The following is a 135,929-nucleotide window of genomic DNA, read 5'->3' on the forward strand; positions in this document are numbered from 1 at the left end:
TAGGAGGAAGGAAGGATAAAAGGGATAATATTATGATAAATATGTTTTTATAATTACCATTGTCACTGTTTACGCGCTGTATACGTGCGAGTTGTCACTTTGTTCTTCAGAGTGGTCAAACTGTAGGAGATTGGAGGAAAAATCCGTGAATTATCTGTGTTGGATCAGAAATTTTCACGGATTTTTCAACCGATTACAGGTTTTTATCTCCTGTAGATTGATATTCTTATTCAGTGACCGCGCTACGGGGTGTGTGTGTGTGTGGGGGGTGCAAGGAGGGCATTTGCCTATCTCCAATGTTGTTCTGGTCCCCCAGTTTGCTTCCCCCCACTTTTGACACACAATGACCCAAATTACGTAAATTTCCACTTTTTTGCGACAATTCTGCGTACAATTTGTCGATTTTGCCCCCGAATTCGATTTGCCCCCCCGAAAAATAATTCTTGTGCCATCACTGTTCATATTACAAATATTTAATGACATCACATGTTAGTTATAAACACAGCTGGCAGTCTGAGGCAATTAGTACCTATACATGCTATAGGCAGCTCATTAATTCACCATAGTTAAAGCAGATGATGACATCATTATTGTCCATGCACATAAAAAGGATAACGCATCAAATTTGGCAGACTGATTGTAGATTAAACTCTAAACAAAAGTAGATATGGAACCACTTTGACGAGGAATATTCACATTACTACGTCATAGCAAGGGAAATAGAATTCAGTTTAAGATAAATTATTTATTGTGACTTTACATCATCAGGCAATCGGATCCAACTAATAAATGTATATCTTATTAAGTTTTACCAGAGTCACATTGAAGCATAATAAGTTTAATTGAATATAATTGACGTCAACAACGTCAAAAGACATGATGACAGTATATTCGCCATCATGTTGACCAATCTAAACTAAACATCAGGAGACGAACCTACGCCCGTAAATGGAGTGAAGTATTTATCAAAGCACGGACAATAAATCGTCCACGGCATGTTATGCAAATGAATTATCGTCACAACAATACAAAATAGCCTAAATATAAAAGGAAAATAACATGATGTGGCATTTAATATAATAAAGAATGGGTTTTTTTTATTTAAGCTTGACACAGTTAATTATTGAGCGTTGTCATTGTTACGGCTCAAAATGGCTAGGAAAAAAAAATCATGACAGATTAAAAAAACCATATTATTTGTGTGAAAAAGATTTTTTTTTGTTCAATATACGCACAGTAGTCCACAACATTTAAAAGTCATTTTTACGCGGTACGAACTTGATGATTAAACGTGGCTAAACTTTGCCCAGCTCATTTCTACACGTCACGTAAGCAGACATAACTTATGAATTACATTAACTTCTGAATCCGTGCAATTGAACCAAACTTAAATAGTAGCCTATACATTGTATACTTTATTTGTATGAAACATTTAAAATAGGCCATTTATTTCTTATAATTGTATAATCTTATAATAAGTGAAGTTATGCACATCATCATTGATCCTATTTTATTTACATGGTCCAGATGAACATAAATATCCGCCCCCAAATTCTAGGGCTGCATTCTCAAACACACTATAATCTATCTTTGTATAACCACTGCCACCCAGTTTATACACTGTTGTCTCAGTACTACCCACGTAACTTTCCACACAAATTGGCGCGAACCCTTTCACAGTCGGCCCAAGAAGACACTTATCAAGAGTAGACCTAGGTGTAATAATATTTAACTCTATTTTATGAGTCAAACTTTTTATCGTGAATTTAACTTTGCCTTGGCACCCATCTATTGATTTCGTGACGTAGGAGTTGTCTGGTCGAAAATTTAAGATAAGATTTTTCTTAAAGTTACGATATCCGTATAGATGAGCAGGAATACCGACAGGACCAAAATTGATAACCCCAAACGACCCGGCGTAGGCCGTGTTCTGATGTGTACTCACTCCCTGGGTCCAAAACCATGAAGGTGGAAAAGAGTCACCCCAATTCTTTTCTTGATGCATGGTAGCTAGCCCGTGAAAGGTTTCCGACGTCTCTTGATTTGTCCATGTGTAGTTACCCGATGTTGCTAGACTGTATACAAACCAGTGCAGTGGCACAAAGGGGATGTTCTCAAGCCATCCTTCAGGACCTATAATAATTAACAAAAATGGGCAATCCTGTTTCATAATAAGTAAGTAAATAAATAAATAAATAAATAAATAAATAAATAAATAAATATATAAATAAATAAATAAATAAATAAATAAACAAATAAATAAATTAATTAATTAATTAATAAATTAATTAATAAATAAATAAATAAATAAATGCGTTGAACAGAGAAATGCATAACAAAGATACTAAACAAAAAAGTACATACATCGTATACAATTCCTATAGAGCAGCAATTAGTACACAAGAAACACTTTTAAATAACATATAAATCATGTCAATTGTACTCATTACGAAAAAGAAAATTTGGGAACATTATTATTAGTGTGTGCCTGCCCTTAAGTTTCTGCCTCTAATGTTATAAGAATGTCATCGACAAATCTCCGGGATAATTCGTCAACAGTACTTGGCTTCACATATTCATATGGTTTCAAATTAATTGACTTATACCACTACATGGCTTATATAACATATTTTAAAAATTCATTATAAATATAAATCCACGCCTTACCTTCTCCATTCGGTCCCCACGGTACTGGCTTCCCAAAGCTTCCGTTAAACCGAATACCCTGAGCTTTGATGTCAAATACTGTCCCATTTGGCGTGACGTTGAAATACCCATAAGGCCTTGCCACCCACTCAAAGTAAGGAGGCGAAGGGTCGTCTGGATTCTCCGTGACTCTACTCCCGCCTCGCACTGTTACTGATATGTTCTTTTCTTCTGGAAATATATCAATAACCTGTAAAGAATAATTCAAGATCCAAAGAGGAATGAACCTACGAATGCTTTGAAGCCCCTTACCCTAAGACTTGAGTGTCATATTTACTTTTCTCAATACGCTCCCCTATATCACGCTCCCCTCTGACTACTCGATCGCCTTATAACTCATACACAGTTAGGACGCGGGACTACCAATTCTTTAGAAATGCATAGTCGCGCTAAAAGTCGATCGATACATGTTAAAATCAGCACAATTCAGAGATACACCTTTTGCTATGAAATTTATTTTCTCGGTCAAATATAAAGCAATATTTTTTTTTTCTTCAGTAATGTCAGTTAAAGACATAGTACTTGGATATACATTTTTTTTAAATCCTGGTGTTAAAATTCAAGCATCATATTTTGTCTTTTAGTGTGATATTTTTGATTTTTATAGGCCTTTAGTTCGCCCGTGAGCTTTTTACGGAATTCATTTTTAGCGTCTCAAACTAATATAGTTTGCTAAAGAAAGATATTTCCCACCTCTGTAAAGCACATCGTGTGGGTCTATATATTATAGTTTTGTCAGAATTTCCGTTTTATTTTACCCTTTTTCCTTCATGCTCCGAAAATGTCAAACTCAGTACTTTATCTCCAGAACAACCAGCAGAAATATCGATATTTCAATTGTTGTCAACCAGGTCCCTTTTCCATTGAAAACCAGGATTGCCTGACCAGCGATTTGGTAGCCCAAATCCCCAATTCTGGTAAATGAGGTGAATTTTGGAAATTTGCCCCGTGATAGCCTGCAATTTCAATTTATAGGGCTATGGATTCCATGATTATGAAAACCATTTTGTCTGTTTGTTTGTTTGTTTATTTACCTAGGATGAGGTCCTTGGGAAAATCCACTGTCCAAACCTAGAAAAATTCGCGTGTTATTAGAGGGATTTTAATTTTCTGTCCCTCCTATCTCCAGGTGAATTTTGAATGACCCCCCATCGCGGGTTGGCATTTTCATTACACCCTTCAGACTTGCGTTCGGGTTTATGTAGGCCTATTTGTCATAATTTAGCGCTATAGGACCTACTTTCTAAATGTAGGCTATAGCTATAGCCGTGCTATATAAATATTATAAGGTACCGGTATGTAATATTATGTAGGCCTATGGGGGTGGGGTGGGTACTCAACACATTTTAACCATGACTTACAATGCAAGGCTCATTGTTGCCATAAATGATTTTTCCTTTAGGTCATTATAATAGGTTGTTATAAACTTCCATGTTTAACCTTGTATTGTTTTGGCTGCTTCATTATGACTTTCGGTGGGTTTAAGCAATTTCAAACAAACACAAACAAAAGGCACTATACCCAGTCACCTTCATGACAATTGAAACACTAGGTAATTTCTTTGCTATATTGAAGTTCTGGCAACACTGTATCCAGGCCGGGCACCCAGAGATATCGATCCACAATGCTAGTATTAGCCTAAGATTTCACGCGTGGATTTGAAAATTTTTCAGCTGGTAGTCAAAAATTATGGAATCAAAACGGAAATTCTGACAAAACTATGATATATCGCTCACGGTGATGTGCGTTAGAAAGTTGGGAAAATCCTTCTTTAGCGAACTATATTACTTTGAAAAGCTCAAAGATTGATCCAAAAAAAGGCTCGCGGGCAGAGTTGAAGCCTATCAAAATCGAAAATCTTACACTAAATGACTAAATTTCACGACTAAGTTTAACACTAAGATTTGAAAAAAAAATACAGTATCAAGCATTACAGTTTTTCCTGACATTTACTGAAAAAATGAAAATTATTGCTTTTCATTTGGCCGAGAAAAAAAATGTTACACTGAAAAGGTGTAACTCAAAATTTTGTTCATTTGAATACCAAATTCGATCGTTTGTATTGCCTTATTAAATGACTGAGTGAGCCTTGCAGAACAATAACAATCGGTAGTCCCGCGTCCTAACTGATACATAGATTCTTATCATTTTATTGGCCAATTACCATTGATTATTTGTGCTATTTATAGAAAAAGACTATTGCACTCCGCGCAAGTGCAATAGTCCATTTTCTATTGCACTAACTCGCAGCTACCATGGCAACGCGAGCGTATATTTCGCACGGGGACTACTTCGACTCACCAATTATAGGTATGGCTGTCGCTTATAAAATAAATACAGCTTGTATTTTTTTTTCTGGTGATTTATGAAATTAAGTGGAAGAAATAGAATTTTTATATGAGTTATATAAAACAAATATTGAATGTTTTTATTCGTTCAATGGAATGAATATTTTCATTCGGTGAAATATCAACTGTTCCATTCAACTCGACAAAGCCTCATTGAATGGAACAGTCCATATTTCACCCCATGAAAATATTCTTACCATTGTACTCATAAAAATTCCCGGTAAACATTCAATATTTGTATACTATTCATACCTCCATTGATTGATTTTCACCTCTGCTTCTCACAAACGACAGGTACGTGGTAGACAATGATGACGTCGATGATGTAGTCGATGCTGGTAGAACTCTACCAAAAAAGAACCCCGAATGATCTCGAATTATCGGTGTCAATTAATCTTGCATACCATCCTTCAAAGAAAGGTCCTTTCTTTGGATACACGTGCGGGTTATACTGATTTCCCAACGTTACAGTATATTGTGAGAAATGGAACAGTAACCACGCTGTGAGAATGATAAAACACACTGAACTATTAGCCTATTACCTGTACTACCGATCATTTGAAGGCGTAAATGCTGACATCCCATTATTCCGTGTATCGCATATTTACATTTTCTTGCAATATTCCTCCATCTAACATTATTCTTTTAACATTTTTTGAGTATTAACTTAACTAATCAACCATACAGTTCTATAAACATTTAGATACATTTGATTTTTTTTTCAATTTGCAAATCTCTTAAGGGAACTGGAATGAGCGTTTTGAGCGTTTCGACAATATTTTTTGTGGGACATGAGAGCACATCAGACATATCGAATTGCATTCTGAATACGAAGAATGTCTTTCTGATATCAAATAATTTTCATTTTTGAAATTCACGATATAATACAAATTTTATGACAAATTATTAAAATTTGACATTTTTCACATTTTTTATATATAACAGTCCTCGAAGTAAATTTTATAAATCTAATGATATATTCCTAAAGTGTATATAGCTGGGAGCAAAAGCCGACGATCAATTGACAATTTTGACCTTTCATATTGAAGATATGGCTTTTAGCCCAAAAATACATATTTTTTTTGTATGTTTTGGGAAAAAATCCATATCTTCAATACGAAAGGTCAAAGTTTTCAATTGATCGCCGGCTTTTCATCCCACCTACATACACTTTAAGTATAAATCATCAGATTTATAAAGTTTACTTCGAGTACTGTTAAATATCAAAAATATCAATTTGTTATCATTTGCCATAAAATGTGTATTACATTGCGAATTTCAAAAAATCAAAATTATTTGATATCAGAAGGACATTCTTCGTATTCAGAATGCAATTCGATATGTCTGATGTGCTCCAATGTCCCACAATAAATACTGTCCAAACGTTCATACCCCAGCCCTTAAGGCTTGTACCAATTCTTGATAACTTTGTTATAGATATAATTTCCATTCATATGACACACGTGATAAATGCGTTCCCTTTCCTCTGGCAATTTATATACCGATATTTTCATGCACCTCTCGAAGGCATTTGGCACCACAGACCACGATATCCTGTTTTCTCTTATTTGAATACCATTCATATCAAACAAAAGAAATTGCTTGAAAATGCACAAGTTCAGACTTTTTTGGCTCATAACCACCTTTATCTAAATACTCTCCCCGTTCATGATATTCACAAATTCCAGATAAGCTTTATTTATGTTTTAATATCAAAATAATTTTTTGCCTTACTTATTTTCAAATTATACATGTAATAAGTATCTGACCTGATCTTCTCAGATGTATAGACATTTGAACTTTGACCTTGTTTTTGTTTTGTTATATCTAGCATTTGTAATGTAACATCACTCAATTCTTTTAAGGCGCAGTTTAAGGTTAGCAACTATTTCAAACTGTTGCGATTAAGTAGTTCACAGCATGTTGCGAATGGTAGTGTGCCTTGGTAAAAATTGCATTGATCATCACATAGCGAGTGATTAGAAGAATTCAAATACCACATATATACTTTTGTAGGTCCTGTGATTCTTGAGTCATGTTATAAAGAAGGCTGAAACAACAACACTTTTGTAAAACTTACATAACTCATCAACAACAATAAATCAATTACGTTTTCAAAGTATATGATTTGTAGAATGAACTTTTGCAAAACATCCAAGTGTTATTTTTCAATAAAATATTGATTTAGAAAATGAAAATCGATATCTTTGGCTGCTTTGACCAACAAATATTCGTCTACTCGTCTACCCTTAATGCGCATCCCAGCAAACACAAAACGTTTAACAGAAAAGGTTTAAATATCGGGTTATATAAACGGTATAAAACGTGTTAATATCATTTAGAAAACATTTTTGAAAACTTAATACAAAACATTCTAACATAATGTTAGTAAGTGTTGACAAAATCTTTAACCAACATATTTGCCAAAACATCTTTTGCAATAACATTTTGACAACATTTTAAAAATGTTATTGTAGTGTTTTTTCATATAAAACGTTTTTAAAATGTTTTCATGACCTTTATATAACCCGATATTAAAATGTTTATTTTCATTTTTTTTTTATCAGACAGACTTGCTAAAAAATACATTTGTTGGCCTAACTCCATGCGACTGTAATGCCGATCAGCGAAATGTACGCGCGCACACATCATCTGCGCATACAATATTTGTTTAATAGTGCACAGCACTATGTTGAACAAAGGGGAAGTCGTGCGATTTATTTGTTAAAAGCAATTTCTCAATTGATTTCATTAGATTGAAAGGTAAAGATTGAAATAAAACATGTTTGCATTTTTTAAAGACCGTTTAGTGCCTAAAATCCAAGATGGCCGCCGTGATTGAAAATTTGCCATATTTTACTCATAAATTGCGCTTTAGTAGGATACAGAATGGAAGTCCCATTCTAGGGTTGAGTACAAGAAGTTTTGAAGGTGTTTCTTTATAGATTTGAGGACGCTGAATAAAATGAGAGGCGTCTGCACCATCGAAAAGTGTGGGGAACTCTTGGTAGAGGGCGTTTTTCAAGATGGCCGCCAAAATCCCTTAAAATCACCATAACTTGGTCAGAGAAGCACCCAGCAGCACGATTCTGATGTCTATACCCATGTTTTCAGGGTCAAGGAATCCAATAGAGTCATTTACAACTGCCTTTGACCTATCATTCCAAGATGGCTGCCAAAATTTCAAAATGGCCTCCAGTGAAAATTAATTTGGCTATATCTCGGGTGCAGAAAGTCCTAGAAGTATGATGCTGGTGTCTATACCCATGTTTACAGGGTCTAGAAATCTATTGGTATAATCTAAAACAGCACAGGACCTTAAATCCCCAGATGGCCGCCAAAATTTAAAAATAACCACCACTAAAATGTAGAATTTAGCCTTTATCTTATCTTATCAGTGGTTTATACGGCCCTATCCGGGCTTTACGATCCTTACCTGGGGCTAAGATACCTTAACCTTAGCATAACGCGGTCTAAACCCCAGATAAGGTATCTAAACCCCAGATAAGGCGCCGTAACCCCAGATTAAGGGACATAGATTCCAGATAAAGCAGTCCAAACCCCAAATAAGGTGCCTTAACCCTAAATAAGGAACATAAACCACAGATAAGGCATCTAAACCCCACGTAAGGTGCCTTAACTCTAGATAAGGATCGTTAACCCCCGATAAGGGTCGTAAACAAAACCCCAGATAAGGCACCTAAACCCCAAATAGGGCGCCTTAACCCCAGATAAGAGACGTAAACCCCAGATAAGAGACGTAAACCCCAGATAAGGCAGTTTAAACCCCAGATAAGGCACCTTAACACCAGATAAGGAACGTAAACACCAGATAAGGCATCTAAATCCCACATAAGGCATCTAAATCCCAGATAAGGCGCCTTAACTTCAGATGAGGGACGTAAACCTAGGATAACATAGTCTAAACCCCAGATAAGGCATTTAAACCCCATAAGGCTCCAAATAAGGGATGTAAACCATAAGGGATGTAAAACCCCCAAAAGGGATGTAAACCATTATACATAAGGCAGTCTAAATCCCAGATCCATTCTTTAGGCATCTAAATCCAGATAAGGCGCCTTAACCCCTGATAAGGGACGTAAACCCCAGATAAGGCAGTCTAAACTCCAGATAAGGCACCTTAACCCCAGATAAGAGATGTAAATATAGGATAATCCAGTCTAAACCCCAAATAAGCTGCCTTAACCACTGATAAGGGATGTTAACTGGGGATAACACAGTCTAGACCCCAGATAAGGCATCTAAACCCCAGATAAGGGACGTAAGCTCCAGATAAGGCAGTATAAAAAAACCCCAAATACGGCACCTTAAACCCTAGATAAGAAACACAAACCCCATATAAGGCAGTCTAAATCCCAGATAAGGCATCTAAACCAAGATAAGGTGCCCTAACCCCAGATAAGGGACCTGAATCTTGGATAATGCAGTCTAAACCCCAGATAATGTGCCCTAACCCCAGATCAGGAACGTGGATCTAGGATAATGCAGTCTAAACCCCAGATAAGGTGCCCTAACCCCCGATAAGGGACGTGAATTTAGGATAACGCAGTCTAAACCCCTAAACCCATTACACTGTTGTCAATGGCAAAATGGCTGATTTCGGGTGAAATTTTCTCAAATTTAGAACTCTCACCTGCTTTAATATAGTTAAACGCCACCAATATCAGGTGAAACTAGATGATTTAATGATCAAAAACTCAACATAGGTTGAAATGAGACTTTTCTTGTACCGCAAACAAAATGGCATTGCGCCCTCGAAGATGAAAGATGCAATTAATTAGATAGGGCGAATATATGCTAAAAGGTATCATATAATGAGAAAAATATACCATTTCGAAGCATCAAAACCCAAAATGTACTTTTTTGGCAATATAACTTGGTCAATTACAGTGATTTTAAACAGTCTTTTCAGATGCCACGCAAACAAATAGTTCATCATTTCCATGCATCGCCCAGGCCTATTAGTGGTGTATAACCATGCACTAGTGCCATGAGTAGGTACTGTATCTGATATGTCGTCCATCTTGGACCTGGCAAGGGGTCTGGTTATGTAAAACATTGTGCTTTTGGTTTAAAGACATAATCACTTGGAAACGTGATCATAAAAACAAACTCATGCATTTATATACATTTAAGCAGTATATAAGCAGCCATATTGGTCGCCATATTGAATAATAATCATAATTCTAGAATATTAAAGAATATTAAATCTTTGAGTGCATGACACAATGCTAGTTCCAGTGTTTGAAATTTAGATTTTGAGCATACTTTGAGAGAGGTATATGGCTTTTTTTGCAAGTGTCAGTCAGTTTTACAAGATTTTGGTGGCCATCTTGGATTTTACCACTTACCCTGAAATATTAAATCTTTCTTTGAGTGTCTGACACAAGGCTACATAGTTCCAGTGTTTGAAATTTACGTTTTTAGCATATTTTGAGAGCGATATATAGCTTTTTTTTGCATGTGTCAGTCAGTTTTATAGGATTTTGGCGGCCATCTTGGATTTTACCACTTACCCCGAATCTTTCTTTGAGTGTCTGACACAAGGCTACATAGTTCCAGTATGTGAAATTCACATTTTACATTATTTTGAGAGCGATATATAGTTTTTTTGCATGTGTCAGTCAGTTTTATAGAATTTTGGCGGCCATCTTGGATTTTACCACTTACCCCGAAATATTAAATCTTTTTTTGAGTGTTTGACACAAGCCTACATAGTTCCAGTGTTTGAAATTTACATTTTTAGCATATTTTGAGAGTGATATATAGCTTTTTTTGCATATGTCAGTCAGTTTTATAGGATTTTGGCGGCCATCTTGGATTTTACCACTTACCCCGAAATATTAAATCTTTATTTGAGTGTTTGACCATAAGCTACATTGATCCAGTATTTGATATTTACATTTTAGCATATTTTGAGAGTGATATATAGCTTTTTTGCATATGTCAGTCAGTTTTATAGGATTTTGGCGGCCATCTTGGATTTTACCACTTCCCACGAAATAAAAAAATGAAAACATCTTTTTTCCCATTATTTACCCCCACAAGAGACAAAATCAAGTGAAAGTTTGCTTTTAACACCGAAATCACACGACTCGACATAGTGCTGAGCACTATAATATTGTAGTCATCTGGATACTTCGGGGAGTTGACTTTTGGAGCCGCAGCTTTATGGTACTACTCGGAAGGACGATGTAATTTTTTTTGTCCTTAAAAATAGTTTAATAGACACGGCATAGTACCTCATAGCTTGCTCATATAGACATTTGCTAAACATTGTGGTTAAAAGCTGGACATGGGTTTAGATACATTGTATATACATTAGGTTCTCTGGTTTTAGAGGTATTACTAGCAAGAACAGATTTAGTAGGAATGATGAATGGCTCATTAGCATGTCTGGTGTTATAGGGATGAGCAAATACATCAATGTTGAAGAAATTGTCATGAAGAAGATCAGGAGGGAGGAGACCATTAACTGAAACATGAAAACCAAGTTGAAACAAGTGTGAGCCAGCCACAGGGAGAAGGTACAGGTTCTAATAACTCTCTTTTGAAGAAGACAAGTGAATGTAGGTTAGAGTTGTTGTGGTCAGTCCACACAGGAGCACCATAAGAAAGATATGGGAGGACAAGGGAGTTATAGAGAGTAAGAATAGAAGATAAGGAGACGAATTGCCTGACATTACGGATGATACCGTTGTATTTGGATATATTTTTTGAAATGTGCTGTGTGTGGGAGTTCCCAGAAAGTTTGTGATCTATAAGTAGGCCTGAGAATTTGATAGTGTTCACTTTTTTAATTGGTGTGTTATCTATTTTACTATCATAAGAAATATCAGATTTATTGTTATGTTTATTTTTAAATACAATATAGTTCGTTTTCTTTATATTCAGTGACAATTTATTTAATTTGAACCAGTTAAATATTATTTTTAGTTCTCTATTTATATATAGCTAAGCTGTCAGCAAGTCAGCAGTTGCTGACATGACCCCTTGCTATTTTGGCCCACTGCCGTTTTTGTGTATGTGTGGGGTGTGTATGTGTGGGGTGTGGGGGTGTGGGGGTGTGTGGGGGTTATTGAGATGTGGGTGTGTGGGTGTGTGTTTGTGTTTGTTGTTGTTTTTCTTTCTGGGGGAGGCTTTTTCCCTACAAGTTTCATTTAAAATCACTTCTTATAGTTTTAAATCAAAAGTGAATTTTGCTCATTTTGGCCCAGATATCCAAGATCAAGGGCTCCCAGGGGCCAGAGTGTCAAAACAAAGGGCCTGTCGTTTCGCAGTAACTAAGGCGAGTCTGCACATTATCGCCGCCCACTTTTGCGGTGACCACTTGCTTCGCCGTTAGAACTTAACGGTCACTGACTAACAATGTATCGGCGACCAACAATGCAAGACTCAACACTCAAAGCACTCGTCACCGCGAAGACTGGCGGCCACCACGACGTACCGCTGTAATTGGGTCAATAAACTTCCTTTGTAATCGCTGATTGCACTTATGATATCTTAAATGGTGTTAACAAGCATACAGTCGATCGTATCATCTTGATCTTGTAGTATAGTCAAATCAATGGTTAAATAAAATTTCCCTGGCTATGTGTTTGGGTGTTTGATATCACATGATATCGAGGGCTTAGAGCAAGAACTAGCTATGTCCATTTATGTTCTCAATTAAATGTTACTTATTTCGGCAACAAATGTACAGTTAATTCTGCCCTCCAAAATAAATGCAAGTGACTTTGGGGTATATGAATGGGTACTTGAAAAGTTAGTTAGACGCAAGTGACCATGCGTATACCTCGAAGTCACTTAAATTTTCTTATGGAGGGCAGAATTAACCGTCCATTTGTTACCGAAATGAGTAACATGTAATTGAGAAAACAAATGGACATAGCTAGTTCTTGCTCTAAGCCCTCGATATGATTATTTTTATATCATAATCATATTTATTAACTAATGTGTTGTATTAAATATTGCAACGGCAATGATAACCATCAGTCCAGATCATTTTACATATAGTGTCTTCCTAAATTTAACAAAAACGTTACACCTGTTGAACAGCTATATTTAACCTGCAAGTGTAGGACGTACGTCAGTTCAAACAAGTCAATTAATGTAATAAAAAAGCGTTTATTTCATCCACAACATTAAGAGTGTCTTGTTCTTTATCCTAGTTCGCCGATAAAACGTCTTATCACTTTATCATATGTCTATGTAATGTCTAGGTAATGATTTGATATTGTGTCCCCATCTAAACACGTGAGGGATGCCCCCCCTCACATCCCCCGGGATTGGTGCCACCATCCTGGTACTGATGCACATGTTTACATTTATTATCTCAGTACATGGCGAAGGTCGTTCGACATTTGAGGGAAGGTTATTTATTTTAAATTTAAGATGATCGTCAACGATGTGCTCAAAATTCAGCAAATTTCACACCATTGCAAAACCCGTTATACACAGCTGGTCCGAAGGACGTTCTCTACATACATGGTACATTGTAAGCATAGTCCAAATCAATATAAACTCAACAACATGGCTCTTACTTTAGTTAACCATAGTTAACACATTTATCGAACTATTTAATTGATCAATTGTATCACATTTTACTTTTTATTTCTACACGTAACAGTATTTGTTTGAAATAGTATCATTTTTTAATATTGTTTGATCGCTACAGCATCATTAAACAAAATTAATGTTGAACACCTGTTACATGTTGTTGTCAAATAGCAAGTACGTAGATATAAATCATTTTGAGTAATCTTTTTTTCACAATCGGTAAACTGTCAGGCACACCACTGGTTCTATCGTGAGCGCCATAGCGCGAAGTCGTATACGGGTGTATTGCAGAGGCCCGCCTTAGGGCCCTGATTGGATCCAGGGCAACGCCCTGACAGGGTCCAGAGGTGGAGTCTCCATGAAGCTGATGGATTTGAGCCTAGGGGCACCGTACCCCAAATGTTAAAACAAATGGCTGTGGGAGCCCATAATATTTGACCTTTGGAGCTTATGTACCCAGTGATATCAGTGGAACTACTTAGAGACCTGAATCTGCTTTAGGCGAGTCTGTACAATATTGCCGCCCACGTTCGTGGTGACCACGAGCCCTCGCCGTTACCTCGTAACCGCGCCGAGTTGTATGCTTGGCCACTGTATAAACAAGAATAGAAAAATTGCAACTTTTCCCTTCGCAAAACACAACTTTCGCTTGAATTAGTACGAAAAAGTCTAGGAACACCACAGCATTGAACTCCTCACTATTTAGACCAGGCTGTAGATGAGCTAGGTGTCACTTGGAGCGTAAACTTATCCCATATGGTTTTTCTAGATCAGAATTTCATGAGGAATAAGAATATCTTGGGTAACAAGCCCCTATCCTGAACAGGCTCCCACAAAAGGGGGGTTCTTTCCAGGGGGTCCATTTTTTAAGGATAAAATATCATAAGTTACGTTTAAACACAATAGTGTATAGAGCAAACTCTTATAAATCTCATAATGTACACCCAATTAGTAAATTAAGCCCAACATATTTGATGTGGTAACAATCTGGAGGGTGGAAGAGTAGTAGGGGGTCTCTAAAGGACTCCTATTTCAGGGGGGGTCCATTTTAAAGGAAAACATACCCTAAGTTACGCTTAAACACAAAATAGTATAAAGTACACTCTTTTTAATGCCAAGATTGAATTATTTAAATAAGCCTTTTATATTTGATGTGGTAACAATATGGGGTGGGGTGTAGAAGGGGGTCTCTAAATGGCCCCTATTTAAAAAAACAACACCAGTGAAATTTGCCTAAAGTTTATTCTTTGTTTGGTATGACCAGATTTTTATGAAGATTAAGTATAATATCTTGACCAAGAAAGTCAAACTCCTTCAAACAAACATCCAGCCACCAACTCCCCACCCCACCCCACCCCCAAACAGAGGCGTTATGAGCATTTTGAGAATATAATGTGTAATAATGTATGATACTGTAATTTCAAATAATTATGATGCAACACATCTTACAACCTAAAATCAAAATTAATGTTGATATGTTATTCCAAAACTTGATGGCAACAATACTGTGTGTGTGTGGGGGGGGGCTGGAAGAGGAAGTCTCTGAAGACCCCATATTTAATAGACAGGATGGGGTCTTTAGTCTTTAGGGAATCTTATATTATACGGTTCCAAGCATTTGGGTCCGTAATTTGTAGGAAAATACTTCATACCATTATGTTACCCTTTGGTTCAAATAGGGCAAATACTTGTTTGTACTATAAAGTTTGCTTTAAAGTTCTACCAATTATGCTTACTTAATCCTCTGTATCGCTTTCATCACTGTTGCCTACAAAGTCTTCACAATCATGATCTATAAACAGTTCTTGCATATCATCAGGCATAACCTTCTCGAGCCATCTCAGTTCTAGTGATTCTGTCCATCCATTGTCAGCAATGTTTCCAGCCTCATAACTACAAAGGACTGCTGAGCAGCCATTCTCTAGCGATAAAGTGTGATCTCAAAATATGAAGTCTCAGTGTATGCTGGCATGGTGGTAGCAATGACACATCAGTGATCTTGTTCTGTTTGGTAAATTTCCGATCAAAGAGTATATACCGGGCCTCGTTGACTCTTGCACCATCATCAATGAAGTGTGATAGCGCTAGGATTGCAATATCTATGTCACCAGAATGAGATCGGATGATGACTGTGCCACTATCATTATTTCTCAAGACATGCTGCGCGTGCAAGATAACCTTTGTGTCAGCTTCTTCTTGTTCTGTGGTAAGTTCTGGGATCTCTGCAGTACCTTCTTTGGTCACGAGAGCACATTCCTGGTATGAAGAGAAGTAAACCACTTCACTCTTAAGACTTCCCAGGATAGTTTCTCTCTTGGACTCCAGCACACTCGGGATAAGGTCAATCAGTCTCGTTTTGTTCTCACCATTGGAGAGGAAACCTGTGAAGTCGCGGGGCAACTTTGATTGGGCTGACCGCACTATTATTTTGGGTGCCGTTCCACGTCTATCTCTCTCAGTTGATTTGATACTCTGTGGTAGGTAAGCATCAGCAACAATATCAACTCTCCTGTAGCCTTTAGGGATGCATGAAAACACCTTCAAGGCAAGCGCCTCAAATGTGTTGGGATACGTTTTAAATGTTCTAATTGACGCCATCAAGTCAACCACATAAGTTGTACTAGATACAAACACAAGCACATATCGCAAGGTTTTTAGAATGAGCGACATAGACCTAACACCAGCACAGAAGACATCGCTGATAGGATTTCATGCCTTCACAGGCAATGACTACAACTCCTCCTTTTTTGTAAAGGTAAACAAACTTGTTGGAAGTTACTTGAATGCAAGCCTAAATTCCTGGATACCTTCTCCAATCTTGGGGTGTCTTCTGCTGAAACCCTGGAGGCAGACCTTGAAGAATATGTTGCCTTGCTGTATGGCATAAAGTGTAAAAGCGTCAACGAGGCCCGGTATATACTCTTTGATCGGAAATTTACCAAACAGAACAAGATCACTGATGTGTCATTGCTACCACCATGTCAGCATACACTGAGACTTCATATTTTGAGATCAAACTTTATCGCTAGAGAATGGCGCTCAGTAGTCCTTTGTAGTTATGAGGCTGGAAACATTGCTGACAATGGATGGACAGAATCACTAGAACTGAGATGGCTCGAGAAGGTTATGCCTGATGATATGCAAGAACTGTTTATAGATCATGATTGTGAAGACTTTGAAGGCAACAGCGATGAAAGTGATACAGAGGATTAAGTAAGCATAATTGGTAGAACTTTAAAGCAAACTTTATAGTACAAACAAGTATTTGTGCCCTATTTGAACCAAAGGGTAACATAATGGTATGAAGTATTTTCCTACAAATTACGGACCCAAATGCTTGGAACCGTATAATATAAGATTCCCTAAAGACTAAAGACCCCATCCGTCTATTAAATATGGGGTCTTCAGAGACTTCCTCTTCCAGCCCCCACACACACAGTATTGTTGCCATCGAGTTTTGGAATAACATATCAACATTAATTTTGATTTTAGGTTGTAAGATGTGTTGCATCATAATTATTTGAAATTACAGTATCATACATTATTACACATTATATTTTCAAAATGCTCATAACACCTGAATGGCACCCCCCCCCCTGTTTGGGGGTGGGGTGGGGTGGGGAGTTGGTGGCTGGATGTTTGTATGAAGGAGTTTGACTTTCTTGGTCAAGATATACTTAATCTTCATAAAAATCTGGTCATACCAAACAAAGAATAAACTTTAGGCAAATTTCACTGTTTTCACTATTTTTAAATAGGGGGCCATTTAGAGACCCCCCTTCTACACCCACCCCCCATATTGTTACCACATCAAATATAAAAGGCTTATTTAAATAATTGGGTTCAATCTTGGCATTAAAAAGAGTGTACTTTATACTATTTTGTGTTTAAGCGTAACTTAGGGTATGTTTTCCTTTAAAATGGACCCCCCTGGAAATAGGGGTCCTTTAGAGACCCCCCTACTACTCTTCCACCCTCCAGATTGTTACCACATCAAATATGTTGGGCTTAATTTACTAATTGGGTGTACATTATGAGATTTATAAGAGTTTGCTCTACACTATTGTGTTTAAACGTAACTTATGATATTTTATCTTTAAAAATGGACCCCCCGGAAAGAACCCCCCTTTTGTGGGAGCCTGTTCAGGATAGGGGCTTGTTACCCAAGATATTCTTATTCCTCATGAAATTCTGATCTAGAAAAACCATATGGGATAAGTTTACGCTCCAAGTGACACCTAGCTCATCTACAGCCTGGTCTAATTGGGCCATGCGCTAATTTGCTGACAGGGCCCTGTTTTTTCCCTTAAATCCGCCACAGCGTTTTGCAGCTATCTTTTTGAATCGCGTCGCGCTTTTGCCCAATGCAGGGGGTGTCTGATGGGGATGTGCCACTCAGAATAGTAAACTTTTTATAAAAATATTAAAGCCAATGTAATCCATTTTTGCAAAGAAGTGTTCGGGTGTCCAAAAAGGAAGTCAAAATGGACTTTTTAGAGGGAGGAGTGTCCCTCTGAGCATTTGAAAATGAATCATGGACCATTAATTATTGTTATCTTTGCTTATAATAAGAGGTCAATAAGTGTACGGGTGTCCAAAACAGTTGCCAAAACGTACACTTCTTTATCCATGTCAGTGGTCTCTGAGGTGGAAGTGCTCCTTCAGTAATTAGACAAATTCAAAATAAAGGCCACATTGAGGCTATTTCATGGATATTTTTAACTATTATAAGCGATGTAAATAAGTTCACTACCCGGCGCAGTTTTTATAAATGATTATTTTCTGTTTTTCATAGCAATTTAATTTTTAGCACGAAAAAAAAAGGGGGGGCGGGGTGTGCCACTGCCTGGATACGCTACTGTGGGAGGTTGTTGATCATCATGATCAAAATGCGATGCAAATTATATTCGATAAAACAGGTACATAATGTAAATGAAAAGCAAAACAAAGCGGTTTATATCTTTTTCCAACAAAAATGTAAGAAAGTTAAAATAGTATTTTTTTTAGAACCCACGAAAAGGGGAGGCATGGGCCCGGTGTGCCCATGCCTGGATCCGCGCCTGTGCTACCTGTCTATTAATCAATCTATATTTATCTATACTATATCGCATGTACAACAAATCCAAATGACAGAATGATGTCATGGTTAGCATGGTTAAAGGGAAGTAGGGAAAGGATAGAATGGTTGAAACATTTATTGCAAATAAATGAAAACAATTTACAGGAAATGTACTCTTATACTATTTTATATTTTCTAATTAAAAAGAGAAATAGTAATAGTTCTATGCATATACTTACATAGAACAACAGCACCACTGCCAACAATCACCGAAATAGGCACAAGTAGGATCTTCGTCATTGTTTCACTCGGTGTTCTTTCGTAGTCGCAGAGCTTTGAGTCAGGAGAGTTTTGTAATTTCAAGAACTAAAATATAATGGTATAAAACATTGAACACAATTCATGCGCGCGTCCTATATTAAAGCGAAGATCAGCGTAGAACCAAATAAAGTTGAACGTAATGTTTAACGTTCCCGTTAATGTTAGCAAGCTGTATGTGAGTTGAAAAGCGTCATGCGTGAATAGTTTCTCTGCTTCAACTTTGCCCTTACATATATACGGTATTGAATGACTCCACTTAATTTGCGTAGATCACTTAAGGTTAAATACCACTAATTATGTATTACACGGGTTTCAATGGGAAATGCCTAATTTCGGGTGGAATTTTCTCATATTCAGAACTCTCACAGTTCAATGCCACTAATATCAGGTGAAACTATATGATTTAGATGCCAAATGATCAAAAATTCAACATAGGTTGACCTGAGACTTTTCTTGTTTTAACGCACTGAACCGTAAACACCTTAAAATGACAGTGCGCCCTCGAAGCTGAAAGTTACAATATGATAGGGCGAATATTTACTAAAAACCGAAGCCGTGCGTATGAATCTTGGTACTATTACAACAAAAATGTCATATAATGAGAGAAAATGTACCATTTTGAAGCATCAAACTCTAAAAAAGTACTTTTTGGCTATATAACTTGATCAATTTTAGCGATTTTAATGCAGTCTTTTCGAATGCCATGAAAACAAATAGTTACTCGTCGTATTTTAATGTATCGCCCAGGCCTATTAATGGTATTTAACCTTAAGCTGCAGTTCTGCTTAGATTACATAAATGAATAGGGTACATTGTACTTAATAATGATATTACGTAAAAGATCGGATAGCAACGTTTGCACAGATTTTTGTGGAACATGAGATCACATCTGCCATATCGAATTGCATTCTGAATACGAGGAATGTCCTTGTCCTTCTGATATTAAATAAGTTTGATTTTTTGAAATTCGTGATATAATACAAATGTTATGGCAAATTATAAAAAATTGATATTTTTGATATTTTTGATAAAATTATCTTATAGTCCTCGAAGTATAGTTTATAAATCTAATGATATGTGCTTAAAGTGTATGTAGCTGGGATGAAAAGCTGAGCATCAATTGAAGATACATTTTTCCCCAAATAACCTACATGTACATTTTTGGGAAAACAATATAATTATATCTTCGATACGAAAGGTCATATGATGGACGGCTTTTCGTCGATTTATAATTTACTTCGAGGACTGTTAAATTTAAAATGTGACATTTCTCGGAATTCGATATGTCTGATGTGCTCTCCGACCCCCCCCAAAAAAAACCGTGAAAACGTCGCTATCCGAGCCCTTTATTGTATGAAACATTAACATTTACGCTAGTGTCTTTTTTTTTCTTAATTTTTTTTATTGTAATGAAGCTCCGATTGTAATTTTTTCGTTACAGTCTGTATATGAGCAGTAACAGTTTATCCCAATCATTCTCACGATATTCTTCAGGTTAAAAAGATGGTATGAACAACCAGATAAGATTAAATTTCTCTTCAAACACACCGCACACAGATCCAGCTTTGGACGGATCTCAAGCTATCTATCAGGTCAAAAAGATGGTATACCAGGAAAATTAACCCATGTATGGTTAAGAATTCCCCCCCACACACACCCCGACCCACACACCCCACCCACCACTCCGCCACCACACTCACCGGCACACACAGATCCAACTTTAAATGGATTTCCAGAATCAGAAAAGTTTATCATAAAAAAAGTTTAAAAAAAAACTGGCATAAAAAATATTTATGGTAAAAGATTTTTAGTCGCAAAACGTTTACCGTATCAGTTTGCCACATTATGTATATTTTGGTTTCAGTTTATATTTTCTTTGAAATATTTCTGTTTATTTTTGCAGGATTTCTTATTTCTTTGTATTCGTCAGCAATACAATAATGAAGTTTTGCTCATCATCATTGAATCCATATTAATTTAATACTTTGTCTCCCCCCCCGCATCAGTTAAATCACTCGCTTTTAGCAAGTTATTCCAGCAGCATTGATGCTGTAATTAAATTGTTTTAAATCCACCAGGCTCACGTCTGACATCGACTTAAAAATAGCCAAAGTCGTAAATGTCAATAAATGGTCTTGTCGTATCTATTTCTATATACATGGTCCAGATGGGCATATATTCGCCGCCAAATTCTAGTGCTGCGTTCTCAAATACGCTATAATCTATCTTTGTATATCCACTGCCACCCAGTTTATACACCGTTCTCTCAGCACTAGCCTTGTAACTTTCCACGAACCCTTTCACAGTCGGCCCAAGAAGACACTTATCAAGAGTATACCTAGGTGTAACAATATTTAACTCTATTTTATGAGTCAAACTTTTTATCGTGAATTTAACTTTGCCTTGGCACCCATATATTGATTTCGTGACGTAAGAGTTGTCTGGTCTGAAATTTAAGGTGATGTTTTTCTTGAAGTTCCGATGTCCGTAAAGATGAGCAGGGCTTTAAGACAAACTATTAAATTATGATGGTCTGGTCGTATTTAATTTTATATACATGGTCCAGATGGACATATATATCCACCACCAAATTCTAGTGCAGCATTCTCAAACACACTATAATCTATCTTTGTATAACCACTGCCACCCAGTTTATACACCGTTGTCTCTGTACTAGCAACGTAACTTTCCACACAAATTGGCGCGAACCCTTTCACAGTCGGTCCAAGAATACACTTATCAAGAGTAGACCTAGGAGTAAAAATATTTAACTCTATTTTATGAGTCAAACTTGTTATCGTCAATGCAACTTTGCCTTGGCACCCATCTAATGATTTCGTGACGTACGAGTTGTCTGGTCGAAAATTTAAAGTTAGGTTTTTCTTGAAGTTCCGATATCCATACAGCAGAGCAGGAATACCGAGGGACCAAAATTGACAACTCCAAACGACCCGGAATAGGCCGTGTTCTGATTCACGGCTTGGGTCCAAATCCATGAAGGCGGAAATGAGTGGCCCCAGTTCTTTTCTTGATGCATGGTAGCTTGACCTTGATAGTTCTCAGATGATTCTTTATTGGCCCATGTGTAGTTACCAGATGTCGCTAGACTGTATACAAACCAGTGTAAAGGCACAAACGGCATGTTCTCCAGCCATCCTTCAGGACCTGTAGAATTCAACAAACAATCAACATTCTGCCCCATTCTCGGAAAGTAACCCCACATATAGTTATTTTGTTTCAAACCATTAGTTTATACAGTTGCTTTCGTTTTATGAAAATCCCCTGGGTGAATCGACAACAGTAATTCGCACATATTAATTTGGTTCCAACTCAATGATATTGAATCGTGTAATGTTTAATGCATGTGAAAATTATTGATTATTTATCGATTAATTATTGACAAAGTTCATTTACGAAAAATTAAGGCAATTTTTGCAAGTTCTAAGTTTTTTCATTTTATTAGCGTTTTACCGCTTACTAGATTGTACGAGCGCAGGCAATACTAACAGCCATTAAATTCATTACAGATGTATCTATACTGTTACTTTTGAGTTTAATGTTGTATATATTATGTATATACTTTTATTCATCGATTTACTTAACGGCAATAAACGTGGCTTTCTCCATATTGTAAACATGTCAACAATACTTGGCCGTTCCTATTTGATTATTAATGTTAACAATTGAATATATGAATACAAAACCCACCCAAGTCCATACTTTGGCCAAATTGAGTTATGCATGGGAAATTGTTGCTATACATAGGCCTGTCATATGTATTCTCTGTGTCTACTGAGCATGTGAAAAATAGCATGTATGAAAGAATCACCCAATTCCATGATTTGAGTCTTGTAACACATTGATTGAAATCCAGTATGTATAAAAGTTCACTTGTAACACATTCATTGCTAGAGAGTGACTTTTGAAAAAAGTGGCAGAATGCTTATCAACATTATACATACCTGTGTGCTTTATTTTGTATTATGATTAAAAAAAACACCCAAGTCCAAAATTTAAAATGAATCCCACGAAGTCCCTGAAATGCTAATCGTCATTCCTAATACAGGTTAATCCACTCATGTGCACGTAAAACTTACCATATTGACCAGGTAAATCTAACTGAAGGAATTAAAATGATACACAGGGTTTTCTCTCAAAATCACTTCCCATGGACTTGGGTGGGTTTTGTATTCATGTATTCAATTCTTACCTTCTCCATTTGGTCCCCAAGGTACTGGCTTCCCAAACCTCCCCTCAAACCGAATTCCCTGAGCTTCAAAGTCAAATACTGTCCCATTTCGTGTAACGTTGAAATACCCATAAGGCCTTGCCACCCACTCAAAATAAGGAGGCGACAGGTCGTCTGGATCCCTTGTGATTTGACTCCCACCTCGTACTGTTACTGATATATTTTCTTCATTCGGAAATATGTCAATTACCTGTAAAGTAAAATTAATGATCCAACCCACGTGGATCCAACCAGGAAAATGAGATTGAGAACGGTGTTAGTCACAAATGCTTCGAAATTTAAGTACAAATCACAGAATTATAGAAGGAAAATCGTGGGCGCGATCCCTTTCACAGTCAGTCCAAGAATACACTTATCAAGAGTAGACTTAGGAGTAACAATATTTAACTCTTTTTTATAAGTCAAACTTGTTATGGTCAATGCAACTTTGCCGTGACATCCATCGATTGATATAAAACACACCTTTTGAAAGACAAAGAATAAATTAAAAAATGTTTCTCGGTTCAAGCTTAAAATGATCATACCCGTATAATATATTGTAATGATATATGCAGCGATAGTGACTATTTGAAATAGTTGTTATTGCCCACTTCATTTGCATTATCAATATTTCGATGGCTTTAGAAACGGTCAAGGTCCAAAAATGTCACTCTGAGAAAAGCGAGTTTGAAAGTTAATATATGACATAAAGTATTGACATTTATTGATATTTGTAAATTCATACAACTAGTCCAAACATTTCCACTTACTTGCCGACGTTTCGGAAACTCGCAGTTTCCTTTATTGATGATATTGTTGCAGTGACGATCTGTGTACAGCAGATGATTTTTCTGACAGGCATCTCGATCGGTAGTTCATAAATCGGCCATTACCGACCACGTAGTAGACAAAAATCACGTCATCAATTGGGAGGAGGCTAGAATCGTAGGCAAAGAGAGTGATATATATAAGAGATGGATAAAGGAGGCGATCACCATCAGAAAGCGGGGAAAAACCATGAATAGAGACGAGGGGCAATACAACTTGAGTCACGTCTTTGACGATCTGATAGCTGAAGAAAAATCAACTGGCAACTCGGTTGCTAAGCAGCAAAAATCATCTGCTGTACACAGATCGTCACTGCAACAATAGCATCGATAAAGGAAATTGTGAGTTTCCGAAACGTCTGCAAGTAAGTGGAAATGTTTCGACTAGTTGTATGAATTTACAAATATCAGTTTACCATGAACAGTCCTGATGAATATCTTCAAGAATATTGACATTGATATTGCGCCCTTTTTCTTCACTATTGGACTTAGTCACTCCTACCAAAGAAATATTATTCATAAACATACCTAATTGTGGACTTAACTCATTTTGGCCAAAAATGGACATCCCAGCAAACACAAACACGTTTTAAATAAGTTATATTTTGGCTTTTGGTTTAGGTAAAAACGTTTTAATAACATTAAAATGTCGGGTTATATAAAGGTCATGATAACGTTTTAAAACGTTTTGTAGGAAAACACACTACAACAATATTTTTAAATGTTTTCAACAAATGTAATTGTAAACTATTTTTGATAAATTGTTTGCCAAATATTGTGTCAATGCTTAAATAACATTATGTTAAAATATTTGAACCCAGCAAACACAGAAATATTCTTAAAATGTTTTTTTTCAAATTCAAAACCTATTAATAACATTTAAATGTCGGGTTATATAAAGGTCATGAAAACATTTTTAAAACGTTATTAAAAATATTTTGGGCAAACATTTTTCGCAAAATATTTTTTCAACCCTAAAATAACATTCTGTTTAGAATGTTTTGTATCAAGTTTTTTAAAGAATATTTTTGGAATGTTATTAAAACGTTTTTATAACCTGACATTTAAACGTATTCTGTAAAACATTTTTGTTTGCTGAGCAGTAGATTATCAAAGGTTATTTAAGGTTATGAAAACGTTTTATACTCTTAATATACCCTTTATATAACCCAACATTTAGACGTTTTCTGACAACTTTTTATAACCTTTTGCGAATGATGTCGAACACGTTTTGTGTTTGCTGGGATAATGCTGTTCTGGCTTTGAATTGTGGATGGTATGTGACCTGGTACTACCCATTAAGATTCCGATTAAGAGACTTTGCCCTTCTGTGTTTGGTTGACCTCCGATCGGACACTGAGTGTAATGACACGTTCGCCACAATACTTGACGTACAGACATGTATTTAGAGCTCACCTGGTAATATTAACGTTATTTTAAGGGACAAGTAATGATCTACAAATTCAGTGTCCGAATTAACTGACATTTTTGAAAACAAGATTGTTTTTTCTTCATGGATATCTTTTGACCCACACCATAAAAGGGGCTAGTAAAATCACGAAATACCCATTCAAAAGACGTAGTCCTAAGAGGTAATAGAAATAGAAGACGAAGAACTATACAACTAAGAAGACTGATGCGAATCCCCTGTTGTTTCGTATTAAAGGCTCATGTGCGTCACTAAAGGTATGAGAACCAAAGTACCCCGTCACAAAAATATTATTGGTAAGATAATATTGATTAACTATGCATACCTCCATTGATTGATTGACACCTTTGCTTCTCACAAACGACAGGTATGTGGTAGACAATGATGACGTCGATGATGTAGTCGATGCTGGTAGAACTCGGGCAAAAATAACCCCGAATGATCTCGAGTTATCGGCGTCAATTACTCTGGCATACCACCCTTCAAAGAAAGGTCCTTGCGATGGATAAACGTGTGGGTCATATTGGTTTGCAAACGTTACAGCATATGGTGAAAAGTGGAGCAGTAGTATTAACCACCCTGTGAGCACACGATTGTAATGTACTGGAACCATTTTGCTTCGTCTAGACAAGCGAAGGATGTTAAGCAACATAAGAGGTATCTGCAGGTGACTGAAGAAGTCGCCCCACGAAGTGATTTCCTCGTGAATGTGTTTGAACTGTACAGCACTTGTTATGAAAATATAAAGGAAGCAGTCACACCTCCCTACGCCCTGCATACAATTACCGAACCCGATTTACCTAAAATGAAAATTTTCAGTACGGAAACAAGTTTGGCACCGAATAGACTCCAACCCACGCACCTTGCTTTATATTGAACAAGTAGCGCCTTAGACCATTCTGTCACCGCTTTATGAGCAGGCATCTTGAAATTTAAACTTTAAAATTTAAACATACCGGGAATAGAATTAAAAACAATATTAAGGCAATGCTTCAGGATTTTACCTGTTAAAACAATAATGTGTTTCCCCAAATTAATATTTAATAATAATTCGTTTTCTGTGCTCCAAGTGTACGATACAGCATCCACAATACCAGCGCACATTACTGTGAAGTATCGATCAGTATTGTACGGCTTCAATTGACTTGCGTTGGGTGTAAAGATACTTCCGTCTAGGCGGGAGTGGCTCGTGAAAATAGCCCACCGTATAAATATAAATTAATCACTAGTAATCAGTGTTGCCAAGAATTACGTATACTTGTTCGTGCAATCGCGCACATATCGGTCACGTAGAGATGAAACGGGGAATTTTGTTCGTCCCAAATACACCTTAAACTTGGTAAAATGCAACACCAGAGAATTGGTAATCTGATAATTGCTTCAGGCAAAATTGCCAGACTCAAATCAGTTTTAAATGTGTAATAATTGTCATTCCTGTCAGGAGAGGAGAGGAGGAGAGAGGAGAGGAGAGGAGAGGGGAGGAGAGGAGAGGAGAGGAAAGGAGAAGAGAGGAGAGGAGTGGAGAGGAGAGGAGATCGAGAGAAGAGAGCAGGGCAAGTAGAGCAGGGAGGAGTCTATTCCGTTTATTTTAATTTGTCCACGTTGATCACAGGCCTCCTGCTAAAACAGTGAGAGTGGGAGAAGGGTAAAGGAAATACAACATCCAATATAATCCAGATATCCACATAATCCAAAAGATGACACAGGTGAAAGTTGGGGAGGGAGAGACAGACAGACTAGAAAGAGAAAAAGCGAGATGAGAAGAGACAGGGGTCCTTTTTTAAATGTCACATTAATATAGATCGAATGACATCAAACTTGCGTTCGGACCTGATGTAGGCCTATCCTGCCTAGTTAAATGAGAGACATGAGTAAGATTGCCCACTTGAAGCACAAGTGTTGCATATAATTGACTTATCCAACCTTTATTGACAAACATGAGTGTGATTGACCGCACCTATTATTACTTCTTGAAATGAGAAGCATGATGCCACAAACGTAACAATGAAGTCAATTTACACACCATCTCACTTAAGGGATGGTGTATGAACGTTTGGACAGTATTTATTGTGGGACATTAGAGCACGTCAGACATATCGAATTGAATTTGTATTATATCGTGAATATCAAAAATGAAAATTATTTGATATCAGAAAGACATTCTTCGTATTCAGAATGCAATTCGATATGTCTGAAATAGGGAGTAGTGATTGTGTTGCACCACTTTTGAAAAGATTTTGGATCAATCCACCGTTGCTATATTTCAATACGCATGCTTCGAAGTGTAAGTCCCATTGAAAAGTCCCCGCCAGGGGGGGGGGGGATGGGGTGGCAAATTATGTAGATATTTATATAGCACTTTATGCCGGAAATAGCCTCAAACCGGTTTACATTATAATGTTTAAGGGCAGAGCGTTAGATCGCAAAGATCGCAAATGTCTTGTAAAAAAAAAAGAAAGATAAAAGAAGATGCATAACGCTCGGTGCATTGTAACATCATCGCGTAGACGCATTGGATTTTAAACTTCACTCTGTTGCAGTGATATCGAGCATCATACGTGTTGTGTGGTTTCATATCAATCTAGATTGACACGAGTAGTGTAGCTATTCCAATTGACCATGAACTATTATCAGAATGTCAATATAACGAGTGTGTTTATACCTGTGCCAACAATAGTTTTCTGTATTTTTTCAATTGATTAAATACCTCAATAATAAAGGTGAATACATCTTAATCACTTTATCAAAAAGCGTTACTAATTTAAAATGTTTGAATATTCATGAATAATAATAATAATGGTAATAATATATAAGTGTGTGCGTTAATGTAAACCCTTAATAGGTGTATGAGCCTAGGTTTGAACCAGTAGCCAATGAATACTAACGTACATTACATGTCAGCGAATTGACCAATTATGACGATGTTAACATAGTAAACGGTTGACGTCAGTCAAAATCATTTTGTCAATGATAATCAACTAGATTCTTTAAGTTTCAAGACTGTATGTTAGCAACAACCACATGCAGTCTGGGCTCGAGACTAAGTGACTTTTTTCATCATCAATGGTCGTGCTTAATTCTATTCACATGGTCCAGATGGACATATATATCCACCACCAAATTCTAGTGCAGCATTCTCAAACACACTGTAATCTATCTTCGTATAACCACTGCCACCCAGTTTATACACTGTTGTCTCTGTGCTAGCAACGTAACTTTCCACACAAATGGGCGCGAACCCTTTCACAGTCGGTCCAAGAAGACACTTATCAAGAGTTGACGTAGGAGTAACAATATTTAACTCTATTTTATGAGTCAAACTTGTTATCGTAAATGCAACTTTGCCGTAGCACCCATATATTGATTTCGTGACGTAAGAGTTGTCTGGTCGAAAATTTAAGGTAATGTTTTTCTTGAAGTTCCGATATCCGTACAGGTGAGCGGGAACACCGACAGGACCAAAATTGACAACTCCAAACGACCCGGCATAGGCCGTGTTCTGTTTTTCATTCACACCTTGGGTCCAAATCCAGGAAGGTGGAAAAGAGTCGCCCCAATTCTTTTCTTGATGCACAGTAGCTTGGCCTTGAAAGTTCTCGGATGATTCTTGGTTGACCCATGTGTAGTTACCAGATGTTGCTAGACTGTAGACAAACCAATGCAGCGGCACAAAAGGGATGTCCTTCAACCATCCTTCAGGACCTGTATAATTAAACACACAATCATTCTATACCACTTTCAAAAAGAAAACGCACACTATAGTTATTTTGTTCAAACCGTTTATTTTTGGATAAAACGTCACCACTAAGTTGCACATTGTTGTTTCAATTGTGAATATTTACGATGATATAGCACAAACATTTTACACGGAACAAATTACCAAATGTTTGCATGTTCTTGTTTTGTTTCATTTATATTTATTTTTTTAATCGGAACATCATTTTCCTTTTTCTGAATTATAGGCAATAATAACAGCTATCAAATCATATATGTATTGATACTTCTGACAAAATGTTTTCTTTATTAAATACCTGCAAGTAAAAAGCGCCCACTTTGGCAATTAGAAAATACTGTTTTGACATGATACTTACATCAACGTCAAGGGCGCAATCGTAACTTTCAAATCCCGTTTATTCTGTTTAATGTGCTTGCTTTAATCTCGTGATATGTTTAGTTAACAGCAAAAGGGTAATATCGCAACAATGGTTAGTGAAGCAGATCTCTTGATTGCTGAAACCACAATGAATGAAACAAACGGAATTTGAAAGCTAGGACTACTCCCTTGACGTTAATACATCATGTCACAACAATATTTTGTAATTGCCAATGATGGCGCTTTCCACGTGCACATTTTTTAGACATACTATTATTACCGGTAGTATGCAAACCTTTTTACCACTTGAAAATAACACTTCAGTCAATTGTGCCCTGGATGTTCATATTTGGTTAGAAATGTTACCAATTCTTACCTTCTCCATTTGGTCCCCACGCCACTGGTTTTCCAAAGCTCCCGCTAAACCGAATTCCCTGAGCTTCAAAGTCAAATACTGTCCCATTTGGTGTGACGTTGAAATACCCATAAGGTCTTGCCACCCATTCAAAATACGGAGGCGACGGGTCGTCGGGATCCCCTGTGATTTGGCTCCCACCTCGTACTGTTACTGATATGTTTTCTTCATCTGGAAATATGTCAATGACCTGGTATGCAAAGTAAAAAATAAAGATCATTTCAGGTCCCTCTCTGTAAAAATCGGACCAGCCAAATTTACACGCCCGGGTTTACACGCTACAGAGCCAAAATAAGATCCCGCGAATTACAAATTGACACACGTATTGGAGATGCCATGCATGGGGTGCTAACGGCAACGCGGAGGTCGCCGGGGTGCTAACGAACGCGTCGCCAGCACAAGTGTCCTACGCGATCACGAGTGGTTTGAAAACAGAAGATAAAACCAGGCTTGTACTATCATAATAAAGCAAGGCCACTTATTCCATTCAAGACACTCGATGTGTTATATAAGACCATCGTTGCACATCACTTTGATTACTGTAATGTTATATGGGGTACATGCAACCAATCTTCTTTTCATAAGTTCCAAAGAGTCCAAAACAGAGCTGCTACAGTCTCTACTGGTGTTGGTCGATTTGAATCTGCGACGGTAGGTAGCATTAAGCACTATGACGTGGCACAATTTAAGAGAAAGGCATGAAAATCACATTGCAAGTACTATGTATAAAATAATGAATAACCATGTGCCTTCCTATCTGACAAATAGATTTTCTATAAGAGATTCTGGATACAATCTAAGGGGCCACAAAAACGTTCTCATACCAAAACCCAGAACAGAGTTCAAGAAAAGGTCATTATCGTATAAAGGTGCAATATGCTGGAATGCTTTTCCTGATTTGACTAAACAAGCGTGCAATATTTCGCAATTTCAAAACAGGTTACTTAACAAACATTATTTTTAAATGCAATCCATCTCAATATGTTTTATGTTTTAACTAGATATTATTTGTGTAATTATTGTTTTTGGTGTTATTATTTTGAAAAATTGTAAATTTAACTTTGAATTATTTTAAGATTTATGTATTTTTTCTTAAAGTTCTTTACATCTGTAAGATAATTGTTTTTGATAAAACGATATCTTATCATGTTTTGTAATAACCTGTATATAATAATGTTCTTTTATATATCTATCTTTTAATCTTGTTTTTATGTTTAATGTTTTACACCACGGACGTGTGGAAGAACACATATTTTTGAACATGTAAATCGTGTATAAATAAAGTGAATGAATGAATGAATGAAAACCAGTCAACATTAATAGGACACGTGACCAATGCGTATCAATGTGAGTGTAACCTCGAGCCTGATCCCTGACCCCCGGCGGTGACCTCGCTATTCAAGTCTTAAAATTTTTGAATTGGAATAGTATTTTTGACCGCAATGTTGATAGAAATTTGTGCATTGCAAACTTATTGAATATTATGTTATCTTAATTTTTTCACAATATCATCAAAACGTAATTTCAAAATTATCTATCTACGGAAAAAAAAAATTATCTGCGGAAACTCTTACCATAACATTATTAACTTATTTTGCCTCAAAGGAGGAATTCTTCCTATTCAAATACATTGGAAGAACACCCGCTGTGCTCGGGGTCACATTCCATAATGCTAATATGTCTGCACCCATGGGTGTCACGTGTCCAGAAAATTTTCCCGGAAAATTTACCTATTAATTCTGACTGAAAACAAATGCGAAATGCGATTTTTTTTTGACTTGGAACTTCCGTACTCACGCGAGTATAGTGCCACCCTTTTTGATGAAAATGACCGAAAATGGGGGGCTTTACACGAGGATATGCAAGTTAACAAGGTGCGATTTTAATCTTTCATAACAGTGAATACACGTCAAGGTATCCGATATTCGTTACCAGAAGCTTAAAAAAGTAGTCTCACTTGAGTTGTAAAAACTCATATTTTCTCATATTATTGGGTGAAATTTTAGCCTTACGTTCACTAAATAGAATGTTGGGAATATTGTTGATAAAACATGTCCATATCTTTGTAAGAAATGACATGCAAACTATCAATATTTTTAATTTATTTTACGCCTGCTCTGACACAAAATCTCGAGGTGTGGCGCGTATGTTACTACTGTAGGCGGCCATCTTGGATTGATACCTGTCTTGTTCACTGCGAGTTTATTTTCACTCAATTGGACTTTATTTTCTCACATCATAATCCTTCAAAAATTCCAAATTAATGTTTTCACGTATTCATGATTTATGTAGATCATTTAAAATATTTAGGGTTGATTTTGACAACAAATAAAATCAGCGGAAGTGATTACTTTTTTGTTTATACACAAAATATGGACAACAACTGTTTAATTTTCCATTTTCAAGCGAGAGTATTGTGAAAGCTTGATATTTTGTTGAATTTATATCATCTTTACAACGATGTTTCAAAGTAAATAAACAATCTAGCAATGAAAATAAAGTTCCATAGTCACACAAAAACATTATTTTGAGAACAAAAAAAAATGATTTTCGCCGACGTAAGAAAATTATTATTTTTTTAAATAAAAAAATGTCGCATTTCTTTTATTTTCAAATCGCGCGATTTTACAAATGCGCACGCGAGCTTAGAGTAAATCCATTTTTTGGCCTAACCGTTGAAGAAGCAATGTTCAACAAACCATAACCCGCTTCTGGATATCGTTTGAAGTCAAATGATATACCATTTTAAAGCTTATGATAATATATTTTCTAAACACGAAATGAAACAAAATAGACCTGAGGCCGACATCTACTATTCTGTCTTTAACGCTCATGTACGTCACTGTAATGTTTGAGTCCACCACTACCATGCAGTTATTGTTAACTACATGTATGCACACAACACACCCAGGGGCACTCACAATAGGCAATTGAACCCTACTGGTAGTGTTGTGTTGTAAATATATGAGACGAACTACTCAATATTCCAGAAAAATAAAGCACTAATTTGTTAGGATTAAAAAAATATTATCAAGTTCTGCCAAATGAAACATAGCTATATCCTAATCATTTAGTTAGTCCTAACTAGCAATAAAAGAAGAAAAAATCACCATTTCTTGAAAAAAGAGCCAAAAACATGCATTTCGGCATATTTTGTGACAATCGAGTCACAAAAATCAAAGACTTGGAACAAGTCTAAGCATTCAAAATCTTGAGTATATGCCAAAGTTTTGCTATAATTTTCACTTTTTTGTGTTTCTTTAATTAAATTATCGGTTATCTTTTCCAAAAATTAGACTGCATTGACTGAAATTAGTCTTGGTACAAGTCTTTGGGCTTGATTGTCACAGCATTCGAAAAACACCCTAAAAATGCATGTTTTTAGCCCTTATTTCCAAAAATTCGTCGGCTGTATTCCATAGTGGCGTATAGTGATTTTTGGTCATTTTTTGAAAATAGGCACATATATTTTTAATGATGTTCTCTTTCATTTTCTAAGTCTCATCAGTCATAATTATCTAATTAATTAGTAATTAATTAATTAAATGTGGCGTATAGTTACAAAGTGGATTAATATTATCACGTGGTAATAAATTTGTGTCGGACAATCGATTACTATAATGGTTTAGTACTGCATATCTCGGTGTAATCGTCACTAAGCGGGTTTATGGCTGGAAAGGTCACGGCAAATTTGCCGTGGACATAAGTGCACTATGATTATTATATCAGAGCAACTATTCATACCTCCATTGATTGATTAACACCTTTGCTTCTCACAAACGACAGGTATGTGGTAGATAATGATGATGTCGATGATGTAGGCGATGCTGGTAGAACTCGACCAAAAAGAACCCCGAATGATCTCGAATTTTCGGTGTCAATTATTCTTGCATACCATCCTTCAAAGAAAGGTCCTTTCGATGGATAAACGTGTGGATCATATTGGTTTGCAAACGTTACAGCATATGGTGAAAAATTGAGCAGTAATAACCACGCTGTGATCACATAATTGTATTGTATCAGCACCATTTTGCTTTGTCTAAACCGGCGAAAAATGTCTAACAACGCGTCTGCAAGTGTGCTAAAGACGACATGCTACTGAAGAAATCGCCCCACCAACTGATGTCCTCGTCACTTGTTATGAAAACATCTTGAAGTGTTCACTCCACCCTACGCCGTGCATAAATTCACCAAGTCCGATTTACCTAAAATGTAAATTTTCAAATAAGAAACAAGTTTGGCATCGGATGAACCGACGCACCTTGCCTTTTGAACATACCTGTCGGAATAGTGACATAACATAGCACCTTAGACCACTCAGCCAGCGCTTCAGGAGCTGTCATATTGAAATTTGAACTCCTACATACCGGGAATAGAATTAAAACCATAATAGGGATTTTACCTGTTAAACATCAATGTGTTGGGATGGATGTATAATTGATAATTGAGTGTTTTCTGCGTCCCAAGTGTATTATACAGCATCCATGACATTACCAGTGCAATAACATGTGGAAGTATCGATAGGTATATTTCGGTGTTTGGTTCCGAATGGGCTTACGTCCCATTTTGAATGTCACTGAGATAAGTCTTGCTAAGAGGCGATGGATTTTTCCACTTAACACCAAAATTCTTCATCCTGTCAATAGGGCCTCAGAAGTTAGTTTTATCAATTTTTTAATTTTTTTCCTAAAATCTTTAAAAAGATTAGATTGCTAGAAAAAGTAATTGTTAGTGGAGCCTTATGGATTTTTATATATCTAACAATTTTCCCAGTCTTTATTTTCACCAAAAAAAAAAAAATAAATAAAAATAAGAATAAGAATTACTCTTCCTTCTACATGTTCTAAGCCAAATCAATTATGACGCGATTTATAAATCGGATGCCACAGTTTTTACACACTAAATATTTTCACTGAATACCCAACTCGGCTTTTTCAAGGTAATCAGGCTTCCCTATCATGTGCATTAAATTAGCGTGTTTATTTCTAGCAACACTTTCAGAAACCTGTCAGCACGTCGTGCGGCGGTGTAGGAAGAGTTATACAACTTTGCGTTCAATAGTTCAATACCCTTAATAACATCTTGCTTTGGACGAAGACAAAATAATATTAAAGACCCGAATTAGTCCATTTTCTTTCTATTGTAATGACTAGATTGATTAAGCCATTATTTTATTTTGTTAACAAAGTGCTCAGAAAAATACACTAAATAATGCCACTTCAAGCCGCAAATGTTGAAGATTCTTGAATGCATTGTGAACAACAATCTTAGTATTCATAATCAGCATACTCGTAAAGCAAACTGTGATTACACTGTTTAAACAGACATATAAATTCCAGACCACGTTAAGTCGTATGCAGACTGCGAGTATTAGACTGTATCAGTAATGTTTAACTTCTAACGAATGTTTGATGACGAAAAATCGATAATATGTTACATATGATATCTAGCAGAAATATATTATCGATTTTACGTCATCAAACATTCGTTAGAACTTAAACATTACTGGAAATAGAATGGTAATATATAGATTAAATAACGTAGATATGTTATATCAAGTATTTTACGTATACTAAACAGTCTGCATACTGCTTAGAGACAAAAATCTGTGATCGGTTGAAAAAAATATGTGATTCAACACAGACTTCACACAGTTGCAGTGAAATCGACTCTGATACGAGTTATGTATGCCAGGGCGATCGTGTGGTTTCATATCAATCCAGATTGTTGTGCGTAGTGTAGTAGTCCAATTGACCTTGAACTATTATCGGAATGTCAATATAATGTCTACCTACCTGTGCCAACAACAGTATTATGATTTCTTATCTGTTTTCTAATGAAGAAATTAAATACCTTAATGATAAAGGGGAATATCTAAATCACTTTATATAAAACGTATACTTGAATAACCAATAATAATAATAATAATAATAATAATAATAATAATAATAATAATAATAATAATAATAATAATAATAATAATAACACTACTACTAATAATAATAATAATAATAATAATTTATTATCCTACTTATTTATTAATGCAGATACATTGATATATGAAAAAACCCGAAATAAATCATTGTTATAGCCTACTCTTATTTTCGTTATTTTTGTCATTTAATCAAATAATGTTTAACTTTGCTCCTATATTTTTTTCTGCTCGCTGTCTGATTGGTTGTCGCTCTGTGTCTCATTTAAAACAATGAAACACTGCATTTTCCTTCTCTATTGTCGCCCTTCCCATACGTCACAGTGCCCTGGCTCCACTGTAGTACCCCGATTGTAAGTGTTATTGTTGTGTAGATATTTCATAGCCAGTGGCACTTTATGCGGCAACTGTTAATTTTGCCCCCCCCCTGCAATTCACTTTTCCCCGAATGCCCCCCAAAAAAAAAAATTCATGGCGCCGCCACTGATCATAGCGCCTCTCCACATTACTGAGACATGAAATGACACTAATATGATAAATCAGTTGCTCGTGAGACGGACAGTCGAGATTGATACCGAGATGACGACCGATGTCTATTAATGTGTTGGGTACTTCTATATACTCGCCATATTTGACTTACGAGCTAACTTTAAATTTAAAAAAAAGTAAAATGTTATTTTCTGTTAACAAAAATATGCTTATCGTGACACTTTTGTATGTGATGTTATTGACAATAAACGGGCAAACAACAAATTCATCTCAATCAGATGGAGGGATGAAGATACCGCTGTATATTGGCGGACTACTCCCTTTCAGTGGAGGGTGGGATGGAAGTGGATTAGTGCCGGGGATAGATCTCGCCTTAAAACATATTAACGCTAGAGAAGATTTGCTGGCTGACTATGATTTGAAGATCGTATGGAATGATACGCAGGTAAGTTAATATGGACAATGTTTTGAATATTCTAAGAATTATAATATATTAATTTCAGAAATAACTGGTCATGGAAGGTTGGCAAACATGTCATTTAAAATTAGGCATGCATGTTGGCAAATCAAAATCTCTGGTTTGTATTCTTCGTGCATTCGATGTATTTAAAAACTATTGCACCATCGCCCTAAGTGTAAACTTGGTTATAACTATCATACATTAGGTTTTCTTTAAATGATAGTTTTCGGTGTGCAGATGAAGAAGTTGACGGGTGCCTAATGGGTTCACTTGGGCATTTCGAGATATCCAGGGTTACATGTGATATCTAGGTAACTAAATGTCCAACATAGTACATGCTAGTTTTTATTTTTTTAACAAGACAAAACAAATGATATTACGTAATGTGGTTTAAATTTCTGATTGGATTAAAATTTCGTCCAGGCCACTTTTTTTCTTTTAATTTTAAAATAATAGTTGGAAAACGACATGTTATCCATCTGTAGTGTTTGATGTAATTGCCTGTTACATGCAGTAGCCAAATTTTTTCATGTTTTAAAAGTTGCAAGAACCCGTCTTTTAAAACCACAATTGTCATTCATATGCGGTTCAATTCATAGAGAAATCATCCTTTTTTTTTTATTCAGAGCAATATCTTGACTGAAAAATTACCCTTAACATGCACTGTAGTACATTCACAGAGGTCGGTATACACAAGAGTCGCATAAGTTTACATGTTTTGCATAGAACTGGATACCAGAATCGTATTCTGATTCGTCGTGCCTTCTAACCTGTTCTAATTAGCATACTTTTGGATACCTCCATATTTGGTATTACCTAATTAATTATTTATACCTCTATGTTGTTTACATAGTGACGTCATTAGAGCTGGTCACTTCGTCAAACATCCGACGAACGAACGTTTGCAGTTTTCTTTTAATTACTGTTATATCGTGAAATACCATATAGCTGAGGTGTTAGTCCAATATGCATAGGAAAATATTTCTTGCGATGACCCATGTTCACATTGGCTAAATAAGCTGTATTTTCGCTGGAAAGGGTCCGGGACGAGTCGGCCATTTTGTTTGCAAAAGGCATGTTCTTCTCCCGCGTTACCCGGAAGTGGCAGCACCAGAACAAATGACGTCATTTCTGGATTTCAGCCGGAACGGTTACGTTCACTGCCGTGCATCAGTATAGGCATCAGCGTATCTAGGTTTTACTAAAGTAAAACATCTTTGAGTACATTACATCTCTATAAATTCTAAAACATGGTATAATTGTGTTCAACTGCTCATAACATGTGATAGCATTAATAGAGTTGCATGATTTTAACACTGGATATGTATACCAGGTCATCTGAAGCTAGGTTTTGAAATTTGTAAATCCACAGCAAAGTTATTGGTTCTTTGGTGAACCACAGAAGAATGTCTTCCCGACTTTAAATGAGGGTTTACAGTATTTTTTAAAACATGGTAAACTTGTGTTCAGCCTGCTCGTGACTTCTGATTTACACAATTTAACAATGGAGATTCACAACACTTTACACTACATCATAACTGTTGTCTTGATTTTGAAAATCAGTTGAAATTATATTTGTTTATTCCTTCATATGGCAGGGGCAACTGGAATTGATATCAGATAATGTAGAGGCAAAATGAAATATCTTATAATTGTAAATTTCCTCACAATATTACAATGCTGATAACATGGTAATAAAACAGGCTTTTCTTGGTATTATTTGAAGCGCAACATTGAATTAAGGTAACATTTCATTCTTGTTAATTTACTTTCTTTTGTATCTCTATATTTTGCGAAAATTTAAATTTTAAGAACGTTATCTTTTGGCTTTATATTATTATCTGAAATTAATTATTATTAAGCATATTAATCCGACCAAGGTAGCGAAAAAATATTATTGCTATACCACAAATAAAAGCTTTTAGAGTGTGTTTCTTTCTTATTAGATATAAAATCATGTCCACTTCCAAGCACAATGTCAAGGCTCATCACATGTAGCCCTACAATTAAATATTGTTGTTTGTATTGTTACGCTACATGAAAATTGGGTAATACCTTATTATATCTAAACTTATGTTCAGTTCCAAGCACAAAATCAAAGCTCATCTCAGGCAGCCCTGCAACTAAATGTCAATGTTTGTGTTGTTACGCTACTGATTGATAGATTAAGGGATCTGGAATGAGCGTTTTGAGCGTTTCGACAGTATTTTTTGTGGGACATGAGAGCACATTAGACATCGAATTGCATTCTGAATACGAAGAATGTCTTTCTGATATCAAATAATTTTCAATTTTTGAAATTCACGATACCATACAAATTTTATGACAAATTATTAAAATTTGATATTTTTCACATTTTTGATATAACAGTCCTCGAAGTAAATTTTATGAATCTAACGATATATTCTTAAAGTGTATGTAGCTGGGAGAAAAAGCCGACGATCAATTGAAAATTTTGACCTTTCATATTGAAGATATGGACCTTTTTCCCCAAAAAGCCTATTTTTTTTTGGTGTTTTGGGAAAATAATTCACATCTGCAATACGAAAGGTCAAAATTTTCAATTGATCGTCGGCTTTTCATCCCATCTACATACACTTTAAGTATAAATCATCAGATTTATAAAATTTACTTGAGTACTGTTAAATATCAAAATAACAATTTTAATCATTTGCCATAAAATGGGTATTACATTGCGAATTAAAAAAAAATTATTTGATATCAGAAGGACATTCTTCGTATTCAGAATGCAATTCGATATGTCTGATGTGCTCTTATTTCCCACAATAAATACTGTCCAAACGTTCATACACCAGCCCTTAAAGCTTTTAGAATTTGTTTAATTGTTAATATCATCATGGTATTTTTTTTATATTATCCACATATAAAAGCAGTCATAATAATGAGGTCTTCAAATACCCTACCTACATGTAAGCTCTCCTGAAATGTAATTTTAAATAGTTTATATTAGTTAACAACTTAAAAGTAACTATCTGAAAATTTCATTATCATAAATATATTAGAAAAATATAATATAAAATAATTTAAATATAATTAAAAAAAGATATTACAATGATATACAGTGTATAGGCTGTATATAGGAATATTTTATACTGCAATAGTAATAGAAACCTTAATGAAGAAATAAAAAGAAACAAATCAATCTATATAGTTCAATAAAAAGAGAAAGATCGGTCCAAGCATTAAGTAGGCTACACGAATACGTAAATAAATAAATAAAATTATAAAAATAAAAAATACCACAAATAGTAACAAACAAAGAAAGAAAGAAAGAAAGAAAGAAAGAAAGAAAGAAAGAAAGAAAGAAAGAAAGAAAGAAAGAAAGAAAGATATTACAATGATATACAGTGTATAGGCTGAATATTTTATACTGCAATAGTAATAGAAACCTTAATGAAGAAATAAAAAGAAACAAATCAATCTATATAGTTCAATAAAAAGAGAAAGATCGGTCCAAGCATTAAGTACACGAATACGTAAATAAATAAATAAAATTATAAAAATAAAAAATACCAAAAATAGTAACAAAGAAAGAAAGAAAGAAAGAAAGAAAGAAAGAAAGAAAGAAAAAAAGAAAGAAAGAAAGAAAGAAAGAAAGAAAGAAAGAAAGAAAGAAAGAAAGAAAGAAAGAAAGGAAAGAAAGAAATTAAGAAAGAAATTAAGAAAGAAATTAAGAAAGAAATTAAGAAAGAAAGAAAGAAAGAAAGAAAGAAAGAAAGAAAGAAAGAAAGAAAGAAAGAAAGAAAGAAAGAAAGAAAGAAAGAAAGAAAGAAAGAAAGAAAGAAAGAAAGAAAGAAAGAAAAGAAGGGAACATGAGATTGAATGCAGAAAACAATGAAAGGAAGGTAAAGATCAAAAGGGAAAGCAAGAAAGGTACTGAAAAACTCACAAATTTCATTAATTCGAGCGATTCTAGATACAATTTAATATTAAAAGGCGGGGTGTTTTCGATATAACAATTACCGCCGCATATAATGAAGCAATTTGGGTCACTTTGACCATAAATATTTAATATTATCGTATATATATTTAACTTCACATGTCATAGGGGTTATTAAGTCAGGAAGTGTTTTCCTTAATCAAATTGCCCTGAAAGAGAGAGAATTCGATCAAGTTGGTTACAAATTGTGAAATGTCCAGATTTATATTCGAGGATACACCAAATTGGGGCTAGTAACAGTCCTTGACCATATTCAAGAGGAAACTGTTTGATTCTTTGTTTTTAATTATATTTGATAGATATTACTCATATTAATTTTTTGGGATTAAAAAAATATTATCCTATTTTGCCTAAATGAAACAAGTTAAATTAAAAGTTTTGGTCAATTTTTGGGAAATAAGGCCCAAGACATGTTTTTGTATGCCGTGACAATCAAGCCTTGCACTAAGACTAATCAATTTATGTATTCAAATTTTTGGTGAACCTCTTTTCATAACCTACTATCAAAAATAACATAAATTATTAAAATGTTGAAGTTCATCTTAGCCTATAATCAAGATTTTGAGTGCTTAGACTTGTGCCACATCTATGAATTGCATTTGATTTTAGCCCATTTTCCATCAAATTGCAAATATAATACAATTATAAAAAACTATGAAACAATGCCACCGTTCGTAATAATCTTGCATTTTTTTTAATTTGTACTCATAAACATTCAATATATTTCTTAAAATATGTATTGTTTTAATTTTATGGCAACAGTGTAGTCCGGGATTAAGCAGCCGAGTGTTTTTCGATCAGATATACCGTGAACCACAGAAGATTATGATTTTAGGAGGAGGCTGTTCAGTTGGTTCTGAGGCTATCGCTGGTACTGCACACTATTGGAATCTAATATCGGTAAGATCCATCCTTTGATGCACAGATTTGAATGTCATTAAATGATTTACATTTTAATTGAATTCTGTTGTCTTTTCATCAAACAACGACGACGAATAAACAGTGTATGGTATTAATGGCAAATGTATAGTGTAGCTTACAATTGAACAGTATTTCCTTGAAACTGAAGTAATGTCGAGATAAGACAATTGTATTTTAACATTTATTATTTTTTAATCAGTCAAATAAATCTTATGAGCACAATGAAATTGGCATAAATGAATGATATTAGAAAGGTTAGCCGATGCACACTGCTTTATTCTTGTCCATTTCGTGTGTTTATATTTTCCACTGATACATTAAGCCATATTGTAACATTTTCATAAAAGATATGTACCCTTTTAATTTTTGTTCGAAAAACAAGGCAATACAAAGAAAATTTCCGGGTTATAAACATGATAAACAAAAAACATATTGTTCGACAAATATTTTGATCGTAATAATTAACCGTCTTGGTCAGTCGGGCTTTTTTTTTTTTCAAACTCAGGATCAGGGTAATCTAGTTTACCAGAGTGCATTACAATCGTATAAATAACATACTTTTGAAAAACATTGAGGGCGTGCTCAGGTGCAAATGTTACAATATGACGTTCACGCTTTTTAAAATTGCCTTCATATATGTGACCAGCTCTAACAAAACCCGAAACAAGTCGCCAGACATGTTTTTGAGTAATATAGACCTTTAAAGATGACATTCCAATAAAAAAAATCTAATCTTGGAATTCTTAGTTCACAGTGGACTTTGAAATCCTTGAAAATTCTTATCAAGAGGCTTATTTAATTAATAAATAACAGTTGGACTATGATAATCCCTATTCAATCCCGTGTAAGACAGGCAACTAATTGGCCCATTACTCAGAATATCAATTTTGCAAAAATATGAAGGTATCATTTAAAAAATTATCCATATCTTGAATATTGTTGATGCTATTTATATAATTTTGGTGTTATTTTAAAGCTTATTGTCTAGTGCTTACAATTATATTCAAATTATGAAATGTCAACAATACGATTTGCTCCTGATTTTGTCAGAACGGGTCACATATTAAAATCCAGTGACAAATTCATTGTGAATCCCAAAAATGTTAATATCAAAAGAAAATTTGCATAAAGTAGAGAGAATTCTAGTTGGTGTGGTCAACATCTCTTGAATACTATTACCCACTGCTCAAAGTATATCTTAATTGGAGCAAGTGAATTTTGGTATACTGCCCTTACCAAACATGAATGCCTATTTGGCATTCTGTAGGTATTCGCCAAGCCCTCGAGTGCCAAGGATAGCGGTACTAGGTGGTCACTAGCACTCAGCAGCTAATGAATGCCTATATAGCTGGTTCACAGGCATTCCAAATGCCTCACAAGAATGCTACCGAATGCCTATTTACTCATTAAGTCCTCGTTAAAGCTCAATACTATTAACTTAGGCATTCTTAAGCATTCATAACTTAGGCATTCTAGGAGTAGGCGGTTTGCTATAGGCACTCAGTGGCATTCGGATAAGTCATAGGCATTCGGTTAAAAAAATTCTTAAGTAATAGGCATTCCACTGAAAAATTTCTAAGTATTAGGCATTCGGTTAAAAAATTCTTAAGTAATAGGCATTCCACTGAAAAATTTCTAAGTATTAGGCATTCGGTTAAAAAATTTCTAAGTAATAGGCATTCCATTCAATTAGGCATTCTGCTAATAGCCTTGACTAGCATTCCTTAGTGGTTGACCCAAGGGTCAAACAGGTGCATGATGGGAATATATTCCTAACTGCCATTTTGAACTGGTGTAAATGCAGAGATGATTGAATCTTAATCCTTTCATGTTTCCAGCTTTATTATAGGCCTTATTTTCACTCTTTACATTTGGGATGTTACATGACAATGCATATTATGTGGACAACATCATACATGTATGGGATCCATGTATAGTTATCTTTGTGTGCAATAATATGCCACAATATGGATGGTGTAAGTATAGGTAAGCTTATATGACTAGATGTAACTTTGAATATAGGTTTTTATGTAGGCAGTTTCTTGAAATATGGAATGGTCTAGTGTTAGGAAGGAGGAGCTAGTTAGCATATTGGGGCATTATTATTAACATTAATAATAATAGTGTACATTTATACCACACACAAATCCACTAAAAAAAGCACTCATATGGCGCAAAATTAGGGGAAATTGTCTTTTTTTCAATTTTGACTTCATTTATTATGAAGGGAATAGTTTGGAGTTTGGACCTCCACAGTTGTTGATAAGAATTATTTAATTTGTTTCCAGGAGTCAATTTGGAGAATTACATCAAAGAATAAAAAAGATAAACTATATAACAACCATAGCAGTGGCCAGCTTTCTGGTGTTTGCATATGGTTTGTGTGTTAATTGAGACAATAATAATAATGGTATCCTTTGATTCTGATATATTCATTCAAGGGCTGATACAACCGCCTAATTAGAGGGCTAAAGCAACTACCTTTATGTGATGGGAATTCATTGAAGCATAGTTCGCATTTGAATTGGAAGGCCCAAGCCTCAAATTTACTCACTTTTTTCCATAGACAAAAGACAAAATGTCAACACTGAATTCTAAGCTGATTTGACAATTATATTGTTCAACCAGAAGAACTTGGAGTCACATCTCCGCTAGTGTCTACACTAAAAATATCATAGACTGGACAAAGACAGACGCTGTACTGAACTAAAATGCCTCTGCGTCTGTCACAATGGATAAAAAATGGAGTATATTCTGGGCTTACCATGTGCGATTTTCTGCAGTGCATTATATTCCTATTTGTCACTCTCGTATAATTGCTTAGCCAGCATAGTTATATAATTAGAGTGGTTCAAGTGCTTCACCTGTAAGTGGTTGGAATACCTATAAGCGGTTGGAATGCCTATAGGCGGTTGGAATGAATGCTTCTGAGGCGATTGGAAATTTCATTGGCGGTTGGAGTGCTTCATAGGCGGTTGGTGGTTCGAGGGCCTAGCTCATTTACATATTTCGCCTCAGAGGAGGGCTTATGAACCACTTACGAACCACTAGTAGCGGTTGAGGGCTAAATAAGTGGTTCGAGTGCTAACCTGTAGGCGGTTGGAATGCTTCTGAGGCAGTTGGTATGCTTCCTAGCGGTTGGAATGCTTCCTAGCGGTTGGAATGCTTCCTAGGCGGTTGGAATGCTTCCCAAGCGGTTCGAATGCTTCCTAGGTGGTTTAAATGCTAGGTGGTTTGAATGCCTCCTTGGTGGTTCGAATGCCTCCTTAGTGGTTCGAGTGCTTAGCTCATTTACATATTTCGCCTCTGAGGAGGGCTTATGAACCACTTATGAACCGCTATAAGCGGTTGAGGGCTAGCAAACAGGCGGTTGAGTGCTAACAACCGCCTATTAACTCAATGTTATAGTATTGGAGGCATTCACCATTTAGGCATTCATTACCGGTTCTTTACCATTCAATGGAATGCCTAGTGAGTGCTAAGGGAATGCTAGTTTTTTAGGTAAGGGTGACTGCCACTAGTATTAGATACAAAACAAGATCTGAATCACAACACAGCCAGAGCTGACATCATGCTGTGCACCTCTACTAAAATATTTTTGTTATCACCTTTTGACAGTAAAATAAATAGTGCGACCAATTGTATTATTTACTGCCTTTGTGGTCAATATTTTTAGATTTTGAGTAAAATGCATTTAGTTCGAAATACGTTTTACAGGTATTGCCTTTTTTTACATGAAGTATCGTATTGTTATTGTATAAATGTGCAATAATTTCAAAATTTAATAACGTGTTTTGTCAGTTATCTCCAACATCAAGCTCCCCGGCGTTGTCCAATCGTGTGAAGTATCCGATATTCTACAGGACATATCCCACAGAACAATCACTCAATCCAGCACGTGTAGCAATTATGAAGGAATTTGGTTGGACAAGGGTTGCAACAATACATGAAAATTATGAATTATTTTCATTGGTGAGTAACTATACTTTTCAACTATATGTGAGTCACTAGTTAGCGTGTTTATAAGTTGTATTGTTCAGTCTTTTGCGAACAATATTGAAAAAAAATGAAAACGCATGTGAAATATCTTAGCTATTGAACGTTTTAAAACGTTGCGGGAAACTGATCTTTGAGATAAATGTTATCTTCATGAATAGTTATGCCAAGGTGTATTAGATTTGCGTCAATATGACCTTCAGCGCATGCCGAGGAAAGTCATGAATAATTATGACAGCCTGAACAGTTTTGATGATTCCGTTTAGTGCGTGATTAAATAGGATTAAGGTTAGACGTTTTAAAAATCGCAAACTATGGACAATAATGTACTGGGAGGGCAAATGTAATTAATATAATTCAGGTCCGTAGCTGGGATGTGTGGTCGACAGTTTCGAAAAACGTTTCGACCAAAGGTGGACTCTATCCCTAAATGGTCCTTATATGTTTTTGTTGTTTGTAATATTTAATTATTACACTTTTGTGATTTTTCCTACTTAAACATCTGCAGGTAGTTTTTTTTTTTTTTTTTCCTCCGAAAACTAACAGTATCAAAGTTATGGTTAACATGATATGAATAATGAGCCTGAATAGATTTGTTTAAGGATGGCGTTACCTTAATAATAATAATGATATGGACTGACAAAATATTTTGAAAACGAACTGCTTATTTATCATGTGTATTATGAAAATATACTTTCATTTGCAGCTAGGTCAAGTTCATTTCAATTTATTAAATACATCCAATATTCAGAGAATAAACGATAGGAATTTTTATTTTGACTATCCTCTACCGTGTGATAGACGATAGACAGGTCCAATAGTCGTAGTGCACGTTACAATATGACCGTTGCTAGGCCAACTGGATCACGCTTTCTTTGTTACGAAACACTGATCGAAATGATCACAACACAAAGCCTATGGCATATCAAAATTCGGAACAGGTGTATGAGCCCAGGCTTGGAGCAGTAACCAATGGTTACTAACCTGCACTACGACAGCGAATTAAGTTACCGTCATAAAAACTCCACTTTTTCTAAAATGAACGATACTTGATTACAACTTGCGCGTACTGCTAGTGCGTGCGAGTATTCCGCACTGCGTCTTCGCATACAACGCGATATATACATGCGCCTCTATGAGCGTTTTACGCGTTATCAACACTCATGACGACGTGGGTTCGTCTACAGCCTGATAGACGACACCCAATAGCATGCGATTATCCAATCACATTACGTGTCTAAGAATTTGCATTATATAACCACATCAAAAATAAGGTAGTTTACTAATTACATATAGATGAATGATCCAGCATGTTTCTGTCCTTAATTTGAGACTATTTTAATATATTTAACTTATTTTGAACATAATTTGAGCAAGATAGCTGGTAATATTTTTTTCAAGCAGAATCATTGTGTCTCTGACAAAAACGACCAGGTGTCTTGTTATGATAATTGTTTTGGTCATCTGTTTGTGAACATAATGGGTCAGTTTTTGAGTAAGAATGTTTAAGTAAATACACCCACACTTTTCAGGAAATTATAAGTTTTATGTAAGGCCAATTTGCAAAATATGGGTACATTTTTTTTGGCTAAAAATTAGGGTTGAAACATTGTGAAATCTCATGGATATTGTTTTTTGTTTTTTAGATAGATAATTTCCATATCTTTCATTTGACACCAAAAATGTGAAATTCGAGACTGTTGTAAATACATGGCATACATAAAACGAATTATACAGGAAAACGGGTCAAATTTGAGGTCATTGACCTCTGATGTCATGTTCCACCGCTCACGACACTCAAGACTTTACTTTTCAGAGGTCCCATGGGATGTTTTATCCAACTATCATAACAAGACTTGGACTATTGGAATATTAGGCTTACATCAGTTTACAGTCATGAATTATAAGTATTGAATTATAAATTATGAATTATTAGTGAAATCATAAGCCTCCCCCAAACTTGCCTGATCACTCTGGCTGGGAGAAATATAGGCTGAGTGTCATTATTTTTTACGGCCGACCCTCGAAGTCTACGATGTCCGAGAATTACCTATTTTACATGCAAAATCATAGCAGTGTTTCTGTAAAGAAAATGCTGCTAAAAATCATGTAAATTTATTCAATCTCTCCCATCCGTGGTACATTTGCAGTATTTAACATTACTAATGACGACCAATCCAATGTTGCCAAAATTGGTGGTGTGAAATCTTAACGGGGCTGTTAGCTAAGAAAATGACTAAAATGAGCATATATGTGTAATTTGAGTTTTGCTACTTATTAAATTCAGCAGAGTTTTAGCTTTAAAATATTTTTCACCCCATTAAAATCGGATGTTGCATTGCCAAGTTTCGGCTATTTGAAGTGAATAAAGTGTCGAGATATATGGTAAAATTCGTTCGTTTCCTATTCTTATCCATGCATTTGAATTTTAATGTATTTTATTGTTTTTCAAGGTGCGATATGTAAAATAATTACTAACAAAAATATTTACCTGGCAATTACAATCATAATTTCACATTTATTAACTTTATTATTATTTTTGCTTCAACAAATTTATATTCTAGTATATATATACTATATTTCATAATTCCTCACCTGGCTATTATTAGTCATTTTTAAAATGCGTTTTATTATGCTTCAAACGGTTAAATATTGGTGGTTTCAGACTCATTGTTGTTTTAATTTTTCTGAAAAACTTGAATAACTAAGTGTATAAAAATCCAACATGGCAGCCGTTACCATGGGAACGGTAGATGCGGCGACGAAAAAAAATAGATTTTTGAGTTGAGAATTGTTGTAGGTATACACCATGCACCAGTGATAATTGTTTATCCAAAAAGTCCAAAATAGCCAAAAATGCCTTCTTAGCTAACAGCCCCCTTAAGCGCCATATAAATCGTTATTGTTATGTGACGTTATGGGTAGCTAGTCAGTCAATCAAAACTCTATAAAGCAGTCTATAAAGCACTTCCAGCCTCTCAACCCCTATTCCATAAAAAAAAATTAGCCTATAATACCAGAAATATGATCAATTATGTCTCGTTGCTTACAGTAACGTCTTGTTAATATTGGCTTTTAAGAGAATCTTCATTCTTAACGTTTTTCATTTCTTCAATTGGGTTGAATAATTATGTTTGCATAATAAACCTGATCTAGGCACAATTATGTGCAAAATACGCAAATAAGGTATTCATGAGGAACGAATGTTAACATCAACTAACGCAATTAAGAATGTTCTCGTATAAAATTGAAATGGCTTGTACAACAACTTGGAATTAACTGCTAGATTTTGCTACATGTTCCTATTATAATTTTGTGTATCGGTATGTACGTTTTGATTTATAATAAATAAAAGTACCCAGTAAGGACGAAATATTAACAGATAAAATTACTCACATCAAATAAATGCTGTTTTGAAGTTATGTTGACCAATTGCCTAGCTGTATTATTTTGCCAATTCTTATAATAAATAAATACATAATGTTCCATACAATAATAGGATACACGTAGGTAGAATCACAGTCGAAAGGTGATTGTAAGGAAATTGGTCAAAATAATGTTAATAATCTTACCTTCCTATACTATTGGTTAAAGACCACTAATAGGCCTGGACGATACATTGAAATACGATGAGCTATTTGTTTTCATGGCATTCGAAAAGACTGCATTAAAATCGCTGAAATTGATCAAGTTATATAGCCAAAAAAGTACTTTTTAGAGTTTGATTGGTACATTTTCTCTCATTATATGACATTTTTGATGTAATAGTACCAAAATTCATACGCACGGCTTCGGTTTTTAGTAAATAGTCGCCCTATCATATTGTAACTTTCAGCTTCGAGGACGCACTGTCATTTTAAGGTATTTACGGTTCAGTGCGTTAAAACAAGTCTCAGGTCAACCTGTGTTGAATTTTTGATCATTTGGCATCTAAATCATATAGTTTCACCTGATTTTGGTGGCATTGAACTGTGAGAGTTCTGAATATGAGAAAATTCCATCCGAAATTAGGCATTTTCCCATTGAAACCCGTGTAATACATAATTAGTGGTATTTAACCTATTGTGTACGCAGTGATATGACTTCCTGTTTCGACGTTGTAACTGAACTTCAACCAAATATGGCATATGTTATTAACAGTAACGTTATTTTTAACAAAAAAAATAAAAACAAAAAATGGTACTATTTTCATGATAAATATATGGTGGGTAATTTTGGGCAATTAGCAGGTTACTTTTAGTGGATGGTCAAAATGCCCACCTATTTGCCTGTTATTTATCTTCCTGACATGATGAATGAGTTCTCGCATATGGGGCACCATTGGGTCCTATTTTATAACATTTTGTGGACGCTTAATTTCAGACGGTGGATGATCTGGTGAGCGAATTGAAAGAAGCCAACATTACTTTGATTAGTTCTGAAAGCTTTGTTGATAATCCGAAAAATCAAATTGAAAGTCTTAAGGTAAGCATTAGGGTCTAAGTACTAGTTGCACAGTATGTGCAATGCTGATATTGTTCAACAAAGATGTTTCCATTAGTTTATACATGTAACTATGGTAACGTTCTCATATCTTATAGGCACCGTGATTCGACATCAATTCAATGAAGCCCTAGAATATATTATAACCCTAGTCTATCAATTATAAACCATAATGCCTCCACACTCGTGATTTACGAATTCGACATCAATTCAATCAAGCCCTAGAATATATTATAACCCTAGTCTATCAATTATAAACCATAATGCCTCCACACTCGTGATTTACGAATTATCAACTAATTTATTATAATTAAATGGTAATATTTTATTGCTTAATTATTTACATACAAAAATCTAAATGCTATTTTGATTAATCATTTTCTTTAATAACATAATATGTGACCGTACACCACGAATGAGCCGTAAATGTCCTCAATTGTATTCTGAGTTACAGTGTAAAATGGGCATGAAGGTCGTATTCATAGGTATTTCAATTTGGTGCTACGTGTATCTCATTAAATGAGGTACACGTAGCACCAAATTGAGGTACCTATGAATACGACCTTCATGCCCATTTTACACTGTAACTCAGAATACAATTGAGGACATTTACGGCTCATTCGTGGTGTACGGTCACATATTTTTATAAATTTCGAAATATCTAAAACGTGGAGTTACATTGTTAATATGGTTACATTTTATTGCTTAATTAATTACATACAAATATTAAATGCTATCTTGATTAATTATTTCTTTAATAACATAATATTTTTATAAATTTCGAAATATCTAAAACGTGGAATTCCATTCTTAATATAGTTTAACAATATTTTGTGAAAATATCATGCTGTTGTTATTTCTCTATTTGTCATTGCAGAAACAAGATGCAAAGATAATAGTTGCATTGATGTATGCTGATCAGGCTCAGAGAGTATTCTGTGAGGTACGTAGGTACTTGTAACTTTAATTAGGTATATATAGTTATAGGATGCACACCACTAAATCAAGGTCCTATCCGTTAGTGTGTTAGAAGGTAAGGGAAGAAAGCATTTTCTCCAGTGTGAAACTCTTCAATCGATGAATTTATGACTCCTGCAAATTGTTGGTGTTGGTAGACTAGTAAAAAACCAAAGACGTGGAGCTTGAAATACCCCTAAAAATATAATCTACAAACGTGTTGCTAGTATATAAGGAAATAATGTTGCTACACTCTTAGAGTTATTCTACTCAACAAAATGAGTAGAACATTACTCAAATTGGGTAAATAATACCCAACATTGAGCTCATATTGATCAATAGTACCAAGCATTGATGGTATTATTTATTAATATGAGCTAAATGTTGGGTATTATTTACCCAATTTGAATAAATGTTACTCAATATGTCAGTTCAGTAGTGACCTTTTTACTCAAGTTGAGTAAAATATATTTAAGAGTGTATTTGTTATCGGGGTCACGCCCAAGCACCAGGGTACAATTTATTGATATTATAGAATGTTGTTGAAATCCAATAAGAAAAGTAAAATGTTTACAATTTGGTTGAACAATATGTACGATAAATAAAACAATCGCGGTACTTTTTTATGCTATCAGTATCAATCCGCGTTTATTGTTTAACTCTGTAGTCATGCATAACGAAAATGGTCACATTGTTTTCATAACGTATGGTAAAAGAACGTATTGTTTTTCTTTAAAGTTGATAGATTAGCGAGGAAAGAGGTATCCACTTTGGACCTTATTTTGTTATTGTCATTTCTGGTATTGAGATTAATTTACTGAGCAAAAACAACACAAATAAAATATGATAGTATTTTATAAATGTTATTGTAACCGTACCTTCTAAATATGTAACTTGAATTGTTTAATAGACTGCCTTTTGTAATGGCCTATATCAACAATCAGTCTTTGGCAAGACTTAACGGACTTCCTGATGGTCAAAAGCTATGCCAATCTTGTAGTGAGATTGATATTAAGAATTTATGTTTGTCTTCCCGAAAAGACTGTACTTCCAAAATTGGTTTATCGATTTACTGTCCATGGAGAGGTCTGCAAGGCTCTGCGTCATGCGCGTATGGGGGGGGTAAAAGCAGGGGCGGCAAAAATGAAGGGGCGGCGGAAGAAGGGGCGGTAAAAATAGTGGCGGCAAAAACGAAGGGGTGGCAAAAAGAATTAGGAAATAAAAAAGGGCGGAAAAATTTGATAAAGCATAAAAATGGGTGAAAAAATGGTACTATACATCAAAATGTGCTGCTTTTAGTAGGGCGCTAACGCCTGAAACCCTTTTTTTAAATTTTTTTTTTTTTTGCTCTTCACTTTTCAAACGACCGAGAAAAAATTGGGTCAACCTTTTCGGGCTGTTGAGGAAGGGCGGCAAAATTGAATTTTCTTTAGCCCCCCGGGGTTGGGGCGGCCACGGTACGCCACTGTGCGTGGTCAGCAGGGTTTATAAGGCAGTGTGGCTAAGCATTTTGTTTCATACTGGACCAAAGGACACTTTATCCAAACAAACAAACAAATTAAACAAATAATAGAATAAGTGCTGAAGTTTGTGTTTATTATACCAACATATCACCATGATCACCCCTTCATGTTTAGGCTTCTAAGCTGAATATGACGGGCGAAGGCTACGTGTGGATGATAATAGGTTGGTATCTTAACAAATGGTGGGAGGTAGACTTCGGACAATTAGACTGTACAAAAGAAGAACTGACTGAAGCAGTTGGAAAATCAAACTACTTTGCTATTCGAAGTCAGGGATTGTCAAGTACGGATGAAGTTACTATTGGAAATGTGGTAAGTTGTACAAGTGTGTTTAAATTCGCACAACCATTAAACATAAGTATGCACACTGGTTAAAATAACGTAATGTCGAACTGGATTAATATAAAAGAAATCGGTTTAAGGTATTGCGACGCCCAATATGGCAACCAACCCTCTGGATTGTACTACAAAGGTAAAAGTTAACTTGCTATAATAATATATCCGAAAGATATTCTCTTTCCCTTTTGTACGTACTTTTTTGTTTATTTCAAGCTAACACATATGTCCAGTGGACATTGTCCATGTTAAATATGGCTTTTAATAGTTAGCAGTTGGCTTCGACCATATAAATACGTATTAACAACATTTATTTTCATTTTAGACTTTTTTATAGTCTATTTTTTCTTCATTTCAGCTTAATTTAGCAGTTGTCATGGTTGTGTGTAAATTCCTATTATTATTAGATACGTTGTAATAAAACACGATTTTAAATATTTGTATATTAATTTTCTCTGAGGGTTTGCAGCAAAATTGATATTTTATTTTCCTTGGTATGGGTTTCAGTTGTGGCTAGTAGTCAGGTAATGATGATGGTGATGATGATATGATGATGATGACGACGACGACGACGATGATGATGATAATGATGACGATGATGATGATGATGATGATGATGATGATGATGATGATGATGATGATGATGATGATGATGATGATGACGATGATGATGATGATGATAATGATGACGACGATGATGATGATGATGATGATGATGATGATGATGATGATGATGACGATGATGATGATGATGATGATGATGATGATGATGATGATAATTAATACACAAACGACAAAGAGGAACAAACATGCCTAGCATGTAATTCTATTTTAACATGGAAACGTTTGACCTCTTATCTTCTCGCAAACTAAGATTATGCATATCTTATCTCTTCAATAAACATTGTAAAAGTCGATTTGGCCTTGACACGTGGGGCTTGCCGAAAATGTGAGCATGTCTACTATTTCCATGCTGTGAGTGATACCATAGAAACGTGCTCTTTGTTTAAACATTACAAGTAACATGAGTGGCAAACATTAATGTTTCATATTGCTTACAACCCCCCAACAATGTTGGAGCCAATACTAGACCAATTGTCCGTTCCTGTCTCAGTATCAAAACAACATTGACTGGTGGGTGCGGGAAGGGGTTGAGAATTTCATACTAAATTAAATCCTCATCACTGCCATCATCGTCACCATCACGACTCTAATAATCATCTGACATCAGTTGTATTATCCATCATCATCATCATCATCATCATCATCATCATCATCATCATCATCATCATCATCAACAACAACAACAAAAAACAAAACAACATCATCATCATCATCATCATCATCATCATCTAAACCATCATCATTATCACCATCATCATCATCATCGTCGTCGTCATCATCATTTACACTATAGCCACACAAATAGAAATCTTACATTAACTGCAAGTCATCAGAAAAACAAAATATTTTAAACAAATTATTGTTTTATTACTGTGCGCACAGTTTGCAACAATAACATCAACTGCTAGATTATGCTCAAATGAAAAATAAAATAGACTTTCAAAAATCTATAATGAAAAAATATTTTGTTAGAAGTATGATTTAATATAGGCATGAGCCAAGTATGTTTTCTGCTATAAGTATGAAGACGTATTTGTTTAGTATGAAAACATACTTACTAGGGGAATTGTGTGTGTATCGTCCTTTCGATAAGTATGATATCATACTTAGTGCTTGGGGCAAAAACATCGGCCAATTTGGAATATTGCTAACATGTAAGTATGGAGCCACACTCGCTAGGAGCAAGGTGTGTATAAAGAAATTTGGATAACTACACAATTCAGAAGAAGTGTAAATTGACAATATGAACAAGAAAGAATGAAAGAAAGAAAGAAAGAAAGAAAGAAAGAAAGAAAGAAAGAAAGAAAGAAAGAAAGAAAGAAAGAAAGAAAGAAAGAAAGAAAGAAGTTGAGGTAAAAAAAGCTTTTAAACATATCGTACAGAAGAGGATAGGAAAAGTAATATTATTAAAAAATAGCACTACAGAAGATTCGAACTCATTGCTATCATTATAACCTATTATAGTTCACAAGTCACAGCCTCTACCGCTGCGACACGAGGAACTCTCTGAACAGTTAATCGATTTATAATGTATATTAAGTTATTCAATGTACGTATGGTCCGTGGCGTGATAGAAAACTTAACTGAAACGTATCAAATAGACATATAAATTTTATCGGTTTACTCCGAATATATTTGTTGGCAATGTATTTAGGGTTGTAAAAATAAATTTGGAATTTGGATTCATTAACTTCCCCACGGTCGACAAAATTTAAAGAAAGAAAATTACATTGATTTCTTTTTAAACTGACTGTGTCGACCGTTAGCGTTATACTTATTATAAATAAATCTGCACAACTAACAACGGCCCTCCTACAGTGTATAGTGGTTTTGTTAATGCTTTGTGATCACGAGATCTAGAGTTCGAGTCCCATTGTCGCCTGTTTTTTTACTTTAAAAATCTGCACCTTATCCCTTTTTAAAATCTCAGATGACACCTACGTCGGTTCAAATTTTAACAAAAATAATTATGATCAATAAAGAAATCTGTGAGAGTATAGATTTTAATTAGCGGTGTCTCAAGAATTTGAATAGATATGATTTGGTTTATCGTTCATTATCGAACTCCATGCACACGTACATTGTCTTTACCTAGAACTGGTTCATTTCCTCGGACAACGAGGCAGCTACGCGGCTTAGGACGCGCGAAGCGCGCCCCATGTTACGCGGCTGAACCCACGACTCGGACAACGAGGCCTATTCATAGGCAAAAGCAAATTAAAACAAAACAAATGGAAAAAAAATGCCGGGAATTGAACCCACGCCCTTCCGTTCATCAGGATTGTTGGTAAAATAGATATTTGAAGGTTTCTTTGTACAAATCCAAATATTTGGGTTGATGTTACGTACCTCAATGACAGTTTCGTGCTACGACTTAGCACTTTCTCAAATTGACTGACCAATTCCTGCACATCGTCGGCTTCTACCGGATGGAGCTGGGTCAAATCTATCAACAAAAATTCGGTACTGCGATGGGTTCCCCCGTCAGTCCCATCGTAGCCAACCTTTATATGGAATGGCTGGAACAAGAAGCAATAGCATCAGCCCCTTTAGATATCAAGCCCCGTTTATGGAAGAGATATGTGGACGATGTGCTCGAGATTGTGAAAAAAGATACAGCAGAACAACTAACCACGCATATCAATCAAATTGATAAGACGGACAATATCAAATTCACATTTGAAACGGAGGATAACCATCAAATTCCGTTCCTCGACACTCTTATCGTCAAAAAGCAAGATGGTTCGATCAAGCTTTTGGTATATCGCAAAAAGACCCTTACTGATCAGTATTTATATTTTAACTCCCATCACCCATTGCAGCACAAGCTCAGTGTCATAAAAACATTAATGGACCGTAAAGATAAAGTTATCACAGAAGATGAAGACAAAATTCAGGAAGAAATCAAAATCAAAGAGGCCCTAAAATTATGTGGCTACCCTGATTGGGCATTTAAACAAACGGAAAGCAAAAGCAAATCGCAACGCAAAGAACAATCAGAGACTAAATCCAGGGGAATGGTAGTCCTTCCGTACAAAGAAGGTCTCTCACAACGGGTGAGGCGAGTCTTTAAAAAACACGGCATCAACACCGCGTTTAAGCCACACCAGACTCTTCGTAATATACTGGTCCATCCTAAGGACAAGCGGGATGTGAAGCAAACATCTGACTGTGTTTACGAAATTCCCTGCCTTAACTGTGATAAATCATATATTGGAGAAACATCGAGACTCTTTGGTACACGGCTCAAAGAACACAAAACAGAAGCCGACAAAGCTTCCAAGAAAGCTTATACCATACCAGAGCGCAAAGACAGGCCTCCGTTACGGGGGAGGAGAATAAATCTGCTATCACAGATCACGTGGCCGATCATAACCATGTAATCGGTTGGGAGGAGTCCCAAATCAAAGACAGAGAACAGAACAGGAAGAGGAGACACATAAAAGAAGCCATCTGGATTAGAAAGAGGGGGGCCAAGACACTCAACAGAGACGAGGGGAATTACTTTCTGCCGCATATTTACGACCAAGTCCTAACAGCGCCATCTACGCCAGCTCCATCCGGTAGCAGCCGACGATGTGCAGGAATTGGTCAGTCAATTTGAGAAAGTGCTAAGTCGTAGCACGAAACTGTCATTGAGGTACGTATAACATCAACCCAAATATTTGGATTTGTACAAAGAAACCTTCAAATATCTACCTTTGTACTATAGATTCATTATAAACGAATAAAAAGTGTTAAAAACTAATCCACTTGTTTTATGCAATAATAATTGGCTTATTGAATAGAGAACCACGGTATTCAGACCTGTTCTTCACAAATTAGATTCCAAAACTTGACATAAATAGAAAATTGCACGGTATGCAAGCCAGTAAACAGTATAGAGACATAGTATTAAAATCTTTATTGTGTCTGCATACCGTAAAACTCATACATTGATATGGTCTAAATTATCCCAAACAAATCGAGTATCATTAAATAGCTCAATTGGTAGAGCGCGTACCATTTAAACGGGAAAAGTTAACCGCAGGGGTTCGAATACTACATGTTTTTTTTATATTTTGATCCCGTTATTTTATTTTCCTTAGTATTTACTTCTACAGAATAGATTTCATATTTTTGTTGATCGAAATAATATTTTACAATGTGTTTGGTCAATGATGTCTTCTGCTATAATTATGAAATTATACTAGCTGGGCATGGTGATAAGCCTTTTGATAAGCATGAAACCATACTTAATATTCAGCTAGCTTAGTATGCAATCTGCTGACTTCAGATATGCAAACTGTTATAAGTATGATTTAATATAGGCATGAGCCAAGTATGTTTTCTGCTATAAGTATGAAGACGTATATATTTAGTATGAAAACATACTTACTAGGGGAATTGTGTGCGTATCGTCCTTTCGATAAGTATGATATCATACTTAGTGCTTGGGGGCAAAAACATCGGCCAATTTGGAATATTGCTAACATGTAAGTATGGAGCCACACTCGCTAGGAGCAAGGTGTGTATAAAGAAATTTGGATAACTACACAATTCAGAAGAAGTGTAAATTGACAATATGAACAAGAAAGAATGAAAGAAAGAAAGAAAGAAAGAAAGAAAGAAAGAAAGGAAGAAAGAAAGAAAGAAGTTGAGGTAAAAAAAGCTTTTAAACATATCGTACAGAAGAGGATAGGAAAAGTAATATTATTAAAAAATAGCACTACAGAAGATTCGAACTCATTGCTATCATTATAACCTATTATAGTTCACAAGTCACAGCCTCTACCGCTGCGACACGAGGAACTCTCTGAACAGTTAATCGATTTATAATGTATATTAGGTTATTCAATGTACGTATGGTCCGTGGCGTGATAGAAAACTTAACTGAAACGTATCAAATAGACATAATTTTATCGGTTTACTCCGAATATATTTGTTAGCAATGTATTTAGGGTTGTAAAAATAAATTTGGAATTTGGATTCATTAACTTCCCCACGGTCGACACAATTTAAAGAAAGAAAATTACATTGATTTCTTTTTAAACTGATTGTGTCGACCGTTAGCGTTATACTTATTATAAATAAATCTGCACAACTAACAACGGCCCTCCTACAGTTTATAGTGGTTTTGTTAATGCTTTGTGATCACGAGATCTAGAGTTCGAGTCCCATTGTCGCCTGTTTTTTTACTTAAAAAATCTGCACCTTATCCCTTTTTAAAATCTCAGATGACACCTACGTCGGTTCAAATTTTAACAAAAATAATTATGATCAATAAAGAAATCTGTGAGAGTATAGATTTTAATTAGCGGTGTCTCAAGAATTTGAATAGATATGATTTGGTTTATCGTTCATTATCGAACTCCATGCACACGTACATTGTCTTTCCCTAGAACTGGTTCATTTCCTCGTACAACGAGGCAGCTACGCGGCTTAGGACGCGCGAAGCGCGCCCCATGTTACGCGGCTGAACCCACGACTCGGACAACGAGGCCTATTCATAGGCAAAAGCAAATTAAAACAAAAAAAAAATGGAAAAAAAATGCCGGGAATTGAACCCACGCCCTTCCGTTAACTGTCAGTCTCCTTATCCACTGAGCTATTGAGGTGTTGTTATTCTACGTGCACCTTTGTACTATAGATTCATTATAAACGAATAAAAAGTGTTAAAAACTAATTCACTTGTTTTATGCAATAATAATTGGCTTATTGAATAGAGAACCACGGTATTCAGACCTGTTCTTCACAAATTAGATTCCAAAACTTGACATAAATAGAAAATTGTACGGTATGCAAGCCAGTAAACAGTATAGAGACATAGTATTAAAATCTTTATTGTGTCTGCATACCGTAAAACTCATACATTGATATGGTCTAAATTATCCCAAACAAATCGAGTATCATTAAATAGCTCAATTGGTAGAGCGCGTACCATTTAAACGGGAAAAGTTAACCGCAGGGGTTCGAATACTACATGCTTTTTTTTATTTTGATCCCGTTATTTTATTTTCCTTAGTATTTACTTCTACAGAATAGATTTCAGATTTTTGTTGATCGAAATAATATTTTACAATGTGTTTGGTCAATGATGTCTTCTGCTATAATTATGAAATTATACTAGCTGGGCATGGTGATAAGCATTTTGATAAGCATGAAACCATACTTAATATTCAGCTAGCTTAGTATGCAATCTGCTGACTTCAGATATGCAAACTGTTATAAGTATGATTTAATATAGGCATGAGCCAAGTATGTTTTCTGCTATAAGTATGAAGACGTATATATTTAGTATGAAAACATACTTACTAGGGGAATTGTGTGCGTATCGTCCTTTCGATAAGTATGATATCATACTTAGTGCTTGGGGGCAAAAACATCGGCCAATTTGGAATATTGCTAACATGTAAGTATGGAGCCACACTCGCTAGGAGCAAGGTGTGTATAAAGAAATTTGGATAACTACACAATTCAGAAGAAGTGTAAATTGACAATATGAACAAGAAAGAATGAAAGAAAGAAAGAAAGAAAGAAAGAAAGAAAGAAAGAAGTTGAGGTAAAAAAAGCTTTTAAACATATCGTACAGAAGAGGATAGGAAAAGTAATATTATTAAAAAATAGCACTACAGAAGATTCGAACTCATTGCTATCATTATAACCTATTATAGTTCACAAGTCACAGCCTCTACCGCTGCGACACGAGGAACTCTCTGAACAGTTAATCGATTTATAATGTATATTAGGTTATTCAATGTACGTATGGTCCGTGGCGTGATAGAAAACTTAACTGAAACGTATCAAATAGACATAATTTTATCGGTTTACTCCGAATATATTTGTTAGCAATGTATTTAGGGTTGTAAAAATAAATTTGGAATTTGGATTCATTAACTTCCCCACGGTCGACAAAATTTAAAGAAAGAAAATTACATTGATTTCTTTTTAAACTGATTGTGTCGACCGTTAGCGTTATACTTATTATAAATAAATCTGCACAACTAACAACGGCCCTCCTACAGTTTATAGTGGTTTTGTTAATGCTTTGTGATCACGAGATCTAGAGTTCGAGTCCCATTGTCGCCTGTTTTTTACTTAAAAATCTGCACCTTATCCCTTTTAAAATCTCAGATGACACCTACGTCGGTTCAAATTTTAACAAAAATAATTATGATCAATAAAGAAATCTGTGAGAGTATAGATTTTAATTAGCGGTGTCTCAAGAATTTGAATAGATATGATTTGGTTTATCGTTCATTATCGAACTCCATGCACACGTACATTGTCTTTACCTAGAACTGGTTCATTTCCTCGTACAACGAGGCAGCTACGCGGCTTAGGACGCGCGAAGCGCGCCCCATGTTACGCGGCTGAACCCACGACTCGGACAACGAGGCCTATTCATAGGCAAAAGCAAATTAAAACAAAAAAATGGAAAAAAAATGCCGGGAATTGAACCCACGCCCTTCCGTTAACTGTCAGTCTCCTTATCCACTGAGCTATTGAGGTGTTGTTATTCTACGTGCACCTTTGTACTATAGATTCATTATAAACGAATAAAAAGTGTTAAAAACTAATTCACTTGTTTTATGCAATAATAATTGGCTTATTGAATAGAGAACCACGGTATTCAGACCTGTTCTTCACAAATTAGATTCCAAAACTTGACATAAATAGAAAATTGCACGGTATGCAAGTCAGTAAACAGTATAGAGACATAGTATTAAAATCTTTATTGTGTCTGCATACCGTAAAACTCATACATTGATATGGTCTAAATTATCCCAAACAAATCGAGTATCATTAAATAGCTCAATTGGTAGAGCGCGTACCATTTAAACGGGAAAAGTTAACCGCAGGGGTTCGAATACTACATGCTTTTTTTATTTTGATCCCGTTATTTTATTTTCCTTAGTATTTACTTCTACAGAATAGATTTCAGATTTTTGTTGATCGAAATAATATTTTACAATGTGTTTGGTCAATGATGTCTTCTGCTATAATTATGAAATTATACTAGCTGGGCATGGTGATAAGCCTTTTGATAAGCATGAAACCATACTTAATATTCAGCTAGCTTAGTATGCAATCTGCTGACTTCAGATATGCAAACTGTTAAAACAACATTTATTTTCATTTTAGACTTTTTTATAGTCTATTTTTTCTTCATTTCAGCTTAATTTAACAGTTGTCATGGTTGTGTGTAAATTCCTATTACTATTAGATACTTTGTAATAAAACACGATTTTAAATATTTGTATATTAATTTTCTCTGAGGGTTTGCAGCAAAATTGATATTTTATTTTCCTTGGTATGGGTTTCAGTTGTGGCTAGTAGTCAGGTAATGATGATGGTGATGATGATATGATGATGATGATGACGACGACGACGATGATGATGATAATGATGACGATGATGATGATGATGATGATGATGTGATGATGACGATGATGATGATGACGATGATGATGATGATGATAATGATGACGATGATGATGATGATGATGATGATGATGATGATGATGATGATGATGACGATGATGATGATGATGATGATGATGATGATGATAATTAATACACAAACGACAAAGCGGAACAAACATGCCTAGCATGTAATTCTATTTTTAACATGGACACGTTTGACCTCTTATCTTCTCGCAAACTAAGATTATGCATATCTTATCTCTTCAATAAACATTGTAAAAGTCGATTTGGCCTTGACACGTGGGGCTTGCCGAAAATGGGAGCATGTCTACTATTTCCATGCTGTGAGTGATACCATAGAAACGTGCTCTTTGTTTAAACATTACAAGTAACATGAGTGGCAAACATTAATGTTTCATATTGCTTTGCAACCCCCCCAAGCAATGTTGGAGCCAATACTAGACCAATTGTCCGTTCCTGTCTCAGTATCAAAACAACATTGACTGGTGGGTGCGGGAGGGGGTTGAGAATTTCATACTAAATTAAATCCCTCATCACTGCCATCATCGTCACCATCACGACTCTAATAATCATCTGACATCAGTTGTATTATCCATCATCATCATCATCATCAACAACAACAACAACAACAACAAAAACAAAAACAACATCATCATCATCATCATCATCATATAAACCATCATCATTATCACCATCATCATCATCATCGTCGTCATCATCATCATTTACACTATAGCCACACAAATAGAAATCTTACATTAACTGCAAGTCATCAGAAAAATAAAATATTTTAAACAAATTATTGTTTTATTACTGTGCGCACAGTTTGCAACAATAACATCAACTGCTAGATTATGCTCAAATGAAAAATAAAATAGACTTTCAAAAATCTATAATGAAAAAATATTTTGTTTATTGATAAATACGCAAGTAACCCATGGGCACCGCCATACCAAGAGTACCAAGTGTGACCATATCCTCACGCGATTGACTACTGTACAGGAAAAAAGGAACATTTTAGATAAATACCATCAAAGTAAGTAAGAACCAAAATGAGCTAGATTGTCATTGTTTTTGTCAACATGATGAACATATTATAAATATTTTCCTTTAATTACAGACTGCCCGTGAATTTGACGAGTATGTCAAAGATCAACTGGGTAATAATCCAAAATACAGCCGTCTAACATTTACAATTGAACACCCATTCGGATACGACGCAGTATGGGCCATTGCATTGGCGCTTAATGGAAGTATAGATGTACTCAAAACTACTGCATTTTTAGATGGACGCATGCGCAGACTGGAGGATTATACATACGATGATAAGGAGATGATGATGGTGTTCTTCGAAAGCTTAGCGAGAGTTTCGTTTCTTGGAGTTACGGTAATGGAACTAGTAAAACACAATCTCTGTCTTTAAATAATTCTTCCCTATTAGGTCTAATTCACCAGACAAGATTTAGCTGTCAATATTATTATTATTAAATATTAATTTTGTTCTCTGATCAAGGACGCTCAAGTTTGGAAAGGTCTACCAAAAGATATGAAAATGAGCTTGTTGTCGTGTTTGCTACTACGTTCTATTTGAACACGCCTTCAGTTTTTGACTTGAATTTGTTTTTAAACTTCATCATGTAGTTTTCGCTGTTTGATTTTATATTTTGTTGTCTGTCTCTGAAGAAGAGCAGTGTATCTGCTCGAAACGTCGGTTTTTTGGGTGTTGTCTGTTTGGTCTGCTTATATATATGTGCACAGTGCAGTGATTTTCTTCCCTTGTACACTTTTGTACACTCTGCTTATGTGCATAGTGATTTTCATCAATTGTTCCAGTGCACTTTTGTATTGCCATTGATCCCTGTTGTTTTTGCAGGTTGAACACTTCTGTGGGCCTTGGAATTGGTAATTTTTGACTATCGAACTTTTATGCCTACATTTGTTGTTTTTTGTCGCCCTGTCTAGTCTGTATTTTGTTTCCCCACAACAAGTTGGTATACCTTGCTCTCCTTCTTTTCAGTTGTTCGTATATTCAAGGTTTCCTTTTGTACCATTTATTGATCCTTGATGTGGTTTGTGTCCTCGTCCGTTGGATTCACCATTACCCACTTTATATGAAAGTATGTTTATATGACGAGTTCTATAGTACGTTGATTTATTTAAAGATTCGCTTAATTGTGTTTAATTTAGACTGCTACTTTAATTTCTTTAAGGGTCCTGTGAGTTTTGAAAAGGGAGACCGTGTTGGAATTACCATAATACGACAACTTCGTGAAGGTAAGGTAACCAATCTTACCTAAATTATTTCGAATCATAGAATCTTGTTTGCCAGAGTAATGCACAATTACATATGTTAAAAATAATATCAAATGATCTAAGATTAGCCCAGGGATCAAATTGTTCATGTTCTAATGTGCAATAAAATACATCATGTAATATGTTTCATATTGTTCTTTGATGTTCTTTAAACTTCAGATCTATTAGAACATAAGATTGGCGATTTTAATCCAGTGGATGTGCAAGATCCGTTACGATGGACAAGTGATATAGTGTGGCCAGGTAAGGAAATTTTGGACGATATAGGTCAAAAGCTGACACCATTTTCCCCGTGGTTAAGATGTGAATTACCCAGCAAACACAAAACGTTTTCGACATCATTCGCAAAAGGTTATAAAAGGTTGTCAGAAAACGTTTAAATGTCGGGTTATGTAAAGGGTACATTAATGGTATAAAACGTTTTCATAACATTAAAAAAACATTTTTTGACGATGTACTGCCCAGCAAACACAAATTGTTTTAAAGAAAATGTTAAAATGTCGAGTTATATAAAGGGTATAAAAATTCTTGAACACTTGATACAAAACATTCTAAACAAAATGTTATTTTGGGGTTGAAAAAATATTTTGCGAAAAATGTTTGCCCAAAATATTTTCAAAAACGTTTTAAAAACGTTTTCATGACCTTTATAGAACCCGACATTTAAATGTTATTAAAATGTTGTGAAAAAAACATATTAAGAAAATGCCTGTGTTTACTGGGTTCAAATATTTTAACATAATGTTATTTAAGTATTGACACAATATTTGGCAAAAATGTTTGCAAAAATAGTTTACAATAACATTTTTTGAAAACATTTAAAAATATTGTTGTAGTGTGTTTATATACGTTTTGAAACGTTATCATGGCCTTTATATAACGTGACATTTTAATGTTATTAAAACGTTTTTACCTAAACCAAAAGCCAAAATATAACTTATTTAAAACGTTTTTAACATGTTTTTGTGTTTGCTGGGTAGGTAAAGACCATGTAGTCAAAAATATGTTTAAAACGTTACATGTATGGTCAACATAATGATAAAGACAAATTATGATTTAATGTTTAGATGGAAAAGTTCCTCTCGATCACACCCCGGAAGTAATAATAACCACTGTGATTCTCCATGTCACTGTTGGACAAACCATATTCATATCGATGTGTGCATTAGCTGGCGCCGGGATTCTACTAGCTCTCGGATTTCTCGTTTTTAATATTAAATTCCGCAAGCAACGGTAAGGTGAACTGTGTTTTCTGTCCCCTGGTATTGTTATTCATTTCCTCTGGTATTGTTATTCATAAACAAGGACATATAGTGGAAAACTAATATTTTTATTAATATTCCCAGCGTTTACACTAGCATAAACAACATAATTATAAGTTAAATTGGGTACATTTCATTAAATAAAATATAGTAAAAACTATGTTAGAAATTACCGAGCACGACCGAACACATCATAAAACAAGTTACAAATTAGTATTTTTTTCGTACGGACACTTATTCTAGCAACACTGATGTGGTTTGAGACGGCAGTGTTGATCGATATATCATTATGAAGCTTAAAACACTTGATCCAGAGTGGATGTTTTTCATAAGAAAATACCTAATGGCATATTTAAAGACTTAATTTATCCTTCACTCTAAAAGGCTTAATTTCCTTTAAAATACTACGTTTGCGGTATCACTGATATCACCTTTAAGATGGAACCTGGTAGGGTTGCAATAGATTCTAGGGCTAGAATTGGTTTGAATTAGGAGTATGACGGAATTAGATATTTTTGATTAATAATTTATTAATCAAACTATTTATTTTAGATTTATACATTTCTTGCGCAATTGCAACAAACTTTCTAAATGTATCAATAATTATTATCCTTGTGAGGCTTATAAGGGACCAGATAGCGACGATTGCATTGACCTAAGACGTATATTCAATGCAAAAGGTCAACATTGTCATATAATCAGACCTAGAAATAAGAAGTAAAATCCAATGGTCCTCTGGACCCCTGCCTTTGAAATATCAAGGGTCCTTACCAATTGTCAAAGGTCCGACGCCGGACCCATGCCTTTGAAATTTCAAGAGAGAGAATTAGCTACTGTCCGCCGCGGCGATCAAGGTATGTAGATTGTAAAAAAATGAAATCCCGGGTTGAGAACTTGATGGGAAACTAAAAGGAGCTGGACCTATTATGTGAACCAGATTTTCCAGTGGAACAACAAAACTAGGATTTTCTGATCTTTGCTTGGTTCAATTTTACGGGTCACGCGGACCCGTACTGTAGGAAATTTGCGGGTCCGCGCCTACTTTGACGGGTCTTTGACGCAAGGACGCGCCTTATTTCGAGCGCTGCATATAATGGTCGTATTTTTCTCCCGGCTACATGAACTTTAAGAACATGTCATGTCAAAAATATCACCCTTTAATATATTGCCAAAAATTTTGTATTATATCGTGATTTTCAAATTTTTGATATCAGAATGACATTCCCTGTATTCAGAATACAATTTGGCGTGTCTTATGTGCTCTCAGGTCCCACAAACATACTGTGCAAAGGTGGGTGACCGATCCGTTAAGTTATGTCCAATAAATTGAGGTACATCCTTATTATATATTTATAATTATATTACCATACGTTAAAAGTACGATGACTAATTCTAAGGTTTACTGTCTGCAATGGCACACTTTTAACTGCAGTTAACCACACAAATATCGAATTCTAACAAGAATTATTATTTTTCTTTAAAATATCTTGACAGATACGTCAAACTTTCAAGTCCGAACCTCAACAATTTAATCATTACTGGAGGAATGATTGTGTACACGGGTATATTCTTTAGTGGTGTCGATACGAAATTGGTCAGTTTTAATTTCAAGGCAGTGTGCTGTCAGGTAAGAAAAGGATAAGAGGGCAATCACGACGAGATTTATATCATTGTAAATTTCTCATTGGAGATGTTTCCTGCATATTTTACACGTAAAACAACTCAATTATAGGGAAGGCAAGAGTGTTTGAGATAAAAACGCGAGAAAACGGGTGCTTTGAAAAGACCTAGTTTGGTGCATTATTTTCTATGGAGGAAACAATGCAACACAGTATTGTGTTATTAATGGGAAAGTGAATTGATTTGTTGTAAATACCTGTTCGTTTTTTCGGTGTGGATGGCATTGGATTTTAATGGGAATGGGGGGACTTTAATGGGGACTTTTAACTAATGTGAGGGTGCGGAAGGGGGAAGGGTAAGAGTTTAAATTGGAGCGTTTTCCTACATGCACTTACCAACCACCCCATATGAATAGAGTTCTTTTTGTAGATGTTTTCTTGCTAATGGCCATTGGATTAATATTTAGAAACTTGCCATTTGTGGTTAAATGTAAGTATATATATTATCATAATCAAGGGCTTACTTGGCCTTATCTTTATAACGCTTTTCTCATTTTCTTTTCCATATTACTTAGCTGAATGTTTGGGCGTTGTCTGTTGGTTTTGTATTATCTTTCGGTTCCATGTTTAGTAAGACGTGGCGGGTGTATCAGGTTGCAGCTTTTAAAACTCCGAAAAGAAAGGTATACAGTAGTATTTTCTTTACTATATGTATTGATTTAACACAAAAATCCAAGACATTTTCATAAATAGTCCCCTATGTTCTTTTGCATGAGAACTGTTACTTTGAGGGTTAAAGGTTAGGGTTAGTAACAAAATGTCAAATTCGACCCTACATGAATTTTCATTTTGCATTGGACGTAAAACACGAATTACCAATCAATATGACTATAATATCTTTATTTCTATTCCCTGCAAAATGAAAAAGATTATAAATTGGATGTGTTTGGTCACTGCTGTCTATTTGTCAAATAGATCACAGTGTAATAGCACATAGGAGGTTGTTTTCTGCATAGGAAGGATCTCCTCTGATGTAGTTAATGTGGAGAATTTTAGATTCCCAAGTACTATCGCGTCTGATAATCAGGATAATTATGGATTACTTTATTTTAGGTGATTACTGACCAACTACTGTATAAGATGGTAGCTGTATTGTTGCTTATTGATGTTGGTATCTTAACTGCATGGCAAGTCATTGATCCCATGAAGCTGGTCGTGAAGGAATTATACACAAGGGTAAGATGTCAAATTTTCACCTGACGAAAACGAATACATATATATTACTATTACTGTACGACAAAAGTTTTTTTCATCAATATTAAAAGCTGATGAATGATTTCATGACATATGGGATTAAGAAACGTAAAAATAATGCATTGAGTGAACCATAACAACTATTATTGTCCATTTGGCATCTTCGAGGCAGTAACGAGAATACTCTGTAACGGCAGTTAACGGTAACCACTCCCGTATACAGACGAACGGCCGTTGATCGCTCGTTTAACACGCAGTTGTTTAAGTTAACTCACGCAATTTAATAATGCACTCATCGTGATCATTGAAGCAAACATTTTCTTCACTTCCGCCTGGAAGAAGCCAAATGCATTGTTATAGTTTATTTAGTACTAATTTAGTCCACAAATACACTGGAATCGATTATACCACAGTCGATGAGAAAAGTATAAAAATTATAACGAAATACGTTAATTTGTTTTTAAGACATTGTTAATAAGGATTTCTACATTTTACTAATATGCGGAACAAAAAAAAAAAGAGTTGAAGACTTGTGACTAAACTTTCACGTAAATATTAACATACATCTATATTCTTCTGTCTCAGGACGACCCTGCAACTCCTAATCAGCTTATATCTCCATATATTGAATTATGCGAAAGTGACTACATCATTTATTGGTTACTCGCCCTCTATATCTACAAAGGAATTCTGTTGATTTTCGGCGCTTTTCTTGCGTGGGAAACACGGAAGGTAATATAATTCCCATTTACTTTTAACTCTTTTTGCATGTGTGTACAGAACCGCTTTCTATTTCACACCACCTTTTGAAAACAGAAAACACACTGTTGTTGCAAATATGTTACAAGTGGGTAATTCCAATTACTATGACATTGGACGTGATAATAGAGGATTACAAATTGCAACTTACTGCAAAGAATTATGATGTGAAATTACAAGGGCGGTCAAAGTAGAGCACATGGGACTTGATATATTTTGTGTGTAGTAAAAGTACTATGTTTCAGCCGCTGAGCGAAGGAGATGCGAGGTGCAAAAAACGCCAAAAGTGCGCATTTATCCACTGAAAAGATTTACATTGGTCTTCTGCGACCTGCTGAGCTCTGGTTTATAAGACTCTACTACAGTTCTATCAAGTGGAGCAGATTTCATTTTTTTTTCCCGATAAATGAATGAATGGTTGACGCAACAAATATTTGTGTGTGTCAACAGTGTCTCAAGAAGTATTCAACCGGTTATCTCCAAGTCTGCAACGGACTTCGCCGAAAAATAAATTACTCCAGAGAGTCGTCTGGAACTTAAAAAAACGAAGGAAATCATATAAACATGAACTGTCTCATAGGCTTTAGTAGCATAGCACAAATAACCCATTGTAATACGATGTGATAGAATGTGATTTATATGTACAAGCATTATGTATGGGCAAAAGTGCCCATAAACTGAATAATGTTATACAATAATACAGCACAGAGTGCGTGAACTTGGCATAAGGTGTTTCGGCCTTTGATTGTGCTAGATCGTAACTTAACAAACGATTTTTAAATTAACCACTTTACCCTTCAGGTTACCATTGAAGCCCTGAACGACAGTAAATTTATAGGCATCAGTGTTTATAACGTGATCATACTATGTTCAATTGGAGTGACCGTCAGCTTTCTTATTGGTGATGACCCGGAAGCATTATACCTATTTCTCTCTGGTATCATCATTTTCTGTAACACAGTGACATTACTTGTGATCTTTATTCCTAAGGTGAGACACTTTTTTTTTTTTTTTTTTTTTTTTTTTTTTATGTCGGGCATATCTAGGCATTAACAGCTGAAATCTAGGAGATAACGCTGACGAAACTTCGGCCAGATACAAGTGACCTGGTGAACGAAGTGGGTCGCCGTAGATAGCTGGTCGGGGTAATTTTGATAGGACAGGCAAGTGTAGCCGACAATCGGGCGTTACCCTGATCGGAACCGCCTGTAACAAGGTCTTTTTTATCATGGATCATCTGCCCCGCCATTACCAGATGAACCACGGGGAGAGCAGAGATTTTTTTTTTTTTTTTTAATTTTTTTTTTTTTTTTTTTTTTAGGTCCTGCGGGGAATTGAACCCGGGACCTCTCGCACCAAAGGCAAAGACCTTAACCAGTGGACCACTTGCTTTAGCATTTTCCCAGTCCGACTGCAAAGCTATATACAGCTCTAGAACTTTCTCATAATAGCAATTTTATATTTTGACTGATTTATCTATAATAAAACCAATGTATAATTAATCAAGTTTATTGAATGACTTGTAGTATGCAAATATTAACTTTAATGCTCGAAAGAAAAAAAATACAAAGTGTACATACATTATAAAGGGTTCAACAAAAATAACTCCCCTTAAACAAAACATTTTTTGCATAACTTGACATACATTTCGTTGATTTGAAAAATTTAAAAGCCTGTGAATAAAGGAATTGTTTTTCTACCGTCCCAACGTTCTTTCGTCTGAAAATCTTTTTGTTTCGGCCAAAAATAATCCCATTTTCTACAAATGATGCTTTCAGAAAAAGTTGCACTTCTCAACATCCTCATTTATGTCAAAACTAGCTTCAAAAATAATTAGTTTGCACTACGTGATGGTTGTATGAGTGACTAATAGTTCAGAGACAAAAAAGTAAAGAAACAAAAAAACAATTAAATCAATCGTAACATTGATACCGAGAAAGTTTTGTACATTACATGTGAAAAGCGCTACTTTTTTAAAGCATCCTTTTTGAAAAATGTGATTATTTTTGACCAAAACAAAGAGATTTTCTATTCACAGGTTTTTAAATTTTTCAAATCAACAAAATGAATGTTAAGTTATGCAAAAAAATGTTTTGTAACTCCTAAATTGATTTTACCATTTTGAAACACCGGCTCAATAAAATCTTCTAGAAAAACACCGTACATGTCAATTAATCATTGTTTTATACTGCAAGGTGATTGCATGGGTGACTGGGTAATCGTATACATAAAAATTAAAGAAAACAAAAACACCATTAAATAAATCAAAACATTGATATCGAGAATGTTTTTGTACATTAAATGTATAGAATGTGGAAAAGTGCAACTTTTTCTGAAAGCATCATTTTTGGAAAATGTGATTATTTTTGGCCAAAACAAAAAGATGTTTCAAGGAAAGAACTTTGGGAGGGTAGGAAAGTGATTCCTTTATTCTCAGGTTTTTAGATTTTTCAAATCAACGACATGTATGTCAAGTTATGCAAAGAAATGTCTTGTAATTTTAGGGGGAAGTTATTTTTTGTGAACCCTTTATCAAGTAAATTGCATATCAAATATACGTCATATTTGGCAACATTGTTCAAACTTTCTTCATGGCTTAAATCATTTTATCCAATTTTACTCGTAACTTAACCGGCGAGTCCATGAGGTATACAACTCAGGAGCAGACTCTTCTCTGCACGCACGCGGGACACACACTACATCTGACCAGCATATTGTTCGTTGCAATGGTAAAAACGGTCAAACAGCATTGGTTAATGGTAATAATAGAATTTACGTATGGGTCATATAAATACAAAAACTTTTATTATAATATTTTCCAATGCATAATTATTGTCCTGCTGCAGATTATATCCGTATGGAAGTATCCTGCAGGTGAAAGCATCTCTGCCACGAACACAACAAAACGCTCAAATATTTCTTCTTCTGCAACAAATCAATCCGTGTCCATTGATAACTTAACTGAAGAAAATGACGTATTGAAAGCCACGGTTAAAGAGGTATGTTTATCCCTTCATGTTTTATTGCCGTTGCGACAAATGACAAAGTCTGTCTGTCGCAGGAACAAGACGGGAGACAAAAAGAGAAGCTGATACTGTATTAATTTGGGCTAAAAAACAGCAGCGGAATACAGAGAAGGAAACGTTTTTTTTTATTATAACAAAAAACGTACGCAACTAGCTATAAACACGCTTAATATTTGATACAGAGATTTCGTTTCCGTTTCCATCATTATATTTGTCTTATTTTCTTTTACAGTTAACGGAAGAGCTAGAAGTGAAGAGACAAGAAAGCTGATGTGAGATGGGATGCTTGTCTTTCAGAATGGCTTGCTTTAGTTCTACTAAAGGCGATACAAATAATGACGAGAGTAAAACGAATACGGATAATAATATATAAAGCTTGTTTGGTTGTTAATTTGTAAGGTTAAAATACAACTATTAGTTTCTTTGTTTTGGTCAATTGTATTTTTTAGTATATTATATTGTAATATATAGGAAAATGATATTGTTTGATTTAATCATCACACTAAAAAAAGACACTTTTTGTCGCCCTTTGCATCATTATCAGCTGTCCATACATGGTTGGCTGATGGCTAGTAGAACTAAAGGAATTGTTAATGCACTGCATACTAACCATAGGCTTCAACATAAAAAAATCCATGTTTTGAGATATCTTATGAACCCCTGAACCAATAGTATAGCTTGTTTATTCTCATTTTAATGCATTTCCTACACTGATTCCAAAATATGGTCATGAAATTTTACAATTCTGAGATTTGTTTTATTGAAAGTAATCGTCTGCAGTTGACTCCCGCATGAAGAGTGTTAACTGAACGTGAACACTACTGGCGCTATTTATATGCAGCATTTTTAAACATTTTATACAAAGTATCATGCACAAATCATTTATGCGTCAAGATATTCTTGGGCCAAAATGCATCAGTACTGATCGCTTGCTGGAATATCATGCATTTTTAGAGTTGATCATGATATGAGTATACCAAATGATTCAGGAACGTATTGATGAAATATTGTTTGTTGTGATATGAAATAACAATAATTATTAACATTTTTAGCTTCCATTATGTACACATGATTTTTATCCACAATGTTGATCAAGGTTCTTCATTTAAGCTTATATTCTTTTTAAAATGAATATTTAAGTTTTAAATAATTATAATATCTGGGATAGTTGACAAATTTTATGCGGATGCGTGTATATTTGTCATTCTCACATTACCATATTTAGCACGTTTTTCACGAAAGAAGGAAACAAGCTGTAGAAGTGCTCTAAATCTTTATCTCTACGGTAACAATAGCAAAATTATATTAAATATCATGGTACATGAGCTGAGCTGTAAAGATGTGCTCTGAACTTAATTTCAGATAATGTGAGGCAATGCTGTTTTTCAACTTGCTTTTAATCAAACAGTTTACCATACACACATAGTTGACAACTTCATTTTATGCGTATGTGTGTTTAATTGTCATTTTCACATTACGATGTTTAGCACATTTTTCACCAATGAAAGAATGCTCTGACAGTTTTTATCTATAGTGTAACAGCCCGGTGTAACAGTGACGAAATTTGTGTTTAATTTTGTCATAAGATGTTCTCTGCAGTGGACGTAAATATAAGGCAAAACGTAAGTATTTTGTACTTGCCTGTCGCTAAACTAAACTATTTATCATATTGTGCCTGCCTATTAACAAGGGGTAGACATTTGTTTAGATGAGTTGACTTCTGACGTCAATGCTTGGCAATATGCGCACACATCATCACAATTTCCATTGTTTCTTGCCTGGCAGTATGAGCGCATATCATATGTGACCCCTCGGCACAACTGAGCCCTGAAGTCGCCAATCATCATTTTTGAGATATTCAACCAAAATATTCTGCTTGAAATTAGCTTTAAAATGATGTATATCATGTCTATAGTACTTGACATTTAAGTAGTGAAAAATCAATAAAACAGTCAATAAATCCTTTGTTTCCTATTGTTTATTGTTAAGTTTTGATGGAGCATATCTCAATAGTGGCACTGGCGACATCCGGGCTCAGTTGTGCCGAGGGGTCACATATTTTGTTAATGTTTTTAAAACTCCCGCCACAACACAATGAGGCTATTGAACAGTGTAGTGGTTGCATGGGGATTAATCAAGCATATCAATATACCAGCCCCTTGCCTTTGCTGATAAACATTGGGGTCAACTCATCTATACTATCTAAGTTTGCAAAACGCAGTTTGTAAATTTACTTCGACTTCTACATCAAACTCATTGGTTTTCTTCCTCCACTCTACTCAACGCGTACACTTTATTGGTAACTACACCAAAATCGTCTTGTCGCCCTAACTCGGAACATGTGTATCATTTGGCGATCAAAAGAAGACCAGATGTAAGAGATTTTAGCAAAATATCTACCTCTTGATCTCCCCGAATCACATTGGTGTGGAGTGATGGCCACAATCACACACAAAAGGCTCATGCCATATTTATATTCGATAATATGATATATTGCACCCATCTCCTTTTTGGTGCTTTTTATTGACTGATTTATAAACTAGGTGATGGGGGTTTATCAAAGCGGATTATAACCAGCTCTACTCTCCACATCATTATGCTTGTAATTAAATATTCTTATGATATAATATTATTAAAGATTACGCCCAATATTATCGAGGGTTGAGAACCAGAAAGCGAAGTAACTCACAAGGGAGTTACGTCTTTCTGGTTCTCAGCCCTCGAAAAGTTTGGCCCACTTTCAGTCAAAAAGATGGACCTGCCAAACCAACACGAGTGTGAGCTGTTATAATAATATAATTTTTGACCCTTCTTTTTTTAAATAGAACTCAAATTTTAAGTAAAGAAATAAGCCTCAGGCACTTTCTCTTATCCAATCAAAATAATTTTAATATCACCAAATATTCAGACTCTGAATATTGATATTCTGGTTGTGTTCTTGGAAAATGTCAAGTCAATTCAGTTGACTGGTGCAATAAATGCGACGAGGTAAATGCCCGGATAATTTCAGGACAGGATTTTGAGTAAAATAATAAGTTTTAGAATTGAAAACGCAAACTGTTTCCATCATCGGATATGTTTCAAATAAGATTTATCTTGATTAGCAGTGGACTTCGGGTATATATATAAATGCGCTTTTATAAATGCGCAGTTGACATCTACAAGTCGCCATACCGTGTTCAACGATGTAAGGTACCCGGATGTACACAAATTCCACACGCAAAAGTACAGGCGAAAATGACAGGTTACAAGGAAAAGTGTTTTTGCAAAATAGTAGCATTGATTGCAAAGGGCAAAATAATTTGACCCGAAACGTAAACTCTTTATTTGGATTTTCCATTACGGAAAAAAAAAAAAATTAACGACGGAAAAGCTAGATATAGCTGATTTAAACACTTATATTTCATTACACCCCCCTCCCTAGTGCCGCCACTGAACGTAACCCTGACCCTAACTTAACTCTAATTTTAACGTTAATTGACGAAACTATAACTTTAGCCTTTTTCGGAATAATGACCCTCTCGAACTTAATAGGCTAGATGTCCCCGCCCGACCTCTTCAACCCTAACTCACTCATTCGCTCGCTCACATTCAATTAATGGACAAAAAATGACAAAAAACAAATTCAAAATGTGTTTTCAAGCACCTTTTGTGTCCCCATGCTAAATCGGTAATCTGTACACCCTTTGACGTACAATTTAGAGTATAAACACGTAGATGACTGTACATGATCTAATCATCCCGGCTGGAAGATGTTGAGGAAGACTCGTAAACTATACATCACGCTCATACGTTATATGACAATATGACGTACAATTCACACATGCTATGCATGATTTATTCGAGTTCGATCGTCATACACATTATTGTCATGATATTATATATTGTAATAATTGTATACGTCAATTTTGTTCAGTTTGGTTCAAACGGCTTATAAATCGTCATACACATTATTGTCATGGTATTATATATTGTAATAATTGTATACGTCAATTTTTTTCAGTTTGGTTCAAACGGCTTATAAAGTTTTACTTTACACGGAAGGGGAAACTTAACAAAAAACAATTAATTTATGAGTGTAAAAGGAGGGAGGGTGGGTTTTGCCTAGCCGAAAGGGGGAACAAATAATATTTATAAAATTATAAATACATAAATAAATAAATAAATAAATAAATAAATAAATGAGTAAATAAATGAGTAAATAAATAAATAAATAAATAAATAAATAAATAAATAAATAAATAAATAAATAAATAAATAAATAAATAAATAAATGAGTAAATAAATAAATAAATAAATAAATAAATAAATAAATAAATAAATAAATAAATAAATAAATAAATAAATAAATAAATAAATAAATAATTAAAAAAATAAATAAATAAATAAATATACGAATTTTTTATTCAATAATGAACAAATACATTTGGGCCACCAAAGCGGCATTATAAATCATTACATGAATAAATTACAAACAACATGAAAATGAACAGGAATAATTAATTGATTTTGGTGAGCCTATTTCGCAGTCTCCAAATGATGTTGGTTCCAATCATGGAACTGACAGAAGCATACTTGGCAACAGCCTTGGAAACACGTTTTCGGGAAGCCAAGTTTCTTCAACCCACTTCGGAAACGGTGATGAATATGACAGAGTGACCCAATCACGAAGACAAGGATTTTGCAATCAAATCCGCACGATGTGTGCAAGTTACAAAGAGGAGTATACTTTTGGAACTTTGTGTTGTAACTTTCCTCAATGAAAGCATCGAAAGTTACTTCCAAAATGAAACACTTCATGTTTTCGTGATCAATGAGAAATGAGAAAATAAATAAATAAATAAATAAATAAATAAAAAATAAATAAAAATTAGTTACGTTTGTACATGGGGGTGCTGTGCAATAATCATGTTCATTGCCAGTGCTAGCCACGAAACAAGGTCACAACTGTTGCCACTCCCTCTATGGTCGCCATTTCAGTGATTGACAGTGATGTAATGCAAATATGACGCTGGCCATCTGGTCACGTGCGCATTTATAAAAGCGCATTTATATATATAACCGAAGTCTACTGATTAGAACAGTTCCGGGCGTAGACCTCTATATCGTCAGCCTGCTACGCTAATTGCATAAGTATTTTTTTTTGTAATTTAGAGAACAAAGAACAAAATGTGGTTCAAGCATGCATCAGTTACGTAATCACCCTAATTATTTTGTATTATTCCCTTTATTAGTATCATTATCATTTATTCTTGTTCAAAGATTGGTGAATACATATGTTTAAATGCATGCTTGAACCATATTTTGTACTTTGTTCTCAAAATTACAAAAAGTGACTTAGGCAATTTAGCGTAGCAGTCTGACGATAATTTGTCAACACAAGCCCAGGATAAAGGTAGACAAAAAACGCGGGGAGGTAAGGAACTCGAGGGCATATTTAAAATACTATTTTAGTACATAATAATCATATCATTTTTGAAATTCTTGAAATTTTGCATATTGTTTGAAAATATCGACAAACAATCGTCAGAATGTGTAATTTGGCTTGCATGATATTTTTGATCATGAATACAATTTGAAGGCCTAATTAATAGTAACTTGATTTTTGGTTTTGTTTTGTTAAGAGTTACATTATTATGTGAACGCATAATAATGACGCTATTTGTGCAACTCATCTCTTACCATAATGTTGACGTTTGGATTTGATTGCTATACTCTGATCAGCTCGTGATCGGCTTACCACTACGCCGAAAAGTAGAGTTATACATTTGACCTGTATGGTATATATACTCTGTGTTAAATAAAGTAGACATAGTATAGGTCTTCAATTGATAATCCGTGATACATTTGGCGACATGTCACAGACAGCTCTGGTAATAAAATATATTAATATTAATCCGCGATGCTATAAGAACCGCCTATTACGAGGTTATCAACGTCTAGTCCGTATTGTTAACAATTAGAGAATAAAAAAGGTATTGGTATAGCCGATGTAGTCCACCTATCGTCACATAACACCAGCGACCACATTATTTTAAGGGGGTACTACACCCATTGGTGTTTTTTTGCATTTTTTTGCATTTTGTGAAGAAATGACAACAAAAAATTGGACAAAGTGGTATGCAAAATGAAGGGCAAATCTTCTTGTTTTATTGGTGGCATCGGTATCAACGTAGCTTACATGCTTTTAAAAGTAGAAGCCAAAAGGTGGTACATCACTGATGATTTAAATTCACTTCATTTTGGAAAGCTTACTATCAACGGATTTCGTTAACATTTTGGATATGAGTTGCTAACACATTAGGGAAATAAAGTTTATATGTAAAATGGGAATTAGTGGTTCCTGATTTCTTTTATGACTTTTAAGTTGGTGCTCCACAACTATCAAAAATGGAACTGGTTAAAATGCTTCTATTTTCAATGTTGAGCTATATTTTGTATTTTTAACTTGCGACATTATTTCACTGAAACTTAATTAAGCCACAGGTAACAGGTTACCACAACCATACTACAGCAATGTTGAAAAAAAAATTATTTCTTGTCACCTATACCACCATATTGGGTAGTTTTCCGTAAGCTTAACTTTTATGATTTTGGTAACTATTTTATATTTATTTGTGAAATCCATCTCAACTAGACATTCTAAATAATACACAACATTTACATCCCAAAGTATATTAATATATCAAACTTGCAATTCTCGATATATATCCAGTTAAAGACAGAATATCAAAATTATGCCTCATTATGATATCACAGACTCTCACATGTGTATTCAAAATTGATGCTTAAATTTGACCTGAACCAATTAATCTATAACCTGACATACGGTGACCTAATAGCCTTTTCTTCTCCTAACAACACATTATAGCATTAAATTGACTAATGACTATGCATCCATTGTGTAAGTGTTTATTTAATTTATTCAGTGTTATATATTTTGCATGCACCATTAGATTTTCTATAGAGAGTATAACAAAGGATTTACTGTATTCTATTCATGTACCCTACTTGAACATGTTGAATAGAATAAATTATGGTTTGTTATGAAACACGCATCTGAATTACTAGGATACAGTAAACAAAAATATATAGGGCTAAAATGACTTACTAAAATGGTTTAAAAACACTTTGCATGCAGGTATATTTTATAAGTTCAGGACATGAGGTGATGAACATATTTATGTACTTCATAAATTTGCAAGAAAAAAAAGAAGAGGGGTACTGATGAAAATCAGGGTATTATTCCCCCTTAAGTAAAACAAAAGTATTTTTAGTATTGTAACAGTATACCAAATTTTAATCAAATTAAATCCTACATTTTACTAAAAGGAAATACCTAGGGTTTAGAATCGATCAATCCCCGGCTCTGATTTGGTAAAATGAACTAACGAAAATCCTTGTTTCGAGAAAAAGAGCATTAAAGTTTGAACAGTTGACGTGTTTTTTTTTAATTTTTTCATCAAATAAATTAATAAACACATTTAATATCCTAGCAAACATAAAGAACTTACTGCTTGCAATGATTTGTCTAATTTGGTCGGGTAATTTTGAAATAACAACCATTTTTAGGAAACGATTTTGCCGTGTTATTATTAGTGCGTTAAGGTTTGTCTTGACCAATGAGGTTAATGATCTAATTTTGAGATTTACCACATTAAATACACGGAAAGTGACAAACGTTTCAAGATAGGTTCTCCTAGCTTCAAAACGAAGTACGGTGGTAATTTGAGGATGTCACCAACGGATAGAGCGCCCCCATATTATCAGTTGATCAATCTCAAAATTCCCAAATTTAGATCGTTTTTGCTATGCGCATCCATTTGGTTCACATAACGAGTACTCGTATTGCGTCGACGAGTACGCGTTGAACCGGGTTATATCATGTAATATTAATACGGCAAAGATCCGATAAGATTGGAGCGCTCTCAGCGTTTAAGAATATAATTATGTTAAAATTATCTAATATTGTGTTCATGTATTTATCATATGTTCGTCGTCTTGAGATATTTAATGTAACGCTTTATAGAAACGAATAATTATTATAATTATTACTATTGTTGAATTAATTATAAATGAACTTCTTTAATTATCCAACGGGCTCCGTTGTAGTACCTACATAGGAAGGGTTATTGTTGTGTAGATATTTGAACACACTCACCACATCACACTGAGTAATATTATGAAATAACAATAATAATTACAAATCAGTTGCAAGTTGCACGTGAGATGTAGAGTTATAATTGAAATCAAAACATGACTAATGTACATTTTAAATCGTAACGTATGTGAATTATGTGCAAACTATAAAATAAAACCGAAATGATGTTACTTCATATTGAGGAACATTTGTTTATTTTGACAATTCTGTCTGGATTGTTATTGGCAATAAACGGCCAAGTAACAAACATATCTCAGGAAGATGGAGGGATGAAGATACCGCTGTATATTGGCGGACTACTCCCTTTCAGTGGAGGGTGGGATGGAAGCGGCTTAGTGCCGGGGATAGATTTCGCCTTAGAACAAATCAACGCCAGAGAAGATTTGCTGGCTGAATATGATTTGAGGATTGTATGGAATGATACGCAGGTAAGTGACAATAATTGAAATTGTGCGATATTCTAATACTATAGGTCTATATATTAAGCTGTTCAGGGAATGGTGTTATTAAAAAGAGTCATTATAGGCGCCGACCCAGCTTGCAGTTCATAATGACTGGTATGTACTTTTTCCGACTTTTTAAGTGGATTCGGAATATTTGAGAAAGCCCACTTTATCATTCCATGCTATTAAAGGCAATGTCTTACTAAAGTTAAATTTGGGTGCGTGAGCATGGTGAGGGGCGCACACAATTTCAAGTTTAAAGCTAAACTTGTCAAATATGAGAGTAATGCAAAACACGTGCATTTAAACCAACATAAGGAGAGGTGATGATTGAACGGAACATCCCCTTCAAATAATTAATGGGTGATTTTTCTCCATCCGGCCGGGGTCTATTCTAATGTCATTTACAAATATATTATACAATAATCCCTACAGAAAAAAAAGACATTTATTAAGTTAAGCACGGTGGCCGAGCACGGTGGCCGAGCGGAATGGGCTACGACTCATAATCGGAAGGTTGCGGGTTCGAGCCCCGGCGACGCCATCGTGTTGTGCCCTTGAGTAAGGCACTTTATCTTGATTACTCCTCTCCACCCAGGTGCGAAATGGGGAGCTGTTATGAATACTGTCCATTGAGCGCCGCCCAAAGGTATGAGCATGCCGTGGGCATTGTATGGCAGCTGACATATTCTAACGACGGCGGAATAAATGTAAAGCGCTTTGGTACATGTTCACATGTGAAAGGCGCTGTATAAATACCAACATTTATTTTTTTTATTTTAAGGATAATACAAGGCTTTCTAGTTTTCTTAAAAGTAAACAGCACCGGATGAATGATCTTGAACATGAATGCGAAAGGTCATGTGATGTCGATGTCGTTTCAATCGTGGATTTCAGTACAACCGGGAACAACCTCGTTTGACTGAGATGTGCAATTGACTGCAACAGCCTAAAATCCATTTGAGAGTGCGCCACTATTGTTGATATAAAAATCAGTCCCACGCTGACTGTTTAAAAATGATAATAATAAACACTGGCAACGATATGTTTTATTATTATTTATATCAGGCTTTTGAGCGATATAACAAAACTGTATATTGTACAATATTTTCAAAATACCCGGATGCAATACAATATTTCTTGAATATTATACGCGTACGCGTCGCGTGTTACCATGGTGACGGCACCAACACGCGTTATGATACAGCAACACAACAATACACTACATACATCGTAACGGCTCACAGGAGATTTCGTACAAACAAGTAAAATCACAAACTTAATTCGCGGCAATTCTGGATGATAACAACCTTAGGAAATATAATCCATATCTACAAATAAACCTATATTCCGAAAGTCTTTGGAGAGTAAAGAGCAGAAAACAAGAAGGTCAAAAGGTAAGCTTACATTACAATACACATTGGTTAAACCCGATGGCTAGGTAAGCTTAAATTTTCAGTTTACCGCATAGCAAAAGCCTGATATAAATAATAATAATAATAATAATAATAATAATAATAATAATAATAATAATAATAATAATAATAATAATATTGAATGGCTTATTTTCGTGTGATACAAGAATATATTGCACTCGATAGCAAAATATGCTTGTATCACACTCAAAGCCATTCAATATTATATAATTATTATTTGAGCGTTTTAGTGCATCAGGAAATATATCTTAGGTGTTGTAGTGTCCCTTTAGTAAGACACGTATCCCCAATATATATATATGTACATTGTCCAATTCCTTACATTTTCACTGAATTCATGTTTGTTTTTGTTTCTTGTTTGTTTTGTTTTTTGATTTTTTGTTGTTGTTGACAATAGTGCAGTCCGGGATTAAGTAGCCGAGTGTTTTTCGACCAGATATACCGTGAACCACAGAAGATTATGATTCTAGGTGGTGGCTGTTCAGTTGGTTCTGAGGCTATCGCGAGTACTGCACACTATTGGAATCTAATATCGGTAAGGTCTGGACTTGGGCTTCGTCCATCCATTGTAGCTTGATACACGGATTACAAAGTGATCAAATTTTTTACTTTTAAATTGAATTTCGTTGTCTTTTCATCAAAATACAACAACAACTGATATAATTGTATTGGTATTAATGACAACTTTAGGGGAACTTATCGTTGGGTTGTATTTATTGAAGTTAAAATAACTGAGAGATCAGATTATATTAGATGTATTTTATTTTATTTTGCAAATAGTCAAAACATTTTTACAAGAATAATACAGCCGTACAAGCAGTAGGGCTTTTAGATGCCTAAAATGAATAGTTCTAATTGGTTTTCATAAAATTATATGGCGCCCTTGTTGTCCCACAACACGGTGTTTTTACACTAAACGGGAATATGCATAGCACACTTATTGTTTTCTCTGTCTTCTATTAAAAATTGATAGGGGACATCCCCCATACAGAAAAATGGCAGGGACCGTGTCCCACCGTCACCCTGCCCACACCTCCTTCCGCCTATGGGCTGAAATATGTTGTATTGCCTTTAATTGTCATATTTAGCTAGAACCTTGAGCAATAATTTCTATTCTATTCATTTGCAATTAATTTTACATGCAACAACATTTGCTCCAGGTGTCTCCAACATCAAGTTCCCCGGCGTTGTCCAATCGTGTAAAGTATCCATTATTCTACAGAACACAGACCACAGAACATTCACTCAATCCGGCACGTGTAGCAATTATGAAGGAATTTGGTTGGACAAGGGTTGCAACAATACACGAAAATTATGAATTATTTTCATTAGTAAGTGACTATACTTTATATATCACTGCTTTGTTTTCATTGTTTTATTGTTCCTTTCGTGTGCATTGTATATTCTTAGATATTGGACATTAGGGTGTAGTGAAAAAGCAAAAAATTGAGATAATTTTTTGGATAGTTTTTAAAACTTGCTTACCTATGAAATATGTAACGAGGCAAAAAAGTGGAAAATTTAAGCACATGAAAAATGTGGGAAAATGGCTAAACTTCCCCAAATTTACACATCCCAGTCATTTTGAGATGTTAATTTATTCTTAAGTACACCTCCAAGAACTATGACATTTGGTATATATCATTATGGCTACCTTTACTGCTCAATCCATTGCTGTAATCATAGGGAATGTAGCATGTACCAATTGTAAATGATACGTGTCCAAAATGGATGAAAACCCTGCCTGGACCATTATTTGGGTGGTACGTGGCCCGAAAGCGCATGTTAAAATGCTATATTCATAAGTACATCACATAGAACTTTGAAATATGGTATGGTTACCTTGCACTACTAATTCCAAGTTCTCAATTTATTGTTTTTTCACTCCACCCTACACCTTTGTTCCATAACCATTAAGGTGTAGGACATTTTTTATTTTTACTATAGCCCCCGAATGAAATGTATTTAATTATGTTTGTACTCACACAAGTTGTGTGTGTATTTTACATCCTAACTAAGTGCTATTCTTTTTTATGGGCATTTTAGTGTCTAAAATGGCCCACAATGAGGGTTTTTCAATATTGCCGTCCATTTTAAATTGTAACCCCCTATAAACTTTACATGTAAAATAAAAAGGCTCATAAAAATTTAATAGCACCTAGTTCGGATGTAAAATTCACACAAAATGCTTTTTGAGTGATTACAAAGATAATTAAATACTTTTCATGCGGGGGCTATGTGGAATTTCTTAAATGTATTCCCTGTACAATGAAATTTCACAATAAATGGAAACAAAGGTGCCTATTGGATATATTGGAGATCTTCAAACATTAAACTCTTTGAGATCGTAGTTTGCACATGACGTTATTATTTTGCATTTTACTGTCTTGAATACGCTTAATTTTAGACAGTGGATGATTTGGTGAGCGAATTGAAAGAAGCCAACATTACCTTGATCACTTCTGAGAGTTTTGTCGACAATCCGAAAAATCAAATTGAAAATCTTAAGGTAAGCAGTAAGTAAAGTTGTGATTCTTGCTTTGTGTTAATTCACAATTTGATTTAACTTTCTCATGTCTAAAGAACAGCCATATAATTTTGATTGACCACCGATGGTCCTTCGACATTTATTAGTAATGAACTATCGACTAAATAATCAGAACCAATTGGTAAAATGTTATTTGTCAATACAATACATACAGCGGCTAAATGTTATCACGAATAACAGCATTTAACTAATAATTTATTTGGTTGAATAACATAGATATCGCAAATAATGGGTTGCCATCCACTGTTTTGTCATTACAGAAACAGGATGCAAAAATAATTATTGCATTGATGTATGCTGATCAAGCTCAGAAAGTCTTCTGCGAGGTCTGTTGATACTTTTAAGGATCTAATTACATGGTGCACACTACTCAATCCATAAATCTTTAGTGTGTTAGAAAGTTGTCACATTTGGCAGATAGATGATACACATAATTATATAATAGGATCAAGTTCAAAATTACTCAAACCTGTTCCTAACTCATTCACTCCATCAGAATTCTCAAGCAGTGACGCATTGTTATGGAATAATCGGGAACAGCGTAATATTGTGAAGTCATTCCGGGGATAGGGGCAGACAAAAAGAATATTTGCACTGGGTTTGATAAAAAATGATTTCAAGTTACTTGTCGCTTTGCAATAAAAAAAAAAGCAGGAGGTACTTATCCAGGTAACACAACGATTTTCATGGTTAAATTGACTCAAAAAAATTCAAGACAACTTCAAGGTAGTCTCCTATATTGATGTGTTACCAAGGTAACGAAACAGCCTACATGGCACAAACTATTTTTATTCATCATATGAGCATTTGTCTCATGACGTGACAATGTTTCCTTTTAGTACATAGTTCTATAACCGTATGACGAAGATAATGTCAACATATATTTTTCCCCGGGTACTTTTCTAAATCCTTATGACATTGTTTTGTGTTTTTGATAAAGTTCGGGAAATTTTGAAATTAATACCTGTGTAAAGGTTGAGTTCTACGACCTTTGCCCACCAAATAAGGGTGCTGATGAAATGCGTTCATAGTCTATGATGATCAGCGCTATAAGTAATTATATAAAACAAAATTAACAAGATTTGGACGTACGATGGTTACGGAACTTTATAAGACTATATTAATCCCGGATACTAATATGTCAACCGTCTATCTGTAGGCTTCTAAGCTAAACATGACGGGTGAGGGTTACGTGTGGATGCTTGTAGGCTGGTACAACAACAAATGGTGGGAGGTAGACTTCGGACCATTAGAATGTACAAAAGAAGAGCTGACTGAAGCAGTTGGAAGGTCAAACTACTTTGGTATCCGAAGCCAAGGACTGTCAAGTACGGATGAAATCGCTATTGGAGGAGTGGTAAGTTAGCTTTAAAAGTTGTACATGTAATCAATTAGTACAACCGGTAAGCACAAGTAGGTGCACTAGTTAAAAGAACGCGTTTTGGACTAAATTTATAATATGAAACTACATATTTTTATTTTGCCGTATTTACAGACTGCCAGCGGATTTGACGAGTATGTCAGATATCAACTTGATAATAATCCCAAATACAGCCGTTTAACATTTACAAGTGAACACCCATTTGGATACGACACAGTATGGGCCATTGCATTGGCGCTTAACGAAAGTATAGACATCCTTAAATCTACCACATTTTTAGACGGGCGCATGCGCAGACTGGAGGATTATACATACGATGATAAGGAGATGATGATGGTGTTGTACAAAAGCCTATCAGAGGTGTTGTTTCTTGGAGTTACGGTAATGTAACTAAAAATAACGCTCTTTGTCTTTAAATAATTCTTTACTCTGAAATCGAATTCACCAGACAGGTTTTACCTTTGTTAATGGCCCTAAATAGTAATTTTGTTCTGATAACAAAAACTGTTGTCGTTTGGAACGGTCTACCGAAGATGTTATGCCATAAAATTCGTATTCAAATAATAGTGGAAAATGTGTACTTGATTACACCAAGTAAACACGACATTTAATTATCATGCTTTTCAACTTTTAAAGCTTTTTACTTTATTTTCCTCAAGGGTCCTGTGAGTTTCGAAAAAGGAGACCGTGTAGGAATTACCATCATACGACAACTTCGTGAAGGTAAGATAAACCATCAAAGAATAAATGAAATATACCTAAAATATGTAAAATATATATCCAAATGTGACTGTTTGCCAATCGCTGAAGCCTGTTTGCCATGCTAAAAGCGATTACTGATGTAAAAAGTATACATTTATTTGCATTTCCGTAGTGATAAACCCAGTTTGTTCATGATCATTTTAACTTCAGATCTTCTGGAGCATAAGATTGGCGATTTTAACCCAGCGCATGTGCAAGATCCGTTACGATGGACAAGAGATATAATGTGGCCAGGTAAGGAAATTTTTGGGGGTAAAGGTATATTCTCTTTACCCCTTGCCTTACTGGCGTATTTTGTTAGTCACACGCTTTACCAGGTGAGGGAAGTGTACCAATCCCCATATGGGCTTCTATACCAAACTCCCTTTATTCTAATCAAAGAAACATTTCTATAAATAATACCTATATAGATCGCAAAAAGGACCAATCACGTGGATGAGCTAGCAGGAGGAATAATGGTTATATGCAAATTAGGAGATTAATGTTTATAAAATGACGGATATTTTTGCACTTTTCTTTCCATTACTGTAATATTGTGAAAAAACAACATAGCTGTGGTGTTAGTCCAATTATGCTAGGGAAATATTAAAAAGGACACCATGTTGACATCGGCAAAATAAGCTGTATGGGCGACAGTTCTTGTCGCGATATCCCCATTTTAATTTTAACAGACGACTTGACCTTTCGAGGTCATTTAGTAGATTTTTTTGCCAGTCGTTTTGTTTTTGTAACCACAGTTCACCCTTTGAAAAGTGAACTTAGACGTACGTGGTACGAAAATACTTGCCACCAACCGCCATTGCTTTTTACAGTGCTCCCCGATTTCTTCTGATCACGTGGTACAGCTTTGTCTGAAAACCGGAGGAATTATGACACACCACATCAATAAGATGAGTAGAAAGTCGCAAACAGGTAACAAAATACCATGCATAATGGTTAACTGTTCATGTATATTATACTATACATGTAATGCGGCCCATATACGATCAATGTTAATGATCAATATTGCGGACCCTAGATGCAGGAGTGGATACAAAATCTAACATTGGACGTATATGGGCCGCATAATTATACATGTAGATCATTTGAAATATTATAAAGTCATCATAAGGATAAGGGTACAACTTAAATATTACTGTATCGCTGTTTTAATGTTTAGGTGGAAAGGTTCCGCTCGATCACACCCCAGAAGTTAAAGTAACCACTGTAACTCTCCATGTCACTGTTGGACAAACCATATTCATATCGATGTGTGCATTAGCTGGCGCCGGAATTCTACTAGCTCTTGGATTTCTCGCTTTTAATATCACATTCCGCAAGCAACGGTAAGGCCCGGGCGGTGAACTGTGTTTTGTTTTCGCTTGGTATTGTACGTGGAAATAAATTCCGAGTGACAAAACTGATATTTTCATGACTGTTTTTAATGTTTACACTAGCATAAATATTAAATTGGTAACTTTTTAATTGGACAAACTAATTATACTTTTATAGTAAGGAACCTTAATTAAATAAAATAATAAAAATATTGCAAAGACATGTTTGGTAGAAAGAATAACATCACGGAGCACAGTCATAATCATACATGTATAGGCAAATAATGTACAAATTTACATGGTTAATGGCTCGGATATCGAAGTGTTCACATATTTTGTGGGACATGAGAGCACTTACGAATACGAGGAAAGTCCTTCTAATATCAAATAATTTCGATCTTTTGAAACATTTTATTGCAATGACTAAAAATTGATATTTGAAATGTGACTGTCCGCGAAGTAAATTGTATAAATCTAATGATATTTACTGAATATAAAGTGTTTGTAGCTGGGATAAAAAGCCGTCCATCACATGAACATTTTGACCTTTTGTTTTTAAGATATAGATTTTATTCCTCAAAATACCAAAATAAAATACCAAAAAAAAGTAGGTCTTTAAAAAAAACCCATTTATATCTTTAATATGAAAGGTCGACATTTTCAATTGATTTTCGGCTTTTCATCCCTGCTACATTTTACGTATAATCCATATACTTTGATGACTGTTAAATTAAAAAAAAATATCAAATTTTAATAAGTGGCCATAAAATGTGTATTGTATCGCGAATTTCATTTTCGATATGTCTATTGTGCTCTCAGGTCCCACAAAAATATTGTGCAAACGTTGCTATCCGATTAATTAATGAACTTGAAGACATCAGTGAATGAATTATTACGTTTTAGTCATTGTTGGAGGAGTATGTTCGTAATCTGATAAATATTAGGGTTACATTGCTTAAGAAAGACAATGATGTTCATATAAGAAACACTCAATGACGATTTTAAAGACCCTTCCTTCACTTTTACGTCAGTCCTTACAAAATCTTACTCCTTATCTGTCACTGTTATTGTATATAATGATGAAACTTGGTAAGGTGTTATATGTCTAGAATTGGTTTGCATGAGTAACTATATGAATAATAATGATATTTTACGAGATAAATATAAACATTTTCGGAAAATATTTTAACAGATACGTCAAACTTTCAAGTCCGAACCTCAACAATGTAATCATTACTGGAGGAATGATTGTATACACGGGTGTATTCTTTAGTGGTGTCGATACGCATTTGGTCAGTTTTAATTTCAAGGAAGTTTGTTGTCAGGTAAGAATAGGATGAGAAGACAATTACGATGAGTTTTGTATTGTTGTAAAACTGTTTTACTCATGGTTTTCAGACTCTGTCCGAAAGTACTATTAAGTTAGCTATCGTATATAGATTGCCAGCCCGTTCAAAATGTAATATTAAACATGATCAATTGCTCTCTTGGCCTTATCTTTATAACGCTTGTCTCATTTTCTTCCATATTATTAGCTGAATGTTTGGGCGTTGTCTGTTGGGTTTGTATTATCTTTTGGATCCATGTTCAGTAAGACGTGGCGAGTATATCAGGTTGCCGCTTTTAAAACTCCGAAAAGAAAGGTATGTAAAAGTATTCTTTCCTTTATGCACTGATTACACAGAAAAATCCGGGAATCGGTACATCTTTACAAGTTAAGCCTATATACTTTGTTATCTACGTTATCTATGTTATGTGGAATGAGAAACTGTCATAAAGTATTTATAAACCAACTTAAACTTAGGATCTATTAAAATACAAGTTCCCGCGCTCATTAAAACTTTCCTTGCGAGTTAGTAATGCCGAAATTGTCGAAAATAATTGTCAAATTTGACGGTATTTTCACTTTCCATGTGACATAAAATACACATAACTAATCAAATGACTGTCTTTGAATAGTAAGGTAGGCTTTCTGTCCCTTTAAAACAAGAAATGTTGCCAAATGGGTTACAGTTTTTTCTTGCCCTGATATATTTTACCGGGGAAACTTCGCTGTTGTCGTTGATGTTGAGAGATCAAGATTCCTAATCAGTTAATAGAAACACGGATAATTATTTTTATAGAACCATATTAGTTTGTATATTTTGAAGTTCGAAATAATGTATGATTTATCTTGATTTTATTTATTGTTTTGCATTATAGCTCTCAGTTGTAGTCTTTTTTAATGGAGGAGAAATTGATTGAAAAATTAAGATCAAAATTTCCCAAAGACAATCACTTCAGTTAATTATTTTTGCAGTTCAGGTCATCGCGTGTGATCATGTTAATCGCGATGGTTAATGGTTATGATTTTTAATAATTCAGATTATTTGAAACACATATTATTGAAGCAAACAATGTAATTTTAGGTGATTACAGACCTCCTGTTGTATAAGATGGTCGCAGTGTTATTGCTAATTGATGTTGGAATCTTAACTGCGTGGCAAGTAATTGATCCAATGAAGTTGGTCGTTAAGGAATTATACACAAGGGTAAGCTGTCGTCTTTTAAGAAAACCAAACGAAAACATAATAACAATGCAGAAATGTTCGAAGAAAATAATTTGTGTAATTATGACAAAGCGGATGAATTATTTCACGATAAATATTTCACGGGCTTCATAACCTCATAAATTTTAAATGCACGGATGCAAATAAAGGTTATCGAAAAGGTATATTGACCGTGTCTCGTGACGTAGTACAGGTGTCCGCGTTATAATTACCGCAATGTGTGAGGTGTTATGCATTTCAACAATTTACATTGCATAAATTTGAGCTGATTTGAATAGTCGCTAACGGTATGTCCGAAATCCGACAGTAGATTTTTACAGGCAAATAAAAGATAAAGCTAATTTTGTATTTTGTTTGACGCAGGTGGAATTAAAGAAGTAAAATATAGCAGTCATGAAATTTGCTTAATTAGTTCATTATCGCTACTAATTTAGTACTGCATTTTTTATCGAATCATTAATAAATTGTTGCTATTTAAGAATCGATTACCATAATATCTATATACTTTAAATTTTGTCTGTCTCAGGACGACCCTACAACTCCTAATCAGCTTATATCCCCGTACATTGAATTATGTGAAAGTGACTACATTATTTACTGGTTACTCGCCCTCTATAGCTACAAAGGAATTCTTCTAATTTTCGGCGCTTTTCTTGCTTGGGAAACACGGAAGGTAATACAATTTATTTGCATGAAGTAAAGCCATCTTGTTTGTAGTAGATCTCCTTTGTTTGTTTGGGGTTTTTTTTGGGGGGGGGGGTTTGGGTTTAAAATTACGTCAGTCATTCATCACAGTATAATTTGTAAACCAAAACGTCTTTGATTTCAAGTTTGAATAATTTGTTTTTACGATGAAAAATCGTAAGTAAAACAGTAAGTACCCTTAAAGAGAGAAGCTGATGAGCAAGAATAAGAAGACCTGACAGGCCTAAGTGCAGAGTACACATATCAATTGTTATAAGATCTTCAAGTTTGATAATCTTTATCAAATTACTAGCACTATATGATGTGCATAAAAATATGCTTAGATAAAATATTTCAAAACAGTTTGTTGTGTATCTTCGAGTGAAACATATTGTTTTATTTAAGCCCCATTAATTTAAAAGTTTGACTCAAAGCTCCCCAACGCATATAACAACCGTTCGCATTTAATAGTCATACGTGAATTCTCTAAAAAGGCAGTATTTTCCTGGTTTTTACTAACTTCATACCAATGAAAACATAGAGTAAAGAAGGCAGTGACTTTCAATCAACAGACAAAATTTACGAAATTTATAAGATTAAATGACACACATGATACAATTTGCATTTGTGATTGTTTCGTGCTGCACTTATATCTGCAATATTACAAGAAAACGTGCACTAGAAGATAGAACTCCGTGATCTGTTGAAAAATCCGTGAAAAATCTGTAACCAGTCGCAGATTTACCACAGGTTCACATCAGTCGTAAAGTAAGTATATTTAAAATGAAAATAAAACGAAATATTAAAAATACAACCCCACATTCAACACTAGATTTTGAACATCAGAGGAGCTTTGAGAAACACTTTCGAATTAATAGGGCCTTATACATTTTTAATTAACCATTTTTACCCTTCAGGTAACTATTGAAGCCCTCAACGATAGCAAGTTTATTGGCATCAGCGTTTATAACGTGATCATACTGTGTACAATTGGAGTGACCGTCAGCTTTCTTATTGGTGATGACCCGGAAGCATTATACCTATTTCTTTCGGGTATCATTATTTTCTGTAACACAGTGACATTACTTGTTATATTTATTCCTAAGGTGAGTCACTGGAGACATTTTCCCAGTCCGATTGAAAAAGCTACACACAGTTATTTTACAGCGTTAGACCTCTATCATATGACAATATGATTTATTTTGACTGATTTCTATGAGAGAAACATCAATATACGAAGTATTATGAATCATTTATATGTCACGAGTTTAAAGATGGATTTAAAGATGAATTGAAGATTATATTTGATTTATTATTATTTCCATAATAACGCATATTTAGGACAGTTAGTGTAAATAAGAATATTTGATATTTTACATCACTTTAAGTTTTTTTTTCGTGGCTTAATGCCTTTTATCCAAATTATCCGTACCTTAATCGTCGAGTTCATGGGCACAACTCACGCGCAAAGCACGCCAAGGAAAATCTCTTCCCTGCAAGTACACGGTACGCATACTATGTTTGATTAAGACGGTGAGGCTCATTATATTTTGCGCGGCATTAGGGTCGTTTGTATGGTAAAAACTATCCAACAGCGATGGTATCAATAATATTAATATTGTTAATAATTAACTAATGAACTGTCCAGAATGTATGAGTACTCTGTCATATATTCAAAAATATATTTAGCGCCATTATAGAGTTCTTCAACTCCATATAATCGTCCTGTTACAGATTATATCCGTATGGAAGTATCCTGCAGGTGAGAGCATCTCAGCAACGAACGCAACAAAACGATCAAATATACCCTCATCTGCAACAACTCAATCCATGTCCACTGATAACATAACCGAAGAGAATGATATCTTGAAAACTACTGTTAAGGAGGTATGTTTAACCCCCATTTTTGTTACACTCATATGACTCATATCTCCATTCGCAGTGGTGATATAACCCACTATTATATAGTCCTTATACATTCCTCGAATTCTAACATTCTTGATAATTTATTCTAAGGGTATGGACTTAAAACTAGTGATGTTAAAATAAAGCTTTCCTTTATATTATTATAAAAAAAACATTTGGTCAACATTTCGTGTTCACGGAATTTTTTGCAGAAAGTAAATTCTCCTTGTGCTGTTGTACAAAGCTAAAATCCCCAATTGTGCGACTCATATTTGTGCGGGACGCTCACTTTATGACGTCGTGGTGACGTTACTTATTTTGGTATCATCGGGTAGAAAAGACCCATAACTATTCATTGCAAATATAACAGTATGCGACCTTTAAAGCCATATTATAACATTTGCTGTGGAGAACGCCCGAAAAATTTAAATTCTGTTTTTACACGATTGTAATGTACTTTAGTCAATAAAGATACTCTGCAAAAATAGACTTTAGGTGCTGTAGTTTGGTCAAAATCCGAGATTTTTAATAACACGATGGAACCAGCATTTTATTATTACGATGGAAATATAAGTCGAATACGTATGCACAGTACGAACACGGTGTGCGGGATACACACACACACACACCCCGCGGATCGTATCGTATTACAACCGCGGGAGTAAAATGCATGGGCGCTAGTAGTAAATTCCAATTTTCTGTGCTCACTTGTTCGGCTCAAAATTAAAAGGGGACACATCTGACAGTAAAAGCTAACATTTTATGGAAAATAAATATTATACTATTTTTACAGAAATGTTATAGTATGGCTTTAATATTGCAAAAGGTGAAGCTGTTGAAACCTCCCGCCCTCCGCTTAGTAGTTTGTGCAACAAAAGTTGCATTTAAATCCACGAATATCCAGAAAAGAAACGGACAACTGATCAGTTCGACGCTTTAGTTCGACGCTTAGTGTGGCTTCGCCCATGCAACAATTCAAAAAATATGTCTATCAAACAATTTTCAGTTGAGCTGAAAACCCCAGGAGAGTACAAAGAAGGGAGTATTTTTTGTTGCAACGTAAAACGTTAATTAGTTATAAATACGCATGCTATTTTATATAAAGATTATTTGTTCGTTTTCATCATTATTATGGGATATTTTTTGTTACAGTTAACCCAAGAGCTAGAAATGAAGAGACAAGAAAGCTGCTGTGAGATGGGGTGTTTGTCTTTCAAATTGGCTTGTTTTACTTCTACTGAAAACGATACAGATAGCGATGAGAGAATAAAGCATACTGATAATAATATATAAAGCATGTTAATTCGAAAGGTTTAAAGACAACAATTAGTTTCTTTGTTTTGCTCACTTGGTATTTTTAGTAGACTGTATTGTGAAATATTAGGATAATATTTTTGTGAAAAAAGTGCCCTACTGCCTCTATATATCTGCCAAAAAAGATACTAAGTTGTAGTCAACAGTCCCCTTTTTACCACTAGATGTAAAAGAAAACACCCTTTCTTATATTATTATTCCCTGTGAATATAAGATTGCAAAAGTCCCTTTTCCGCCAAAATGACAAATGTGCCAAGCGCCGTTTTTATACTGAACTACTCGATTGTGAACTGTGATTTTCGATATAAAAGACTGTTTGCTTCTGAGAATTTGTTAAACTATCCATATAAAAGCTGCATTGACTGTGCATTTTGTTTTAGTTGAATATTTGTTAAATGAAATAGATTTTAGATATGTAACTTAATGACTTCTGAATAAGAATGATGATAAAAGACCTGAATGATATGAAATTGTCTTTTGCCTGTGGTGTGACTTACTTGCGGGTGCATAAATATTTTATAACGGACTTGCCGCAGTTACGCGCAGTGCGTTCGCCCCACTTTTCAAGTTGGGATGCAATTTAAGTGCAAGATTTGAAGAGGTTTGATGTTGCTTGTATCACAGATATCACAGTCCTCGAACCTGACAATGCCCCATTAGGCGGTAGCTTTGGAGATTTAAGTTTTTTTTTATCCAGTTAAAGCCATATTATAACATTTGCTGAGGAAGACGCCTCACTGATATTTTATAATTCATTTTTACACGATTGTATTGTACTTTATTAAACCAATATACCCTGCAAAAATCACGACTCTAGGTGCTGTAGTTTTGTCAAAATCCGAGATTTTGAATAAAACGACGGAACCGGCGTTTTATTATTACGATGGAATTATTAGTCGAACGCATACACGATGTTCATAACACACAGTACGTACACGACGTGCGGAACGGTGATCTACACAACAAAAGGTCGTACCATAACATGACAGACGTTTTGGCGACATATGCGCTGGTAGTAAATTCCAAATTTCTTTGCTTTGCCGTAGTTGTTCGGCTCAAAAATAAATGGGGATATATCTGACAGTAAAAACTAACATTTTATGGCAAAGAAATGCTAATCTATTTTGTATGAAAATGTTATAATATGGCTTTAAGTCGGTCGGAAAATCAAGAAAATAGTTAAATGTGTAAAACTAACGATAAATACTGCGACTCCGCCTAATGTGATTACGGGGGCTAGTCTTATCTGTTCCAACTTTGATGACACCTCTATCACTTTTAAAGAGGCATTACAGTGATTTGATGATTGACGTGCCATGTTCAATTCTTATTGGCTACTTTTTATGTTCTAAATTGCATTCACACCCACAAACCTTTTGGAGCAAAATTGAATTAAATTTCCCACCCAATAAATGATTCTTTTACAGAACTTCTGTTGTGCCACCTTGCGCCGGTTTGTTTTTTCTCTCTTTTTCTTAGAACTAAATCAATAAAACATACGGGAGGGGGGTTGTTTCATTTTAATTTTTGTGTCATTTTAATATCGGTCACCATGATAAATCCACGAAATGCATCATAAATTTATATATTTAACTAAATACCGCATTGCGCATCATGTGCACCTAAATGAGATGATTGGATGGTTACTAATAAATGACCTTATAGACGAATCCAATTTCACGCATTCCTACACCTCAATAGCCGCCATAACTGGGCCCCCCTTTTGGCCTATTCCACCTAAAATGTGAAATGATGTGGCCATGGCGGGGATATTAAACTGCATTATATCACCAGTGTTACACGTAGACAAAAGAATGATGAAAGTTTACAACACATTATTCAACATCGATTATTCAGCGGAATTAATCCACCCAATCAGGCAGTAACAACACCAGATTTGTGCAGACGGGACACAGTAATGGCCGACTGAATCCTGACCATCACTTGGCTCGTTGGATTCGTCTATAGCCATGTATGAAATATGTGTCCTTCTACTCATTGCACTTCCAGAGCCAAAGTTTTATGTGTGTTTCATTACAATAACATTAAAAAGCATCCAAGCAAATAACATGGTCTCCTAACTAAACTGCTGTCTATTCGCTGTCGAAGTGATGTAATAATCGGATTAACTACCATAGCAATAGGTTCAAACAATGTTTGATTATATTACGCTGCACTAGTACGTTCACGCGTACCTCTCTTTTCGCCATACGCCAAGTATTTCTAGAATGCTGCTAAAATAAGAAAACGTTCAATGCTAATTTATTGCACATTCTAGGGAAGCGGGGTTACCTTTTGAAATCGCCGAGTGGGAAGGATTTCAATGACATAATTTTGTGTTAAAACTGAAGTATCATATGTATAAAAGAATATATGAATATTAACTGCACAATCGTGCTAAAATTTATGTTGTTTAGGAGGCAGACAATTGTATATACGCCAAAATATTTTCTGACTTTAGTCAAAATTAACACTGAATTGATGGTAAAAAATTTATGTAAACTTTACATAGGTCCCGACTAAAGATTACTGTTTCGTCTTTATGGGAATCTAATCTTTTAATATCTGAAAGAAACTTTGGGGACCTACGTGGACTATAATTCCTATAAATTGCACAAATCCAGACCGTCTTACAAGAAAAATGGTAGGCTGACTGGGTTCCATACCTCGCGACCGACGCGATGTCCTGAGCAGAGCACGTGGCTGAAATCAAAATCGATGTGTGTATTGTGTATGTATCATAGGCTCTTCGTATTAAGGTTATTAATGATTTTAAACTGTTGTGATTTGGTAGTTCACAGCATCTTACGAATGTTAGTGAGCTTTGGCAAAAATTACATTGCTCAATTCATAGCGAGCGTGTAGAAGAATTAAAATATCACAGATATACTTTTATAGGTGCTGCGGTTCTTGAGTTACGTTGTGAAGAGGGCTGAAACAACAACACTTTTGTAAAACGTACATAACTAATTAACAACAATAAATTAAGCAAGTTTGCAGATTATACGATTTATGCGCTTTATAATTCAACTATAGTAATAATGCTAGCGCTATTATAATACACATTAATGTTTTAAGCAGACACAATTTCAAAATATGGTACGTTTTCTGTCTTTGTTTGCCACGTTGCGATTATAGCGTTATGAATTCGGCAGAGTGACGAATCGAGAATTTTGAGCAAATTGAGTTTTGTATAATAATGTTTCAGATTATCTTTTATTTCCACTAAAATTAATGGTAAATCTTACTCCCCTACATAGTTATTGAAATTTTCATTTGGACGAATAAGTGGGAAAAATGAAAGTGGCAAATACGAATCGTATACTTAGCTGTACAAATCAGGATGATCTATAATATTGTATAGCTGGAAACCCCGAATTTTCTATATAAAATGTCCTATACTGATATATTATTTTGATACCACTGTGTAGCTGTAGGTATCTTCTATCCAGTGATACCAAAACAAGTACAAACATTCCCCACATGGTATTGCCATGTGAGTGCGCCCCCTTAAAATTGGAAAATCCTAGAAAATCATACGCAAAATATACGCCAGTATTGATATTTCTGCTTTAAAATCCTCGAGTTTTTGCTAAATATTACAGTGATGATTATTTATAACTTAATTATCAAGTTAAGTCTACATAGCATTTAGGACAACCAGTAAGCCCCATATATAGGATGTGTGCTATGGTTTACGCGTAGTTGAATGGGTATTCGACCCCGAATACGACTATCTGTACAGTGGTAGAGACATTTTTGCTACAGCCGAATAGCTGTTAAAATGCGTTTTGCGAGATCTGTTAATTGTTTAGAACATGCAAGTATTGCATACAATTCGTTTACATTCACTTCTATAATATACATTTAAAATGAGTGCTCACGAATGGTCTAAATTTTTAGAAGGACCAATGGAATTGTACCAAGATTTTCAAACGCCGTTTACTCAGAACAGCAAGTTTGCGTATTCGGCACTCTGCTGTGTTCATTGCGATATGTTCAAATTTTCAAGATGGCACTAACAAGTCGGCTGGCAGAGCGGTAATAGCGCTGGCAATATGCCGATACTGTATACATGATAGCGGCGCAGTGCAGCGGGGGGTTCGAGCCCCACATCTGCCGAACTCATTTGTTTTCCTAATTTCATATTATGTCAGGAAATGTGCATGGGAGAATTTATGTATGACGAAGAGAGGTGTGGTTTACGCGGTACCTCTTCATTGAAGCATAGATGTCAAAGAGCTGGGATAAAAGACCTGGATGATAACTGTATAAAATATTCAAACCATGCTGATTACTTACACCTATAAAATGTGTACCATTGAAAAGAGCGGGATTGTATTCAATATATGATTGCAGACATGTACAGGTGTTGAGTGCAACTTTCTTGTAGTGCAGCGCGATATAATAAAAAAAAAATGTTGCCGTGGTAGTGAATCCGATTATCACATCACTTCGACAGCGAATGGTCGTCAGTTTAAATTAAATGGGCAAGTTCTCCGTGTCACGGAAAAACGGAACAATCCACGGAATTTAAGAAAAAAACGATAACGCAGAAAACGTGTTTTTCCTTGAGAAAAATCAAATTGAAGAAAAAAATAATGAGAATGCAAGGTAAAAATAAGGAAATGAAAACAACAAAAATTATAATGTAAGTTACTTCTTTTTACTACGATTTTTAGCGGTGCGCATCTTCTGTGGGCCTACCTTGCACAAGAGCATTCCATCTTTCTAATGAAATCACGGAATTTAGTATTTAAAACCACCCACGAAAAATCGCGGAATTTGGTGTTTTAAATCACGGAAAACATGCCACTTTAGTTTAAATATGGCTCTAAATTGACTATATAGAGCATTTTATGATGACTGTATAGTTGGCCAACGTTACATTAAGGTTACTTTTTGCTTTCTTGCTTAGCGGGCCAATATATATAATTTATATTGGAACTCATTTAGTTGGCCTACGGGCTTTTTGGCCTAATCTTATTATGTGAAAGTGCAATGACATTTTGTGAAGCAGGTTAATAAATTAGCACCAGTTGTTTAATATTGTTAAGGGGAGGGCTATGAACGTTTGGACAGTATTTGTTGTGGGACATTAGAGCACATCAGACATATCGAATGGCATTCTGAATACGAAGAATGTCCTTCTGATATCAAATAATTTTGATTTTTTGAAATTAGCAATGTAATACACATTTTATGGCAAATGATTACAATTTGATACCTTTGATATTTAACAGTACTCGAAGTAAACTTTATAAATCTGATGATTTTTACTTAAAAGTGTATGTAGGTGGGATGAAAAGCCGGCGATCAATTGAAAATTTTGACCTTTCGTATTGAGATATGGATTTTTTCCCAAAACTCCAAAAAAAAAGAGGTCTTTTGGGAAAAAATCCATATCTTCAATATGAAAGGTCAAAATTTTCAATTGATCGTCGGCTTTTCCTCCCAGCTACATACACTTTAAGAATATGTCATTAGATTTATAAAATTTACATCGAGGACTGTTATATATCAAAAATATGTGGAAAATATCAAATTTTAATAATTTGTCATAAAATGTGTATTATATCGTGAATTTCAAAAAATGATAATGATTTGATATCAGAAAGACATTCTTCGTATTCAGAATTCAATTCGATGTCTGATGCTCTCATGTCCCACAAAAATACTGTCGAAACGCTCAAAACGCTCATTCCAGATCCCTTAAAATCTGAATCTTTGGTGTTTGAACATATAAATATATGGAATAACTATAGAATACCCCGCTCAGGGTGCCTAACCCTAACCCTAACCCTAACCTAACCCTAACCCTAGCCCTGTGTGTTGGGTGGTGAGATGGGTATTCTATAGCTATGCCGCATATTTTTTTATAAAAAAGCCAAGGGTCCGGAGGAATGTCAAGGGTCCTTACCAAGTTTTAAAGGTCCGACCTTGGACCCTTGCCTTTGACAATTGATATAATGATGTTAAATGCTGGTGTAGACTATAGAAGCAATACCTAGCAACACCTCCTGCTTGAGAGAGAATTAGCTACGGCGATCGCGGTATGTAATTTGAAGAAAATTGAAAACCCGGGTTGAAAACTTAATAGGAAACTAAAATGAAAATGTACTCAGGGAGCTTAACGTATTATGTGAACCAGATTTTCCAGTGGAATAACAAAACTATGATTTTCTGCTCTTTGCTTGGTTCAATTTTTACGGCCCATGCGGACCCGTACCGTAGGAATGTGCGGGTCCGTGCCTACTTTCACGGGCATTTGACGCAAGAACGCACCTTATTTCAAACGCTGTAGGGCCTATTATATGGATGTTGAAAGTGAACCAAATGATTCATTATTTGGGTTTAAAATGCATGCGTGATGCCTAATTGTGCAAAATTGCTTATGGGTGAGGGTGAATTTTATTATGTGGTCGTACGCTACGAGTGGATGTCACTCGTAGGTCAGAGTGCCTCCCCGAGTATACATTATTATCAGTGTTGTCATTTCTCTCGTCATCATCTGGACCGTCTTTAGTAGAATTAAAGCAAGCCAATCTGAAAGACAAGCATCCCATCTCACAGCAGCTTTTTTGTCTATTTAGTTCTAGTTGTTGTCGTAACTGTAACAGAAAATGAAACATAGTTATATGTAATAACGATGGAAATAAAAATGAAATGGTGAGTAGTTTATGGCTTATTGACGACTTTGAGTGCGCCTTTAAGAAATGCCCCTTTTTCATCAATCCCCCGGTTTTCAGGCAAAATAATTAAAATTTTCTTAATGTTGGTCTATTACTGAGGTATATTTTTTTTTTTTGCTACAACACCAAAACCCACCAAGTGTCGATCGATATTATACAATGTTATTTTGTACAGGTTGATATGTAATTATCTGTCTATTTGTCTATTTTAAAGCAAATTTAAAAATTCTAAGCTGATGGCGGAAAGCTATAGCATAGATTTTTTTTCTATATTAAACGTCATAATCTGTTATAGTTGATATGTGGCTATGGATATCCTCTTTCTAACGCATACTTGGTGCAGCATTTGGACATTCTGGCTATGTACCCAAGTTTAAGCCGATGTTAAACATCACCACCATGACCCTCTGAATAAAATCTAGATTTAACTAACATACTATGGAACTTACATTATTTTTTAATTAATCTAATTCTAAAATTTACAACTCACTTTGCTACGTTGCGTCCGGAAACATCAGACTTGCTCAGGCATCTGATTGATGATGTTATTGTGACGTCAGATGTTGTGACGTAAGACGGCGAGGAATGTCTCGCAATGCCGGGTCCCATGCGTGTGACAACTGGAAACGGAGTCCACCTTCCTTGTTGATGGCAGGCTCCTCCACTCTCTCACATTATGGATTATTAGACTTCCTCCCCTCTTTATCAAGGATAACTGCTTCTTCATGACTGAAGAAATGTTCTGTCTGACGTTACAATCACGTCATCAATCAGATGCCCGAGGAAGTCCGATGTTTTTGGACGCAACGTAGCAAATTGAGTTGCTAATTTTCGTTCCAGTATTAGATTAATAAAAAAAATGTTTTGAACTACTGTATGAAAAATCACCAAGATGCTCTGGATTTTATTGAAGAAACATACTGTGGGCTTGACCAATCATAAACCCTAAATCATTTTTAGACTATCGAGCTTTTGCCATGAGTGTAAAAAGTGTTTTACTATGCCGGGTAAACAAAAACTGGGTATACCTGTGAAACCGTGGCTTTCAAGGTGTCAATTTCTTCGTTTAAGTTATCAATGGACACAGACTGAGTTGTTGCTGATGATGGTATATTTGAGCGTATTGTTGTGTTCGTTGCCGAGATGCTCTCACCGTCAGCAAACTTCCATACCGATATAATCTGTAAACAGGAATATCATAATGCGTGTGTGATACTTGCAATGACATGGTAGATATTTTGGATTATATAACTTATACATAAGCTCTAGACAATTCATTGGTTCATTGATATCACGACTTTACGATTAAAATTATGATAACATTAATTAAACTACGGAAAAAAAACATGGTGCTGTGTTGTAAAATATGTCATATTCTAAAAATTAGTACATGGCGATATTTGTTTGGGGTATTTCAAGAAATATAAATCATTTGATATCAGAAGGGTATTGAATGAATTCAGAATGCAAGTTGTGCTTTCAGCTCCCAAAACAAATACTGCGCAAAGGTTGGTGACCGAGCCCTTAAATTACATTAATGTAATTGTATATAATCACTCGGTGAGTGGTGCAGTGCTCCATTCAGCTGGCCGTTTTGGTTTATGGAATGGGTACATTCATCTTTAACATCCTGATTTAAATTTCGCCCGTCACAGTTAATAAATTTAGTCCAATGTGTTGCATACTGTAACTAAGTCCTTATCCAATTTCAAGCTTCAATGGCAGCCAAATGTGGGTCCCCTCGGGTATATCCCACCTAAAATATGAAATGATGCGTCCTTGGTGGGAATTTTAAACTGCATTTCACCACCCGTGTTACACTGACGTAGATAATAGAATGATGAAAGTTTACAACACAGTACAACATAACACCGATATTCTAAATCAATCACGTGACTCACCTTAGGAATAAAGATCACAAGTAATGTCACTGTGTTACAGAAAATAATGATACCAGAAAGAAATAGGTATAATGCTTCCGGGTCATCTCCGATAAGAAAGCTGACGGTCACCCCAACTGTACACAGTATGATCACGTTATAAATACTGATGCCTATAAATTTGCTATCGTTGAGGGCGTCAATGGTTACCTGAAGGGTAAAATAAATAATTTAACATTTAAAAACAAAAAGATTTGCACGATAGAAGGCCGAAACACACCTCCAAGTTCAATCAAAAATACACAATTAACACACTTTCATTTAACTAGTACAGCGCTCTGTAGTGATATTTGTTTATTATAGACATCATGTTACGATCTAATTTTAGCTCCATACATTTTCATTGAATAATACCTGGGGATATTCCTGTGATTTTCCATTATGTAATGATATGATTAATCATATCATGGTAAACAAGGAGGAATGACACACTTTTAACGTTATTGTCATGCTTTATTTACTTTTCTCAACAGTCGTGGATACGTGAAAGCCGTGGACTTTTCTGTATTGGATTTACAAGCTCAGATTATCCATACGCACACGTACGCTTATTTGACCTTTTCATCTAATAAGTACATCGTTGCCTATCTCTAGAGTACATGTGTTTTTTTTTATTAATGTTAGTTTAATATAATAAATTTTATATTTTCTGAAGTGGTTCGAGTAAAGCAAAGCCACTTTGAATTTACTGTGAGTACATTTATATTTACTGTGAGTTTAGTGTGCCCCTAGATAGGAAACGTATTTCTGAAAAGACCACTAAAAACAAGATGGAATCTTGCTCATGCAAACAAGTTTACCTTCCGTGTTTCCCAAGCAAGAAAAGCACCGAAAATCAACAGAATTCCTTTGTAGATATAGAGGGCGAGTAACCAATAAATGATGTAGTCACTTTCGCATAATTCAATGTATGGAGATATAAGTTGGTTAGGGGTTGCAGGGTCGTTCTGAGACAGACATCAATTAAAATATAGTAATATAATATAGTAATCAATTTTTAATTAATAATAATTAAGAAAAAACATTGCAAGTTAAAATATTCGCTTTTTAAAGCTCCTTTAAACGTACTTGTCATACTTTTTCTTCAGTTTTATTTTTCTCAACATATTCTATGTAGTCGGTTCCAGAACTAAGGTTACGTTACTGACATTTGTTTAGAGTAGAGTATTGAAGTAATCCTGTGTGTAGTTTTGGTCTACATTTTTTATTGCGTTTTCCGCAGGTAAAAATCTGACATCTTACCCTTGTGTATAATTCCTTGACGACCAGCTTCATTGGATCAATGACTTGCCATGCAGTAAGGATGCCAACATCGATTAGCAATAACATGGCAACCATCTTATACAGGAGGTAGTCTGTAATTACCTAGAATGAAGTAATTATTAGCATGATTAGCTTCGATATGGGTTTTGAATATTAATTAAAAGATATTCGTCTTATTCGGGAAATCGGGATATCCTCCCGTTAAAAAGTCTTCGGGACAGGAAAGCTGTGATCTATTGGCAAATAAGTATCAGTAACAAACTAAACAATCTGAACATTTTCAAAGGGACACACACAAAAAAAATACTCTTGGGACAGTTTAGGACCATGGACTAAAATCGATCCCCCTTCCCCTCGTAGCAATGTTGATCGGGGTCTTATCATCAGGCTCCGTGTTGGACTCTGCAACATTGATTGGTGGGGTAAGGGGAGGGATATAGCTTACAGGAGGGTTGAAGCTACACGTAGAAAATTATTTGAAAAACGTCCACCAAAATTTAAGTGACTTGGGATGGAAACAAGGAGTGAAATTGACCACGTGTCCCAGCACAATCATTTTAAGATTGTAGCTATGTCCATTTTGTTTTCTCAATTATATGTTACTCATTTCACTCAGTCTCAAATGCACTGTTAATTCTGCCCCCAAAAGAAAATGTAAGTGACTTTGGGGTATATGCATGGTTACTTGCGTCTAACTGTTCAAGTGACCATGCATATACCCCAAAGTCACTTGCATTTATATACAGAAATAGATATGTGCAATATTAAGTACACAGTGACCAGGGGCGTAACCAGACCTGACCTACCGGGGGGCAAGATTGAAAAATTTCCCAATTCTTGACCAAAAGTCGCGAACGGCTTGCCGCGAAGCGTTCAACGGGTGGGGTCCATGGGCCCGCCTTAGGGGCCCTGGTGGGGTCCAGGGCAAAGTCTCATGGGGGTCAAGGGGTGGAGCCCCTGAAGCTCCTGGTTTTTGGCATATTAGAAGCTAAAAATCAGTGTTTCAGAGTACAAATTTCAAATTCCCTCTTTCTTTCCCGTTTCTCTTCTCCCTTTTTCTTTTCTCCCTTCCCCCTTTTCCCTCTTTTTTTTTTTTTTTTTTTCCCCTTTCTCTTCTTCCCTCTTTTTTCCCCTTTTTTTCTCTTCTCCTTCCCCCTTTTTCTTCCCTCTTTTTCTCTCCTTCCCCCCTTTTCTCCTTCCCAATTTTTTGCTCTTCTTCCCAGTTTTTTAGGTGTCGGGGGGCAGCTTGCCCCCCGGCCAACCCACTGGTTACGCCACTGACAGTGACCATTACGAATTATGTAAATTAGAAATATGTACCGTTTTTTCGGATTATTATGTTTATTCAGTACATATGTGACCGTACACGACAAATGAGCCGTACATTCCTCCCCCGGTCAATTTCGTGTTTAGAAAATATATATCATAAGCTTTAAAAGGGTATATCAGTTGACTTCAAACGATATCCAGAAGCAGGGTTATGGTTTGTTAAAGTTTGCTACTTCAACAAATGGGTAGCCTTTTTTCGTTTCTACATGTGTATCTTTTTCCACATTGCTGGTAATAAATATCAAACAGTCATAATTGGCGGTCAATTCAAATCATCCCTAAGTCAACGAGATTCAGAATTGTCCTCTCAATGTTAATTGTTGGTTATACATACATAGACAAAATACAATGTATCACTTGAACAGAATTTAGCCAAAGCAAACATAGATCAGAGCTATTAAGAATTCTATAGACATCTAAGGTAGAAGCTTATTATCCTCTTCGGCAATAGGATTATTGGTTGGTTTAAAATGTGTTTGACTATCAAAATGAAATAGATGTCGAGCCAACTTGAGGTACCGATAAATACGACCTTCATGCACATTTTACACTGTAACTCAGAATACAATTTAGGACACTATTTACGGCTCATTTGCAAAATACGCATTTCGAGAAAATCGAATTTGAAAATCTAGCAATTTTCATTTGCCTCATTACCTTGATTAAAATATTATTGTCGATTAAAACCAGGTTAACAGTAATGCAAATATACCATATTTTCAATATAATTCACTTCTCACTATCAGAGCATAACTTATTCTGCAAAAAAAATCAATATCAAATAAAATACGTCACTATGTGAAATGGACTAATGTCAATTTCGCCGTTCAAATGACAAATACGTCGCGCAAATACGTCAATATGTGAAACAGTTGCGCAAATACGTCGGTATGTGAAAAGGACAAAACAGCCATTTTGCCGTGCAATGACAGAGTCGCGCAAATACGTAGCGCAAATACGTCATTATGTGAAACGGCAAATTCTTCAAATTGCAGATACGATATACTGGGCTTGCGCAGGATAGGTGATCGGCAAATACGTCGTTATGTGACGCGGACATTTCAAGGTTTTGTAAATACGCATAATTAAATTAATTAATATCTTACTAATTAAGCTACTTTGAGGCACGGTTTTTGGTGAAAATATAGAGGAGAACATAATAAACTAATATATCAATTTTCTCAAAAATGTTAAAAATATCGAATACGTCAGTGATACGGCCGATGATATAGCAAAGAAACGCCATCTCTTACCTTTCTTTTCGGAGTTTTAAAAGCGGCAACCTGATATACTCGCCACGTCTTACTGAACATGGAACCAAAAGATAATACAAACCCAACAGACAACGCCCAAACATTCAGCTAAAATAATATGAAAAATACGAGAAAAGTGTCATAAAGATAAGGCCAAGGAAGCACATAATCATGTCAAATATCACATAACCTTTGACCAAAAATGGCATGTATTTTATAGGGATACTCACAGATCAAATAGCCAAATCGAGTAAATCATTTTTCATATTATTTCCTGTTTAATTTTTCCATAATTTTACAACAATAACAATCTGTAATTTTGTGAAAATTCCGTGGAAAACATGTCATCCAACGCCGATGTTTCAAACGATCACGGATTTTACACGGAAATAATGTTTCAACATGTTCAAGTAGTGTATAATTTGCTTTTATATCGTCCATTGTGTTCTCAAGCGACAGCAAATCAAAGCGAGATAAGCGCTCCACAGACTCCGAGTATTAGACGTACAATATTGTATGTAACTCGTATATACGTTATTTAATCTATTGCCATTCTATTTCCAGTAATGTTTGTTCTAACGAATGTTTGATGACGAAAAATCGATAATATGTTACATATAATATCTAGCAGAAATATATTATCGATTTTTCGTCATCAAACATTGATGTTATTTAATCACGAATACGTATACAATTTCCAATGCAAATGTGGTTTAATTGTCAACATTATCGGCAATTATATGAAATGCTAAGTGTTTGATTTTTTAAAGCCTTTACCAAAAAATGTTGATTTTAATTATTAAACTTATATAGTTAAACGTCAACAAAATTATGTTTATAGAATAAAACATTTGTTTAAAACTGTTGTAAAATCATTAATCTTAAACAAAATGTCCGTATATTCATCGGCGTTCCCCAAAACAAAGAGATTCTGGCAATCTACGTGGCTATACCTTAAAGAAGCACTCTAGTACAGAATCCAAAGCCATGGCATATGCAAAAAATGTTTTCCTTTCAAATGTGATTGTCCTCTTATAGTTTCTTACCTGACAACAAAGTTCCTTGAAATTAAAACTGACCACGTGCGTATTCACACCACTAAAGAATATGCATGTGTATACAATCATTCCTCCAGTAATGATTAAATTGTTGAGGTTCGGACTTGAAAGTTTGACGAATCTGTTAAAATATTTTCCGAGAATGGTTATACTGTATAGCCCGCACAGTTTGGATCACAATATAATGCTTGTGTGGCTCGATTAAATGTTACAGTTTGTGAATGATTTTGTGATTGAATGCTTGATAATGATTTGATAATTGCCAATAGCAGTTAAATATGTGCTATTGAGGTCAGTATTTGTAAACATCTTCTTCATTTTTGGAGTAGTTATCGTAAACACATACTAAGGATGCACCTCGATTTATGGGACAAGACTAACGAGTATAATTGATACATTAGAGATAAATTGTTTCAACTGCGCGAAAAATGTCCAAATCTAAAGCAATATATTTAGTAAACAACATCAATCATAAATCACTATTTACACATATTTCTAATTAAAACAGATTCTAGACTTATAATCTACATCCTAAAGGCAATGTCAGTAATCCCACAAGTGAGTAAAAATATTAACAATATTAAGCGAAAGAAAAACACATTTCATGCACTTTACCGTTGCTTGCGGAACTTGATATTAAAAACGAGAAATCCAAAAGCTAGTAGAATCCCGATGCCCGCCAATGCACACATGGATATGAATATGGTTTGTCTTACAGTGACATGGAGGGCAACGATGGTTATTTTCACTTCAGGGGTGTGATCAAGCGGAACATTTCCACCTAAATATTAAAACAACGAGACTAAAAACATTAAAGTATTGTAAATAGTACCTTTTAATCCGATAACGATCTATAACTTGTCGCTTCTTTCTATAATTAACCTTCGCCCTACTAACCCAGCAAACACAAAACGTTTTCGACATCATTCGCAAAAGGTTATAAAAGGTTGTCAGAAAACGTTTAAATGTCGGGTTATATAAAGGGTATATTAAGGGTATAAAACGTTTTCATAACATTAAAATCATTTTTTGATAATCTACTGCTCAGCAAACAAAAAATGTTTTACAGAAAACGTCGGGTTATATAAAGGGTATACAAAACGTTTTAATAACATTCCAAAAACATTTTTGAAAACTTGATACAAATCATTCTAAACAGAATGTTATTTGGGGTTGAAAAAATATTTTGCGAAAAATGTTTGCCCAAAATATTTGCAATAACGTTTTAAAAACGTTTTCATGACCTTTATATAACCCGACATTTAAATGTTATTAAAACGTTTTGAAAAAAACAGTTTAATAACATTTCTGTGTTTGCAGGGTGCAAATATTTTAACATAATGTTATTTAAGTGTTGACAAAATATTTGGCAAAACATGTTTGCAAAAATAGTTTACATTAACATTTTTGAAAACATTCTAAAAATATTGTTGTAGTGTGTTTTCATACAAAACGTTTTAAAACGTTTTCATGACCTTTATATAACCAGACATTTTAATGTTATTAAACCGTTTTTATCTAAACCAAAAGCCAAAATATAACTTATTAAAAACGTCTTTAAAACGTTTTTGTGTTTGCTGGGAATAGGCAGGTCCATCCAAAAAACTACCAAAGCTATTTATTTATAACTAGCTGCTTATTAGCTCTATGTAATAAAAAGGTTTTCACTGACTTAGTTGCTGAGATATTGTCCTTAAAATAGGGTACTGTAAGGTGTCCTGCTTAAGGTCGCGAAACTTTCGGCACAAAAAAAAAATTGATTTTTTTTATTACATCACCTAGGGGAGCACAAAAGCTACTCACGAATAATGGTAGAACAACATCAAAGTGTCTGTTTTAAATGAACATGAAATGACTCGTTCGCGAATGTATGTATACAATTTGAAAGTATATAGAACGAAATAGTTACATAACATTCTAAGCATGAGTTTTTAAGGATTTTAGTGGAGTTATGGTATTTTGGCCTGCATCTTGGATTAAAGAAACAAATGAGGTGGTCCAAAGTAACATACATGCGATTTTCGTTTTGCCCATTGGTTTTTATTCTTGCATTTATATACGAAAATATTTACTGAATTTATACTAAAATAGTGTTTGTACTTTTATCCTCCAAAAATAATCTTACCTGGCCACGCTATTTCACATCGTAACGGATCTCGAACATCCATTGGATTAAAATCACAAATCTTGTGCTCTAGAAGGTCTGAAGTTAAAAATGATCGTTTAAAAAACACTATAAAACTAAATAGGCTTATCACTACGAACAAATTTGATACAGCTCCTTTTACAGAAATACTCCATAATCATTTCGGCAAACAGGCTTCTAAGACTCGGAAGATTCTAAATTACACCTAGGATCAAAGAAGCCAAGGTTCAAATTAGGGTATTTGGTAAACTTACCTTCGCGAAGTTGTCCTATGAGGGTGATTCCAACGCGGTCACCCTTTTCGAAACTCACAGGCCCCTTGAAGAAGAAGAAAAACATAAAAACAAAACAAAAAACAAACAAACTATAAGGCTAAAAATGTACCCAGCCAAATACGATAATTTCCATTAAGAGTAAAAACGTCACATTAGTAACATTAGTCAAGGAAAGACACATCTTAATATTCTTTCGAAGTTTTATGTCACAAATTGAAAAGCCTTGGTAGAGATTTTTTTTAACGTTAACAGCTAAGCTTGTCTGGTATCCGACCTAACCAGGAAGAATCATGAGAGAGTTTGCAAATATACACGTCAACCCTCATTGACTGGTCTTCTTGTTATGTTCTACGTAAACTGCCTTCGCTGCCAGGATTGTCCTTTCAAGATGGCATGGTGGAGGCAAATTTCAATGGATAACCTAAAAAGGAGCAGCATCCCACGTGCAGGGAGCTGAGGACAATAGGGAAATACTTCTAAATGAGGAAGCTGTCCCTCCGCCGTTGGTTGCGACACTTTACCCAATTTACGCAATGGTCACAAACGAAAGTACCCGGTATAGTTAAACCATGAGGTTTGGAACATAAAATGATTTTAACGTAATTCAATCACAAATTTTCAACAACATGTGACGTTCTTTTTTACCAAACTAAAAGAGATTTCCAATTACTGATCTTCTAACTGGATAATGCATAACATGAGATTATGATGTACATGGGGAAATTTAGAAACAATTGTTTTTACTGCTACTACCGATATACACGTTCACTTTTACTTATATATATATATAATAGAGGCTCTTGCCGGAGTGGGTTTGAATAGATACGCTTTCCGTCTTTGAATTTATGCATTTGAGCCGCATTTTGCAAACTCTCTATTTTGGTTATTACCGTAACTCCAAGAAACGAAACCCGTGCTAAGCTTTCAAAGAACACCATCATCATCTCCTTATCATCGTATGTATAATCTTCCAGTCTGCGAATGCGTCCATCTAAAAATACGGTAGTTTTGAGTACGTCTCTACTACCGTTAAGCGCCAATGCAATGGCCCATACTGTGTCGTATCCGAATGGGTGTTCTTTGTTAAATGTTAGACGGTTGTATTTTACATTATTATCCATTTGATATTTGACATACTCGTCATATTCGCTAGCAGTCTGCAATTAGGATAAGATATATAGAGTTTCATAAGCAGTAAAATGTGTTGATCAAATGGTATGCAATAATGTCACAAGGTTGAAAAAATCACAATCTACTGTTATTTGTAAAATTTCTTGTTATCAAATTCAAGTGAAAAATGGGTAAAATGATGTTGAACATATACCTATGATGACGTTTCGTGCTACATCGTAGCATTTTCTCAAATCACCAACGTCAAGCTCCAACAGGAAGCAGACGAGGATTGGGAGAGTTGGTAAGTTGATTTGAGAAAGTGCTACAATGTAGCACGAAACGTCATCATAAGTATGTTCAACATCATTTTACCCACTTCTTTTAACAAGAAATTTTACAAACAACAGTAGATTGTGACTTTGTTAACTTTGTGACATCATTGTAAGTGTTTTCGTCAATATTTTTCCGTCGGCAAATATATTATATAAACAAGAAAATTAAGATCTCGCAATGTGTAATAATTTTGATATTTTAGTACAAAAAGGGGACAGCAATGATATATAAATAAGTTATTATTAAAGCAGCTTAATTTTGAACCCTCGTATTATATTCTAGAGGGACTGTTGCCATCATGGGGGTTGTAATACCTCAAACAAAATAGGTGTTCCTTCAACCAGCGAGCAGTACTGATTGATTTGTACAACTTACAAAATTCCCAACAGTAACCTCGTCAGTACTCGATAATGCTTGGCTTCGAATACCAAAGTAGTTTGATCTTACAACTGCTTCAGTCAACTCTTCTTTTGTACAGTCTAATGGCCCGTAGTCTACCTCCCACCATTTGTTGTGGTACCAACCTACAAGCATCCACACGTAACCTTCACCCGTCAGGTTTAGCTTAGAAGCCTACAGATGGAAGGGGTGATATGTTAGTATACAAACATGAATTTCAGAACTAACCAAATATTTTATTGAGTATTATTAGATTAGATCCGTAAGTAGTCAAAGAAATCAACGCACCTCACAGAAGACTTTCTGGGCCTTATCAGCATACATCAAGGCAATTATTATCTTTGCGTCCTGTTTCTGCAATGATGAAATAAAGGAATACATTTTGTAACTAAATAAAGCAAAGGAGCTAAATAGTTTCGATCTTTCGATTAATCACAAATGCTTGTTCGATCATTAGCATTTATGTAATACCAATTCGTTAACTGATCTCAATAAATCACAATAACGATTCTGGTTATTAGTCGATATAAGAGTCGACTGCGGTCGACCAAATTTGGCTGTGGTTCCTGAGACATGATAAGAATGTTGCGTGCATAAATGGAACTAACGCAGCAAACACAAAAACGTTTTTAAAACGTTTTAAATAAGTTATATTTTGGGTTTTGGTTCAGGTAAAAACGTTTTAATAACATTAAAATGTCGGGTTATATAAAGGTTATGAAATCGTTTAAAACGTTTTGTATGAAAACACACTACAACAATATTTTTAAAATGTTTTCGAAATGTCATTGTAAACTATTTGTGCAAACATTTTTGGCCAAATATTTTGTCAACACTTAAATAACATTATGTTAAAATATTTGCACCCAGCAAACACAGAAATGTTCTTAAAATGTTTTTTACAAAACGTTTTAATAACATTTAAATGTCGGGTTATATAAAGGTCGTGAAAACATTTTAAAAACGTTATTGTAAATATTTTGGGCAAACATTTGTTGCAAAATATTTTTTCATCCCCAAAATAACATTAATGTTATTAAAACGTTTTATACCCTTTATATAACCCGACATTTAAATGTTTTCTGTAAAACATTTGTGTTTGCTGTGCAGTAAATTACCAAAAATGTTATTTAATGTTATGAAAACGTTTTATACCATTAATGTACCCTTTATATAACCCGACATTGAAACGTTTTCTGACAACCTTTTATAACCTTTTGCGAATGATGTCGAAAACGTTTTGTGTTTGCTGGGAATGGATACCTCTGTGTTCAAAATTAAAACTTAAAGTATGCATAAAAAATGATAATTGTATTATAAGATGCAACTGCAGGAACTGTACAGTCGAGTCATGGAATAAAGTTTAGAACCTTTTTTCAGTTTAGGGCAACCGTTCTAAATCTTAATTTGATAACAAATGAGTGAAAAAATGGAGGCCATAACTCGGGACTTACAGTTTGGGTCCCACGAGGTAAATTCCATAATTGAGCTGAATACGTGTACGAGGTATAATGTGTTTAGATTTCGATAGGCGCAGTTCCTGATTCAAAAGGTGTGAGTTATTACATGAAACACAGTTATTGTACCAACAATTCCCTCCCCGAACTCTCCTCATTTATCCACGAGTAGCGGTGACTGTAGCAATCCCCAAATGTTTAAAAAATGTAATCTTCATGAAAATTCATCTATGTTGGTATAAATCATGATTTAACCTTTTGATCCAAACACAAGGAATTAATTCCTACCTCGGAATTTTCAGATGGTACTCCATCTTTCATTAGCGAAAATGTACTCCGTTTTCACCACTACTTTGTCGCATTACAGGACATCTAAAGTCACAGATGTTGGGAATTGGGGAGGGGAAGGGCTTGAAGTGCAGTTTTGGTACGATTGTATTCTATATTGCAATTTGGGACCCTAAATTTCAAAAACTTTGGCCTCCATTTTGTTCCCATCCCTGACAGCATGGTAATGATATCAACATTTGAATTAATTATATCTACTTGGGTTACCATAAAGGGCTTGAACAATATTCCTTTTTTTTTTTAAATTGGATTATGACTATTACTTGACCGCTTACCTTAAGATTTTCAATTTGATTTTTCGGATTGTCAACAAAGCTTTCAGAACTGATCAAAGTAATGTTGGCCTCTTTCAATTCGCTCACCAAATCACTCACCGTCTGGAAGTAAGACGTCGTCAAGATAGTATGTGTAAATTTATACGGCAGGGAGGTAAATAGCAGGTAAATAAGTTAGCCACCCACAGGGCCGGATTTACCATAGGGCCAGATCGGCCCAGGATCCCCAGTACATTCAACCTGCCCATCGACCAAAATTGCCTCTTCAATAAATTATTTGCCCTTAACAAATTGGTTACCACATTATTATCATGATTTGGATCTGTTCATAGTCATATTTATTTATTTATTTATTTATTTATTTGACTGAACTTTATTCACAACTATGGAAAAGCCTCAGGAATAATATCACATCGTACATAATTATTAAATTTATTTTGAGCAATTTCCAAAACAAAGTCTTCTTCTTAGTATTATATAATCTTGATTTGATTCAAAACATGATGGAGGTCATTTCAAGGTCACCATTTTTTTACATATTTTATATAAGTAATTTCAAGGTCATCAGAGCGCATTTCATGGTCACAGCTGGACTTCGTGGTCTTACAAGACTGCAGCTCGCAGCTTATGTTGTTGTAGGGGTGGGGTGGGGGTGTATGTGTGTGTTTTGCGTGTTTTGCGTGTCAGTGGTGTAGGAGGTGTGGTGGTGGTGGTGTGGTGTTTTAAACCAACTATGCTTTAAAAGAAAAGTATTGAAGTGCTCACAGGGATCACTAAATTAAAAACATATATATATATTGCAAATTCTACAAACTTGACATTAAGTATGGGAGATTTCTTCACGAAGTGCCAAGACTAATCTGAAAGGGGTTTGCATAAACCACAAGAGTTAAATATTTTTTGGGTGTGTCGGGAGATGGTGTCAAATAAAATTTGATCGAAAATGTGCTTTCCATGAGTTTACAATATGATGCTCATAATTTGAGTTTGGCGGAGTGATGGTAAAATTTATGAGCAGGGCTATTTTAACGTTTGTGCAATGTCAATTAAAAATCCGTGCTTACAATATGCAGTTGAGATGCTTAGTAGAGCCTTTGTTACGGTCACTTTTAGGCAGTGGCGTAGCTCTAGAGAGGGCACATGTCATGGCCGCCGTATGATGGGGGGGTGCTGAATCAACCAATTCAGGGCCCTAGATTGATTCTGCGTGATTTTTGTTTCCGGGGGGTAGGTTTAGCATGTAGCCAAGGTCTATAATATAGCGCGGATTTTTGAATTGCCACGGTCTAAAGGCCACGTAGTAGGCGTTAATGCGTACGTAATTTACTTCTAGAATTCTTGTATTAAAGCCATGTTATAATATTTCTGTAAAAATAGATAATATTTATTTTCCATAAAATGTTAGCTTTCACTGTCCCCTTTTAATTTTGAGCCAAACAGGCGAGGTAAAGCAAAGAAAATTGGAATTTACTACTAGCGCCAATGCATGTTACTCCCGCGGTTGTAATACGGTACGATCCTCTGGTGGGGGTGTGTGTATGTGTGTCCCGTACGCCGTGTATGTACTGTGTTATGTGTTATGAACATCGCATACGAGTTCGAGTGAAATTTCCATCGTAATAATAAACGACGGTTCCTGCGTTTCATTCAAAATCTCGAATGTTGACAAAACTACAGCACCTAAAGTCTTGATTTTTGCAGAGTATCTTTGTTTACTAAAGTACATTACAATCGTGTAAAAATAAGAATTAAAAAAAATGTGGCAAGTCTCGTAAAAGGGGGGGGGGGTAAGTATATTTTGCTTTATATTTATCTGAATTATTTCCAGTTCAGAGCACATCTCACAACACAGGTAACCAAGAATCAAAATTAATATAAATTTTGTTTACTATTGTTACGCTACAGATCATAGTAAAAGCTTTTATGAAAAGCAAGTACACGGAACTTATGCTTTAGCTTATATGAATGGAAATGACGCAATTAAGAAGTAGCTACAAAAATTAAATATCAATTTTCCTTTTGTTATACTGCAGATAAAAGCTTTTAGAATTTGTATTCCTTCTATAATGAAAAGAAAGTCAAAATCCCTAACTTTGACCTTATCTGAAATTAAGTACAGTTCAGTTAGTTGTTTTGTTACCCTACTGATAAAGCTTTTAGAGGCTGGTTCCTTGTTTAGTGAAAAAAGTTCTAACGTCATGTACGAGTATCAATATTAAAAATATACACACATTTGTAATCCTTTTAAAAAAGCTATAAACTTAAATGAAGAACATTGATTGCAATCTATGTGCATAAAACTTACGTATGTTGAACTCCATAGAAGCTAAAACTCAATATCAATTGCCTGTATAAAGGTCTCAAAACCATGTATGGTAAATATCTCTGAGCTAAACCACATTCCTCTTCATATCCAAATAATTAAGATCTCATTAAATTGTCCAATTCAAATTTGAACTGGTTTATAGGCCATTATAAATTCATTGAGATTATTTTATTAGAAATCTAGTTAGAAATTTGATTAGAAATCAACTAGGTGGTTCTTACAGTGTATGTTTATTTAATAATAATAATAATTATAAAAACCCGCTTATATAGCGCTTTCAATCCGAAGACCTCAAAGCGCTTTACAAAACAAAAACAAAATGTAAAACATCTACAGATCTCCAAGCAACAGTAGAAACAGAACGAGCAACCGGGGAGCTGGTTGATGGAGATCTGTAGACGACAACAAAATATCTTAAACTACAACAAAATATAGCACCGACATAATTAAGCATAGGCATCAAAACCAATAACAAAATTGCACAAAATAGGTACTACAAAAGTCTACAAACCTCCAAAGAATATACATTTCAGGGTTAAGTCGCCTGCATACAGTAGCATAGCTGGTATGGGGAGGAGGGGGAGTGTTCGTCTTTTCCCCCGGAAATTTTATGTAGCAATCCCGTAGGATGTTGAATATCTAAGATTAAATAACTATTATTTTTTACAAATATGTTTCTTAACAAAGGCTACATTACAAGTTACAAATACACACACAATATAATAATCTGCTTTACATTTAATAAAAATATTATTAACTTACTGATGAAAATATTTCATAATTTTCATGTATTGTTGCAACCCTTGTCCAACCAAATTCCTTCATAACTGCTACACGTGCTGGATTGTGTGACTGATCTGTGGGATATGTCCTGTAGAATAATGGATATTTCTTACGATTTGATAACGCCGGGGAGCTTGATGTTGGAGATACCTAACAAAACACATAATTGAATACTATTAAATCATTACAAAATGACAGAAATAATACTACGTGACGTGATGTAACAAAAGGCGATACAATATTTGTCAGACTAAATGCATTTTATTCAAATTCTAATAATATTGACTACAAATGCATTAAATCGTCGCTGGTCGCAATATGTGTTTTAATGGTGATATCAAAAGGATACTTAGTGGAGGTGCGTAGCATGATGTCGGCTATGTTTGTATTTATATTATGTCTATAGTATTTATAATGAATTAGCATGTATGTATATACATATTAGCCTATTAATTATGCATTTATCCAAATAAAAGGACGGCTAGTCAATATAAGACATTCAAACATAATTATTAGAATTCATTAATTAGTATGATTATTGATAAAAACAATAAGATACAAAGAAAATATTAATTGATGCATTATGAAAACTGTACATCTGACTTGCTTCAAATAAAAGACATGCTGCTTTTGCATTAGCATTTCACAACATTTCATGTTTATTTGTTGACATTGTTTAATGAAAGAAATTAAACTCAATTAAAAACTAATGTATTTGTTCACACTGTAATATGTGCATCAAACTAGAGATAGACAAGGCCCTAAGCCCGACCTTACCTGATATTAGATTCCAATAGTGTGCAGTACCAGCAATAGCCTCAGATCCAAGGAGCAGCCTCCTCCTAAAATCATTATCTTCTGTGGTTCACGGTAGATCTGATCGAATAGCATTCTGCTACTTAATCCCGGATTACACTGTTGCCATAAAATTAAATCAAGTAGCAATATCAATGACTGGGGTGAGGTAACTGGTAACTGGGGAGTGGACGCGACGAGGAATCCCAAATCATAGCGCCATGTAATGAAGACAACCCTTTTGGAACACACTTTGGCATTGTTTATACAACTCTTTTCTGCATATATCTACGTTACAATTTGTTTTGGTGATTTAGTAATTATTTTAAATTTTGGGACTGCATTTTCGCGTGTTTAATGCGTTTTAAGCTTACTGTGGAAATAACGCTGATATATTCTTGCTCCTTTCAGAATTTCTGTCTAATTGTCGGCTTTTGTAAATAACAGAATGTAGATTGCTCTGAATAGGTATCGTAAATTCCTCTCGATGGGTCTTTTTATGATATATAATTACTTATATGAATTCAGTGTAACGATCCAAAATGTACCTCTGCAGCCAATATATCACGGAATACAAACCAATTTGAATTTGTAACTTGGTGTTGCTTTTTTTTAAGGAATGTTGGTTCTTTTCTGGTATTTTTTTAAAATTTGTCTAGAAACCATAGCCTTTAGGGAAGTTTCAATGGTTACCAGACTTTCAGGGGTGGTCAATAAGCTTATACTGTCTAAATGACTAATGTTGTCCTTCAATTAAAGCCATAATGTGTGATTTGCATAAAGAATAGATTTCTATTTAAATGTTGCCCCCTTTTAATTGCTATGAATGAAGATTTAAATGAATAGACATGATTAATTTGTCCGAGGATGTATTTTGACAGGGGCTGTACTTGGCTGACGCTATAAAGCAAAATTTCCTGACCGGCTATTCTATTTTATTTGAATTCAAAATATTAAAATTTGAAATATAAGAGGTGTTTTCTTACCTGTGTATCATTCCATACGATCTGCAAGTCATAATCAGCCAGCAAATCTTCTCTAGCGTTGATCTGTTCTAAGGCAAGATCTATCCCCGGCACCAATCCGCTTACTTCCCACACTCCACTTAAAGACATTAGACCACCGATATACAGCGGGATCTTCACCCCTCCATCTGATTGGGATGTGTTCGTTACTTGGCCGTTTATTGCTAGTATCAATCCAGACATTAGTGTCACGATAAACATATCGCCATCAATAAAAAATAACATTCTATTACGTGTTTTATTCAAAGTTAGCATCCAAGTCAAATACGTGTAAAAATGCTCCTAGCACGTTGATACACATTATTCTCCGTCTTGTATCTTTAACTGATTTTTCATATTAGTGTCATTTCATAATATTCTTCAGTGTGATGTTGGAGATGCTTTTAAATATATTAACACAGCAATAATCCTTACTATAATATGTGACCGTACATCATGAATAAGTCGTGAATGTCCTAATTGTATTCTGAGTTACAGTGTAAAATGTGCATGAAGGTCGGATTTATCGGCACCTCGAGTTTTGACAGTCAAACACCTTTTAAACCAATAAATAATTCTATTGTTGAAGAGGATAATAAGGTTTTACCTTAGATGTCTATATAATTCTTAATAGATCTTCTGGTATTTGTTTGCTCAAGTAGTGGGTTACAAAGCATTGCAGTTTGTCTAGGTATGTATAACCAACAATTAACAATGAGAGAACATTCTTGAACCTCGTTGACTTGGGGATGATTTGAAATGACCGCGCGCCAATCAGCAATGTGGAAACAGAGACAATGTAGAAACGAAAAAAGCTACCACTCTGTTGAAGGAGCAAAGTTCAACAAACCATAACCCTGCTTCTGGATATCGTTAGAAGTCAAATGAATTATCATTTTAAATCTTATGATATATATTTTCTAAACACGAAATAAAACAAAATTGACCGGAGAGGAATTTACGGCTCATTCGTCGTGTACGGTCACATATATTATGTGGACACATCAGTGATGCATATTGAATAATTAACCTTCATCCCACTGAGTCATCTCTTGCAATGTATGCATTTAAAATTGGTTGAAAAAAGATGCATCAGTTCAAAAACGTTAAAACATAGACATATATACCTAAAATGATTATCTATATTCAGTTTTATTAAGAATACACCAATCATACCAGTATGTGATAGCGCAAATGCGAACTCTTTATTAGGCAAAGTTGACGCAATTCTGCGTTTTTTAATGGCAGCTATCTCAATGTATACAGGATTTGTCTTATTTCAATCACATAACAATTTGAATAGTTGTTAATGGATGCAGGATTCTCAACTGAGAAGGTTAAAATTTATCGTTCCTACCGTAAAATATGGTAACAATAAAGCATGATGATAAATATTATTATAGATCCTGAAGATACCTTAAAACCATAATTGTACAAGCGTAGCATTAATAATTGCTTTTTATCACGGAAATCGTGTATTTTGAAAAACAATCAGGTGTAAGCAAGGTTTATTCTGAACCTACCAATGCAATAAAAATAATAAGTAAATACTTAATTTCTGACTTTCCAGATTGAGCTTTAACTGTGCCTAGTACAGTGACACATGCCCTATTAGGGATATTTTTCGTTGGATAGATATAAAAATTGTCACGTGAGCATAATTTTGGCTTTATTTTACCAATAATATTGCGCACGAAGCACGCATAATACGTACCGTAACAATTCGCCAAACGGCGTATTTGGGCTCCTTTGCCTTGGGGTGCATTTTATGTGCAAATAGAGAGCACCTTCCTCTGAAATCTTAACTAGAATTAAGCTTCCGTGCCCATATTTCCTGGTGGGAATTTCATTGGAGGGCACTTCAAGGTTGTGCATAAAATAGCCAAATAGCGCCATTAGGCCAATCTTTACGGTATTTTAAATTTCACATTTTGCTTACGTCTTCCGTTAAAAGTCGACGTGCTCTTTTCTTACATTTCGCGCATAATCGTGCTTGTTTTCATACTATAGCAGTCACAAAGTACTATAATTAAAGACAGAGATAAAAAGAATTTATCGCGTCTGATGTCACTGTCAATTACGATCCTTGATTGGTTTACACGGGTTAATCAGCGCTGATCGGAGAAAAGGAATAGCAGCAAATGGCGAAAAATTACGTATTTTTACAAGGCAAAAAGCAGCTTTTCTAGGCATTGTGGACATGGTGCCTTCGATTAAGAAAGTTTCCTACTATAAAGACCTAACTTTTGAGATGGTTTGCATGTCGAAAGGTGCAAAATTAAAAATAAGTTCGCCCGGTTGTACCGCCGTGTTCAGCAACTCATATCATCACGACACTTGTAAACAAACCGTGCTCGAGTTTGATTGACAGATGACGTCAGACGCGATAAATTCTCTTTATCTTTGTCTTTCATTATAGGCACCAGCCTAAACATTTAGAATCATGACTATTGGCTAAGATGTGAAGCTGGTTGTTAATTGCGGTAAAGTTTAATTATTGATTATACTATAGAATACAAATTATTTTTCTTTGAAAACTAGAGTTAATAGACCGATGTCAGACTCTGCACAAGTAATTAGGATTAATTGTTGTTGTTGTTGTTGTTTTTGTATTGTTTTGTTTTGTTTTGCTTTTATGGGGCATACTGCAGTTACTGTCCGTTTTCCTATACACAATATACAGTTCCTATATTCCTATATACAGTGCTCTTACCATTGACGCGTAACCTCTACAAAATAGTGTATGTTAGAAGTATGGATAATTGCCTAGATAACGTCGCTGTGTGAAAAATAACCGGCCAATATTAAAAGTACTCTTCTAAAATTCTAGAAAATATAGTTTTGTAACATGTCCTAAATTTTTAGCTAATTTAGATGTTTGGAAATATTCGCACTTTGGTGTTTTAGTTTATGTTATAGGTAATAGTGCATTGCTTAGTTAACGTCGCCGTGTGAAAAATAACCGGCCAATATTAAAAGTACTCTTCTGAAATTCTAGAAAATATAGTTTTGTAACATGTCCTGAATTTTTAGCTAATTTAGGTGTTTGGAAATATTCGCACTTTGGTGTTTTAGGAAGGATAAGTAAACGACAGATAACACCAAAAAATATGAAGAAATTATTTCCAAACCGTGTTACGGCCCACAGCCATTACGTTTCTCATTTTCAAGAATGTGGTTAACAATATGCACAGTATTGTCTCATTTCGTGAACAAAGGCCACACAGTAATTGTTACCTTGCGTTTGCTTTATAATCATTCACCCAACTGAAACTATAATACCAGCTCATTGATCATTGCACAGGTAAAACAGACACATGTGTGTGTGGATTTAACCAGAGAAAATCTTATGTAACATAGTTGAGCTGTTTTCAATGAGTGTTATCTTGGTTTAATAGCTTTTAATGGGGTTTGAGTCCTGCAAAGGTCGTGGTGAATTCTACTGTAGACATGACTGCATCATGGGTGTTTTTGTTCTTATTTGAAAAAAAAATAGCTACATACGTATACTGTCAGTTAGGTTCAACAATATGATTGTTTGTGGTAGCTCTACTACAGCATATAGATATGGTTTTTAATAATCGCACTCACATTCGATGTTTATTATTTTGCTAATTTTGCTATTTTTCGTGTTTAGCTTTTCTTTGTATCCCTACGGGCTAAATTAGTTGGATATCAACATTTCGAGGTTAGTGATTTTGTATCCCTACGGGCTAAATTAGTTGGATATCAACATTTCGAGGTTAGTGATTTTGTTTTTAACACCCCGTAGCCACCCGATCCAGTTCCATACCTCATTTTGGTTTAAACTTATAAAATATTATTTTCTATATTCTGTTGTGTCAAATATTAACGTTTTATTAACATTTGATAGCTGAACCACATAAATGTATATCAGCTATGGTGTGGAAACCGCGCTAGTCCAACCAGAGGGCCCTAGGTATGCTGTATCACGGAAGAACTCCTGGAAGTGGTAACTTTAATTAGCATGAGGCGCATTGATATGTAAATAGCGTATTGTTATTCAAATGTGCGCCTTGGCTTATAGAGGGCGGTAGTAATGTTATGCAGACGGAGAATGGCTCGATGCGTTAGGCATATGAAATTGCTATGTGAATGTTTATTATCTCCTTTCTGAATAAGTAATTGTTATAAAAAAAATGAGTACATCAAATTAAATATTTAAGTGTATACACTTTAATTGACGTGAATTTGAAGGGCAGAGCTCTGAATGTGTGAAGTCTGAATGTGTGAAATTCTGCTGTGTGACCACCTCTGCGTGGCAGAATTATATTCATAAAACATTGAATTTAACAGATTATGGGCAGCCAATCACGATTTATCGGCATTTAAAAGATATGTCACAACAAAGATAAACACAAATGACAATTATTGAACTAGTAAGCGAGCCTGAAACCTTAAAATGTTGCCACGTGATTTGACGAATACATGTGACCATTAGTCAGATTTACCGTGAATATTGGAGTATTGGTGCATGGCTGGCACACAATTGTAGTCAACTGTACATTTCTTTACCTCCTTCACAGGGGTTGATGTACATAGACCGCTCGATCACTTGTTCAAAAAAGTTCAAAAAAAGATAACTAAGTCGAAGCCAACCAATTACTATGTAATGAACTATATGAACGATAATTGTACAAGGATTACTTGGCGACTTCAAAATTTGAAGAAAAAATTGCCTTCGGCTTATAAATCCGGTAAAACTTGAAAATTTATGAAAATTCAGCTCAAAATCCAAGATGGCGGCCGTAAAGTGAAAATTGTCAGAAGAAGAAAACTAAATCGAAGCCAAGCCATTAACATGTCTCACATGATAGGTAGTTGCATACAGATTAATTGGGGACTTTAAAAAATGAAGAAAAAATTCGTCTTTGGTTTCAAAATGCACAAAATGACAAAAATCCAAAATGGCGGATATACCAATAAATGATCAGGGCCAACACCTGTGCCTTATAAAATCAATAATACATGCTGGAAACAAAGTAACATTCTGCCTGATTAGTGCAGATTGGTGTTTTATTTTACTTGAGAACATAAACACAAACACATAGACGAATACGGCGCCATTTTGGAAGGTCAGATGGGGTGTCAAAGGTTTTCGTAACTTCCATATAAATTTGCAAGCGCTCTTTAGCAATGTCATATTTTTAATTTACAATCGTATGACAAAACAGGCGAAAATAGTAACTGTTTGCACAATATTTGCAATTTAAAGAGAATTTGCGACGCTAGTACATGGACAGTATATAAGTGTGCTTTTTCATTTAATGACATACAATTTGAAAATATATTGTAAGGAACACTTGATGTTTTGACTTTTAAAACCTACATTTTTGGTCAAAATGTGATTGGATAGGTAGATTTCAACAGATTTTGAAAAACCAATCAAAGAGGCCCATTTTTCAGCTAGAAGCTCCGCGGCTCTTACATTGCTATGCACTCAACTGTGCGCATGGTGGTTTATTAAACCTTTTCATATGAAATACTACTTGTACTTCATACCTTGCCTCCGTCACGTATTTCCTTCGTATTATTGACAGTCTATTTTGATATTGCTATTGCAAAATGTCATTTCATATCAAATTAGTAGACTTTCTTTGAAAAAAACATATCACTGGTGCCTGATGGGTAATGCCCGTCCGCCATTTCATAAACCGGATTGTTTGCGCCCTTATGTAGCGACGGTATTAAGCAACCTTAATTAACATGATCAAGAGGTCGAACATGAATTATTCATAACGGATCGATAACTGTCCTCATTTTCTAACAAGCAAACCAGCGGGATTTTTCATAGGTATTGCTGTACATTCAGTAGGGCTGCAATATACACCGATAGATATCGGTTACTGCCAATATATTTTTGCTATACTGGTTCAATAGCTATCGGTTACTGGTGTACCCCAGACCGATACCTATGGGTTACTGGTAGGTGATTTTTGTGATTTCTCACTACAATGTCCACTTTTACATGAAATGTTTAAAAATCCGCTTTTATGGGCAGAAGCAAAACTAATGGCTGCCACCGGGTATCGAACCCGGGCATGCCGCACGACAGTCGAAAACTTTACCACTGGATTAGCCAGTCAACGTTAATAACCAACGACATTCATAAAAAACATGCAAATCCAGACATTATAGAGCTAAAGTCGACTCACCGACTCCAACTGTTTCATAATGAAGAATTATTGTTTCATGCCGTACTACATTATTTATAATTATTAGTTGTGCAAGTTTGGTGTTTAAGTGCTAAACCAAGCTTTGGTCAACTTTGGCCGCCTAGCCGGCTGTTTACGATTATGAAGATTATCATTCATCCAGGTATACATAACTATGAAATTATTATAATCTGATCTACTGGACTTACGTTTTTGTGAGAGGCAATATTTCACATCCTATCTCGGATGCATCATCAGGCCAACTGATGTTAAACATGTGTTAAAGCGGAAAAAGTTCGTTGACCTGTGAAGAGGATGTTACGTCACAGGTCGAAGATGAGCCAAAGCTCTGAGGGATCTTCTTTACATAAGGCATGCAGTTTGTCTCGACATTTGAAAGGGGCGTGAATTCATTTTTGGATACACCCCTATTATAATTAGGTAATACTCACACACATTCCCTATGTATATACATGTACCACATGTAGTAAATCTGTCTGCTTTATCTGTATTGTGCCTTTCTTAAGCAAATAGTTAAATACGATTTCATCAAACAATAGCTCTTTTACAGTGTGCAATCATCCCGGGCAATAATTGGGCAATAATAGAGGATGTACTTGGAATTATTGATTGGCTCCATACAAAGGATTTGAACCGGTGTCCTTCACCGTAATCATGGCGCAATGCAGTGCATTCAATCAAACGTTGTCGTCAACCTATTTGATCGTATAGTGCATTTGTTATGTGTGTGAGACGAGCTGTCGCGGTGGATTGCAATAGCTTGTAATAATGCTTTTGTTGAATTTATGAATTTGAGTACTCCGCCATATTTACGGTATGATACGTCATAATCTAGGTGATTATTTGCATTGGATGTCTTGAATACGCTGGCGAAGTTGTGTAATAATCGGATTACTGCTATAACAGTAGGTGAATACAAGTTCTGATATTTTTTGTATTCTAATAATTATTTTTTTAATATTTTTGAATAATTAATCTTTTATCTTTTTGTATATTTTATATTGCTCAATTTCTGTATTTGCACAACAGTGGATTTTTTGATGATGTGTTTTAATAATTCAAATTATGATGGTGTATTTGAATTATAATTTTTTTAACATTTTTGAATAATTTATCTTTTATCTTTTTGTATATTTTATATTGTTCAATTTCTGTATTTGTACAACAGTGGTCTTAATGGTGATGTGTTTTAATAATTAAAATTATGATGACGTATTTCAATAATGTATTGCTTAATATTTTTGAATAATTTACCATTTTGTATTTTTCATATTGTTCAATTTCTGTATTGTACAATAGTGGTCTTGATGTTTTGTTTTTAATAGTTTAAACTGTAACTTGTATATAAATCGTATAATAAGGTTTATTGTGTGAAGATGCATGGACGATGCGTGCCTATACTAATAGAAATGACTTGTTCGCCTTGTTGGCGCAATTCAAAAGGAGTAAGTTTGGACAACTCAAAAATAGTGTAAAAGTTGCCAAAACAAAATTCATTTTAGTTATCCGAACTTTAAAAAATGCTGAAAAAGCTCAAAAAGTTCTGTCAACTAATCAACTTTGTTGGCATTACTTAAAAAGTTGATGTAAGTCGTTGCGTCAACTTTTTAAGTAATGCATAACTTCTGAATTCAAGTTCAGGGAACTTAGAAAATAAACAAGGTTCAAAGAACCACTTAGTTGAGTTGTTGTAACTCAACATGTAAGTTGATGTAACTCGTTCATATTAAGTTACTGGTACTTATTGTTTTGAGTTATTCCGATTTGGTACTTTGTTACAGGCGGCGTAGGAAGCGCAACACGTGACGTACGAGGCTGGCGAAGATACAGGGCTGACAGCCCCATTCAAAATACACGGTTAGCAATTACAAATGAAAAATTAACATACTTACTGTGTGGTACATTGTCGTACCCCAACGGTTTTAGAGTAAGATAATTTTGTTTTTACACCACATAACAAATTTAGAATTGTTTGTCAAGATTTCATGATTATGTGTTAATCCAATGGCGACCTCAAAATTGGCGATATCGCTTCCTTCACCGCCTGCTTTGTTACTTGATTCACGTAATTGGTTCATTTTCTGCACAATTAGCAGTATTCAAATATTTATTTTTGTAATCAGTGCAAAATTTTGTATAATATAGCACACCTCTAGAAAATTATGCTAACCTAGTTTCATTTTCTGAGTTGTAACAACTCAATAAAGTAAGTGCAAATGAGTGCGACCAACATAATGATATCGAGTCAGCGTTACTCAAAATTGTACGCGTTGGCATTACTCGGAAAGTTGACGCAACGACTTACATCAACTTACTGAGTAATGCCAACGAACAATTTCTATGAGTGTAGGGGTGAGATACTATGACATTTTCATCGTGAGTTGGGGGGGTATGTGATTAAGGGGTGTGTGGAGTGCATGTTTGTTACCTATATTGAGGGGGTGAGGCGATAGCCCACATGTGGGAGTGTGAGTGTGATTGTATGAGGACCAACGCAGGGTTATTTTATTATATTTTATTTATTATATTTTATTTAAATTTCTGTATTTGTGCAAAAGTGTTCTGGTTGTTGTGTTTAAATAATCTAAATCATGATGATGTGTTTTAATAATTTATTTCTTATTATTTTTGAATAATATATCATAATAATAATATCATTATGTATATTTCTGTATCTTATTTTGTGCAATATTGGTCTTGATGATGTGTCTTTTAATAATTTAAATATAACTCAATAATGTTTTATATTGAGATGTGTGGATGATGCGTGTTTAGGGTTGAAATGGTATGACATTTGCATGGTGAGTTGGGGTGTGTGAGTAACGGGTGAATGGAGTGTATGTCTGTTACATTAAAGTGAGGGGGTGAGTCCGTGTACATTTTTGCATTGTAAATATCTTTTAAAGAAACTTTTGTATGTTAATAATATTTTAATGTCCACACGGACAAGTGAATTGAACATTTGTTTACCGTGTATAAATAAAGTTATTATTATTTTTATCATTATTATTATTATTATTATTATTATTAGTAGTAGTAGTAGTAGTAGTAGTAGTAGTAGTAGTAGTAGTAGTAGTAGTAGTAGTAGTAGTAGTAGTAGTAGTAGTAGTAGTAGTAGTAGTAGTAGTAGTAGTAGTAGTAGTAGTAGTAGTAGTAGTAGTAGTAGTAGTAGTAGTAGTAGTAGTAGTAGTAGTAGTAGTAGTAGTAGTAGTAGTACAACTCGGCCCTGATTTGGTAAAATTATCTAACTTGAAAATCGCTGTTTCGAGAAAAAGAGCTTTTAAGTTTGAACACTTGACGTTTTTCTTTTTGAATAAAATAAATTATCAAACACACCTTATATCTTAGAAAATATAAAAATCTTATTATTTGCAAAAATTTGGCTAATTTGGTTGTGTAATTTTGAAATGACAACCATTTTTAGGAAGTTAGATTGTTTTACATTGTTTTACCTCGTAACAAAAATAAACATAGAGAGACTCATTAATTTGGTAAAATGATCTATCTTGAGAGGTTGTTTTGCCGTGTTATCATCAATGCGTTAGGGTTTATCTGACGCTCTCTTGAGGGTCTTGGCTAATGTGGTAAAATGATCTAACTTCTCATTTTACCACATTAAATACACGAAAAGTGACACAAAAAAGTGTCAAGATAGGTTCTGCTATCTTCAACATGGCGGACAGTGCAACAAGGTAGCTCGTACCGGCATACAAACCGAGCCGTTTTATCACCATTCAATGATTTACTGAAGCACTAAATTGACTTTTATAACTCAACGGAAGTGTCTTGATTTATTTCTATGTCATCGGTATGTTGGTTTATGCTCTAATTTCCCTGTAATATTCTGTTATAGACTGCTTGTGTTGCCCGCCACATTCAATTCTTCAGTTACCGCTCGTGTATGATTCGTCTCCATTGCTTTTATTTGCGTGCTCTTCGGTTGATTAAGGACTATTATTGCTTGCACGTCCGTCACGTCGCCGCTGCACACGATACGCCCAGTTGAACGCAGAACGCTCTTCGGCTGATTAGAGACTAACAATTAGGTGTACGTGTTCAATATGGATGAGATGGCCAAGACTTTGAATTTAATTAGGGCCGATATAAAGCAAAACCATCTAAGCTTGTCCCAACAAATTAATGATGTGAAGTCCGAACTGTCCGAGATCAGAACCGAAGTTGCCGATCTAATACTTAGCCTGGAGCACGTCGATAACGAGGTCGTAACAATACGGGATGAAACCATTCCTACCATTCGTAAAGATCTTATGAAAGACATTATTAAGACATTGAAAGATCAGCGCGTGGAGGCTGAACTCTACAGCAAAAAAAGCAAACTTGCTGTTTTATGGCATTAAAGAAACGCATGGAGACGATTGTGAGAGCACAATACGCAACTTTTTGAAGAAGGAGCTTCGCCATGAGCAAGCTGATAGCATGCTTTTTGTGAACACTAATCGCCTCCCAACACGAGCTACAAATGGGAAAACCGAAGCCGATTATTGTAAAATGTGTACAAATGAAAGACCGCGACTCCGTTCTGGGCCTAGCGATTAACCCAAGTAACTCAAAGACTTCCAAGAAGTTTGGCATTTCACCCCATCTGCCGAAGGAAATGCAGCTCCAACGTCAAAACCTCCTTCCCGTCAAGAGACAAGCCATCGCAGCAGGAAAGAAGGCTGTCATCAAGACAAAGGGAACATTAGTTCAACTTTTCATAAATGGCAGGATCTATCCTATATTTGCACCATTTGATTCCACTAAATGACTTTTGCGTTACTATCACGCTTACTATTAAGTTAAAATTAATTATTACTCTTTGATTCATACAGCCACTACAATATAACCGTGGTGAAGTAATTTTGTTTAAACTATTTACAGACTGTGAAGGCAGAAATGGTTAACTCTTAACCTTTTGGTTAAAATTTCATGTATTATCAACTTTTACGGATCTTGAACTATTATGGATGATAATAATATTTGTGCCTTTTTGAACTCTATTATGATGCTATAAATTGCCGCACTGTCATTATTACTGTTTATTGTTTTAAAGATCATGATCAATCTGTTTTTAATCTATGTTATGTACCAAATATAGCTAAATATTTATTCTTTGCTGCTCAATTGATGGACCGTTATGATGCTGTTTTTTTTATATTGATTCGATCGTCTCTGCAGCATGTGTTTGCTTCTGTTGGTGGTACGTATTTGCTCCACCATTTCACGACGACATACCATGGGCTGCTCAGGTCCATGATAAGCACGAGGAACGGTCCGTCCATCGAGTTTGATATATTCTTTTCTGTTTCAACCCGGCCTTCCACATGTTTTTTTTTTTTTTTTTTAATTTTTCTTACTTGAATCGTTAAACATCTCCAAATTTTAAGCCATGTTTTCATTTCCCACTTCCAATTTAAAATTTTCTTCAATTCATTCGAGTTTATTAACCGGCCCGGTCCGACCTAGTCTATGCATTTGTCTCGCCATGTACAGTGGTGTGCCAAATTGGCCCACATCCATTTTTGTTTAAATGTTATAGTTTTCTGTGTTATTTCATGCTGTATGTTGGCAAATGGATTTACTTTATTGTTTGCTATGGTGATGATGTATGTATATAATGATATATATTGTTTATGTAATGATACACTCCTGCTCCTCTAAATTTTTATACACTGTATGTTTATTACAATGAATAATGTGTTGTCTCAGGTTGAATTTCATTATGTTAAATAACTGCAACTCCTGTAACAGAAACATCCTACCCTATCAGTCTAATATTTTCTGTTGCCTATGTAATTCATTTTACCATACTAGATGCGTTTACACAGAAATAAGGGATAATGATGATTGGTTATGTTTCAATTGTACAGGTGATTTATTTCCATTTAACCATTATGTAGACGATGATGAATGTAGGTTCTCGTTATATTATCATGGTAATTCCATCGATTATAGTCGTTTGATGGGAATGAGATTGAATCCATTTTTGTTCGAAGAAAATCTCCATTCAACTCATGATTCTAAACATCTAAATGATTATAATGTCACAACTTCATGTAGATATGTAGTTGATAACAATGACATGACTGGATTATGTAATGATGACTTTTCTGTTCTACATCTGAACTCTCGCAGCTTATTAAACAAAACATTTGGATACATAATTGTATCGCTAGTTTCAATCATACATTCAGTGTAATAACTTTATCTGAAACTTGGTTTTATGAAGACAACTCTAATGCAATTGATATTGAAAATTATATTCTTTTAAGTGCCCCACGAAAGGAGAGGAAAAGTGGTGGAGCGGCTATTTATGTCCACAGCTCACTTTCTTACCGTATCAGAGATGATTTGAAACTTTGTGCAACTGATATTGATTTGCCACATTCAGAATCGGTTTTTGTCGAAATTGTAATAAGACCTACACAGTTAGCAGCCTGGACAACCGATTCTTTTGTTTAGCAAGGCTCACTCAGTCATTTAATGTGGCAATACAAACGATCGAATTTGGTGTTGAAACGAGCTAAATTTTGAGTTGCACCTTTTCAATGTAAAATTAATTTTCTCGGCCAAATGAAATGCAATCATTTTCATTTTTTCAGTAAATGTCAGGTCAAATTGTAGTGCTTGATACTTATTTTTTTTTTCAAATCCTAGTGTTAAACTTAGGCGTGAAATTCAGTCATTTCGTGTAAGATTTTCGATTTTGATAGGCTTAAACTCTGCCCGCGAGCCTTTTCTTGGATCAACCTTTTAGCTTTTCAAAGTAATACAGTACGCTAATGAAGGATTTTTCCCAACTTTCTAACGCACATCACCGTGAGCGATATATCATAGTTTTGTCAGAATTTACGTTTTGATTTCACCATTTTTTCAAAATCAACGCGTGAAATATAAGGCTAATAATACTAGCATTGTGGATCGATATCCCTGGGTTTAATAGGAATACCGGCATGATACAGTGTTGCCAGAACTTCAATATAGCAACGAAATTCCCAGGCCTAATAGCGCTCCTATACTGATCATGTTTATAGCACGATGAGGATATTTCATCATCACGTGAGTGATTCGGACCAATGTGTTGAAATTTGCTTCTCCTCAAAACAACTTTGCCCGAAGGCTTACATGCAATTGGGCAATATTTTAAACAAAACTTTCTTTTACAAAACATTATATTACGCTGTATGTTTTATGATCAAGCAAACTGTTTGGAACACATTTCCAAAGAAATAACCTTCGTAACGCCCCGGCGTAACGCCCCAGACTTTCGTTATTTAAACGCCAGAAATAGATTGTCTTTATAAGAACCATCAGAGATTGTGGCTTATAAGAACCGTTCATTATCATTGTTAACTTAAACAGGTTTTTGTTTTTAAACATCTTTATAAATTGATTATTTTTATGTTTGTTTGTAAATTTCGTGCTTTACGCGCTTTGAGTTCCTCATCAGAGATTGTGCCTTATAAGAACCATTCATTTTCATTGTTAACTTAAACAGGTTTTTGTTTTTAAACAAAAACCTGTTCAAGCAATTATTTAAAATTGCTTGCCTAAAAACAGAAAACTTGGATGTTAATACTTGACGTAGTGTTTCAATTGTCATGAAGGTGACTGGGTATGGTGCCTTTTGTTTGTGTTTGTTTGAAACTGCTTTTGGAAACCCACCGAAAGGCATAGGCCCTAATGAAGCAGCCAAAACAATACCAGGTTAAACATGGAAGTTTATAAAAACTTATTAAATAACCGTAAGGAAAAAAAAACATTTGTGGCAACAATAAGCCTTGCATTGAAAGTCATGGTTAAAGTGTGTTGATTACCACACCAAAGTTTCCCTACATACACCCCCACTACCCACCTTACACACCTCTGCATCCACCCTATAGGCCTACATGTACATGATATTACATAATAATATATAGCATAGCTATACATTTAGGTATAGCGCTTAATTATGACAAATATGGTTAGGCCTATATATAGGCCTACATGTCAAATTAAAAACAAACCCGAACACTGATGAATCTCTACAGAAACCCGAACTAAAGTCTGAAGGGTGTAATGAAAATGGCAACCCGCGATGGGGGGGGTAGGTCATACAAAATTCACATGGAGATAGGAGGGACAGAAGATTAAAATCCCCTATAATAACACGCTAATTTTTCTAGGTTTGGACCGTGGATTTTCATGAACCTCAAGCGTGCGTCTCTTAATACGGACTAACCTAGGTAAACAAACACACAGACAGACAAAATGGTTTTCATAATCATGGAATGCATATAAATTGAAATTGCAGGCTATCACGGGAGCAAATTTTTAAAATTCACCTCATTTACCAATTGGGGATTTGGGCTACCAAATCGCTAGTCGGGCAATCTTCATGATCTTTGCTTTTCAATGGAAAATTGCCCTGGATGACAACAATGAAAATATCGACTATTTCTGCTGGTTTGATAGTATGAATTCCCATCAAACAGATATTATTAATAATTTTCTGGAAACCTTCCATAATAATAGTATGTATCCATTAATTGATAGACCCACCAGAGTGACACCTACTACTGCAACTTTGATTGGTAATATTTTTACAAATGTTCTTACCCATCAAATCTGGTGTGTGTGTAGTGGGTCTAACTGACCATTTTCCAATCTTCCAATGTACAAAATCAATGCCACTTTGTTTTATTCAACCGCACATCGGCACTACTCGCACTTATAACCAAAGTTCAATTGAACATTTTTATAATCATTTGGAATTGATTGATTGGAAGTTTGTCACTGATATGACATCTGCTGATGGGTCGTACGAAGCATTTATTAGTAAATTCCTTCGTATTTATAACACTCATTTTCCCGTTAATGCACGTGGTACTAGAAATTCACGTAACCGGCATATTCCACGTAAACCATGGATCACTTCTTTAATTCTCAAATCAACTCATAGGAAAGAAAAGCTGTATAGAAAATATATTGGTCATCCTTCACCAAGCAATAAAAATGCTATTTCTTACCGCAACAAACTTACTACTGTCTGTTCAATTAGCTTAGATTCTTGAATTTGTAAGATATTTGAAAAAATGAAAAATTGTGGCCAAAGTCATCAAAGAAAAGTGTTAGCACAGCCTTAGACCTAATGTGATTTATACCTTTCAAATTCCAAAGTTCAATTTCTTTTCAATTTTGCCTCATTTTAGGCAGTTACTTGGGTCCACCAACAGGGTTCGCGACCTTTTTACAAATCGAGTGGGACGGTCCATTCTCAACTTAGGGCAAAGAACCTATCCAATTTAGCAAAACAATCTGTCCACCAATCTGTCCTGCCATTTCAATTGTTATACCGTTCCGGTTATTGGACAGGTTCTATATAGGTGATGATGATCCACCGGTTTTTGTTGATATGGCGCGATTACGTTTTATGCATAACATTATTCTGAGCATTTTTTTTTCCTAAACAATGACATTGAAATTATGGATTTCGTTCTTATTTCAACTGGTTTACAATGTAAATTGAGTTTTGTTTAATACCACCATTCCTTCCCAAGAATATCAGCATTCGCTTAACATTTTCAGATACAGTGACTTTACAAGAATTGTTTTCTGTAACCTGATTGTTTTAAATAATATTTTTTTGTACAAAAGTTCTTTTGTTTCACAGTTTTTTCCGTTTGTGTTTAAGAAACAACACAAAATAACAAATTGAAAATAATTGTGTAGTTTTATAATAGACCTATAGGCCTACACCTTTTCAGACCCATTCGCAAAATAATAGTAATAATAATAAAAATAAATAAATAAATAAAAAAATAAAAAAATAAATAAAAATAAATAAATAAATAAATAAATAAATAAATAAATAAATAAATAAATAAATAAATAAATAAATAAATAAATAAATAAATAAATAAATAAATACGCAAGGAATGTATTTATATAAGCTGTGCCTATTTTAGAAAACCTTAGTTCATAATAATAACGTAATGTTTCAACAGTAGGGTTTCAACACAAATAAGGCACATACTGGCAAATATTTAGCTGGACAATACTTCCTGCTGATGCGGATGGTCGAATAAATACTACCTCTGCGCATTGTGACATTCGTCCCC

At 35.0% G+C, this 135,929-nt stretch overlaps 6 protein-coding genes across 6 annotated transcripts; 2 read left to right on the plus strand and 4 right to left on the minus strand.

Annotated features, from left to right (window-relative positions):
• Positions 1-577: 577 nt before the first annotated feature.
• Positions 578-5,427, minus strand: LOC140167322 (uncharacterized). The gene is made up of 3 exons (XM_072190648.1): positions 5,307-5,427; positions 2,668-2,896; positions 578-2,133 (listed from the first exon to the last, which is right to left on the minus strand). Exons 1-3 carry the CDS (start codon positions 5,310-5,312, stop codon positions 1,511-1,513), a joined length of 858 nt encoding a protein of 285 aa, XP_072046749.1. The 5' UTR covers positions 5,313-5,427; the 3' UTR covers positions 578-1,510.
• A 16,136-nt stretch (positions 5,428-21,563) lies between these two features.
• On the minus strand, positions 21,564-26,111 carry LOC140167739 (uncharacterized). The gene is given in 4 exon segments (XM_072191034.1): positions 21,564-21,943; positions 21,946-22,179; positions 23,225-23,453; positions 25,824-26,111. Coding segments are annotated over 4 exon segments (1,131 nt in total).
• Positions 26,112-28,283: 2,172 nt separating this feature from the next.
• Positions 28,284-34,130, minus strand: LOC140167323 (uncharacterized). The gene is made up of 3 exons (XM_072190649.1): positions 33,751-34,130; positions 29,968-30,196; positions 28,284-29,200 (listed from the first exon to the last, which is right to left on the minus strand). The coding sequence occupies exons 1-3, from the start codon at positions 34,033-34,035 to the stop codon at positions 28,578-28,580; spliced, it is 1,137 nt and encodes a 378-aa protein (XP_072046750.1). The 5' UTR covers positions 34,036-34,130; the 3' UTR covers positions 28,284-28,577.
• A 2,370-nt stretch (positions 34,131-36,500) lies between these two features.
• LOC140167740 (gamma-aminobutyric acid type B receptor subunit 1-like) lies at positions 36,501-72,721 on the plus strand. Its single transcript, XM_072191035.1, has 17 exons — positions 36,501-36,872; positions 41,611-41,748; positions 45,571-45,741; positions 50,128-50,229; positions 51,125-51,190; positions 52,842-53,039; positions 63,235-63,501; positions 64,325-64,388; positions 64,587-64,670; positions 65,495-65,660; positions 67,184-67,316; positions 67,884-67,991; positions 68,422-68,544; positions 69,148-69,294; positions 70,123-70,311; positions 72,168-72,320; positions 72,580-72,721. The coding sequence occupies exons 1-17, from the start codon at positions 36,528-36,530 to the stop codon at positions 72,616-72,618; spliced, it is 2,493 nt and encodes an 830-aa protein (XP_072047136.1). The 5' UTR covers positions 36,501-36,527; the 3' UTR covers positions 72,619-72,721.
• A 7,948-nt stretch (positions 72,722-80,669) lies between these two features.
• LOC140167741 (gamma-aminobutyric acid type B receptor subunit 1-like) lies at positions 80,670-87,517 on the plus strand. Its single transcript, XM_072191036.1, has 10 exons — positions 80,670-80,936; positions 82,785-82,922; positions 83,548-83,718; positions 84,795-84,896; positions 85,196-85,261; positions 86,095-86,292; positions 86,431-86,697; positions 86,976-87,039; positions 87,229-87,312; positions 87,489-87,517. The coding sequence occupies exons 1-10, from the start codon at positions 80,670-80,672 to the stop codon at positions 87,515-87,517; spliced, it is 1,386 nt and encodes a 461-aa protein (XP_072047137.1).
• Positions 87,518-101,235: 13,718 nt separating this feature from the next.
• On the minus strand, positions 101,236-119,836 carry LOC140167742 (gamma-aminobutyric acid type B receptor subunit 1-like). The gene is given in 17 exon segments (XM_072191037.1): positions 101,236-101,454; positions 102,564-102,716; positions 103,437-103,625; positions 104,276-104,422; positions 104,718-104,840; positions 107,321-107,428; positions 109,095-109,159; positions 110,504-110,581; positions 110,779-110,842; positions 111,690-111,956; positions 112,621-112,818; positions 112,933-112,998; positions 114,725-114,826; positions 117,813-117,983; positions 118,606-118,661; positions 118,664-118,748; positions 119,615-119,836. Coding segments are annotated over 17 exon segments (2,313 nt in total).
• Positions 119,837-135,929: the final 16,093 nt, after the last annotated feature.

The sequence above is a fragment of the Amphiura filiformis genome, chromosome 13 (genome assembly GCF_039555335.1).
Source record: "Amphiura filiformis chromosome 13, Afil_fr2py, whole genome shotgun sequence".
NCBI classification, from domain to species: Eukaryota; Metazoa; Echinodermata; class Ophiuroidea; order Amphilepidida; family Amphiuridae; genus Amphiura; species Amphiura filiformis.

Excerpts from the sequence above, each read along its gene's own strand:
- LOC140167322 (XM_072190648.1), bottom strand. Across the intron at positions 2,134-2,667 it reads GTGGGGACCGAATGGAGAAG|GTCCTGAAGGATGGCTTGAG; the intron begins GTAAGGCGTGGA and ends TAATTATTATAG.
- LOC140167740 (XM_072191035.1), top strand. The coding sequence starts at position 36,528 with ATGTCTATTAATGTGTTGGGTACTTCTATATACTCGCCATATTTGACT. Across the intron at positions 53,040-63,234 it reads AAGTTACTATTGGAAATGTG|ACTGCCCGTGAATTTGACGA; the intron begins GTAAGTTGTACA and ends CTTTAATTACAG. Across the intron at positions 72,321-72,579 it reads TGAAAGCCACGGTTAAAGAG|TTAACGGAAGAGCTAGAAGT; the intron begins GTATGTTTATCC and ends TTTCTTTTACAG.
- LOC140167741 (XM_072191036.1), top strand. The coding sequence starts at position 80,670 with ATGATGTTACTTCATATTGAGGAACATTTGTTTATTTTGACAATTCTG. Across the intron at positions 83,719-84,794 it reads ATTATGAATTATTTTCATTA|ACAGTGGATGATTTGGTGAG; the intron begins GTAAGTGACTAT and ends GCTTAATTTTAG. Across the intron at positions 86,698-86,975 it reads TGTTGTTTCTTGGAGTTACG|GGTCCTGTGAGTTTCGAAAA; the intron begins GTAATGTAACTA and ends ATTTTCCTCAAG.
- LOC140167323 (XM_072190649.1), bottom strand. The coding sequence starts at position 34,035 with ATGGTGCTGATACAATACAATTATGTGATCACAGCGTGGTTATTACTG. Across the intron at positions 30,197-33,750 it reads GTGTTAATCAATCAATGGAG|GTCATTGACATATTTCCAGA; the intron begins GTATGAATAGTT and ends TTTGCATACCAG. Across the intron at positions 29,201-29,967 it reads GTGGGGACCAAATGGAGAAG|GTCCTGAAGGATGGTTGAAG; the intron begins GTAAGAATTGGT and ends TTAATTATACAG.